Source organism: Triplophysa rosa, linkage group LG10 (genome assembly GCF_024868665.1).
Source record: "Triplophysa rosa linkage group LG10, Trosa_1v2, whole genome shotgun sequence".
Taxonomy (NCBI): domain Eukaryota; kingdom Metazoa; phylum Chordata; class Actinopteri; order Cypriniformes; family Nemacheilidae; genus Triplophysa; species Triplophysa rosa.
In genome coordinates, this window is record NC_079899.1 from 400,131 (window position 1) to 544,309 (window position 144,179).

The 144,179-nt window shown below is 41.6% G+C and overlaps 4 protein-coding genes and 1 long non-coding RNA gene across 11 annotated transcripts in view; 1 reads left to right on the forward strand and 4 right to left on the reverse strand.

Moving 5' to 3' along the window:
* The window catches only part of zgc:172076, a 26,188-nt gene extending 4,505 nt beyond the window's left edge, over positions 1-21,683 (reverse strand). Inside the window, exons 1-6 of the mRNA XM_057343119.1 lie at positions 21,577-21,683; positions 21,416-21,462; positions 20,940-21,138; positions 18,885-19,045; positions 4,443-4,575; positions 4,206-4,362 (exon numbers count right to left, since the gene is read on the reverse strand). Coding sequence (XP_057199102.1) covers positions 4,206-4,362; positions 4,443-4,575; positions 18,885-19,045; positions 20,940-21,138; positions 21,416-21,462; positions 21,577-21,610 — 731 coding nt within the window. The 5' untranslated portion in view covers positions 21,611-21,683. The remainder of the gene's footprint in view (positions 1-4,205; positions 4,363-4,442; positions 4,576-18,884; positions 19,046-20,939; positions 21,139-21,415; positions 21,463-21,576) is intronic.
* Positions 21,684-27,784: 6,101 nt separating this feature from the next.
* On the reverse strand, positions 27,785-57,174 carry traf5 (Tnf receptor-associated factor 5). 5 transcript variants are annotated; one of them, XM_057343165.1, is made up of 12 exons: positions 49,623-49,734; positions 48,832-48,921; positions 39,955-40,162; positions 39,812-39,869; positions 37,134-37,235; positions 36,889-37,053; positions 36,733-36,810; positions 33,474-33,548; positions 33,287-33,379; positions 30,037-30,156; positions 28,957-29,125; positions 27,785-28,801 (listed from the first exon to the last, which is right to left on the reverse strand). In XM_057343165.1, the coding sequence occupies exons 2-12, from the start codon at positions 48,854-48,856 to the stop codon at positions 28,236-28,238; spliced, it is 1,659 nt and encodes a 552-aa protein (XP_057199148.1). In that variant the 5' UTR covers positions 48,857-48,921; positions 49,623-49,734; the 3' UTR covers positions 27,785-28,235. The 5 variants fall into 5 exon arrangements, with proteins under 5 accessions (XP_057199148.1, XP_057199151.1, XP_057199150.1 ...); XM_057343168.1 differs by lacking the exons at positions 48,832-48,921; positions 49,623-49,734 and adding an exon at positions 56,955-57,174; XM_057343167.1 differs by lacking the exon at positions 48,832-48,921 and having other exon boundaries at positions 49,623-49,736.
* A 95-nt stretch (positions 57,175-57,269) lies between these two features.
* On the reverse strand, positions 57,270-109,891 carry rcor3 (REST corepressor 3). 3 transcript variants are annotated; one of them, XM_057343162.1, is made up of 13 exons: positions 109,657-109,891; positions 109,502-109,558; positions 107,122-107,199; positions 106,994-107,046; positions 106,757-106,918; positions 101,682-101,806; positions 101,483-101,561; positions 82,346-82,447; positions 62,384-62,602; positions 61,970-62,047; positions 61,537-61,594; positions 61,228-61,460; positions 57,272-58,901 (listed from the first exon to the last, which is right to left on the reverse strand). In XM_057343162.1, the coding sequence occupies exons 1-13, from the start codon at positions 109,778-109,780 to the stop codon at positions 58,551-58,553; spliced, it is 1,719 nt and encodes a 572-aa protein (XP_057199145.1). In that variant the 5' UTR covers positions 109,781-109,891; the 3' UTR covers positions 57,272-58,550. The 3 variants fall into 3 exon arrangements, with proteins under 3 accessions (XP_057199146.1, XP_057199145.1, XP_057199147.1); XM_057343163.1 differs by lacking the exon at positions 109,502-109,558 and having other exon boundaries at positions 57,270-58,901; XM_057343164.1 differs by lacking the exon at positions 82,346-82,447 and having other exon boundaries at positions 57,277-58,901; positions 109,657-109,890.
* LOC130559869 (uncharacterized) lies at positions 75,139-80,754 on the forward strand. The gene is made up of 3 exons (XR_008963625.1): positions 75,139-78,922; positions 79,077-79,160; positions 80,008-80,754. It is a non-coding gene; the product is annotated as an uncharacterized LOC130559869 (long non-coding RNA).
* A 26,927-nt stretch (positions 109,892-136,818) lies between the features above and the next one.
* Positions 136,819-140,411, reverse strand: LOC130560401 (uncharacterized). Its single transcript, XM_057344141.1, has 3 exons — positions 138,154-140,411; positions 137,876-138,052; positions 136,819-137,390 (listed from the first exon to the last, which is right to left on the reverse strand). The coding sequence occupies exons 1-3, from the start codon at positions 138,335-138,337 to the stop codon at positions 137,080-137,082; spliced, it is 672 nt and encodes a 223-aa protein (XP_057200124.1). The 5' UTR covers positions 138,338-140,411; the 3' UTR covers positions 136,819-137,079.
* Between the last annotated feature and the right edge of the window lie 3,768 nt (positions 140,412-144,179).

Consider the following 144,179-nt stretch of genomic DNA (forward strand, 5'->3'; position numbering starts at 1 on the left):
TTTCAATCTATTGTGGCATAGCGTGCTACCAATGTGTTACCAATGGTTTGCTTTCTAACTGTGGTCCCAACTGTCTTGAAATCATTAACAAGCGTCTTCCGTGTAGTTCTGGGCTGATCTTTAACATTTCTCATGATCATCTTTACTCCATTGGGGAAATCTTGCAGGGAGATCCAGACCAAGGGCATTAGTTATTTTGTATTTCTTCTATTTCCAAATAATCGCACCAACAGTTGTCTCCTTCTCACCAAGCTTCTGTCTGTAGCCTATTCAAGGTTTGTGCAGGTCTACAATCTTGTCGCTGACATCATTTAAAACCCATTTGGTCTGGACCATGGTGGTGGAGAGGTTGAACTGGAAGATACAGATTCTGTTGGCAGGACTAATCTGTGGTCCATATAGGCTCATAACCAATCTGTGGAGCCAGAATTCTTGCTAGTTGGTAGGGGATCAAATACTTATTTCACTGACTGAAATGAAAATCAATTTATAACCTTTATATAACATTTCCCCTGATTTTTTTATATATTCTGTCTCTATCCGTTAAAATAAACCCACCATAAAAATGATACACCCTTCATTTCTTTGTAAGGAGGCAAACTTACAAAATCAGCAGGGGATCAAATAATTATTTCCCTCACTGTATACAAGATAGTATAATTCATGGAATAGTTATACATGATAGTATACATAAGTGTGATGATTTCGCTTTAGTTGAAAACTGTAATATTTAAAGGGGTCATATGGCTTGAATACGTGTTTTTCTGTGTCTTTGGTGTGTTATAAGTTGTCCATGCATGTATTAGACACGTAAAATTGCAAAAATTAAAGTGTCAGAACAAAAGATGCATTCTATCTAAAATCGAATGCTCACCCAGACCTGCCTGAAACGTCTCATGTAACCACACCCCCACAAATCTACGTGAGTTCGTGTTATGATTTAATTAAGACCCAAAGTATACGCAAGTAAGGTGGGCGTACCTGTCAGTACAATTGCTTTGGAACCTGATGTTCCAAATATGGCAAGAGACGTTACACTTCCGTCACATGTTTGCAGTATTCGGCCAATCACTATGCACTGGTTAACTGGCCAATCATAGCACTCCTTGCTTTTCAGAGCGATGAGCTTTGTAAAAAATCTGCGTTTCAGAGAGGCGGGGCAAAAAGGAGATACAAACATGCAAGGTATGTGGAAAATACAGCGTTTTTTAACCTTAAATCCTGTGTACAGTCCTGCTCACCATTATTGGCACCCTTGGTAAATATGAGCAAAGAAGGCTGTAAAAATAAATCTACATTGTTTCTCCTTTTGATATTTTATTTAAAAAATATACAATATTCCAACATTTCATTAAAGTAAAACAATTTGAAATAGGGGGAATATCACATAGAGATTTTTTTTTTCTCTAATACACCCTGGCCACAATTATTGGTACCCCTAGAAATTCTTATGAGTAAAATACCTCCCAAGTATATTCCCATTGATATTTACATTCTCTTAGCACACCAAGGTGACTAGAAACATGACGCTGTCCAGTTATGACTTCTTGTTGCACAGGAGAATAAATATTAGTAACACAAAGCCCAACCCCCCTTAATCATTTATCACAATGGATAAAACCAAAGAATATAGTTCTGATGTGCAATATAGTTCTGTTGAGCTACACAAAATACAAAATGGCTTTAAGGAAATAGTTAAAACAATAAACAATGTAATTTCCAACATCATTTCAATGATCAAGAAGTTTTAAAGGACTGGAGATGTTGAAAATCAGCTTGAAACAGGATGTGTGTCTATATTGTCTCAATGCACAACTAGGAGAAGGAGTGGCCAAAGACTCTTCAAAGAGCACAGATGGAAAATTGCAGAAATCAGTTGAATTTTGGGGTCAGAAAGCATTTAATAAAAATAAAGGAAAACTGCACCCCCATCACCACAAGTTGTTTGGGACACTGTTCAAGAAACAAATCTTCTGCTCTTATGCAAAAATAAACTGCACCATATTAATCTGCCATACTGGACCTTCAACCAGGACTGGGGTCTACAGCCATATGGAATGAAAAAGAGGTTTTTTGGCAGCAATAACTCAAGATAGGTTTGGTGCACACAGGGATAAAAGAATGCCCCATGTCCACAGTTACATATGTCACCAGATCTTCATTGTTGTGAACCTATTTTTATACCCGAGGTTCTGGACATTTTGTTCAGATACATGTCATCATGTTTTATATCAAATACCAACAAGTAAAAAAATCAAAACCTGACTTGCTCTGCTAGAAATATTATAATGGGTCGTGGTCAGATCGTCCATCAGCACATTGGTTCAAAATAAACATCAACATCAATAAAAAATGGGTCACTGAACACAAAATCAAGATCGTGCAATAGCCATCCCAGTTCCCTGACCCGAACCCTATAGAAAATGAGTGATATGAACTGAAGAAGAGGGAGGACCAACATTTGAAGGATCTGGAGAAATTCTTTATGGAGGAATGGACTCAGATATGTCATGGTTCTGCTTCTTTTAGTCTTGGATTTCCTGGTCCTGAGGCAGAGCCACGACAAAGTCTTTGGTTATGTGTGGAGAGTCCTTTTGACAATAATATGCATTATCTCCAGTGTCTTGTCATTAGCCCCGCCCCTCTCGTTTCCCGTATTACTTTCCGGCCGTGTTCCATTACCCTCACCTGCCCTGTGTCATTATCCCTTGTTTGTCTTGCCCTATTTAATGCCCTCATGTTTCTTTGTCCAGTGCTCGTGTATTGTATCCAGTTCGTCGTGTTTGTTCAACGTCCTCTGTCTTTGCTTCCCAGTGAGTCTCTTGTCTTGTTCCCCAGTGAGTCTCTTGTCTTGTTCCTGCCTTGTTTTGCTTGTTAGTTTGATTATTACTTAGTTCTCGTTTTTGCCCCCTTGAGGGAAGTATTTGTTTATCCATTTATATATATATTCTTATTTCAGTTTTCCCCGTCGTGGGTGTTTTGCTTTGTTCCCTTTGTTGTCTTGTAAATAAAGTTTTTGTTAACCCCTTACACACCGCCTGCCTGCACTTGGGTTCTTCAGCCTCACGATCGTAACACAGATGACTCTCAATGTAATCTCAAACCTCATCAGACTGAAAAGAAAACACTCAGAGCTGATTTTCTTATCATTTAAGGTTGCGGGGTGAATTAAATACAAGGGTGCCAATAATTGTGGCCAACATACATGGAAGAAAAACATTTTTTTCTCAATGTGATATTCCCCCACTTCAAATTGTTTTCCTTCAATGAAATGTTGGAATTTTGTAGATTTTTTAAATAAAAGATCAAAACGAGAAACAATGCAGATTTATTTTAACAGCCACCTTTGCTCATATTTACCAAGGGTGCCAATAATAGTGGAGGGTACTGTAGAGTTTGAAGTTAACTTTTTCACTCACCAGCCAATTTGGCTACTAAACGTTTAAGTTACCAGCCATTTGGAATTTATTTTTATCCAAAAGAAAAACTGAAATAAACCTCATTTATAAAATGCTTCGTAGAAACCATCCTAAATTGTATTGTACCATTATTTCTCAAAGTGCATAAGTGTGATTCATAGTACTAACCTATGCAAAGAAAATGTGTGTACGCCTCTCTTTCACATGTGAAATCTATAATTCGCAAATGATGTTGAAATTGTGCGCAGCTGAAAAAAACGTTTTATTGGTGGATTTTTGCATTCACACACTCTGTCCTTATGCATGTTTTATAAATGAGTCCCCTGATTACCAAAGCCTTAGTACTGTATGTTTCTTAATTCTGCCACACAAATAAAAGATACCTGAAAACAAAGGATTACCAATATGATATGATATCTACTCATGTGATTAACATTTAAAAGCCACCTTTTATTCAATAAAAATGATTTTAAACTAAAAAGTGTAAGCTTTAGTAGACTTTGAAATTGAACTTACACATAGCAATACCTTGTTAGTTGCCCCACTGATGTGGAGCTGCGATTTGGGCGGTGTGCGACCGAAACCAGCATGTTAGTGTTAAATCTACACAGATTGCTTACACGAATTTCTGCAGCAGAGTGAACATCATTTATATAATCAGCCAAGAGAGCTATTGATTTGACAGCATTACCGGTCACGCTTGATTTTAATCTGCATTTGGCGAGTTGATCGGTGTTCATTTTATATATTTATGCCCAACATAAAGCATTTTTAAGATGAACCAACCACAGGGCCCGACCATCAGGCCAATCCCGTGCCACGCCGGTCTTTATCAGGGAAGAGGGTGGAGAGTCCATAACAACCCTGCGGTCTTCACTTTCACAGCTCAGTTCTTCTATAGAGTAAAACTTTCCTGGGAGATCTTCACTCAGCTGCTCCAAAACTACAAAAACAAGACACATTAGCACACAATAGCAACAAGATTCCTTCAGTCATCACAGTATTGTAATGTTTTAAGAGGACCTGTTTTGGCCAATGCGAGGAGGTGTCTGCGCTCCCCTCGGCTGCAGTGTACAGGGAAACAGAAGTCATCAACAGCACGACCTGCACTCACCTCACAGCTCACCACATAATCTTCATCAAAATAATCACCTCCCTGTAGAAAAAACACATTCAGAGCTCACAAAATAAACTTCAACATCATCACCGACCTTCAACACACGACAACATGAACTTCAACAAAATCATCACTGGCCTGGACAAACGCAAGCATTTGTGACTGATAACATAAACTTCATGGGCATCATCACCGCCCCATACATACACATGCATTTACAACTGATGACATCAACTTCACTGAAGTTATCACTGCACATACACACTCTGTACCAGGTTCAAAAGTTTGTAGGAAAAAGAAGACTGAAAGAAGACCCGCAATACGCCCTTTTCACAATGATGTCACTTAACTTCCGCCTTTTTGCAAAGCAGTGTATCATAACATCCGTCTTGCAACAAACAAGAAGAAGAAGAAGAAGAAGAACTTCTGTTTTGCCGTCGCGCTGGAATTTAACAACAGTGAGAAAAAAAAACTGACAGAACACGTATTCAAGTACTTATCCTAGCACCTTCGCTAACACAAAAAGAAAACAAAACACTTACCTTGATAATCAAACAGGTACTGTTCAACGAAGAATTTGTATCCTTTCTCTAGCTTTGATCTTGTCGTTAGCGAAAATTTGTCTGCAAGACGTTGTACATCATCTAGACGTATTTGTGGCAGATGTGCAAGGGACTTGGTAAACTCCATTCTGAGGCACTAGCAGAAGTAACTTCTTCTTGAGTTTTACTGGCGGTTGGCAAATCAGCTTATGGGTGCATTACCGCCACCTTATGAACTGGAGTGCTAGCGGAAGTAATGATACACTGCTTCGCGGCAGAACGGAAGATGCGTGACGTCATGTGAAAAGGGCGTATTGTACTGACAGGTACGCCCACCTTACTTGCGTCTACATTTGGGCGGTCATAGTCAAATCATACCACGAACTGACGCAGATTTGTGGGGGTGTGGTTACACGAGGCGTTTCAGGCAGGTCTGGGTGAGCATTCGCTTTTAGATACAATGCATCTTTTGTTCCGACACTTTAATTTTGGAAATTTTACATGCCTAATAGATGCATGGGCACCTTATAACACACCAAAGACACAGAAAAACATTTATTTGCGCAATATGACCCCTTTAAGCAATGCACTATCATCAATCTTTTTCCAAATATTGAAAACTCAGACATTTTATTGGACATTTTTTTCCTCGGAGGACCGGCAGCTCTATACAAATGCTCCAAAATACGCAAGCAGAGGAAGCGAGCGGGTGTGCTCGTTAGACTCCAACGACCCTGCTGCCGAGTATACACCTGGTGAATGTCTGCTCCCTTGCCAACAAAATGGACAAAATACTTTTGCGCTGTGTTTTACAGAAACATGGCTGAATGACTCCATACCGGACAGTGCGTTACATCTGGGGTCCGGGTTTCCAGCTGTTCAGAGCGGATCGCATTGCTGAGTCAAAAGGGAAGACGCGTGGTGGTGGAGTATGTTTTTATATTAACGAAGGTTGGTGAAGAGAAGAAACAACACTGAAAATGCGTTTTTCTAACTTAGAAGCGCTCTCCATCAACTGCAAACCTTTTTATTCGCCACACGAGTTTTCTTCATTTATTCTCGTGAAATAGCAACACCCGGGCTCGCTTATTGTCATTCTTGGAGACTTTAACAGAGCAAACCTCAACCGTGAGCTGTCAAAGTACAGGCAGCACATTACATGCCCCACCAGAGATAGCAACATACTGGATCACTGTTAGACCACAATACGGTATTGTAAGGTCGGAGCCAAGATGTCCTGACCAGAGACTATTCTTCTCCTGAGAAACAAAGAATGGTTCTAAGCACAGTGGAGAACCTAGGCCAAAAGGGTGCCCCTTCCTGAAAGAACAACACACCGATTCCTGATCAAAAGATAATCATCTCGGGAAAAGGACAAAGAGCATCTCTCAGTACAGTGAAAAACCTGAACCAAAAGGACACCTTCCTTTGAGAAACAACGGACTCCCTCCAGTACAGCAAACTCCCTACTGAGCTAACACCTACATCTCAAACGACGCATACAAGTGAATCACAGATGCAGACCTCACCCTGCACCCCCAACTGTTCCTTTCCTCCCCTCTCACTCAACGCAGGACACCCAAAAGCTCTGAGGACCGTACACAAGAAAAGAACACGTCACATACACAAAAAACATACACATGTTTGGTAACATCCAAAAGGTCTCAGTGCAACTGGTACAACGGTCTCACTCCCATAACAACAATGTAATGACAAAGTTTTGTAAGAACTTAACAAACTTCTCTCAGTGCTGGAACATTTCTCACACATTTGGTGACTTTCACCAATCACCTACTGTATGCAGATTAAGTACAGCCCCAGGGATCACAAGACCCAATCACAGCCAAATTTCTAACTCTAAAGAATATTTACATAATGCTTTGTTCTGGTTTGGTATTTAAGGAAAGTTGACAAAAATATCAGCGAATCTGTAGCCAGATCTCCCGCACAAATTCCTGTGTGTCGTCTCTTGCCAGGTATGCAACATTGAACTTCTCTTTGCTTTATTTCCTATGCTTTTCTATTATTTGTTATTGAATTATATTGATTGCCATTGATTATTGAATTGAACCTTGAATTGGATTTTGAATTATGCTTACCTGGCTAATAAATTGTTATGTTTGAATTCATTCTGTATTGTTCTGAGTTTATAAACTTTAGTAGATCACACTATATCCTTTGTTACCGCAAATCTACGTTCAGGTTAGTGACGGACTAGAATCCTGTATTAAGTGGAGCATTGGGCACGCCAGCTGAGATTTTAGAGCTCCGGCTAACTGCTTGGCATTAGTTTAAGTGTAATTAGACTGTAGGGGCTATCGTTTCCGTTTAGAAAAGCAACATAGGTTGTCTGACCAATCTAAATAGGGCAAGTCACCAAAACCTCTGGTTATTGTAATATTATTCTAACTAAGTGTACATAGGAAACTATGGCATGATTATATAAAGCTACCGTCAGAGGAAGTAAGATTGGTCTATTTATCTCTATGGAGTGGTCATGACCTCTGGTTGGAAAAATCATTACTTTAATTAAGTTGTCAATAGTCTAAGAGGACTAGATCAAATAATGTTTCAGGAAGTGCTGGTTGGAGTCGGCCATCTGAGCATTACTAGTCATAGAAACCTCTGGCAGTGACCAAGACTGGCGAGTTTGTGACCGTGAGATCTGCGTATAACGGCCGGCGCGAGACTCTAAGCGACATTGAGAATCGGATGAAGGAGTGTAATTTAGAAAAAAACAGAGGAATTAGACATCCGTCCAAATTTCACAATTATTAATGATAAAAATTAAATGTAAACTAAATGAGAAGTCGAGATATTATTAAATTGGAGTCAGATAAAATAGAGGTAATTAAGTGAAATGTGCTTTCATGCAAATACTATTTCACTAAACAAAGGAAGTCAAGAACACGTGTGAAGCCTTCGCCACGCCTCTGGATACCGTCATTGGACCAGTGGGTGGTGCCTTACAGTATGCACAGCACTCTGTTCCCAGAGCAGCTATGGGTCTCTCTGATCATTGCCTGGTTCATCTTCTCCCTACCTACAGACAGAAGCTTAAATCTTCCAAGCCTGTAGCAAGAACAGCAAAGAAATGGAGCAGCGAAACAGAACGAGCCCTAAAAGCCTGTTTCAACTGCACAGATTGGGATGTCTTTGAAGCTGCAGCCGCTGATCTGGATGAGTTGACTGACACGGTGACATCCTACATCAGTTTCTGTGAGGTCATGTGTATTCCCACCAGGACTCGCTTAACATACAACAATGACAAACCACGGTTTACAATGAAACTGAGACAGCTTCGTCAGGCTAAAGAAGATGCAATAGAAGTGGGGACAAAATCTTGTATAAACAGGCCAAAAACACACTGACAAAGGAGATAAGAGCAGCCAGGGCCATTGAGAGAGATGTGACAACAGAAGATTTATGGAGCCTTCAGATAGTTCCAGGAAGTTATGTTTTCTCTTTAAATGCTTTATTTCTTAAATTTGTTTAATCATCAAATGAGTTACGTTTATGTCACAATCTGTCTGTTTAGCCGCAGCTCCATGCGTTACTACTATCTACAATTGAGAGCCTCCATGAACCGCCGTTGCTGTGAAAAAACTGTTCCATTGGATACACAACTCTCTCTCTCTCAATGGCTCTGAGAGCAGTTAAGAGAAGCTACTCTGAAAAGCTGAAGAACCAGTTTTCAGTCAACCACCCTGCATCAGTGTGGAAAGGCCTGACAGATTTGACCAACTACAAGCCATCATCCCCCAGTCTGTGGGTAATCAACGAATGGCTGACGATCTAAACGACTTCTATTGTCCTTTTGAAAAGAGTCTCTCACCCTCCACACCCGCCCTGACCCCATCTCTGCTATACCAGTAACACCTCTTAATACTCAACCTGCACTTAGGATCTGTGAAGAGGATGTGTGTCAGCTTTTCCACGGACAAAAGATCAGAAAAGCACCAGGCCCAGACAATGTCTCACCCTCCAGCCTGAAAGTATGTGCAGAGAAGCTGTCGCCCATCTTCACTCAGATCTTTAACAGCTCTTTGGAGCAGTGTGAAGTCCCTTCATGCTTCAAACGCTCCATCATCATCCCTGTACAAAAAACCCCCAAAATCTCTGGACTTAATGACTACAGGCCTGTTACTTTAACATCTGTGGTCATGAAGTCATTTGAGAGACTTGTTCTGGCCCACCTGAAGGACATCACCAGACCCTTTCTTGATCCCCTCATCCCGGACCTCCTTATGCCCAAACTTACCCAGCTCTCTGTACCAACCTCTACCCGTCAGTGGATTATTAACTTCCTGTCAAACAGGCAGCAGCTAGTAAGGTTGGTCAAATTTACATCCAACACATGTACCATCAGCACCGGAGCTCCTCAAGGATGTGTTCTTTCCCCACTGCTCTTCTCACTCTACACAAATGAAGGCACCTCTACAGACCCCTCTGTCAAAATCCCAAATTTTGCAAATGACACCACAGTCATTGGCCTTATCCAAGATGGTGACAAATCTGCTTACAGAAGGGAGGTTGCTCAGCTGGCTGGTGCAGTCAAAACAACCTAGAGCTGAATGCATTCAAGACAGTAGAGATTATCGTCGACTTCAGAAGGAACTCTCCATCACTTCATCCCCTCACCACACTGGACAGCACTGTGGCTATCGTAATTTAGGTTCCTGGGTTCCACTATCTCTCAAGATCTGAAGTGGGAGTACCACATAGACTCCATTATAAAGAAGGCCCAGCAGAGGTTATACTTCCTCCGTCAATTGAGGAAGTTCAACCTACTACAGGAGCGACTGACCCAGTTTTACTCAGCAGTCATTGAATCTGTTCTGTGCACTTCAATAACTGTCTGGTTTGGCTCGGCCACCCAATCAGACATATGAAGAATACAATGGACAGTTCGTAGTGCTGAGAAAATTATTGGTGCTCCTCTGCCCACACTTCAGGACCTGTATGATTCCAGAATGAAGAACAGGGCAAGAAAAATCATCCACACACCCTGGACACAATTTTTTTGAGCTGTTGCCCCCCTGCGCTTCAGAGCACTAAACACCAGGACTTCCAGACACAAATGCAGCTTTTCCCCCAGGCCATCTTCCTCTTAAACTGTTAACTGCTCCCCGAGAGCAATATTCCACCTTTTTACTACTCCTATAGTGTATATTATAATGCCTTATTACATGTTCAATTCAATTCAATTTTATTTATATAGCGCTTTTCACAATGTGCATTGTTCCAAAGCAGCTTTACAAGAGCAAATTAGAAAAACACAGAAAGGTAAAACACAGCACAGTGCATGGTGTTTATAGACCAAGCAAGATCATTATAATAAATAATATCTAATAAATAAATGAATAAATAAATAAATAAATAACATGTACATTTTATTTCTACATGTACATTACACTACATACAACATATGTAAATTCACAATATACTACCCTGTACAATGTCTCTTATATGTTATTATTTCCATTTTCTGTACAAAAGTCTTTTATTTTATATATGCATCTTTTTAGAATCTTTTTAGACTAAATCGTTATTATAATTGTCCTGTCATTGTGTTAAATGTCTGTAATAGAAGCTTTCAACACCAAAGAAAATTCCTTGTGTGTGCAAACACACTTGGCAATAAAGCTCTTCTGATTCTGATAAAACGTAGAAAAATGTTTTGTCACATGATGTAAGATTTAACGTGTGTTCGAGATAACATTTCTAAAAATATGTTGAAACAGATCAGTTTAAAGCATATAAGGCATGAGATATGACTGTGTATATATGGTGGATTTAATTAGCATGGAAGAATTCAATAGACTGCAGAACGTCTTGGTTACGGATGTAACCACGGTTCCCTGATGGAGGGAACGAGACGTTGTGTCGAACCGACAGAATGGGGTTTGTCTTGAGAACCTATCATCTTCTGAGTATTTAGAAAAGGCCAATGAAAATTGGCGAATGAAATTTGCATGCCGGGCTCCTCCCCGGATGTCCGGGTATAAGAGGGAAGCCGGCGTGCTCATTCATTCACCTTTGGTCTGAGGAGCCTAAAGCATCCTCCCCCGACCGCTGGGGTGGGCGGCCAGTGTTGTGGCATGAGGGACACAACGTCTCGTTCCCTCCATCAGGGAACCGAAGTTACATCCGTAACCAAGACGTTCCCTTTCTGTCGGTCTCTCGACGTTGTGTCGAACCGACAGAATGGGGTTCCTATGGAAAACGCCACAGCACTGAGCCGCGTCACAATCTCTGCGGAGCGAAGTTGACTGGCCTGGGCGAGTCAGACGAAGACGCTAACGCGAAATTATGACCCTCCAGTGGAGAGGAAGGGGGACCCAGAGCTTTCCACAAAACGTTGGGAAGCCCCCTAACGCCGGCCGTCACGGGCGGAGGCCTAATTCTCTAAATGGCGAGAAGCCGCCCGGCACCGTAAGGGCCACTGGGTAAGCATTATTCCCCCTGGGGGAAAAACGCTGCAGAGGCCACTACCTATTGTAGGGAGGAATTAGTGGAGACACCACATGGTCTCACCATCAGGGGAGAACTCATGGGAAGAAAGTGCGGACAGGAGTTAACCGCAAGGTGGGAGTCCACCTGGGGAGGTCATGGGTTGCCAAGGTGGGAACCATTCATGAGGATACATCAGACGGAACAGCCCACGGAGGGGGTGTTACCACGTCTGGAGCACTAGGTCCGGTTAGAGCTATGTGGGAGATAACTCAACTGTTCCCCGGCCTAAGGGGGCAGGGCTGCTCTGCCCAGCCTGTCCCCTGGAAGGGTGCTTAGTGATGGATGGAATGCCTGTTCTTTACCCGAGGGGAAAGAAGCGAGGCGGGATCGCCACTGCTCCCCCCGGAGGGGGAAGGGCTTCCGCAGGCGTACGCCCTACCGGCTGCCGGTCCCACACCTTGCCAGGATGCGGGCTGACACCGGTTCAGCGCGTAGGTATTAGAACCTCACGGAGTTGTTAGGCATAGCCCAACCCGCAGCTCCGCAGATGTCTGCCAGAGAGGCGCCCTGAGCCAGTGCCCACGAGGGGTGTGCCTCACCCCCAACGGGCAGGGGCGAAATGAGATCGGTATGCCCTAACGAGGGCATCCACGATCCAGTGCGCCAGCCTCTGTTTGCAGACAGCCCTCCTGCTGACCTCCGAAACAGACAAAGAGCTGCTCAGAGCTTCTGGGCTCTGCGTGCGGTCCAAGTAGAGGCGCCGTGCGCGTACTGGACACAGCACGGATAGGTTGGGTCTTCCTCCCCGGAGGGGAGCGCCTGCAGGTTCACCACCTGGTCTCTCGGAAGAGAGTGGTGGGAACCATGGGCACGTAGCCGGAGTCTCAAGATAACGTGAGAATCCCGGCCCCGAGTTCTAGGCAATCTGTGGACACGGAGGGTGCTTGTAGATCCCCTACCCTCTTGGAGGTGAGCGCCATGCGGAAAGCCATCTTTATCAAGATTGAGATAGAGCGGCAACCCGAGAGGCTTGAAGGGCCTCTAGGTCGCAAGAGGGTACGGAGCGCGGGTAAGGTGGTCACGCTCTCGCACCCCTTAGGAACCTAATGACCAGGTCGTGCTGTCCCAGAGGCTACCCAGCACTTGGGTCATGATGAGCGGCCGTAGCGGCTACATACATTCCCAGTGTGAAGGGGGAGAGGTTACTCCCCCGTCTCTCTTGAGGACGGGACAGCTCGTACCCAACCGAGCAACTCCGCGGGTCTTCTCGCCAAGAAGAGCACCAGGACGAGAAGAGGCGCCACCTATGGGCGTATAGCCGCCCAGTGGCCGAAGCCCTAGCCTGAGTGACGTCCCAACCGGACCGGGGGTGGGTCACTCAGGATCTCCTCGTCCCGTCCAGACATGGAGACCAGGTTTTGCCTGGGATGCCGTAACGTGCCCCTTCCCCTGGGGAAGCTGTCCGCCAGGGGGAGCGGCCAGGGGGGAGTTGTCAGAGCCTCAGCTCCGAGAACCAAGTCCTGGTTAGGCCAAAGGGGCGTAACTAGTACCACTTGATGCTCCTCTTCCCTGGCCTTGCACAGGCCCTGTGCAATGAGGCTCACTGGGGGGAAGCGTACTTCCGCTTGTCCCGCGGCCAGCTGTGCGCAAGGGCATCCGTGCCGAGGGTACCTCGGACAGGGAGTACCAAAGCGGACAATGGGTGGAGTCCGGGGAGGCAACAGGACCACCTGTGCCTGGCCAAACTGCCCCAAATGAGCCGGCTGCGTGGGGAGGGAGTCGCCACTCTCCGCGAGGCGTCAACTGACGAGAGAGCACATCGGCTTTCTGGTTCAGGACGCCTGGGATCTGTGTGGCTCGCAGGGAGCTGATCACCTGCTGACTCCAGAGGAGGAGGCGTCGGGCGAGTCATGTTAGCTGCTGTGAGTGAAAGAATACGCCACAGCAGCTGTGCTGTCCGACCGGACCAGCACGTGCTTCCCTGCACGAGAGGTAGTAGCCTCCTCAATGCAAGTTGCACAACCAACAACTCTAGGCAGTAGAAATGCCAACGCAGACGGGGGCCCGTCCACAGCCCCGACACTGCTTGCCCGTTGCACACGGCACCCCAACCATGCAGGGAGGCATCCCAAAGGGGACCCCTGTCCGCAAGAAGGTCATGGAGACCAGGGGGTTAGGGTGTGTCGGCAGAAAAGCGTGTGACCATACGCCTGCTGCCGGTGTGCCACGCTCTCCAAGGAACTTGACTCTGCAGCCAGTGTTGGAGCGGTCGTATGTGCATCGACCCAAGGGGGACCCCCCCGCCGAGGATGCCATGTATCCCAGGAGCCTCTTGTTACAGGGGGACCGCTGACTGTCTGAACTTCAGGCAGTTCAACACTGATCGGGCGCGCTAATCAGTCGCGCGCCTCTGGGAGGCCGTGAGGTTGCGGGCTTCCTCATCGCGGGTCTCGCGCCCCCCCCGGGGGGTGAGCGGGGCCGCTCGTGAGGACAGAGTCGAGTTCCATACCGAGAAAGAGGATGCTCTGCACCGAGAAGAGCTTGCTCTTTTCTCAGTTGACCTGTAGCCCCACTGATCTAGGTGCCGGAGAACCAGGTCCCTGTGTGTACACAACAGATCTCGAGAGTGTGCCAAAACTGAGCCAGTCATCGAGATAGTTAGTACCTGCACACCTCCTTCCCACGGGGAAGGAGGGCGGCTTCCACGACCTTCGTAAAGACTCGTGGAGACAGGGACAGACCGAAGGGGAGGACCCTGTACTGATATGCCCGTCCCTCGAACACGAACTGTCGGAACGGCCGATGTCGAGGGAGGATCGAGACATGAAGTACGTGCCTGATCAGAACACACAGACCCAAGATAGGGCGCAACCCCCCGCCTTTCTTGGGGACAGTGAAGTACAGGCTGTAAAACCCGTTGAACATCTCGGCTGGTGAGACGGGCTCGATTACTCCCTTCACCAGAAGGGTGGCAACCTCGGCCCGAAGTATGGGAACATCCTAGCCTCTGACTGAGGTACATCGGATGCTGAACTTGGTGAGCATGAGGCGACTGGATCGCGTAGCCGAGACGGATCGTCTTCCCTAGCCAGTCTGACAGCCTGGGAAGCCGGACAGGCTCCCAGAATGAGAAGGGGCTAAGGTACGATCTTTTTCATTGTCCCCCCGGGGGGTGGTTCGATGGCTAGCAGTACGGATTCCTTGCCAGGGGAGGTCCCCCGGGGAGGAGATCGGCTCTGCCGTTTTTCCTGCCTGGCGACTGCGCAGCTCAACTGACTCTGACTGAGAGTGCTGAGGGCTGGTGTTTATACTCGACATTGCGCTTTGCCATGACGCAACGTCGAGTTTGCCGTTCACCGTCGTGCAGGGGGTGAGAGTGGCTGTGGTACCCAGAGAGAGAGGAAACTCTCCTTTTTTGAGAGTAAGTGGGCGCCAGCCCCCCGGAGGGGGCCAGCAGATGGAGAGACGGGGCAGGATCCGTACCTATCCGACTTCCCAGCGATGTGGCTGGGGTCGGGCCCAATGTAGCCTCGATCACCCTGAGGTGTTCCCATGACAGCCGCTGCGCCGCGGCTGCTGATGGGGCGATGGTCTCCTCTTCGCTGTCTCCTCCAGGGGGGGCCGCCTGAGTGGGGGGCGCCAGAGCTGGAGGGCGTTGAAGAGGACCAGGGCTGCTGGGAAGCAGACAGTGCACGGGACTCAACGGCCGAGGCGGCCGAGTTGCGGCACGGAGGACTGCTTCTTACTGTCGAGAACCCTCCGGGGAGGCTACGTGCGGGTCTCGCGCCCCCCTTGACGGGCGGGGGGTGAGCGGGGCCGCCGCGGCTCGACAGTAACACCAACCAACCCCCCCTTGCGAGACGGGTACGTCGAGCTCTCTCAACGCCCTGGCCTGGCAGGAGCCATAGCGTGGAGAGAGGAGGCAGCTTGGTCCGCCGCAATTTAAGCTCTGGACACCAGAGATGCCGAGACACCACATGCTTTGGACGGGAGTCTAGGTCGAGCCACCTACGGGCACGAGTGCACCGCGGCGGTATACTCCACCTGGGGGACACCGATGTATCCTCCAGCTGTCTCAACCTCGAGGGAAGAGAGGGTGACAGAACTTTGTTTGACGTGAAACGTGCCGGGAAGGGGCATTCCAGGTCTTACAAAGTTCCTCGTGCACTTCCGGTAAACACGTGACTGGGGGCGGGCGCGGCTTGGAGCCGCGCTCAAACCCGAGGTGCCATGTAGCCCGATGCTGCAAGAGACATCTCATCATCACGCATCGTGTCCGAATACATGATTGAGGAATAAGACGGCGGACCGTCTTTTTGGGGAACGGTCAGACGAGCGAGACGAGGTGTGAACGGTCCGTGAGCCGTGGCTGGCGGATTATCGCTCACAGTAATCCTCATATCACCCTCGCTGCTTGCCATAGCGGACGGCAGGGCCGTAGTCCTGTCGCCACGGAACGGGGAGCAAACGAGGTGGTGGCTGAGTCCCGTGGGAACACAGCCACCTGTGACGCAATGTCTGAATCGTCACCACCCGCAGTGCGGGCAGGACGTATCCACAACGTCTTCCCCAGCGTACTGGAAGCAGGCATTGTGTCCGTCCCCCTCCTCGATGAGTGTGTTGCACCCATGAGAACAGCGGGACAAGCCACGCTGGAGAAATTTGCTCTTTTAGAAAAGGAAATTTGCTCGAACACCTCCGGAACTGCCGAGACGCCCAGGGGAGAGTCACTGCAGGAAGGGACCGTCCGCTGTACCACGTCGAAGATTGCAAGACAGCAGCAAAATGATCACCAAAGATCGTAGAGAAGCTCACCAGATGCTTAGGCTCTGAAGAACAAAAGGTGAATGAATGAGCACGCCGGCTTCCCTCTTATACCCGGACATCCGGGGAGGAGCCCGGCATGCAAATTTCATTCGCCTTTTCTAAATACTCAGAAGATGATAGGTTCTCATGACAAACCCCATTCTGTCGGTTCGACACAACGTCGAGAGACCGACAGAAAGGGAACGTCTTGGTTACGGATGTAACCTCGGTTCCCTGATGGAGGGAACGAGACGTTGTGTCCCTCATGCCACAACACTGGCCGCCCACCCCAGCGTTTGGGGGAGGATGCTTTAGGCTCCTCAGACCAACAGGTGAATGAATGAGCTGAGCAATGCAAATTTCATTCGCCAATTTTCATTGGCCTTTTCTAAATACTCAGAAGATGATAGGTTCTCATGACAAACCCCATTCTGTCGGTTCGACACAACGTCGAGAGACCGACAGAAAGGGAACCATCATCACAGGTAATGAAATGACTTTTCAGTTCTTGGTCAAATTTGTATTTAATGTACAGTTTGTTTTAAAAATCTTATTAAAGCTACTTATTAAGATACTAGTTGATTAAGCTACTGATGTAAAACAAAAGTTGTTAGCAAAGTCTAGTCGCACCATGTCATGGTCAGTAAAGTGTTATTTACAATCAGTTTACATACATTACCTTATATTACATTCACATGTTAAGGCAGGCTTTTATGTCATTTTAATTTCTATTTGTTGCTTAGATTGTACTGGCCTTTACTGTTCAATGTTTATCGATTTACTGACTTCGCAAGGTGTCCTTTGGTGTCATGAAAGGTCTTTAAAAATGGTTTGTGCATAAACCATACTTTATACATTCATTTTGTGTTTTAAATACAATTTCAAATGTTATGCATGATCGATAAATCTAGAATACATCTCATATAGCCTATGTGCAATTTTAATATAGTGGTATGAATTATTGTTTATTTATCATTGGTCGATGCGTGACAGGCAGCTCAAACACAGAGCGGGAGCAGACAGACACTTGTGAGTCTCTCACTCTCTCTCATCCGATTAGCTTTGTGTAAATTAAGCTTCTTATGTATTTCTGCACTTGAACCGCTGTTTAAAGCTGTTGATAATGCTGTAAAGCGCTAATTCAACACGCGTCTGCATCTACACAAGGTTAAATCAATGAATTGAGCATTGCGATTTAATTTTGACAGGCCGCTTTGACAAGAGCCGCTGCAGTAAAGTGTGAGTCTAATAAAAAAATGAAACAAGACAGACTTACTTAAAACAGATCCTATAATCACCACCTTATAACACACATGTCCCGTTTATAATCTGATCTCTAGATATCTGTTTGTTATATACAGCTGTTCTCTGCATGTTTATGTATATATTTATAATTATCTTCTGTGTTAAATAATCTTTTCACATTGTCTGTCCTTAATATAGGTTTGTAGTGTTTCTGCAAGTCCCCACAAAGAGTCATTTAAAGAGCCCTGTTTACAGTGCACCGTTACGGAAAAATGTTTTGTGTCCACTATTACTGCCGACTAACTTAAAAAAAGGAAAAACATGTTCTTTAGTTTGAAAACAGTATTTATAATTAATTATTAATAATACATTAGAATTGGAGGATGAGGTGTATCTAATCATGAAACAAGTAAAGATTCTCAGCTCAACTATTCATTTGAGGGTTTATTCAAGTGTTTTCTATGGTGGTCATTAGGTGGTACTTGGAACAACTAATTTTACTAAAGGTGGTACTTGATCTAAAAAGTTTGAGAACTACTGCTCTAAACTATCAAAACTGGCAGAGTGCATCCAATATATAAAACATTGGATGATTAGTAATTTCCTTCTTTCAAATTCCAGTAAAACAGAAGTACAGTACTACTTGTTGGATCAAAGACCCATGTGCAGAATATTACAGATTACAACTTGCAAATAGAATGGGTGCACTGCAGGGGAGTTGCTAGACCCCTTTTACTGGGACACGTGCCTCAGTATAAATCTGCTGTGCAGATTTATACTAAGTTTTTAACAGTTTTGTTTATGCTTCAGTGTAATCATTTACATTGATAATAGCAGTGCAAATTTGAGTCACTTATAATGTGCATTTGAAAAAGCAACACCCGTCAAACATGATCATTATAAATATACGTTATTATCACAAAAATACCTGATGAGGCTTGAGTAACAATGATAAAAAGATGTCCATAGACATTTCCTAGATTCTAGAACGTGTTATGGTCTTCTTCTGCAGTGCGTATTTGGAGTTTCTGCAAGAGAGCGCCCTCTGGCTTTCGTGTGCAGCAGCATTTTCCCGTACTTCACTCAAAAGCTGTTCATAAATCACGTGATATTTATCGTCGGTTTATCGCAACAGCCCTACCTCAAACGTCACAAAATTTACTCAAAAACTTTTACTTAGTTACTGAGTGGCCCTCCCAGCTGAGTCTGTTTTGTTCCAAGGTTTTTTCTCCATTTATTCATCATTGGAGTTTTGGTTCCTCGCCACCAGGTACTTAGATTTTTAGAAAGTTATTTTACCTTAAGGTTATCATAGTTGAAGTCACTCTCTTGCACTGCGTCACTGGTGACCCTGTAGCCATGATAGGATTCAATAATGCGGTCAAAGAAGTCACAGAAGAGTATGTATGACTGAGCATCGCCTGCTAAACAGCCTACTGACTTCGGTCCATTGGGAAGCCCTGTCATCACATAAAAACACACAACAGTGCAGTGTTTGCACAATTTAAAAGTACTGCACTGCAAAAAATGACTTTCTCAGTATTTTTGTATTGTTTTCCTTACAAATGTCTAAAAATTCTTGAATCAAGATGCATTTTCTTGATGAGCAAAACGACCCAAGAAAATAAGTCTTGTTTTTAGAACAAAAGTATGAAATTTCAGTGAATTTGTACTTAAAACAAGCATAAAAATCTGCCAATGGGATAAGAAAAATAATCTTAAATTAAGGTTTACCTTTTTCTTAGTCACTAAATTCAAGATTATTTTTCTTACCCCATTGGCAGATTTTTTTTGCTTGTTTTAAGTATAAATTCACGGAAATATCATACTTTTTTTCTAAAAACAAGACTTATTTTCTTGGGTCGTTTTGCTCATCAAGAAAATTTTTGACATTTGTACTGTAAAACAGGCAAACATACTGTGACAAGCAGAGCGGGACGAGGGCCATGCGGGAACGGCAGCGAGGCCGGTGATGCGAGTGATAATGAGCGCCAGCTGCGCGTTGCACCGGTCTCGCATCTCTCACGGAGGGGCTCTCACTAAATCCTTGGTGTTTCGAGTCTGACGTCATCACCCAAACGTGTTTTTTCATCAATTTTAACAATCATAGGTAGTTTAGATGATTAGAGTAAGGTTAGGGTGTGGGTTAGGGTAAAGGTTTCATAAGACTTGAAACACCAAAGATTTAGTCAAAACCAACAAGCCACGCCCACGGATCTGACTCGAAACACCAAGGATTTAGTGAGAGCCCTCACGGAGGAGCTCCGGAAGCATAATAGGAGGAGCGATGTAGTGAAGGACAAGAGAGAACCAGGCCTGGATTTCATGTTATGTTTTATTATGTTTGTGTGGCCGACAGTCGGCCGTGAGGGAGCACTTTACTTTCGTTTTGTTGCTGGTTTATTTGATTAAAGTTTGGTTGAACGTTCGCCGGTTCCCGCCTCCTTCTTCCCATTTATAGGAACATTGTTACACATACTAAGAAAGTCATTTTTTCGCAGTGTGTACAGTGAGGGACTTCTTTACGCTTCTGATGATGCTAATGAACATATTTTACTGTATGCTGACTCTCATTCGCTGTTAATAACAGTGTGGCTCTGGATTCATTCACATAATAACATTATACTGCAGAGTAAAGGCCGTTTCGTACTAGATCCAATGCAATAATGCGATGCAAATGTCTGATGAACTAAGCTTTTGTATCAAGAGTGAAACGATTGCCCGCCAACAGCTCAGTCCTATAAGGTGGCGCTGATGGACAATGAGTGCCTGAGAAACCCAGGGAGGCATACCGACTGATAAAATACTTATTATCATTATACAAATAAACATGTGTCAAGGTATCAGAATGTTTTTATGTCTGTCATCTATGAATCACACAGACGCACTTCGAGAAATGATCAGAAAATCAAATTTAGGACTGTTTCTATGCAGTATTTTTTAACTGAGGCAATTTTGTTTATGGTTCGTTTCATTGCATGGTGATGGGGAAAAATTGACACATTGGATGAAATAATCCAAAGCTTTTCTGCGCAGAAAAAAAACACTCAGTATGAATGGCCTCATCAAAAATGTGCTTTTTCTGCATCCAGTTGAAAAACACTATAATTGGAAATTATTGCTGAAAAATATGAACCCTCTTTTATGTGTTTGTGAGCACATGGGTCAGGTACAGTATAACCATCTTTGTTAAGATCAAATGTGCCCCCAATCATATGCATGTAAGGTGTGTAAAAGTAAAACGTAACAGGACAGTAATGAGTGTACGGTCAGGGAGCTAAAAATAAAAATCATAAAAAGTCATGAGGAAGTTGCTACAATTAAAGAAGAATTCAGAAAATAAGTCTCACTCACCTGTATCCTCAAGACCAGGACGTATGACATCATCAAAAATGACTCCGCTTTCAGTGGCCCGGTTGAATTGACGTGTGTACATGTGCAGGTCAAGGATGCCACCCATGAGTGTGTAGTTTCTGTCCAGGTTGGGAAACTCTTCTTTAGGAGAAGATCTCTTGAGATTGAACCTGCTCATGGGATCACGTGGAAGCAAACTCTAGGAACAATGAGAAGTTAATTAATTCTGTCAAATTCTGAATTCATTTGATTCATAGGTCGCATTTAATGAACATGAGGGTTAGCAAATAAACACACTTATTTTTATCTGTCAGGAATGTATTGCGTTCTGTTAGTTGTCAAAACTGAGAAAAAAGTCAAGGTTGCCCGGGGTCAGTATGTGGTGTTCACTGAAATCTGAACAATGCTGCAGTCTAAAGTACGGGACTTTCCATCAGTTTCATACTGAGTGTGAATGTGTTTGTAAAGGGGAATACCTCCAGCACAGGCCTGTATTTACACTCCTTTGGGTGCTCAGTAGGTGCTAAAAGAGAAATCACACACTTTGACATCTCCACACATGCAGAACAAAGCAACAAACACGCTCTGAAGTTATGTTCGTTCAACAAATCAAACACGCATGCCAGATCTGACTTACGTTTGATCATCCACATTTTCTCTCTCTTCCACATCTTGTCTTGTGTGTGAGACGTGAACAGAAGCTCTATGAATAACCAGTGGAGCTGATGGTCATATGAGCAGCTATTGTCCCATCACCCACTCATCAACACACAAAGCACGGTGTCATGTTCTCTGTCTATTTATATGTGTTCGTGTCATACTTTAGTTTGATGGCCACAAACAAAGCAGAGGAAGGTTGAAATGTAATACACAGGGAAAAAAACGGTCAAATTTTGTTTTCTTATTGTAAAAATAACATTGCAAATATAGAGATTTTTTTTAATTTATTTGTGCCAGCGCAAATGCCTCTTTTGGTGTTAAAAAAACTACAAATTGATTCATGATATTAAAAACCTGTGTGACTTTCATCTGTAGAACACTGTTAGTGACTTTGAAAGTTCTGTATCTTAAGTGTTAACACAACTGATGTTAACACAACTGATGTACTTGTTGCATCAAAGAGTACAGAACAGTACTCTACTCTCAGCCAGTCTTGTCTCATTGTTCCAAGGTTACCACAGCGAGCAGGATGCAGTTCATGGCCTGACCTGATGGTAGAGTGGAGAATGGGAAGTGGGGACCTGACAAGAGCTGAGATGATAGAGCTGGATAAAGAAGGACGCGGTCTCTTGACATGTCTTCACCACAAAACTTCAAATGCTATTAGATTATTAATGATAATCTTAAACTACAATCTATTTTATTATTAAGTTTATTTATTTTATTTAGCCTTGTTGTGCAAGTTCTCTGGAGCTTGTGCAGAGGCAGCAGCTTTTGCCAGAGGGGAACTGGAATCCCCTGGTTGGGCCTGGGTTCTCCTGAGGTTTTTTTTCTCGATTAGAGTTTTGGGTTCCTCGCCACCGTTTGCATACTGTTTTTGCACTATCTGCCTGACCGGGGGGCTGCTTTAGAATCTTAAAGTTTTACTTAATTAATATTGCATATAGGAATTTATTATCTGTGTTATATTTGACCTGTGCTTCTCTCTCCTTTATCCTAAATGTGTGCTCTCACTGAGCGTGTGTGTGTGTGCGTACTTGTCTGTGTACGTACGTGTGTGTGTGTGTCTCTGTGTCTGTGTGTGTTGGTGTGTGTGCGTGTTGTGTGTGTGGAGTGTTTTGTGTGTGGGTGTGTCTGTCTTCTGTGTTTTCAACCTTTTCTTGTTTTTGCAGGTACAACTTTGATTGTTTTGCTTGTAGTCAATGTGTCTCATGTACAGCTGCTTTGTAACAATGAAAATTGTAAAAGCGCTATATAAATAAAGTTGAGTTGAGTTTAGAAGTGTTATATCAAACAGTTCCCCTTCAGTCGGTGTCTCGACGTTGTGTTGAGAGACAGACTGGGGTTTGATCTTGAGAACCTATCATCTCCGAGAGGAATTTAAAATGCCAATGGGCTTTGGCAAATGGCACACGCATGCCAGTCCCCGCCCTGTGCATACGGGTATAAAAGCGAGGTGGCGGCGGCCATTCACTCATCTTTTGTTCTTCAGAACCTGCATGACGTACATGTCAAGAGCTCCATCTCTTCGAGATTTCTTCCAACTGCTGGATTTACGACGCGAAGCAGTGAATTTCTCACTCTTGGTGGCAGACTTCCCCTGGGCGTCTCGGCAGCGAGCCGCAGATATTTCTAAAAGAGCAAATTTCCTCTCACAGTCTTCGGGCATGTCTCGCAGCTGTGTTCTTGGGTATGACAGACTCATCCCGAGTCCGACAGGCACGACACCTGTATTGCATGTTGTGGTTCCAGCAAGCACAGGAAGGCACGATGAGAGAGGACCAGGCCCGGACATGTGTTAAGTTTGTATTTATGTTCTTGTGGCCGGCAGTCGACCGTGAGGTGTCTGCCGGCCTTTTATTTCCGTGTTATTGTTTGTTTATTTTATAAAAGTTTTTGAATGTTCGCCGGTTCCCGCCTCCTTCCTTCCCTACTTTTAACTGTATTACAACTACCTCCTGGCATTGGATGCGGAGACCCCTTGGAGCTCCCGCTCCTGGGCGGTCGAGCTCAAGACGAGGCAACGCAGAGATGACGGCCGTGCTTTCCCTGGAGGTGCATGAGGAGCTCACAAAGACGTGGAATATGCAGTTTGCGGGCTCAGGATCTGTTACTTCCCTGGACGGTGGGGCAGATAAGGGACATGTCGAAGTCCCCCAGGTGGAGACGCTGCCACTTGGGGGGGTCGACCAAGGTTCCCTTCCAGGGCATGTAAGCTCTTTGACACTCGCGTCGAAGACTTACGATGCTGTGGATTAAACTGACTCCACCCTCCGTGCTATGGTGGTCTATCGGGTTCATAATGCTATGGCAACCCATCAGGTCAAAAGTCAAAGCATTGGGATCCGGTTGATGGGAAGACTGACCCGGCTGCACACCCCCACCGGCTTCGCAGCGCCACCGGCCTCGCACGACAAAGGTAATAGCGGGCGCTCTGGGTCGGACGATGTCCATGATAGTGGTCCAAGGGAGACATCTGTGGCTCAAGCTTGCGTAGTGACGCTCAGAAGGCTCGCCTTCTAGATGCGCCCATCTCTCAAGCGGGGCTGTGTGGTGACATCGTGGAGGCCGTGACCCGGCCACCTATTGGTCGTCGAGGTCCCGAGTGCAGCCTGCCCCCTAGCAGCCCCGCCCCCCCGTGGTGGCCCCTGAGGTACTGGGGCCAGAGATGCAGAGCCCTGCGGGAGAGGGCTTCTACCCTGTTGGGAATCCAGCTAGGAGACAGAGTGGCCCTGACGGGATGAGCCATGGGGATTGAGAGTAACAACAGGCCCGAACCCCCCGGCCAGGTCATCGCCGGCGGGTCGAAGTGGGATGCCACTTGCCACGTCCCCCACCCAAACCGGGCCCTTTTTAGGGCCGGTCGCCCACTCTCTCTTAAAAGAACTTCTCTCTCCGGGCTTCCCTGCAGCACTCTCAATACGACGGTGCGTCGGGCGACACAACTTCTCGCTGCCTTCTGCAATCTCTACTTGACGTTGCGTTGGCCGGCGGTAACACCAGGCAGGTAAGTCAGCAGAGCCATCAACCTCACCGGGTTCCGCCCTGTGTGAGGTGACCGCTCTGTCAGCCACCGAACCACCCCCCACGGCACAGTGAAGCAGATCGTCCCTCTGGTTCCACTGTCACAGTACTTGGGCGCTTGACATGAGCGCACCAGCCTGCCACGCTGGCTAGAAAGGACGATCAGCAGTTCGCCTGGCGCTGGCCCAGGTTTCGGGGCATTCTCCACACCTCGGTCGAGGGGAGAATGCTCCCGGGCTTCGGGCTGAGGCTTCTGGCGAAAGGTGCGATCGAACTGTCCCTCTAACCAAGATGTCTTCCGGGTTTTACAGCCGTATTTCACAGTGCCCAAGAAAAGTGTGGGGCTGCGCCCTATTTTGGATCTGCGCTCCCTGAACAAGCACCTACACAAGCTGCCGTTTAAGATGCTGACGCAGAAGCTCATCTTGACGTCGGTTCATCACCAAGACTGGTTTGTGGCAATCGACCTGAAGGACGCATACTTCCACGTCTCCATCCTCCCCCGACACCGGCCGTTCCTACGGTTCGCGTTCGAGGGATAAGCATATCAGTACAAGGTCCTGCCCTTCGGTCTGGCCCTGTCTCCACGGGTTTTTACCAAACTCATAAAGGCTGCCTTAGCTCCCATCAGGGAGCAAGGTGTGCGGATACTCAACTATCTCGACGACTGGCTTATCTTGGCACACTCGCGAGATGTGTTGTGTATGCACAGGGACCTCGTGCTCCGGCACCTAGACCGTCTGGGTCTTCGGGTCAACCACGAGCAGAGCAAGCTCTCCCCAGCTCAGAGCTCCTCTTATCCCGGTATGGAACTAGACTCTGTCCATATGTCAGCGCGTCTCACCAGCGAGCGCGCACAGTCGGTGCTGAACTTAGTCGGACATCAGCGGTCCCACTGAAACATTTTCAGAGGCTCCTGGGGCACATGGCGTCCTCGACAGTGGTTATCCCTCTCGGCTTGATGCACATGCGACCGCTTCAGCACTGGCTTCAGGGTCGTGTTCCTTGGAGAGTGTGGCACACCGGCACCAGGAGCATTATGGTGACGCCTTAGTGCCTTCGCACCCTCACCCCTAGGTTCAAGGCGTGTCATGGTTATGACAGATGCCTCCCTGCAGGGGTGGGGTGCCGTGTGCAACAGGCACGCAGTGGAACATCAACTGCCTAGAGTTGTTGGCTGTCCTCTTGGCACTGAGAAGGTTCCAACCCCACGTGCAGGACAAACACGTGCTAGTCCGGTCGGTACATCAATCACCAAGGGGGCATACACTCACGGCAGATGTCACGACTCGCCCGACACCTCCACCTCTGGAGTCAGCAGGTGATCAAGTCCCTGCGAGCCACCTTCATCCCAGGTGACCTAAACCAGACAGCCAATGCACTCTCTCGTCAGGGGACACCTCGCGGAGAATGGCGACATGGATGCCTTAGCACACAGCTGGCGGAAGCGGAAGTACGCCTTCCCCCAGTGAGCCTCCTTGCACAGGTCCTGTGCAAGGTCAGGGAAGATGGACACCAAGAACTGTTAGTTGCGCCTTACTGGCCCAACCAGACTTGGTTCTCAGACCTGGTGGCAGTTCCCCCCTGACCGATTCCCCTGACGAAGGACCTTCTGTCGCAGGGGAAGGGCATGGTCTGGCACCCCAAGCCAGGCCTCTGGAATATCCACGTCTGGCCCCTGGACGGGACGAGGAGACCTTGAGTGGCTTGCCGCCGGCAGAGACCGTCCTGCAGGCTAGAGCCCACGCCACTAGGTTTATACCCTTATAAGTGGCGTTTCTTCTCGTCCTGGTGTTCTTCCCAAGGGGAGAACCCACGGAGTTGCCCGATCAGGTCAGCTTTGGCCTTCCTACAGGAGACTCGAGAGCAACCTCTCCCCGTCCACGCTAAAACTGTATGTAGCCACTATTGCCGTTCATCACGATCTCATGGAGGGTAAGTCCTTCGGCCAACATGACCTGGTCACCAGGTTCCTTAGGGGCGCAAGAAGGATGAATCCACCTCGACCGTGCTCCGTACCCTCTTGGGACCTTAATGTGGTCCTACAGGGCCTTTGTACAGCCTTTCAAGCCCCTCAGAGACGCTAGTCTTTCTCATCTGACGATGAAGATGGCACTCTTGCTGGCGCCATGGATATCCATCACTAAGCATTGGCAATTGTGGTAACAGACCGGGCGGAACGGTCTGTTAGAACCAAGTCCAGTACTGGTAGAGTCGCCCTGCTCAGGTGGACCCCTATACTCGGACTGTTGCCCCATATGTAGTGACTCCCCTGCAGGGTCATCCCGTATGTTGAATTCATCACTCTTTGTTCCCCTGTTGGTGAACCTGTGACCTCCCCTCCGGTGGGCTACCCCACCTGGGTTCTTTCCCCCTTACTCGGGCTGATGCATTTTTTCACATGTTGTTCTCCCCACCGGTGAGACCATGTTGGTGTCTCCACATGTAACCTCCCCTTGTGGTAGGATATGGCCTCCGTAACACACTCTTCAACGAGGAGAGCAGTGTTTCCCCAGTGTTCCTTATGGCGCTGGGCGGCGTCTCACTAATAGAGGTGAACACCACCGTCTGTGACGGCCATCGGTACGAGCCTCTCAGGGTATGCTACTAAGTACTTATTCCACTGGAAGATTACGTCTCGCAGTAGCGCTAACTTGTGACTCGCTAGTCTAGTCAGTGTTGCTCCGCTTGAAGTCGTGATATGGCTCAGCGCCGTGGCGTGTAAAGATAGGTCCCCAGTCTGTCTCTCAACACAACGTCGAGAGACCGACTGAAGGGGAACGTCTCGGTTATGACTGTAACCTCCGTTCCCTGATGGAGGGAACGAGACGTTGTGTCTTCATGCCACAACGCTTCGCCGACCCGCTGCAGCGACCGGGAGATGTCTCTCAGGTTCCTCAGCCCAAAGGGTGAGTGAATGGCCGCTGCCACCTCCCTTTTATACGCGTATGCATGGGGCGGGGAATGGCGTGCGTGTGCCATTCACCAAAGCCCATTGGCGTTTTAAATTCCTCTCGGAGATGATAGGTTCTCAAGATCAAACCCCAGTCTGTCTCTCAACACAACGTCGAGAGACCGACTGAAGGGAACGGAGGTTACAGTCGTAACTGAGACGTTCAATATCTGAAAGAAACAAGATTCCAACAATTAATCAAGTTAAGTTTATTTTTATAGCACTTTTCACAAGTTGCATTGCATAAAAAACATGTTAAACAAACAGAATAAATAAAGATAACAGAGAAAAGTGAACAAAAAATCAAATACATACACATACAAATCTATCTCTATTTGTTTGCACCTTACATTCATGTAACTTACTAGCGCATCAGAAAGACAGACAAATGTGCATTTTATTATTATTCAAAGTTAAGAATTATTGTGGTTATTGAAAGCAAAATGCTATTACATCAAATAAGACTGAAGTGATGAAATTTTGACTCTGTTCACACGTACAGAATTTTGGCGGTGTTGATGCAGTTTTCATCATCCAGCTATACTGTGACACTACAGTGAAGTTTAAAAATGAAACATTAGTTCCTGAAATTCAAGCAGTTTTCAGTGTTCATGCATTTTTTTTAAATCAGCATCAAAAATCAGTGTTTATTTTTATAACTACAGGTCCTCTAATCCTGTTGTGTCCACCTTGGCTTTGATGAACAGTGTGTCATCTCTCACATAAACAGCATTACGGGGGATTTCAAGATCACTGTGGGAGATGAATCGTGGGAACCCTGTAGCCACATTGCTATCAGATGTCGGACGGCAAAAGCTGTCGCTTATGGCATCAGGCGTAAATGTACTGCTCGCGTGGTTTCTTGAACCGCTTTGGTCTAGTAATGTTAAAGTGATGTTTTGGCAGAACGGCCACGGTAAAAGGGAGTCGAAGTCTCCACGCATTATCATGACATAGAGCGACAGATAGGTGCCTCTCCCCGAGCTGTCTCCTCCAAGGTATGCCCGGATACTGAGCTTGTAGCCGCTACGGCTGGTGTAAAAGGGCATCGAGTTGACGGGGGTGCCGGCTTCTTTCCACCGCCAGTAGTCACGGACTTTCCAAATGAGTTTGCCATCGAAGGTGGTGGATTCAAGCTGGTGAAACCGCTGCTCATTAAACTGTAGCTGTTCCAGGTGGATGTCTAACAAATGGGTGTGACGTTGACATGTCTGCTCCAATACACCTGAGAGACAAATACATAGAAGTGTTGTCTGTCAGGCATTAAATCTTAATGTGCACAACGATGCATGAATGTGTATCTAGAAACATTTGGGTGAATGGCTTAATCTTTCTTTTGAACCTCTTCAACGGTGGTCTGGCTGATGAGTCTTGACTTACCAAGGTGTTCCCTGAGGCTTTCTGTGACAGCCACCTGCTGTCTGAGGGAGTCCAGTGATGCTCGGAGAGATGGGAGCTCGTCATGCAGTTCGGACCCCAGAACACCCCGCAGATCTTCAAGTTCATGCTGCATGCTGCAGATGCGCAAACTCTGCTCTTCCACAGACCTCTGTCACATAAATACAGATCATGGACTGGAATACCTTTATTTTCTCTTGATGCTATTGACGCTAAGATCACACATTTACACCTAGGTTTAAAGTTTATGAAATTCTAACTGTGTTCAACTACATTCATTTCGAAATCAAACCTATGACTTTTACACAGAAAATGCTTCACAAGCTGAGCTACAGCAACAGACCTCTGAACTACAGGAAGATACAACTGAGCTATGGGAAAAGACAACTGAGCTAAAGGAAGAGACATCCGAGCTATGGAAAGAAAAAAAGCTACGGCAACAGACATTTAAACTACAGAAACAGACATATGAATTACAGGAAAAGGCATCTGAACTGCAGGAAAAGGCATCTGAACTGCAAGAAAAGACATCTGAGCTACAGTAACAGACATCTGAGCTACAGTAACAGACATCTGAACTACAGGAAAAGACATCTGTGCTACAGAACCAAACATATGAGCTACAGGAAAAGACATCTGAGCTCAGGAAAAGACATCTGAGCTCAGGAAAAGACATCTGAGCTACAGGAAAAGACATCTGAGCAAAAGGAAAATACATCTGAGCTACAGGACAAGACATCTGAGCTACAGGAAAAGACATCTGAGCTACAGTAACAGACATCTGAGCTACAGGAAAATACATCTGAACTGCAGAAAAAAGACATCTGTGCTACAGGAAAAGTCATGTGAACTAAAGGGAAAGACATCTAAACCACAGGAAAAGACACGTGAACTACAGGAACAGACATGTGAGCTACAGCATGATTTAAAAGCACCTCCAGATCTTTTCACAGTGTCTATTCTCTATTATAACTAGATCTCTATTCAGACACAACAAGCATGAAAGTCCTGAGTTTGTTGGTATATCTGTTGTACTGTATTGTAATAACAGGGTTTCTTCACCTGTAAGGTAGTCAGTGTGCTGTCACACAAGCTGATATTCCTGTCCAGACTACCGAGCACCAGACTATGGTCCTTTAATGTCCCTTGTTGGACCAGCATGTCCTGCTGCAACTGCTCCATCTAAAACAAGCAGAACAACTCACAATAAAGGTTCTCAATTCAATAAGACATGAAGAAATATTCTTCTATATTGTAAATATTGTCAAAGCCACAGAGTGGGGGTTGGGGGATGTGTAATACTCATTAAATCTTATTTTTAAACATGTCAAACATGATTTTTTTAAATACTTGCATCAGCACATTTCCTTTTAAGGCATTAAAACATCTGACGTGTTAAAAGGCATTAATTTCAAAACGTTAACATGTTTTGAATTTTTTTTAACAATACCATTATCTTCATTACCTTATTCCTCTAAAAATGTCGAAAGCATAGGATGTTTTGCTAAAAAAAAAGAAGCATGATACCCAAGCAAGTTTTTAATTATCATTCAATGATTAGACATTAATAAAGTATATATTTTTATAGAAAATTATAAATTTAACTTTTTTAAATGTACAAAACTACCTGTATCAGTAATGATCATCAATATTTTTCTGTAAACAGTACGACAGGAGAATAATACATTTTTAACTAGAGAAATATAAAGAAGTCTGTTAAAGGGACCTTCTGCCAAAGAATGAAAATTCTGTCATGTATTACAGTACATACCCTCAAATTGTTCTACAACAATAGAAAATCTGTTAATCTTCAGAACACAAATTAAGATTGTTTTGATGCGGCCGGGAGCTTTCTGACCACCCATAGACAGCAACGCAACCGTCATTCAAAGCGCAGAAAGTTAGTAAAAACATTGTTGAAATAGTTCATGTAACTTCAGCGGTATAACCTTTATTGTATAAAGCGACGAAGATACTCTTTGTGCACAAACAAAATAGTGACTATTCAACAATGTGTCTCCAATGTAGGTCCAGAAGAGCATGCATAGAATGACAACTCCTGCGTCTGCCCTGCACGCATGCATCGCACGCTCTCGTAGATGTGTGTTGGATGTCGAGGAGGAAGTCAGGAAATTGTTGAATAAAGTAATTTATGTTTTCTTGTGCACAAAAGGTATACTTCATCAAGCGTAGCGTTAGTTCTGGCAGGTCACGTGAGTTCAGCTTGCATCAGCTGATCACATCAGGTCCAGCTAATCAAGTTAACCAAGTCATACAACACACACTAGACTGTTTTAAGTTGCATTTCTTTGCTCCTTATCAGCTGCTTAATCGTGTTTCACCTAAAACCCACCTCCATCCCCATCTCCTCCTTATCTGCCTGTATCTTCGGATCTTTTAATTTAATCCTGTTATGCATCAGGAACTGTTCTGGTTCCCCAGGTGAGGGGACATGTATTGCTGCGCTCCTGCTACTCAACTCAACTTTATTTATTTATATAGCGCTTTTACAATTTTCATTGTTACAAAGCAGCTGTACAGGAGACACATTGACTACAAGCAAAACAATCAAAGTTGTACCTGCAAAAACAAGAAAAGGTTGAAAACACAGAAGACAGACACACCCACACACAAAACACTCCACACACACAACACGCACCAACACACACAGACACAGAGACACACGCACACACACACACACACACACACACACACACACACACACACACACACACAACACACACACACACGTACGTACACGGACAAGTACGCACACACGCTCAGTGAGAGCACACATTTAGGATAAAGGAGAGAGAAGCACAGGTCAAATATAACAGACAATAAATTCCTATATGCAATATTAATTAAGTAAAACTTTAAGATTCTAAAGCAGCCCCCCCGGTCAGGCAGATAGTGCAAAAACAGTATGCAAACGGTGGCGAGGAACCCAAAACTCTAATCGAGAAAAAAAACCTCAGGAGAACCCAGGCCCAACCAGGGGATTCCAGTTCCCCTCTGGCAAAAGCTGCTGCCTCTGCACAAGCTCCAGAGAACTTGCACAACAAGGCTAAATAAAATAAATAAACTTAATAACAAAATAAATCATAGTTTAAGATTATCATTAATACGGGCAGAGAGTTTGCCCAGAACAGTTTCATTCCGCCAAACTAAATATATGCTATCGTTAAATAATTGATGACAGTGGTCCCGACAGAAATAAAAGTAAGATTGAACCACTAGAGTCACATGGACTATTTTATGATGTCTTTACTAACTTTCTGTGCTTTGAATGTCATTAAAACTATCTTCATTTGTGTCCTCAAGATAAACGGAGGACACAAAGTGATCTTGGAGAATTTACTAATGAGCTGATAAGTTGAATCAGGTGTGTTTGATTAAAGAGATATGGAAAATGTGCAGTCCTGGGGTTATCCAATGACTTGAGGGTAAAATTATTACAGAACTTTCATTGTTCAGCGGAGGTAACCTTTAACCTGGTAGTCATTTGGGAAGGAACAGTCACAAGTGTTACTTCAAACAAAATCAAGCTTCATGTGAAGATATGTTTGAGTGCGCATGCGTGTGTAAACAGTCCTTTAAATATGTTATGGAGGATGAGAACATCAGTTTCTTCATTTTTAATATACATGAATGTTCTGTCAATGTTTTGTTGTCATTTGAGACCATCCAATTATTGTTTTCAGAATATTTTAATTTGATTCCGTTTAAAGTACAACACACCACACACTTGCAAGTTAAAGAGAATGATTATTTTTATGATTATTTTTTGTGTTACTGAATATGTTTTATATTTAAAATCATTACTGCCATGTTTCAATGGTTTCATGAGAATGACCCACTAAGATTTTGCAAAAAAATCCTTCTTTTGACTAATCATGCATGTTTATGACCTGTGGTGTAGAAAACTTCTTCCTCAACAGAGCCATCAATTTTTGCACACTGTAAACGTTTTCTGATAACTTAATAAAATACTGATGTTAAAATAAATTAATCTAAGATAGGGGTATCAAACTCAGTTTCTGGAGGGCCACAGCTCTTCACAGTTTAGCTCCAACCTTAATTAAACACACCTGATCCAGCTAATAAACATCTTCAAGATTACTAGAAACTTCCAAGTAGGTGTGTTAAAGCTGGACACCGGCCCCCTAGGAACTGAGTTTGACACCAGTGATCTATGAAATTGAGCACACATATGTACGTATGTATGGTTGGAACACTGGTTGTGCATACTAAGAATGAGTATTCAGGCAGTTGCTAGTGTTGACAAAAATACATTGATTTGGCCTTATACCTGTTTCTCAAGTTTGCAGTTATTTGCCAGCACAAGCCGAACGTGTGAGCTGAACTCAGTGTTTTCATGAGCGTGCACTTTCTCTCTTTTGCCCTCCAGAACAGAAACACACAAGCTCAATTGTCAGCATCATTAAACGGATCAACAGAGAAAAGCACAGAGTTTCTTTTTTAATGTGTCTTCTTACTCTGACTGTACAGCCATAGCTTTTATAGACACAATCTGTCTCCACTTCAGGACACTCGTCTGCATGCGCCTGCAGCTGTGGGAGAAACCGTGAAAAGCACACATGAGAGTCTCAACAGCTTTAATTGCATAAAAGACAGTGATCTAGTCTCGAGTCCTGAGTTTATCTCCAACACAGCTGCAGTCTGTCATTCTAAAAATATTCAGGAACTGCAGCTGTGTGCAGGACTGTACATTGAAAATATAGAGACTGATATAAAGAAAGAAACAATCTGACACAATGAAAACATTCCTTTTGTGTGTCTGTCTACATGTATACAGTTCCCTTTCTGTCGGTCTTTCGACGTTGTGTCGAGCCGACAGATGTGGTTCGTCATTGAGACCCTACCGCTTCCGACTTCTTTAGAAAAGGCCAATGAAAATGGCAAATGAAATTTGCATGCTGGACTCCGCCCCCAGATATCCGGGTATAAAAGGGAGACGGCGTGCTGCATTCATTCACCTTTTTTTCTTCGGAGCCTTCACACAGATCAACTTCGAGACTTCAACTCTACGCCGAATTACTGCTGGAATCTTATGACGGGGTGCAGCGGACTGTCCCTTCCTGCAGCGACTTCCCCTGGGCGTCTCGGCAGTTCCAGAAGTGTTTGAGTTTTTTTCTCTAAAAGAGCAAATTTCTCCAGCGTGGCATGTCTCACTGTTCTCGTGGGTGCAACACACTCATCGAGGAGGGGGACGGACACGAGGTCTGCTTCCAGTACGCTGGGGAAGCCCTTGTGGATACGTCCTGCTCGCACTGCGGGCAAGTGCCTGAGGAACTTAATACGACCTGGAACGCCCCCTTTCGGCACGTGCACGTCAACTAGTTCCATCGCCCTTTCTTCCCTCGATGGTGGGGCAGCTAGAAGATACGTCGATGTCCCCCAGGGGCTCGACCTAGACTCCCGTCCAAAGCATGTAGGTTTTTTCAGCATCTTAGGTATCGAGTGGCGACTCCACCCCCACGCAGTCCAGCTCATTGGGTACAGTTCGGGCGAGCTCAGGAAGACCTGTTCGCCTCCCTGGTCACCACCCATTGCCCGCTAGGTGGGACAAGCGGAAGTACGCCTTCCCCCCAGTGAGCCTCATTGCACAGAACCTGTGCAAGGTCAAGGAAGAGGAGCATCAAGTTTACTAGTTGCGCCATACTGGCCCAACTGGACTTGGTTCTCGGAGCTAATGCTCTTGATGACAGCTCCCCCTGGCCGATTCCCCTGACGAAGGACCTGCTTTCCCAGGGGAAGGGCACGTTATGGCATACCAGGCCAGACCTCTGGAACCTCCATGTCTGGCCCCTGGATGGGACGAGGAGATCCTGAGTGGCCTACCCCCTGCGGCGGTTAAGACCATCACTCAGGCTAGGGCCCAAGCCACTAGGCGGCTATACGCCTGTAAGTGGTGCCTCTTCTCATCCTGGTGCTCTTCTCGAAGAGAAGACCCACGGAGTTGCTCGTTCGGGAACGTGCTGTCCTTCCAGAGACTCGAGAGTAATCTCTCCCCTTCCACACTGAACGTGTATGTAGCTGCTATTGCCGCTCATCATGACCCAGTTGCTGGTAAGTCTCTAGGACAGCACAACCTGATCATTTGGTTCCTAAGGGGTACCCTTACGTGCCCAAAGTTCACACCACTCCCCCTAGACACCAGGTGGTGAACTTACACGCGCTCCGCACCGGGGAGGAAGACCCAACCCCATCCGTGTTGTGTCCGCTACACACATTGCGCCTCTACTTGGACCGCATGCAGAGCCGCATGAGCTCTGAGCAGCTCTTTGTCTGTATTGGAGATCAGCGGAAGGGAAGGGCTGTCTCAAACAGAGATTGGCACACTGGATCATGGACGCCGTCACTACGGCGTACCTGTCCTAAGATCGCCCGTGCCCACTGGCAGTGAGAGCTCACTCCACATGGAGTATAGCCTCCTCGTGGGCACTGGCTCGAGGTGCCTCTCTGACAGACATCTGCAGAGCTGTGGGTTGGGCTACACCCAACACCTTCGCGAGGTCCTACAGCCTCCGCGTAAAACCGGTATCAGCTCGAGTCTTGCAGGGCATCAGGTAAGACCGACGGCCGGTAGGGTGTACGCCTATGACAGTACCTTCCCCCCTTTTTTCTTGGTGGGTCAGCGTACTAATTTAACCTTCCTTCTTTCCCCACTGGGTGAAGAACAGGCACTCCATCCATCAATAAGCAAGCACCTCCTGCGGGGGGGCTAGGCAGAGCAGCCTGTCCCTTAGGCCGGGTACCAACTGAGTTATCCACAACATAGCTATAACCGGACCTAGTGCTACCGGACATTGTAACCCCCCAGCAGGGCGGTTCCGTCTGATGTATCCTCATGATTGGTTCCCACTTTGGTAACCCATGACCTTCCCTAGGTGGACCTTTACCTTGCGGTTAACTCCTTCAGTCCGCACATTCCTCCCATGAGTTCTCCCCTAATGGCGAGACCATGTTGGTATCTCCACTAAACTCCTCCCTACGGTAGGAAGTGGTCTCTGTAGCGCATCCCCCATTTGAGGAAGTAGCGCTTACCCAGTGGCCTTACGGTACCGAGCGGCTTCTCGCTGTTAGAGAAACAAGGCCGCCACCTGTGAGGGCCGAAGGCAGGGGCCTTCCCACCTTTCATGAAAAGCTCTGGGACCCCCTACCTACCCACTGGTAAGCTATAATTTCACGGTAGCGCTCACGGCTGACACGCCCAGGCCAGTCACCGTCACTTCACTAGAGATTGTGACAGGGCACAGCGTTGTGGCGTTTTCCATAGGAACCCCATCTGTCGGCTCGACACAATGTCGAGAGACCGACAGAAAGGGAACATCTTGGTTACGGATGTAACCTCAGTTCCCTGATGGAGGGAACGAGACATTGTGTCCTTTATGCCACAACACGTGCTGCCCGCTGCAGCAGTCGTGAGAGGTTCTCAGGCTCCTCAGAACAAAGGTGAATGAATGCAGCATGCCGTCTCCTTTTATACCCGGATATCCGGGGGCGGATTTCATTGGCCTTTTCTAAAGAAGTCGGAAGCGATAGGTTCTCAAGGACGAACCCCATCTGTCGGCTCGACACAACGTCTCGTTCCCTCCATCAGGGAACTGAGGTTACATCCGTAACAAAGACGTTTTATTCAGTTTGTGCACTTGGTTATGTTGTTTGCAAATGCTGTGCTAAGGACGTTCCCAAAATGAAACCTTGGGAAAACTGTCAAATGTCTTTTCACACCTTGTGTCTTTTGATCATCTGTGGACACTTGTTGGAACACTGGACCTCAACTTCTGGGCATGAGGTCTTCTGATGGTCCTGTTACAATTTAAAAGTAAGATTAATGGCAAATAGACTTCATAAGTTTGATCTCAGTATTGAGGCAAACATTCTGACCAAAAGCTTGGATACAGGATACGACTGCCCGCAGTGTTCGCAGGGCTCCAGCCGGAGGGAACAGACGTTCCTCTGATGTTCCAACAGGTTTTTACGTAACAGGACATCAGTGCAACCTGAGTTTGAACATTTAAGATGCTCGTAGGGACAAGCTTTCAGATGATCCTGAGAAAGATGGTAAGAAACTTTAAGACTTGCTCTTTAATGCTGGCTTTCGGTTGATTTCAGTATTGTGCCATATTTACCTGCAGATTACATAAAGGTATCCTCTGTGTGCAGTCTGGGGCGTTGGTGCAGTAAACCTCTAAGTTCCGAAGTTCTCTTTTACAGCAGTTGTCTTGAAAGATCTGCAAGCATTAAGTGAATTATAACAGGCCTCTTTCACAATGGCAGACTGAAAACCTTTTACAACTGAAACTGTAGGGCCTTTGCCATGGGACTACCATTAGAGTATTAGAGGAATCACCCATAAATGAAACATCTTCACCTCAGGTAAAGTGAAAAATTAAGAATTTATCAACTCTGTAGAGCCAGCCAGTTGCAATTTCAAAATCAATACGGAGGACCACAAGAGTCACTGAAAAAGGTAATAAAGCATTTCATTGTTTAATAACTAATTCTACAATAAAATAGGCATTAATACATTTGTTTACAACTTCATTTATTTATCTAAAATAATTAGGTGAAATGACAAGCAATTCATTATTTAATGTTTTAATGGGCAATAAAAAGCATGATTATAAAAATGTGACGCTGGACAACAAAACCAGTCTTATGGGTCAATTTTTCAAAATTGAGATTTTTACATAATCTGAAAGCTGAATAACTAAGATTTATATAGATGTATGAGTTGTTGAAATAGGACAATATCTGGCTGAGATACAACCGTTTAAAACTCAGGAATCTGAGAGTGCAAAAAAATCTAAATATTGAGAAAATTGTTGTTGAAGTTGTTAATCAGGGGCACTGTGGCAGACCATCCAAATAAAGTTTATACATTTAAGGTAGGAAATTTACAAAATATCTTCATGGAACATGATCTTTACTTAATATCCTAAAGATTTTTGGCATAAAAGAAAAATCGTTAATTTTGACCCATACAATGTTGTTTTGTCTTTTACTAAAAATGTTCCCGTGCTACTTAAGACTGGTTTTGTGATCCAAGGTCACAAATAATTAATAAATGAAATATGAATCCATAAATAAACACTTAAATTTAAATATTATAGTGTTGTCAAAAATATCGATATTTCGATACGTATCGATACTGAAAAATCTGAAACGGTTCCAATACGCATGTCACACGTATCAATACCAGCTGCGCGTTCCCGCTCACTCTTTTTTCCGACAGTGAGTTGACACACACTGCACGTGAACGCTGTGTCAACAGAGCCCTGCATCCTCTCACAGACTTGACTCGTTTGAGGCAGTTAAAAAGTGTTAATGCTAGAAAAGATGGCCAGTGCAGAGTCTCAGTAACACATCTGGCGCTTGGTGAACGCTCGTTTACACTTCCCATTTTTACCATCGCGCTCTATGTATGTGCGCTGATCAATAATTTCATCCACTCGTTTTACTCGCCCTGGTTATATGTTGTTTATATTTTAACAGAGTCTCTGCAACAGTTCTCATGTTTAATGCACGCGTTTCTGTCTTTATGGACATCAATGATTTCATCCACTCGTCTCGTTCGCTCTGGTTAAGTTGATGTTTGAAATGATGCTGGTGTGGGTAAAGTCTCCGCAACAGTTCTCGCGCGTGATACACGTTTGCACTTCCGTGTTTACCATAGCGCTCAATGTATGTGCGCTGTTCAATGATTTCATCCACTTGTCTCATTTGCTCCGGTTAAACGTTGTTAATGTTAGAAAGATGGCCAGTGCGGAGTCTCTGCAACAGTTATTGCGTTTAAAGTTTGCGTTTCTGTCTATATGTGCGCTGATCAATGATTAAATGTGAATAAAAGCCAAATAAAAAAAATTTAATCATATAAATGTAGGCTATTAACTAACATTAACGAACAAAGAATGAGCAATACATTTGTTCAAGTTTTTTTTTAATCTCTTTTAAATGTTAGTTAAAAAATACAACTATTTATGTAAGCTCTGGTCCATTATTATTGACAAATACAACTTTGATTTTAAATAATAAATGTATTAGTAAAATGAACATTAGATTAACAATTAATTAAAAAATATACCTCATTGTCTAATCTTGTTCAATTTAACTTTAAATAAAATGTAAAAAATTTAGGGCCTTATTGTTATGGAAGTTTTTTCCCCGTGGTATCGAAAATGGTATCGAATATCGATTTTTTTTAGGTATTGTATCGAAGTTAGAAATTCCAGTATCGTGACAACACTAAAATATTATAACTAAAATATTTAAAAAGGGATTTAAAAAAACAACATAAAACACTCAATAAATAGATAATTTCCAAGTGTATTAATTAATTCCTAAATAAATAGTGGAATTTCAAAATGTAGTTGAAAGTGCGGTTTAAAAAGTAAATAATTGGATTTACAAATTAACAAATTAACTTTTCTCGTGATTCTCGTGGTCCTCCATAGATCAAGACCTCCTCACAAAACAGAAGAGCAATAACAACGGGATTAATGTACACATTACACAGATTGGCTTCCCAGATAGCAAAGATATTTGATTTAATGTTGAGTCAAAGATGAACTGGTTATTTTCAACATTTGTTAAATTACCTTTGTTATCTGAAATATAAATACATCAGATTCAAATATGTCAGAGCGCAGTGTCATAGGCCCATTTAATGTGAGGGAATGAATTTTGGTTTTTATCAAACTTGTACTTTCATTTTGTACATTTCTTTATTTATAAAAAGCAAAACATGCTATAGAAACACTTAACTTGTCACCATAAATAATGTATATCAAATATTTAGTAACCTTACCTCCTCAGATTTTATAGAAATGTTGTCTAAAGGACATTTTGAAACTTCTCCATTTTCCCTGAAACACAAAGAAAGTTGCACACATATCATATGACCTTCCCTGACATCTCAGCTGATGAACAGTATGTTGTCTTAGAACTTACACATATGTCCTGATACACTGGGCACAGAAGATGTGTCCACAGCCCGTCTGGTGAGGGTTTAACACTAGCCCACTGCAGGATGGACAAACAAACTGTTGCTCTAATCTCATCACAAAGCAGATCTTGAGATCGCTCAGAAATGATTCCAGCTCCTGTGAGTTCTGCCAGGAGAATTCAGGACACTCCTTCACTTCTGCAGCCATTAAACCTGACATTAAAACAGTGGAAATGTATATTGTTACTTTATAATCTTATTTTTAATAATGAAATATTACTCATTCCTAAACTCCCACTTTATGCATTATAAAAATAGATACACAATACAACCCATAAAAAGTAAAAGTAAAGAAACAACTGGAGGAGCATTTTGCAGATAATTCAGTTTATTGGCAACAGGTCAGTACCATAACTGGGTTTAAAGCAGGGGCGTAGCCAGAACTTTTTTTTAGAGGTGGCCAGGTAAGACCCAGTGATTTTATTAGGGTGACCAAAAAATCCTTACAGACAGAAATTCTTTAACTTCTAGTGTAATTTACACCAATTCTTCATTACACATAGTTTGCTGGTCAACAACATACACAAATAACGTAAAGTAAACAATTATTTTTTTATTTGCAATGCTTTCATGTGCTAACATTATTTTAAAATAATTTGCTAGCTATCATTTGCAGTAAGTTAGCATTTTTTATAGAAAATAAACATTGCAGTACCCCATATTAAACTTTCGCGAAAATGTAATTAATGAACTTCCATGGTACACAGACCAGTGGCGTAGCCAGAATTTTGTTTTTGAGGGGGCCATTTTGTATATGTATATAGCCATTTATATTTTTCTATTACTAAACTAATACACCTATATTATACAGCACATTTCACCATTTTAGCTAACTTAAACATAGCCTAGCGGTTCTTAATCCTGGTTTACGCTGATTTAAATCACCAGCTCGTTAGAAGAGCGCTCCATGAATAAACTGTGTTCCTATTGACATGGTCCCTACACAGTGTTCACTGCTCTCTACTCCCTGCACACAGGAAATCAGCTGAAGTTACTTCTGAAGTTAACTTCAGTTCAGAACACGAATTTGCGCTACACGATTGCCTGCAGCGTCTTCACACAGGGACAAAACTTACTATGGAAATTTGAAGGGTTATTTAATCGCAATCGTGAGATTTGCGTAGTAGTCACGATTCGTGCACTTCCAATGACTTTTATGTCCACTTCGCAAACCTCTGAAGCGTTAAGAGAAGCATACAAAATATTCAGAGCAGGGCGTCATAAGGATCAGTATTGCCAAGTCAAACCATTGGCTAACCATTTACATGACAATGCGGAGTGTTCGAGATTGAGAAAAGTTTCTGTTGAGAAAAGTCTTTCGACACTACAAGAAGTCATATGCAGTGTAATCGTTATCTTTAGCAGTCTACTCATTTTCTTCTTCCTCATCTTTTCGTAATATATATAAAAACAGACTAATGTGCACCCGCCATCGCAGCATATAAATTAAACTCTTGGCGCAAAAGATGCTACGCACAACACGTGATATAATTAAACCAATAACTTTGAAAACAGCGAAGAGCACTGATTGGTCGATCAACCAGAGTAACAAATCAACAATTCCTTATTTTTTATTTTAAGAAATCAAAGATCTGAGGGGGCCGTGCATGTAAATCGTGTACATGTACGGCCCCTCGTGGCTATGCTACTGACACAGACAGTACACTGTCACGAAGCGGTTAGCTATAGCGCTCAGACTGTTTGCGTCAGTGCGTCAGCGTATGACATCATATTAACGCGAGAGTAATGTTACTTTCAGTGCATACGCTAAATGATCTGAGCAGCACTCCGTATCCGTAAACTCCGACACACATCTTAAAACTACTTCGCACAACAGAGGTGGCCAGATAGGTGGCCATCCATCATTCAGGGGTAGCCGTGGCCACCCGTGGCCATCATGCTGCTAGGTATCGAACCACCCCCCCGGGGGACGATGAAAAAGATCGTACCTTTAGTCCCCCTGTCACATTTCTGGGAGCCTGGCTCCGGCTTCCCAGACTGTCAGGCTGGCTAGGGAAGACAATCCGTCTCGGCTACGCGATCCAGTTCGCCACACGCCCGCCCAAGTTTCAGGGCATCCGATATACCTCAGTCAGAAGCAAGGATGCTCCCGTACTTCGGGCTGAGGTCGCCACCCTTCTGGCGAAGGGAGTGATCGAGCCCGTCCCACCAGCCGAGATGTTCAACGGGTTTTACAGCCTGTACTTCATTGTCCCCAAGAAAGGCGGGGGGCGGTGCCCTATCTTGGATCTGTGTGTTCTGAACAGGCACCTACACAAGCTGCCTTTCAGGATGATCACGCAAAGTGCATCCTGACCTCCGTCAGGTGTCAGGACTGGTTCATGGCAATCGACCTGAAGGACGCGTACTTTCATGTCTCGATCCTCCCTCGACATCTGCCGTTCCTACGGTTTGCGTTCGTAAAACTCCCCTTCGGTCTGTCCCTGTCTCCACGGGTCTTTACTAAGGTCGTGGAAGCCGCCCTCCTTCCCCTCAGGGAAGACCAGGGAGTCCTTCCCCTCAGGGAAGGAGGTGTGCGGGTACTAAACTATCTCGACGACTGGCTCATCTTGGCTCACTCTCGAGATCTGTTGTGTACACACAGGGACCTGGTGCTCCGGCACCTAGATCGGTTGGGGCTACAGGTCAACTGAGAAAAGAGCAAGCTCTCCCCGGTGCAGAGCATCCTCTTTCTCGGTATGGAACTCGACTCTGTCCTCATGACAGCGCGACTGACTACAGAGCGCGCCCAGTCAGTGTTGAACTTTGCCTGAAGGCGGGGGTGGTCCCCCTCGGGTCAATTCACATGCAACCGCTCCAACACTGGCTACAGAGTCAGGTTCCTTGGAGAGCGTGGCACACCGGCAGCAGGCGTATGGTCATCACGCTTTTCTGCCGACGCACCCTAACCCCCTGGTCTCCCATGACCATCTTGCGGACAAGGGTCCCCTTAGGGCAGGGGTCAGGCACATCGTGGTGACGACGGATGCCTCCCTGCAGGGTTTGGGTGCCGTGTGCAACGGGCTCGCAGTGTCGGGGCGGTGGAAGGGCCATCGCCTGCGTTGGCATATCAACTGCCTAGAGTTGTTGGCTGTGCTACTTGCACTGAGGAGGCTACTACCTCTCATGCAGGACAAGCACGTGCTGGTCCGGTCGGACAGCACAGCTGCCGTGGCGTATATCAATCGTCAGGGTGGCATTCGCTCACGGCAGCTAACACGACTCGCCTGGCGCCTCCTCCTCTGGAGTCAGCAGGTGATCAGTTCCCTGCGAGCCACACACATCCCAGGCGTCCTGAACCAGACAGCCGACGGCCCTCCCTCTGTCTGGTTGGGACATCACTCAGGCTAGGGCCTCGGCCACTAGGCGGCTATACGCCCATAACTCAACTCAACTCAACTTTATTTATATAGCGCTTTTACAATTTTCATTGTTACAAAGCAGCTGTACATGAGACATATTGACTATAAGCAAAATAATTAAAGTTGTACCTGCAAAAACAAGAAAAGGTTGAAAACACAAAAGACAGACATACCCACATACAAAACACTCCACACACACAATATGCACACGTACTAACACACATAGACATAGAGACACACACACACACACGGATGCGCACGCACACACACACGTACGTACACAGACAAGTACGACACACACACACACACGCTCAGTGAGAGCACACATTTAGGATAAAGGAGAGAGAAGCACAGGTCAAATATAACAGACTATAAATTCCTATTTGCAATATTAATTAAGTAAAACTTTAAAATTCTAAAGCAGCCCCCCGGTCAGGCAGATAGTGCAAAAACAGTATGCAAACGGTGGCGAGGAACCCAAAACTCTAATCGAGAAAAAAAACCTCAGGAGAACCCAGGCCCAACCAGGGGATTCCAGTTCCCCTCTGGCAAAAGCTGCTGCCTCTGCACAAGCTCCAGAGAACTTGCACAACAAGGCTAAATAAAATAAATAAACTTAATAATAAAATAAATTATAGTTTAAGATTATCATTAATAATCTAATAGCATTTGAAATTTTGTGGTGAAGACATGTCAAGAGACCGCGTCCTTCTTTATCCAGCTCTATCATCTCAGCTCTTGTCAGGTCCCCACTTCCCATTCTCCGCTCTACCATCAGGTCAGGCCATGAACTGCATCCTGCTCGCTGTGGTAACCTTGGAACAATGAGACAAGACTGGCTGAGAGTAGAGTACTGTTCTGTACTCTTTGATGCAACAAGTACATCAGTTGTGTTTTTGGTTCCGGTTGATCTAACTAATGCAGCCTAAACCCTCTAAGATTTATATTATGGAAGAGTAGTGTATGCAAGATTAAAAAGATGCGTCTTTAGTCTAGATTTAAACTGACAGAGTGTGTCTGCCTCCCGGACAGTGCAGGGAAGACTATTCCAAAGTTTAGGCGCTAGATAGGAAAAGGATCTACCACCTGCACTTGATTTTGAAATTCTAGGTATTACCAACTGACAGGACGCCTGAGAGCGTAATGCACGTGAAGGACTGTAATACAAAAGGAGTTCATTCAAGTACTGAGGAGCTAAACCATGTAAGGCTTTATAGGTAATAAGCAAGATTTTAAAGTTAACGCGATGCTTTATAGGTAACCAGTGCAAGGTTGACAGAACCGGGCTAATATGTTCATACTTTTTTGTACGTGTAAGAACTCGAGCTGCCGCGTTTTGGACCAATTGGAGTTTTTGTAATAAGCCTGCAGGGCAACCACCTAACAGTGCATTACAGTAATCTAGTCTTGATGTCATGAATGCATGAATTAACTTCTCTGCATCTGAATTGACAGCATATGACGTAGTTTAGATATATTCTTAAAATGGAAAAACGCAATTTTACAGGTGTTGGCGACGTGGCTCTCAAATGACAGATTACTATCGAATAGAACGCCAAGATTCTTTGCTGACGACGAGGGTTTTATGGAACATCCGTCAATAGTTAAACAGTATTCTTGGTTGTTACTTATAGCAGTTTTCGGTCCAATAAGTAACACTTCCGTTTTGTCCGAGTTCAGTAATAAAAAGTTGTTACTCATCCAGTTTTTTATATCGACTATGCATTCCATTATTCGATGGAACTGCTGTGTTTCATGAGGCTTCGAGGAAATATAAAGTTGAGTATCATCAGCATAACAGTGAAAGCTAACTCCGTGTCGCTTTATTATATCTCCTAGAGGTAGCATGTATAATGCGAAGAGCAGAGGCCCTAAGACTGAGCCCTGTGGTACACCGTACTGGACTTGCGATTTGCGTGACACCTCATTGTTTATTGCTACAAATTGAAAACGGTCGGATAAATAAGATTTAAACCATTTCAAAGCTATTCCCTTAATGCCGACATAATTTTCGAGTCTATGTAGGAGTGTGCTGTGGTCAATGGTATCGAATGCAGCACTAAGGTCTAGCAGCACCAATAACGAGATACAACCTCGGTCAGACGCCAATAGCAGATCATTTGTAACTCTGATCAAAGCAGTCTCTGTACTGTGACATGCTCTAAATCCAGACTGGAATTCTTCATTGATGTCATTCCTTTGGAGGAAGGAGCATAATTGAGTTGAAACTACTTTTTCCAGAACTTTAGATATGAAAGGTAGATTCGATATAGGCCTGTAGTTCCTTAGTTCTCTAGGGTCGAGTTGGGGTTTTTTGACAAGGGGCCTTATAACAGCCACCTTATATGCTTTAGGCACATGTCCTAATGTCAGAGATGAGTTAATAATACCAAGAAGAGGATCTATAATTTCTGGGAGCATCTCTTTCAGTAGATTTGTAGGTATAGGGTCTAGTATGCATGTTGTTGATTTAGATGATCTAATAATTTTAGACAGCTCATCTTGATCTACGGTATAAAATAATTGCATTTTCTCCTTAAGGGCGCTGTAGTTAGTTTGTTCAGCGGGTTTCACTTCTGATTGCATTGTTATAATTTTTTCTCTAATATCTTGGATTTTATATGTGAAGTAGTTCATAAATTCATCACTGCTATGCTGATATACAGGATCAGAAGTCACTGACGATTTATTTTTTGTTAATTTAGCCACCGTGTTAAATAAAAACCTAGGGTTGTGCTGGTTTTCTTCTATTAGTGATGAAAAGTAGGCGGATCTAGAAGTTTTAGGGCTTTCCTGTATTTTCGAATACTATCCTTCCATGCTGTACGAAATACCTCTAATTTAGTTTTCTTAAAGTTGCGCTCCATTTTTCGGGCCGCTTTCTTTAGAGCCTGAGTGTGTTCATTATACCACGGTGTGGGGCTGCCATTTTTAATCTTCTTTAAACGTAGTGGAGCAACTTTGTCTAGCGTTACCGAGAAGGTGGAATTAAAATTTTCAGTGGTAATGTCAAGATCTTCAACGTTATTTCTCATGATTTGAGACAATTCGGGCAGATTATCGAGAAACGCATCTTTGGTAGTTGAAGTTATTGTTCTACCATATTTGTAACAATGAGTTTTATTTGCAGCCGTAGGCCAGTGAAGCAAACATAATACCAGATAATGATCCGAAATGTCTTCACTCTGCTGAAGGATTTTAACGTCGTCCACATTTATACCGTAAGACAGTATTAAATCTAAAGTATGATTACGAAGGTGAGTGGGTCCTGACACATTTGACTAAGCCCATGGAGTTAAGAGTGTCTTTGAAAGCCATTCCTAAGGCATCTGTAACGTTATCTACGTGGATGTTAAAGTCACCAACGACAAGGAGTCTATCTGCGGCCAGTACTAGTTCTGATAAGAACCCACCAAATTCTTTAATAAAATCTGTGTGGTGCCCTGGAGGCCTATATACAATAGCTAGAATCAATTTAAAAAGTGTTTTATCTTTAGTATTAGGTGTTGAAACATGAAGAACCATGACTTCAAAAGAATTATATTTAGAGTTCGACTTCTGGGAAATGCTAAGAGAGTTATTGTAAAGTGCTGCGACACCTCCCCCTCTGCCTTTTAGACGAGGCTCGTGTTTATAATAATAATCTTGGGGGACAGATTCATTTAAAGCAATATAATCATCTGGTTTTAGCCATGTTTCTGTCAAACAGAGCATGTCTATTTTATGATCTGTTATCATATCGTTAACAAAAAGTGCTTTATTAGAGAGAGATCTAATATTTAGCAATCCGAGTCGTAACAGTTGATTATCTGTATTTTGTATATAATATTTTGTATCATAAGCGGCGCCTCTTCTCGTCCTGGTGCTCTTCTCGGCGAGAAGACCCGCGGAGTTGCTCGATCGGGAACGGGCTGTCCCTTCCTCAAGAGAGACTGGGGAGTAACCTCTCCCCCCTCCACACTGGGAGTGTATGTAGCCGCTACGGCCGCTCATCACGACCCAGTTACTGGGAAGCCTCTGGGACAGCACGACCTGGTCATTAGGTTCCCAAGGGGCGCGAGAAGGCGACCACCTCATCCGCGCTCCCTACCCTCTTGCGACATAGGCGTTCCCCACCGGGGAGGAAGACCCAACCCCATCCGTGTTGTGTCCAGTACGTGCACTGCGCCTCTACTTGGACCGCATGCTGAGCTTCAGAAGCTCTGAGCAGCTCTTTGTCTGTTTTGGAGGTCAGCAGAAGGGAGGGCTGTCTCCAAACAGAGGCTGGCGCACTGGATCGTGTATGCCGTCGTTATGGCATACCGATCTCAAAATCGCTCCTGCCCATTGGGAGTGAGGCACACTCCTCATGGGCACTGGCTCAGGGCCCCTCTGGCAGACATCTGCAGAGCTGCGGGTTGGGCTAGGCCCAACAACTCCGTGAGGTTCTAATACCTACGCGTGGAACCGACGTCAGCCCGCGTCCTGCAGGGCACCGTGTAGGACCGGCAGCCGGTAGGGCGTACGCCTGCGAAAGCCCTTCCCCCTTCCTCTAGGGGATCAGCGGCTATTACGCCTCCCTTCTTTCCCCACTGGGTAAAGAACAGGCATTCCATCCATCACTAAGCACCTTCCTCGGGGCAGGCTGGGCAGAGCAGCCCTGCCCCTTAGGCCGGGGAACAGTTGAGTTATCTGCCACATAGCTCTAACCGTACCTAGTGCTCCAGACGTGGTAACCCCCCCTCCGTGGGCTGTTCCGTCTGATGTATCCTCATGAATGGTTCCCACCTTGGCAACCCATGACCTCCCCAGGTGGACTCCCACCTTGCGGTTAACTCCTGTCCGCACTTTCTTCCCATGAGTCAGCGCTGTGGCGTTTTCCATAGGAACCCAAATCTGTCAGTTCGACACAACGTCGAGAGACCAACAGAAAGGGAACGTCTTGGTTACGGATGTAACCTCAGTTCCCTGATGGAGGGAACTGAGGTTGTGGTTGTGTCACAACCTCAGTTGTGACACAACCTGGTTGTGTCCTCATGCCACAACACTGGCCGCCCACCCCAGCGGTCGGGGGGATGCTCTCAGGCTCCTCAGACCAAACGGTGAATGAATGAGCACGCCGGCTTCCCTTTTACATGGCATGCAAATTTCATTCGCCAATTTTCATTGGCCTTTTCAAAATACTCAGAAGATGATAGGTTCTCAAGACAAACCCCAATCTGTCGGTTCGACACAACGTCTCGTTCCCTCCATCAGGGAACTGAGGTTACATCCGTAACCAAGACGATTTCCTGACACTACTTGAGAGTTACTTCCTGATATCTCTTCAGAGTTAGATGTGTATAGTTGCATATAATCTCTGTGTTCATTCCACATTAAAGGATGTATGGACACATCAGGTGAATGGTTTGGGTTAAATTGTACATGGGTTCCGGTTTGCACTGTAGTGGATTGATTAGGGGTAAATGAATAATTTGACACCTGAGGTTGTAGACCAGACCTGCATACTGGAGTGTCCACATCTGGAACTTCTATGTCCACAAAAGTTGATGAGGTGTGTGCCATTAAGTACTGTATAATATAAGGATATGTATATGTTATCAGTAAGTGTGATGCAATACAAGTAACAATTATTCCTGCACAAAATACTAATCACATTCAATCATTACACAAAATAAACCAATTTTTCCCAGCACACAATTCAATCAAAGCATTTGCGCTTCAATTCAGTTCATTCAAATGTTCACGTTCCGATTTAAAGTTTAACATTAAATTACTCAAACATCAACTCAATTATTCAATTACATTTGCTCTGGTCCCTGTTCGGGTTGAATTCAGTGACGTAGCGATCTGTTTTTTTAAGCCAGGTTAGCGATCGCTTTCCACAGAACAATACCCAAAATACACTAAACATAAACACAAGTAATACCAGCACTGGTTTAGTAGTCTGAATATTCTTTATCTTTTCAATTAAGTCGAAATATGGACTCAAGCCTTCAAATATCATAAAATATCATCAATAATCAATTCAGCAGATAATTCACAGTTCATCAATAGTCAACGTAATATGTGAATTATTTGAACATGAGTGAGTGTGTGTGTGTCATGTTTGTAGTGTAAGGTGAATATTCAATGTCAACTCACTTCTTCTTAAAAGAGAGTCAGATGCACTTAAAGGCTTCTTTGGCAAGACTATTTGTTCTAGGCCTACCTTGAGTCTGGAGTGTAATCAATGAAATGGCAGTCGGGTTAAGCCCCAAAGCATAACTCACTCAGGATTGCAGTATTCCAGTTTCTCGTGGTGCAAACTCGATGACTATCAAGCGTTGTAGCGAATCATCCAAACACTCGTCCTCGATGCAACCAGCGAACTCCCGGGACAAGGTAACTCCAGCTTAGTTAACCTTTGTCGACGGTTGGTCTGCACAGCCTTTTCCACTTCTGAATCGCTTCCAGGTAATTCAAACTCCAAACAAAGAAAAAGACGGTTACCGGGACTATAGAGATCCAGATGGTAACAGTACAACCGAGTAGTGGTAACATAGCTCACATACTTTAGCGGTTTTCTCTAACGCTCCCACGATCACACCTTTCACTTCTCTTTTCGGCTTCTCAATTTTCAGCCCCAGCTTCCTCGCTTGCCTTCCTTTTCTTGCTTTCACCTGTGTCCGGCTAAATTGCCTTCCGTAGTTCCGTCATACTCCTGACTCCTCCTGCTTGCCACATTACATTCTGGGATCTGTAGTTCCGTACCATAACAGTGTCTTACAATTATTCTGAAATTGTTTTACAATTTGTACACACATATTGTAACACCGACTCATGTTGTGTTGGATCCATAAGCAGTTTACTGGCATAATACTCATAGTGAAACTAACGGTCAATCATTGTCGTCTTGGCTTGCTCACCGGGAGACTGCTTATACCAGAGTAGCTTATGAATTGGCAAATTCCATTAAAATTTCTTTATTAGAATGGTCTGGTTTGTTCTTCAATACAAAATTACCCAGAACGGTTGAGAAGCTGGAATCCTGTATCAGACATGAATGGGACAACATTCACTTCATTCCAGAACTTCCGGCACTGCTTCCCTGATATTACACATACATCTGGGACAGGGGTGGATTACCAGTGCCCAGGCGCCCTTGACTAGCATGAGGGCTTGGGCTTCATAGTCTTGCGGGAACTTTGGCCACTTTCTCTGGTTAAGGCCCGCCCAAGAGGCCATATGACTGACAGGTAAAACAACCATGTTTCGTTTTGTGCTGCGTCATGTTTAGAGGTGTGGAAATGTCCCCACACTAACAGACATTCATGTACATTCATGAATAGGTCAGAAATTAACAGCAACAACGTTTATGAGTTTATATCGTGAACCTCACATACAACTAAGAGTTTAGCGTTTAGTCGATCATGAGGAATTCTTATTGCAACCGATGTAAACACGACAACTTACTACTTTAATCAGGCGGCTTTTTCAGATTTTTTTGGTGGATCTATTGACAGAAATGTCATTATACATAATTACGTGTCCAGAGGTGTATAAAGACCTTACATAATGAAGTTATGATTTTATTACCTTAGAATGAGCTGATTCTATCTACATACACTGCGGGTCCCCTTACATGGAATTCACCATGTTGTTTCCAGTAGATGTAAATAGATGAACTGCTCTACAGAATGCATTTCATAAATACGTTATCTCCTTCGGCAAAAATCTTAATCCACTCTCAGCATCCGTAGTGCTCCGAAAGGGGGGGGGGGAGTGAGTGGTTGGTTGCAATTCACAACTTCACCGCAAGATGTCGCTAAAAATTACACAATGGCCCGTTCAGTTAGTTTAATGTAATGTAAATGAAATGGTTAATTTGATTCAGCAACTCATTTTACAATGTATGAATACCTCCAAAATTCATATTTATTTATTGCACACTCAGGGAATTTGTTTTGGTGAGAGAAGATTCAAGTAGGCTATTTGTACATACAAATTTGCACATGTGTATATCAAATTAATTATCCATCTTCCCTATAGTTTGAAGTTAAAATCATGCATGCCAGAGAGAAAGACAGTTGGAAATCACTTTTTCTTTTGCCTTATTTGATTGTCTTTAAATAAAAGAGCTACATTTCGATGAAGTGGTGCATAACTTTGCGAGGAAGACAAGAAACTAGTGGATTGCATATTTGTCAGGGCCAGGCACGTGCAGGGGAGGGGGGGCAGAGGGTGCTTGAGCACCTGCCTCTTTGGCCCTTCATGCCGAAAGTGCTCTTTTGTCAAGGCAAAAAATATATTTTTTGTAATTAAAGGCCATTTTGTGAAGGCCTGCTCAATCTAACTATTAGTAATAAAAAAAAATGTAACCCTAAATAAATGACTCACGTGATGACCTTTCACCTGACGACCTCATCTGGGAGGACTCCTCACGTTCAGACGCCTTCAATAGATTAGCGCATTTCCAGGATAGCCTACATACTGTTTGCGGCTGCCGGGTAAGTGGTGTTTTCAGGGGAGCGGTGTGCTTGTTTACTTATTAGTGTATTTATTATTATTATAAGTAGTAGTATTTCACAAGAATGCCGTGAAGAGCGCATGCACGGCTGTTGTGTGTGTAGCCTGCTCTGAACTGACTCTGAACAACTGACTCTGTTAGCTTCAGCTAATGTTACTTCTACACACAGCAATATATAAACAAAGGTGCTTGTTCACTTCTTGAATCGATGTTTGCTGTTTGGGGGAGAAAAGTTTCACGGGCCCAGGGTTCTGGTCTTTTTACATTATTTGACTAAAACTATTAACACTTTGAAGTATTATTATTACAGTATTTACAGTAGAGTGCCTTCAAAACCCTGGTAAAACAGGTTTAGGCCATGTTCAGACATGACTTTTTTTTACAAGAAAAAGTTGACAAAGGCACCTTTTTAGTAAAAAAATACAAATATCAGCAGAACGCCATGACTTCGGAGGCACGAAGGCAGCCCAGAGAAACAGATAGACAGCGTAACAGAAGTCTATTTGAATTAGAAACAGAGTACATCTTGCAATAACTAATCACATATTTAAAAACTACAATACTTATTTCTCGCTAGAAATGCAATCAGAAGTTGCTGAAAGTGAAAATTAAACTTACATTTATACAAAACTATCCTCCAACGGGAGTTTCGGCCGCCATTTAATTTTTTCGAGCTTGAGCCTTCTCGACCAATCACGTTCCTCGCATGTTGTTACGGAAACGACAGGTCTCTATCATTGGTTTGCTGTGAAAAAGGAGCTTGACGCTTGACTTCTTTTCAACCTCAAAAGACGCTCTGAGCTGCAGAAAAAGACGCCGGCGCTGGCGTTTGAAAAAGCGCTCAGCACTTTCTTTGAAAACACGGTTTATTACATAGGATTATAATGTAAAACAGACGCTAGTAGCTTCGAAAAAGAAGTCAAGTCTGAACATGGCCTTATTCTTATTTTCTCATCCTCTGAATTATACTCATCAACGCTGTTTTTATTATCATTTTAAAAAATGCAGAAGAGGGTTAGAACAGAATTATATTTTTAATATGACAAAACTATTTTTTCTACAACAGCAAAGACAGCAACATCCCCAGCAGCTCCCTCAACATCAGCTAAGATATTTGGAAGAATGTCAGTAACAGATCTCATCCCCCATTGACTCCCATAATATTTATATTCCCTACCATGGCAGTAAATGGGGTCTGATCTGTTCGGTTACTGACATTCTTCCAAATATCTTTTGTTGTGTTCAACAGAACAAAAACATTTACACAGGTTTGGAATAATCTGAGGGTGAGTAAATGATGACAAAATTTTAATTTTTGGGTCAACTATCACTTTAAAGTTAAAACGTTAGCTTTATTCACTTAAATTTCTAATCCCAGACTTGTTAATATGTGCAACTAAAATATTTAAAAACTTTTAAACATTAGAATGGTCTTTTCTGTTCTGTTTCTTTTTCAAAACAGCATCATGGCCAGGGCCGGATTATCCAATGGGCCTTATGGGCACAGGCCCAGGGGCCCATGCATGCTCGGGGCCCAGGTAAGGGCAAGAAAATTTCACATAACAGCCTTTCCGCTATATTCATTCTGCTATGTGCTTCTCTGCCGGCAACACATTCTCACTCCCGACTCGTCACATACAGTATTTACGCTCGGTCAGCGTCACTTTTGAACGCGCAGGGTACCCCTTTTCGACAAACAGGGAAATGCGTTACTGTTTGCTAAATGCTCCAGACTGAGATGCGTGCAATTCTTAGCATTTCATAATTATTTATGGTTTAAATATTTTGTAGCACCTAACCGCACCCTCACCCTAACCCTAACCCTAACCACTTCTCAGCCATTTAAAACACAACACGTGAATAAAAGTACAGTCACAGGTATTTATTGCACAAACTGACCATAAGCATTACAAAATATAACAAACAACTCGTTTCGAAGACCTGTTTAAACCAAAGCCGTACTTTACATGAAGATGCCGTGCTTGTCCGTGAATACATGAAGTGAAGTCGCTCCCATTCAAAAGATAAACCGGAACAGCTAGATGCAGTCGGTCGCGGGAGCCAATACCGTTTCACGTTCAAAGCCAACGAAATGATGCAATCGGTCACGAGACACGGGAGAGCCAATGGCATCGAAGCTGACATAACTTCCTCTGGCGGCAATATTTGAACGTCGTTCTGACATTCTGACAATAGTTACACGCTTTTGTTCAGAAGAAGCGCATAGAGACAAATTTAGCGACTTCTTGGATAAACCTTAGCCCCGCGAGCGCGAGGTCTCTCTTCCCCAGCGCAGGGATCCCTTCTCTCTTCATCAGTCTGTACAGTGAGCGGCAGGAAGAAGCAGCAGCACATTCAATTCACCTTATGACAGGTGACTCCTGAATAAAATGAGTACAAAACAGCGTTTCCAACAACCCGTCACTGTTATCGACTGTTTGGATACATACATATGAAAAAGTTTGTCAGTAAATATGCACATGGTTACCAGACAGAGGCTGTATGAAAGAATATAGCCAAAATCACCGCTTTTTATGGTGAGTTGTTATGCCATAAGTCTGAACTGACAACAGAAACTGAAAATATGTCAATGAGAACGGCATTATTGTTGAAAACATAATCTATGAGTTGAAATACCCTCACGGTTGTCTTATATCTTAAAAGGTAATCATTTTTTTACATTTACGTTTCCTTGCAAATTATTAATATTATATTGATATAATGTTGATCAGTAACTGCCTTACTTTAATATTTAGCCTTCATTATTAAGAAATCTGCAGTGCTTTTACATACATTATCATATTTGTGTGTATGTAAACATTTTGCAATGTCGTAATATATTGGCTAAAGAAGTATACTTACTGTATAATAGCCTACTCGTTAATGCCGTATACTGTAACAGATTACACGCTTACATAAGAACGTGAGTGACCAGGTGCTTGTTAAATAAAGTTTAACAAATAGACAAATTACTCTTATAGTATAATCATTGACAAAGATGAAAAAATGACAAATGAATTGCACTTATTACTTATTGATACTATAATTTATCTTAAGAAAGTAAAAACAGTTTTGTGAATCCGACGTGTTTGTGTGAATTATGGAAGAATCTGATAGAACTGATTTGGTAGAGGTGTGGTAGTGTGTGCTGCTTGAATATGCCAGTGAGTTACAGTATGCTGGGAAATGTCTTAATATTGTTGCAGCTGGTCCAGAAAAGCATTGATGAAATCATATGGCGTAAATCCAGTATGATGGAGAATGTGTACAGGTGTTGATATTGTCCTTAGGTTGTGATCATAGTTTGTAACTTGGCAATGTAATCCTGAATAAGATATAGGTGTTTCCTACACATAATACCCTATAGGCTAATTTAAAACTTTATTGTGAACACGTGTGTGTATGGGGAGGTCCATAAGACACTTGTGCCCAGGGGCCTCTGAATTCTTAATGGCATTTGCTGCTTTATCAATTACAGAAGCATCCGTATTGATACACGTATCAGCAAGGAATGCATCGCGACATACAGTATTGCTGTATTGATGTTTTGAGCACAGCCATATTTAAAGCCTTGTTCCATGTGCCCCTTTTATACTTTGAGCACCTGCCCCTTTAAAGGTCTTTGCACGGCCCTGGTCAGGGCCACCAAAAAATGTATTTGTAATTGTAGGTTTTCTTAAGATCTTTTGCATGATGATTGGATGTTTAGAGGCATGTGTCACAGGGAGTCTTTATGGCGACAAATCATTTATTATTTGTGATGCATTAAATATGTGTATATTTGACCGTTAATTAAAAACGTGTGCTTCATATGCCTTAATTGGGTTCTTGATTTTTTGTTGTGCATTTTATATTAGGCTTCTGTAAATCCTGTACAGATTATTTTTAGTGTAAAGCCCATTGCACATTGAGTCCGATATTTGCGTCCGAAATTTCCGCACGTTAAAAAATAAATACGACCTCACGTTGTGTCAATCACATTTACACACTGCCTCCGATATTTTCGTCCGTCATAAAAAAATTCGGACCGGGTTCGATTTTATGCGTTTTTCGCAACCGTCAAGCATTTTGAGTGGCCTTTTTTAACAATTCAGAGACACCGTACAAACGAGAGGCAAATACGAAAAAACGCATACGAAAAATTCGGACTGTATGTGCAAAGACCTTAACCCAGGCATTTGACGCAGAGCGAGAACGGTTTGAATACTCACGATCATCTTAACTTTCACTTTCTATAACTGTGAATGCGCAGCTAAGGGAAAGAACGGAAAAATTATGGGAGGGGGGGCCTTGGAGGTAACTGGCCCCGGGGCCCTTTGAAGTCATAATCCGTCCCTGATCTGGGAGACATCTATTTGATGTGTAATCTGCAAGATTTTTTTCTGATTTGCTCATATCAGTCAATACGTCTCTGAGACGTCTGCTGTCAGATGTCATATATAGAGTTTTTTTGAAGATGTCTGTAAGATGTTTATCATTTAGAATATTTCTAAAACTGCTCTTTCTTAGATGTTTGATGTTTTTACACAGCAGATGTTTTCAGGAAATCATATCTTTAGCAGACGTGCATGTGCTAGCTGGGTTATGTGGCTGACAGGGCTGTGTAGCGTCCACGTGAAGTGTGTATTTAGTGTGTGTCTTAATGTGTTTTTTTGTTTGTTTGTTTTGTTACAATATATATATCTGCAACACGTTTCATTTTTAATTTCGCCTGCGCACGCTGAGGTCCGTTCCCGCTCGTAATAAAGCAGTAATGCACACACGACGATGCTCGCAATGAAGCAGCGTACAAGCTGAGGCTGTTCCCGCTCGTCCTCAAAATAAGGCAGTAACGCACACACGCAGGTCTGTTCCTGTGTATGCGATTGCAGAACACGGGGAATCCCCAGTGCTTGGAAGACACCATCAAGTCAATTCTAAGCTCTTTTTATTTATAATTTTATAATCATGTACAATTACACCAGCTGCTCGAGACTAAAGACTGTCCACAAACTCCATAGTCACGCACTTCACATGACATTTACTTTCACTATACATTATTTGCAGTAATATTCGCAACACGCAATTTTAAAATGCAGTTAGGGTGGCTACATACCTGCGGGTTGATGGCGTCGTTTTCCGTTTGTTTAAAGTGCTGTAAATTGAGGCGTTTCCGCACTGAATGGACGTAAAAACATCCTTTGACAGCCGCTCCGAGCAGCGCGCGATGCCGAAGCGATTAAAAGGAGCGGAAATTCAAATGACCAATCACATTACAGTTCACGCTTGGTTCATGAATATTAAAGTTTCCCTCAATCAATACCACGATGTTACAAGGCAACGGCAGCATGGGCTAATGAATATTTATAAGCAAAGACTCCGCTGAACGGAAAGTGATTCACAGGAAGTTTTATTTCCCAGAAAGTTAAAACATCGCGTGTTAAAGTGGATCTGCTGCTTCTCGTTTTAATTTCGAAGCTGACCCAGCAATTAAAGAGCGAAAAATGAGTGTTGTGTGTTTAACACGTCATGACTGAAAGACACATTTACGATCATGCTTCATGTCAGCACACAGGGAAACTTTATCATAGAACAGAAAAAATTATACATCATCCCAAAATTAGTTATGAGAAATCGATAGAGAAATGCTTTGAAACGTTTTTTTCTCCAAGTGCCATGATTTACACAGGAAAAAAATATATATTGAAATGATAATGTAATGTTACAGATTTGACATCACTGCATGCAGCTCCAGATAAATCCACCGTTTAGCAAATTCATTAAAATACATCACTACAATCATTTAAAACAATAGTTTCATATTCAAGGTTTTGTAAAAACAAAATATGTGGCCGAACATTTAAATGGCAACTTCACTTCGTCAATCATATGATTTGCCTATAAAGTTACAGGTTTTGTTTAGTTGCAGTGCAACTCAATGCATCCATCAGATTTTATCTGACAAATAACTACATAATAAAACGTTTCACTTTCTGTCACAAAGATCCATAAAATGGAAACCGAAGATCAGCAGATTTCATGTGTGAAAAGGGGTTTTAAACGAGAGGAAATGTTGAAGTACTGTAGCAGGACCCAGGTGTATTGCGTGTAACAGGAAGAGGTGTAGCTGTTTGTCTGAACACATACAACATAATTGCGCACCTTTGGACAACAGTAGGTAAATTCATGATAAACAACAATAACAGAAGTTCACCTATTTATTTATCTTATTGACTCTAATAGCATCTTGACTTCTGACAAACACAAGTTTTTTTTATGTGCACTGCATGAGCTCAGGTGTTTTTCTGTTGTGTTCAGATGTATGGCCATGAGAAAATGACTTGTTCAAAAGTGATTCATATTTGTTAAGAGCACTTTGATGACAAGAGAACTGGAGATGAACCATCGGTTGATAGCACCAAGAATTCAAACAAAGTATTAAGTAATCAGGATTGGCAAACAAGCACATTAAACACAGAAAAACAAAAACAGAGGATTGGCATTACAATTGAAATCCACTGGACACCAGTAATAACTGGCAAAAGTGCTAAAAATTCACAATTTTTCTTCACCATGTTTTTCATCATTACAACATGATTACAAAATGTAAAATTAAATCTGTTATAAGTCATTTAAATAAATAGAAGCAGTTCAGCTAAACCTAATATATACAGTGTAAAAGAGTTTTTCTTGTATTTACGATGAGCACTTCTCAGGCATCAGTGCAAAGAGGACGATGCGTTTCAGACTGGATGCCCACCAGAGAGGGCGGCTGCTGGCCTGATACTGCACCGGCAGAGCTGGACACTGGTGCAGGGGGTCTGGGGTTCAGTCGCGGAGGCAGCGGGTTGGATGGTCGAATGAGCGGCGGGGGCTGGTTGAGGGCCGGACGGGGCTGAAGAAAGCGAGCTTGCTGCTGCAGAGGTGGAGGCTGGCGGTGTAACGCCGGGGTGGCAGGAAGGGATGGACGCAGCAGGGGTGGAGGCTGATTCAGAGAGGCGGAGCTGCTGCCTGCTGATGATGTGGCTACAGGAGATGGACCAGAGGCTGGAGTTACCTGACCCTAATGAAAACAGTACAGTGAAAATGAAAATCAATCACACATTGCACACATTCTTATCATTTACTCACCCTCAAATTTCTAAAATGGTATTATTTGTTTAATAAAATATGCTTAAAGGAAAGTGGGGATAATGACTGAAAAAAGAGGCTCATTAATCGAGAATGTTATAATCTAATTAAATTGTAATTTAACAGACACGTCTTTATTTACAAAGCAAGGGGTTTATTTTTCATAGTATTCGCAAAACAACAGCATAAAGTGCTGTAAAAAAATAACGCATTAATGCATGCAATTAATTTGTTCAGAAAAATATTTAATGCAATTAACGCAGCATCCAATTTTTTTGTCATCCTTTGGCTAGCATTACATTATATGATCACGCTCTTATTCATGCAAATGCATGCAGACAGCGCACTAGAATTAAAGCCACACTATAGAACTTTTGCTCACGGGTTCCCCAACGTGGTTGATAAGCGCAATTGTCTGTTACCAGTGTTGTAAATAATGTCGCTGTATAAGCTTCCCCGTGAGCAGCGCAATACACGTTAATTTGTTTACTAAGCTGATGGAACCGTCGAATGCAGAAACATTTGGAAACCATGTCACACTCTTTCGCAGGCAGGGGATGGGCAGCACTGTGCGTACCGACTCGAACACAGAACTTGTCCGGTAAAGAGTTGTTCTACCACTGAAATAATTTTAGAGACATTATTTTAAGATCAAAAAACTACAAAGTGTTGTTTCTTTCATGCTTCAAAAAAACAAAAACACAAAAGATTATGCCTTGTCGAGTATCTTCATAAGCACAAACTTCTACGAATTAAATAAAATCTTAAATGGGTGCATGAAAATGGGGAATGCGTCAGCATTCTGAAACCTGCTGCTGTGGCTTCTGTTGCTAATGTTAATGAAATAACAAAAGAACAGAAGAATTGGATGTGTTTTGTAGCTTTAATCAGAATTAATCTGTATTTAATGTAGAATTTAGCAGCCAAGACTGTTAAGTGTTTGAGAACTTTCAGTATTAGGTAAAAAGGGCACAGAAGCTTGTAAAGATAGTTTAAATTTCACTTAAATTAAAAGTTTTTTCAAGTCTAATGAATAATAGTTAATAGTTAAAATTGAAAGATCTCTCAATTACATTTACATTTTGTCATTTAGCAGACGCTTTTATCCAAAGCGACTTACAGATGAGGGAAACAATGGAAGCAATTGGAACAACATAAGGACAACAAAAAGCATAAGTGCAATAAAAGAAAACTGGTCTCATATAGCCTACCACAGTATACAGAGCTAAGTTTATTTTTATACTTCAATGTCGAATGGTAATAATTAATGTTAACATTTTATAGAAATAACTTCCTAGAGACATCATCAGTAGTAGTACTAACATAAGTGATGCAGGTTTTCATTCATAAAATGATGGCATTGAAGAAATATTAAAGAATAGACGATCTTTATGTTGTTTCTACATTCATTTGGTGATTAAATGTGCAATTATTAAAATGATGATCTTATGGTGTTACATCCTTCAATATATTCATATAATGCCAATCGTCCTTCATTTGTGACCCTGAACAACAAAACCAGTCATAAGTAGCACGGGTATATTTGTAGCAAAAGCCAACAATACATTGTGTGGGTGAAAATTATTAGGATATTAATTAAGTAAAGATCATGTTCCATGAAGATGTTATGTACATGTCTTCTAGGGATGTCAATTTAGCCAAATTTCCATAATTGATCTTAATTTAAATTAACGATCAAATAATCAAGTTAGTTTACATGAATACTAAATGCCTCTGCAGTGGCATATAGGCATGACGGTGTGCAAATACAACACACAACGACAGCTTTCTCAGCTGAATAAAAGGTTTCTAAGTTTAAATAAAAGCCTAGTAGCTTTGTTAAAATTAATTGGTGTGAATGATAATATAATAAAATTATCTATTTAATAATTAACAAATGGACCAATATACAACGTGTCGCCGCATCAGATGCGCCCATTGGCAATTGCAAATCAGCAAATGAAAATAGCTTGATTTGTTATTATACACGTGTTATTTTCTTTCCAAACGTGCATAGAACACTGTGCATGGACACTATGGACACTATTACAGAGAATCTATAGAATTCGAAAAAGCGTGTTTTTATTCACGAATGTCCCTAACGTGTTACAACCTTTAGCGGTCCTGAAGTTGAGACTTGTGTCTCACATGAATAACATAATTATTTGTATTACATGAGCATGAAGCTAATTTTAAATAAAACAACTGAGTAAGCTGTTGTATATATGCTTCAGGTTGAGACATAAGAGCGTCCTCACCTCATCCTCCTCATCTGTACTTTTTCCTGACGAGCTGCTGCTGTTCTTGCCATCTTCAGCACATGTGACTCTCTCACCGTTTGCACTTCCCTGTTCGGCCTCCCACTCTTGAAGAACTTCATCCAGGTTAAACCGCCGACGATAGTTTACAAAGAAATTCTTCACCTGCCCCACTGTTTTATTCCCAATCACATCAGCAATAGCCTGGAAGTCTTTGCCATATTTTCGTACACCTGGTTAAAGGTCACATCATGAATTACATGTTAGATGTGAACACAGGTGAAACTGATACCTGTGAACTTTATTCACCTTGTACTGCTAAGAGCTGCTCATCTGTTGTCCAGCGGGCATTCACTTTTTGGGTGCACTGGAACAGAGTAGCACAAGTAGCGAAGGTTTGACAGCAGCATGTAAACAGAAAGGGGTTCGCTGTAACTCATTATCAGTTAAAGAGACATGCACAAAACGGGTTGCTGTGAGCATAGCTGTTTTTGACGAGGCAAAAAGGGTTTTGTTTACACAGCCATAGAGTGTTTTTACGCAAAATATGTTCCAGACATTTCATGAAGACCCTAATAAATCATACCAACTTGTTGAAAGTGCTCATTTTATGAGTCCTTAAAAAAACAGAGCGGCATCACGGGAATATTGGAGCTTTAGCATCGCGATGCTACCGTAGCACCAGTACACCATGCAACCCTACTGTGTAGTGCTTTCACAATACATGGCTTCAGTGTTTTACCTCAGATAATCGGTATTCATTGATTCCATCTTCAATCTTCTGTTTAAGTCCACTGTTCAACTGCTTGGCATTCTGAACCTAAATTAGGTCAAAGAGAAATCCTTGTTTTTATGCATTTACATTCAAATCAACCTCGCTACTCTACAGCCGTTACCTTTAGCACAATTATTTTAACAGCTTTCCTATGGCTCGGTGGTCAGAGCATGGCACTAGCAATGCCAAGGTCATGGGTTCGATTCCAGGGGATTGCACATAGTTAGAAACATGTATAGTACAATGCAATGTAAGTCGCTTTGGATAAAAGCGTCTGCCAAATATGCTGTCATCTAAAGTTTAGATCTAAAGTCACTCACAAATGATAAAATGCTTAACATCACAGAAATCTAGTGTAGTGGTGTTATTAGGAATGCACACCTGGCGTTTGAGTGACACAAGCTCCATATCCAGCTGACGCAGGACGCTGTTAGCTGCGCTGGAGCTGCAAGAGATGGCCACCACGTCCTCCTGCGTCAGGTACATGCCTTTTGGTGGCCGGCACTTGGATCTCTGTGAGTGGTGACGGTGCTGCAGGGTCTGGTGGTCCCTCCGGCCAACTCCAATCTTGCAACTCAATGTCTGAGGCTCGCTGTGGCTCTAGTAGAGCAAAGACAAGAACAGATTCTGCGTATTATGATGTGAACAATATACACTCACCTAAAGGATTATTAGGAACACCTGTTCAATTTCTCATTAATGCAATTATCTAATCAACCAATCACATGGCAGTTGCTTCAATGCATTTAGGGGTGTGGTCCTGGTCAAGACAATCTCCTGAACTCCAAACTGAATGTCAGAATGGGAAAGAAAGGTGATTTAAGCAATTTTGAGCGTGGCATGGTTGTTGGTGCCAGACGGGCCGGTCTGAGTATTTCACAATCTGCTCAGTTACTGGGATTTTCACGCACAACCATTTCTAGGGTTTACAAAGAATGGTGTGAAAAGGGAAAAACATCCAGTATGCGGCAGTCCTGTGGGCGAAAATGCCTTGTTGATGCTAGAGGTCAGAGGAGAATGGGCCGACTGATTCAAGCTGATAGAAGAGCAACTTTGACTGAAATAACCACTCGTTACAACCGAGGTATGCAGCAAAGCATTTGTGAAGCCACAACACGCACAACCTTGAGGCAGATGGGCTACAACAGCAGAAGACCCCACCGGGTACCACTCATCTCCACTACAAATAGGAAAAAGAGGCTACAATTTGCACGAGCTCACCAAAATTGGACAGTTGAAGACTGGAAAAATGTTGCCTGGTCTGATGAGTCTCGATTTCTGTTGAGACATTCAAATGGTAGAGTCAGAATTTGGCGTAAACAGAATGAGAACATGTATCCATCATGCCTTGTTACCACTGTGCAGGCTGGTGGTGGTGGTGTAATGGTGTGGGGGATGTTATCTTGGCACACTTTAGGCCCCTTAGTGCCAATTGGGCATCGTTTAAATGCCACGGCCTACCTGAGCATTGTTTCTGACCATGTCCATCCCTTTATGACCACCATGTACCCATCCTCTAATGGCTACTTCCAGCAGGATAATGCACCATGTCACAAACCTCGAATCATTTCAAATTGGTTTCTTGAACATGACAATGAGTTCACTGTACTAGAATGGCCCCCACAGTCACCAGATCTCAACCCGATAGAACATCTTTGGGATGTGGTGGAACGGGAGCTTCGTGCCCTGGATGTGCATCCCACAAATCTCCATCAACTGCAAGATGCTATCCTATCAATATGGGCCAACATTTCTAAAGAATGCTTTCAGCACCTTGTTGAATCAATGCCACGTAGAATTAAGGCAGTTCTGAAGGCGAAAGGGGGTCAAACACCGTATTAGTATGGTGTTCCTAATAATCCTTTAGGTGAGTGTATATTACTAGGGCAGCAGCTATCGATTGTTTCGATTATTACTAATCGAGTATTCTACTGATTTTTCCATCGATTAATCGGGTATTCGGATAATAAATACTTTTTATTTATTAAAAAGCAATACTAAATATACAAGAGAAAATAAGACATGTCTCTTAAAATGAGTAAAACAACTAATTTGTTTCCTTTTTAGAACAATTAATGTTTTTATTGCTGAAATTGCATACATTAATATCTGTGAAAACTAAACCCATTTAGTACATTTCATTGCCATATTAAATTCAAAATGCAATATAATACAAATATATAAATAAGAAACATGAATAAAAATAGAAAGAATAATTTCAAAGGTAAACAAATAACTTCAGTTTATGCATGATATATATTACATATTAGCCAGATAAGTGCTGAACATAGCGAATTATAAAAGATCACACGGGTGAACTGAATAATAAATATCAATGCCATTTTCTCTTTATCAGAGACGACACTTTGCGTTCGTCCCTTTCAGCAATGCTTTTCACGGGTGCAAAAACGACATTTAAAACATGCTTTTCCTGTCGCATCAGCGCCTGATGCTATGATGTTGCCCGTATCTGTGTTTTGAATGTTCAAAATATAGCACCCGAGGACTTACATTTTATAAATCACCAAGGACCCCCCTCCCACTATGGGTAAAATTCTTCGGATCTATACGATTGACAAGAATGGCATATTTGGATTCAAAACGTCGAATTTCGCAGAAAAGCGGCTCGTTTGCAGGCATGTTCTGTGGAAAAGCAAACATTGCAGTTAACACATTTTGTTACTGTATATTGTCTGGTTGCATGCCGAAACAAGGTTTACAACGAGAACAGGTTTTGTTCAGCAGTGGTAAGTACAAGAAACTGGTGAAATGAGCACCTATCCAAAGGGGTCAAATGGTGGGAGGCCATTAAGCAGAAGCGTGTGTAACATTAACAGCCGACTGTTTGGTGAGAAACAGATTCCCTCTCTGAGGCTACTGGAAGGTGTTTTGATAGATTAATGGGACATCATTACATTAAATGCTATTCAACAGTTGTATGAATTTACTGAGCAGGGCTCCAGACTAACTTAACTGTTTACTAGAAGCACTGTAGCACCTTACAGAAAATTTTGATGCACACCTTAAATCCACCTGCAACCCTGTGTGCTTTGACAATCTTGTTTGCATTTGTCAGCGTAAGAGAACCTGAAAGAGAACTTCCTTCAGTACTCAATTCTGTCATATAGCACAGCTATATCCGACCATAGACTTGACGAGTGTAGATGACGTGATAGGCATGTACAGTTGACTGACCACTCCAGGACCCTCACCCCGTCTCTCTCACAATCATACACACACTGATGAACTCAAAAAGCGACCATCTGGTCACAGTCTGAAGCCCTGTTGAGAAAAGGTTTGAAGCTGTATTAAAGGCAAAATGGTATCACCTAGTATTTCCCCACTGTTCACATTCTATTCAGGGGTTGTCCAAAATAGAGTATCATCATTGTTTTCTGGTCCTATATTTGCGGTCTAAATGTACATGACAATGTGCATGATTTCAATGACAAACGTTTTATCCAAATATACTACCTAGAAAATGACCCACTAGCTCAATCCAATATGATCAGGGATGCACATAAGTGGTGCGCAGGTGCGCATGCGCGACCAAAATTAAAAAATGCGCTCTGTAAATAAGTTTAGAACGCTCATTTGCGTACTGACATGGTTGAAACCTTTTGATGCACAATCACTGTTTTAGACCGACTAAATGTAATACTGGATAAGATTTCCGTTTGTACTGAATGCTGCCAAATATACTGATATCTCGTGTGATAAACGGGACCTGTGTGTAAATGATGAAAAACGGAGTATTGGTAGCTCCGCATTTGTTGGTTCTGCTTTTGTTACTAGAGAAGCACGCGGCACGCGCAGCCTCTGTGAATGTCTGGAGCTGCGATGCACGTCTACCAAAACACAGCTTCTCTTAAACTTTCTAAAAGGACAAGCTGTTTAAACTTGACACTCGCCATGTGCGTTTGCAAGTGCACTTCCCAGCAACCTGCCAAAAACCAAAAAGGTTGTCGTTTTAGGTTTCAAAATTGGTGTTGAAAATTAATATTTACTAATGTAAAAAGAAAAACAAGAAGAAATACATTACCATTGTATTTTAAGTGTACTTTAAAGAAATATAAATATATTATTATTTTGTTTATTGTTCATTAAAAAGTAACTACTTTTTTACTTTTATTTTTAATAGGTACTGTAAATATAATTTGTCACATTATGTGCAATGTGAGCAGCAAACCGAATCTCCAGGTGCTTTCTTGAGAACCAGATAGAAAAACTTATGTGCGCCCCTGAATATGATACAATCTTTACACTAACCAATACTGAGTCTAAAGGCAAAGCGCAGAAACTACACATTAATTCAAAATTTAATTAAGGCTTGAAATGGGCTTTGTGACATCTATTCTGTCTTGTAACAAAGTCTCCTGGTTCAATTTTGTCCCGTTTCAGAAAAACTTCTTTGTCAAAATTGCAGTTACTACAAAATCCAAGCTAATACCAAGGCAAACCACAGGAAGAAGATTTACACTGGCACCTCACAGCAGTTTTTGGTTTACTGTTCACAGGGTATATACAGGAATCATGGAGCTAAATTTAATACTTTTTAAGACCTTTTTCAAGACTCTTTCCATATATTTTAAGACCTCATCGCCACTTTTTTGTTTTAATTGGTTACATTGGCGACACTTGAACTTACATTTACTATATAATGATTGTGAGATAGCACATATCTATTAGATATTAGTTTGTAATAACTCCTTATTAATTAAACATAATTTAGAAGGGTGGGAACGAAGCACAAGAGAATTAATTGAGTGACTAACCCAATGCAAGGTTTATTAGAAAGAGAAACGAGGCTATGCTAAACGCCTTCCGACACACAGAGCAGTACACCTCACGGTTAATCCCAGAGACGGCCCTCAGCCATGGTTCCAACTCTTTATCCTCAAACCGTGTTGTTTAACAACCGGGTGTAAATGGACCTCCCACTATTCGCCTACCTACTCAATGATTAAATTCAGGCAAACTTTAGCATATGACCTCTTTGGACTAGGGATGCACGGAAGTGAAAATTCTTGGCCGAAGCCGAATAAAAATGAAACACTTGGCCGAATACCGAACATGGCTTTTCCTATTTCTTCTATTTATTTAGACAATTTTTTCACTATTGCATAAACTGAATGGTAAAAATGTGAACAAGTCCCTGTTGAAAAAAACAGCATATGCTGGTTTGGTATGTTTTGATGCTGGTTTAAGCTAGTCATGTGCTGGTTTAAAATGGCCATGTGCTGGTCCTTAGCTGGTTTAAACTGGTCAAACCAGCATCAAAACATACCTAACCCAGTATATGCTGTTTTTTACAACAGCAGTAGGCTAAATTAAAACAAAATTTGAGCCCTCTCCCTTCTTGAATAGCCTATAATAGGCCTATAACTGACTGCTGAAAGAATGTACTGTACAACAAGTGTCCCTCAACATTATAAGCTAAAACTGTGAATAAACGAAAACTGTTGGATTATTATTGGCTACACTGCAAAATGATTTAAAGAAAAAAACATCCAATGCAAGCAATTCTGACTGACAACCATTTCAGTTCACGTCTCTCCTCCAAACTCCGCCCACAAAAGCTCACTGTTCTCTCAGGTGGTGCACACGCGGCCGGGATGCACAGAACATACTTTAACACGTTGTTTAGTACAGGGAACTGTGTGTACGCGACCACTGTATGATGTCAAAGGATGTCGAGAGCAGCAGGGCTACTGTCAGACCGCCTGCTCCAGTCTGAAGTACACAAGTTACCGACCGGTAAAGACACTTTCATTCAGAAATTTACTTCAGCGCGGCAAGTTCTGTGCTGTGTCTTTCTCTGACACATAAAAATTCTCCACACACTGCCGACATGTTTGCGGCATTAATAAAGCATGCGCCCCCCTCTCTCTCTCTCTCTCTCTCAACTTACAATACTTTTTAAGACCCCGCGGACACCCTGGTTCATCAACATGCCAGTAAAAATAGGCTTTTTAAGAGGTTTTGCGCATCAGAGAATCTAAAATAAAGTAATGCAAAACGTAATGCAATTGCTGTAATGGAAGTAAATGTACAGTGCGTAACACAAACACCAGCACTCAATGGGAAAGGCCAAAGATAATCTGCATTAACAAGGTGCGCCACTGCGATTGCAATAAATTGGAAGAAATGCAATGCTAAATAGCTGCCTGGAGGCGCTCTTGCTATGACGTAAATAGCTGTCCGAAAGGCCGCCGAGTGACATGACTTTCATTAAACGGACTTTGGCATGGTGCCGTAGACACTCTTTCTGCATGTGCTTGGTGAGAGCAATGTGAACGTGCTGCTTTCGTATGCAGTGTAAAAATACATTCTTGATGTGACAAATTCAGACATTATCACTTTACACTGCGTTCCAAATTATTATGCAAATTGGATTTAAGTGTCGTAAACATTTAATTTTATATTGTTCAATTAAACTTATGGATGGTATTGTGTCTCAGTGCTCTTTGGATCACTGAAATCAATCTCAGACACCTGTGATAAGTAGTTTGCCAGGTGAGCCCAATTAAAGGAAAACTACTTAAGAAGGACGTTCCACATTATTAAGCAGGCCACAGGTTTCAAGCAATATGGGAAAGAAAAAGGATCTGTCTGCTGCCGAAAAGCGTCAAATAGTGCAATGTCTTGGACAAGGTATGAAAACATTAGATATTTCACGAAAACTTAAGCGAGATCATCGTACTGTGAAGAGATTTGTGGCTGATTCAGAGCACAGAAGGGTTCGTGCAGATAAAGGCAGAATGAGGAAGGTTTCTTCCAGACAAATTCATCGGATTAAGAGAGCAGCTGCAAAAATGCCATTGCAAAGCAGCAAACAGGTATTTGAAGCTGCTGGTGCCTCGGGAGTCCCGAAAACCTCAAGGTGTAGGATCCTCCAGATGCTTGCAGTTGTGCATAAACCTACTATTCGGCCACCCCTAACCAATGCTCACAAGCAGAAACGGTTGCAGTGGGCCCACACATACATGAAGACTAATTTTCAAACAGTCTTGTTTACTGATGAGTGCCGTGCAACCCTGGATGGTCCAGATGGATGGAGTAGTGGATGGTTGGTGGATGGCCACCATGTCCCAACAAGGCTGCGACGTCAGCAAGGAGGTGGCGGAGTCATGTTTTGGGCTGGAATCATGGGGAGACAGCTGGTGGGCCCCTTTAGGGTCCCTGAAGGTGTGAAAATGAACTCTGCAAGGTATGTAGAGTTTCTGACTGAGCACTTTCTTCCATGGTACAAAAAGAAGAACCATGCCTTCCGTAGCAAAATCATCTTCATGCATGACAATGCACCATCTCATGCTGCAAAGAATACCTCTGTGTCATTGGCTGCTATGGGCATAAAAGGAGAGAAACTCATGGTGTGGCCACCATCCTCCCCTGACCTCAACCCTATTGAGAACCTTTGGAGCATCCTCAAGCGAAAGATCTATGATGGTGGGAGGCAGTTAGCATCAAAACAGCAGCTCTGGGAGGCTATTCTGACATCCTGCAAAGAAATTCAATCAGAAACTATCCAAAAACTCACAAGTTCAATGGATGCAAGAATTGTGAAGGTGATATCAAAGAAGGGGTCCTATGTTAACATGTAACTTGCCCTGTTAGGATGTTTTTGATTGAAATAGCTTTTGATTTCAGTAAATATGACCTCCTAATGCTGCAAATTCAACAAATGACCATTTTCAGTTTTTTACAACCTATGAAATGTTTTCAAACTCTGTTGTGCATAATAATTTGGAACAGTGCATTTTGAGTTTTTCATTTTTTAAATAAATACTGTTGTCAGTGGGAGGTTTGTTCAATAAAATTCCAAATGTACCCTAACTGTTGATTACTTGAAAATTATACTGACTGTCATTTGCATCGACAAATTAGGAAAACCAGAGAAAGATATCATTTGCATAATAATTTGGAACGCAGTGTAGTACAATGGGCATACAATAAAGCCAGCCCGCATCTGTTCGTCAGCATTATACTCAACAGCACATTGCTTCTTGTGTTACAGGCAGCCTCGCTTCACCGCCTGATCACCACTCGCTATTAGATATTACTCGTGGGGATGCGTTTATCTTTTTCAGCGCACAGACATACAGACAAACATGGACAGAGCCAGTTCAGAGTGTAATTAAGCGCACAGAAATCATTTAAACGCAAAACCGGAAAAACGCAATTCACTTACACGTATTGAACCGTGGAGGTCGTACCGAACGGTTCAATATTATATTGAGTATTGTGGCATCCCTAATAAACACAGAACCAACAAGCCACAGCGTCTACCATGGCACAATCCCAAAGTCAAATAGTGGTTGAATTTGCGTTAAAACGCAAGTGTACAAAGATGCACTCAAAAAAGTGCTGGGTTATTTCTGTAAACACATTGTTGGGTTATTTATGCTGGGTCAAAATTCTGGGTTGTTTGGGGTACTTTAAACACGCTGTTGGGTTGAGCATGCTGGGTCAAATGAAATGTAGGGGGTCATTCACAGATGAACACCTGGTTGGGTTATTTTGACACAATAGCTGGTTTACTCCTTTTCGTTGGTCAGCCGTTTCTCCTGCATAATATTCGAAATATTACTGTTATTGTGTAGGGCTGTGCGATTTGGGGAAAATATCTAATTGCGATTTTTTTGACAGACATTGCGATTGCGATTTGATTTGCGATTTTAACTTTTCTAATTCAAGCTTCAGCTCAATATTGTTGTGTGGAGCACAGTATGGGTATAATTACCCTGCTGAAAGAAAACAACAAAAAAAACACTAAAGGCACTAAAAGCAGCAAAGGCTGAGCACCTCCGTAACCTCATAGAAACTAACAAAAACAATCCAAGGTTTTTATTTAGTACAGTTGCTAAACTAACAAATAAACAGACTTTACCTGACCTGGGTATTCTGCCGCACCTTGGTAGCAATGATTTCATGATTTTTTTTACAGAGAAAATCGAAAACATACGAGACAAAATAGTAAAACCTCAACCTCCAAGTCTGTCCTATAAATTAGTACCAACCATCGCCCCAAAAGAAAGGCTACAGTGTTTTTCACCTATAAAACAGGAAGATTTAATTAAACTTATTGCAACATCTAAACCTACAACTTGCTTATTAGACCCCATACCAACTAAATTATTAAAAGAGTTATTACCCGTTGCAATTGAGCCCATTTATAACATTATCAACTCGTCAATTAATCTAGGCCATGTCCCAGGAGCCTTTAAACTGGCCGTCATTAAGCCTCTTATCAAGAAACCAAACTTAGACCCCAATGAACTAGGAAACTATAGACCGATTTCAAATCTCCCTTTCCTGTCTAAAATACTAGAAAAAGTAGTGTCCACTCAGTTGTGCTCTTTCTTACAAAATAATGACATACACGAAAATTTCCAGTCAGGCTTCAGACCGCATCATAGTACTGAAACTGCGCTCGTTAAAATTACAAACGACCTGCTTATAGCATCAGATAAAGGTAACATCTCACTCCTAGTCCTGCTCGACCTTAGTGCTGCGTTCGATACTGTAGACCAGGGGTCACTAACTAGCGGACTCCGGTCCGAATGCGGACCGCGAGATGCGTCCGTCCGGACCTCAAAGCCTTTTGACATAATAAATAAATGAACGCCTAACATTATTTTCTAATGCAATCAAATTTATAGCAGGCACATCAAGGTCCGCTCAGTAGCAGTTTGGGTCCTACGGCGCCACGGACAGTTAACGTATGCGCACTGTCGCTACGTTCTTCAGACGTCGATGAGTGAAGAGAGCCGAGACAGACTCGCTGCACAGCGCGCAGACAGATGTAACTCTTAGTGACTGAAAAACAATGTCCTTTTCAAAAGTTAGAAAAGTTGACGCCGAAAACCATGTTTTCCGAGATGAATGGGTCGAGAGATTTGCATTTATTCTTTCTGCATCGAGATGCACGAGGCCGGTTTGTCTCATTTGCTCGGAGTCTGTTGCGGTTGTCAAAATTGGAAACCTTAAATGGCATTATGAAATTAGACATAGACACTTTGAAGAAACCCGCAGCAGTCCGAGGTAAGGACACGGAAAATATATGAGCTCAAAGCCCAGTAGGAGCGATCTAATCGGGTCCTCCCTCACTAACTTACCGCCCAACAACCAGATATATGAATGTTCACTAAGAATTCAGCGGATTTTAAGATAACATAAAAAGCCCTTTACTGATGGGAAAAGAGTGCATGGAGGCTTCTGTGAAACACTTTTAGAAGGAAAATAAAGACATGAACTAAAATAAAATATGACACAAACCCCCTTTCAGCTGCAACAGCCACAAGAAGAGCTGAAATGTTATCAGAGGATGATCAGTCACAACTTGATGCTGCTATTTGTTCATCTCAGTTCAGCAGAAAACAACACTTTAGTTTTCTTTTAAAGTTGTTAATGTTGAAATGAATGTGTTCAGTGCAGGTTTAGAGATTAGGGCATTTTGCACATTTTCCTTCATTATATTGTTGTCAGACATTGTTATGCCATCGTAAAAAACAAATATTAATATTTTTATGTATTTAATTGTCCGGACCTCGGCTGGTAAGGAGGGTTCATTAACTGGACCTCAAGCAATTTTAGTTGAAGACTCCTGCTGTAGACCATAAAATACTTCTAGATCGCTTACACAATTATACCGGTATTCAGGGACAGGCACTACAATGGTTCAGATCTTACTTATCAGACAGACATCAATTTGTCCATTTAAATGGGGAATCATCAAATCTAACGCAAGTAAATTATGGATTACCTCAGGGATCGGTTTTAGGACCCTTGCTATTCTCCATATACATGCTGCCCCTTGGAAACATTATTAGAAAACATGGAATTAGCTTCCACTGTTATGCAGATGATACTCAGCTATATATCTCATCAAGACCAGATGATTCCTTCCAGCTATCCAAATTGGCAGAGTGCATCGACGATATAAAGCATTGGATGACTTGTAATTTCCTTCTTTTAAATTCTAATAAAACAGAAATATTACTTATCGGACCAAAGACACGTGAGCAGAATATTTCGGATTATAACCTGCAAATTGAAGGCTGCACTGTTACTCCAACAAATACAGTTAAAGACCTAGGCGTTATATTAGACAGCAACCTGTCATTTAAAAATCACATCTCAAATGTCACAAAAACAGCCTTCTTCCACCTTAGAAATGTTGCCAAATTGCGAAATATTTTATGTGTGGCTGATGCAGAGAAGCTTATTCATGCATTTGTGACCTCAAGACTTGACTACTGTAATGCACTGCTTAGTGGTTGTCCTGCATCATCAATAAACAAACTACAGTTAGTTCAGAATGCAGCTGCCAGAGTTCTAACCAGGTCCAGAAAATACGATCACATAACCCCAATGTTATCAACCCTTCACTGGTTACCCATTAAGTATCGTATTGACTTTAAAGTTCTTTTAATTACTTATAAAGCCTTAAACGGTTTAGCCCCTACCTACATAACAGAGCTTCTACCACACTACAACCCATCACGCTCTCTAAGATCTCAAAACTCCAGACTTTTGATAACACCTAGAATAACTAAATCCACCAAAGGGGGTAGAGCTTTCTCATACGTAGCACCTAAATTCTGGAATAGCCTCCCCGATACTTCGAGGGTCAGACACACTCCCCAATTTAAATCTAGATTAAAGACGCATCTTTTCAGCCAAGCATTCACTAACACATAGCTAATGAACAGCAGCTACGCTAATTATTCTCTTTCTGCCCTCGCCTCGGGATGCCCATCCCGAGGTAGGGAGAGATTCCGCCAGGCCCAGATGAACGTCATATGCCCATCCACAACTAGAGATTACGCCAGCTACATCGGAAAATCCCGTACCATCCTCGTGCGAGAGCCTGTGGACTGACTGACCATCCCAGCTCCATCCAAGGCAATTCCATCACCACCCAAGATAAAAGGCGACCATCTGGCCGGCCCAGCTCAGACAATTCCATCCCCAACCGAGAGCAAAAACGGACTACCTGTCACATAAATGCTAAATTTACAATACTTGGTATTTAATGCTAAACTTACATCACATGACAGCAGTTTGAAGTTATGGCTGCACTCAGTGACTTGATTGGAGGTAGCTGGGTGGGTGTTGTAGGGAGTGGGGGGGCTTGTTGGTTGTGGTTCGGGGCGTTTCATTTGTTGGGACTGTGTGGGTCTGGTCTGGTTGGTCTTGTTTTGTGGTCGATGTCGGACAACAGAGGAATAAAGTTAATTATGCCATTACTACTTTTCCCTGGTTGTTCCTCTGTTGTCTGTTGTTGATCGCGGAATGGGACCGGGTTGGACCTGCACGGTTTCGGCGGGTGGGGCTTCCTGGGTCGCGGCTCGTGGGTCTCCCTGTTCTTCGTGGACGTTGCTCGGTGGCTTTGGTCGGGGTCACTGAGTGCAGCTATGACACGTCAGAGGAGATCTGGCCCTCCCGGCTGAGCCTGGTTTCTCCCGAGGTTTTTTTTTTTCTCTCATTATTCATCATTGGAGTTTGGGTTCCTCGCCACAGGCAGAGCAGTGCAGTGTTGGCTTGCTCACCGGGAGACTGCATTTATTTATTTATTTCATTTATTTATTAGATATTATTTATTATAATGATCTTGCTTGGTCTATAAACACCATGCACTGTGCTGTGTTTTACCTTTCTGTGTTTTTCTTATTTGCTCCTGTAAAGCTGCTTTGGAACAATGCACATTGTGAAAAGCGCTATATAAATAAAATTGAATTGAATTGAAATCACACCAATAGAATCCAAATACCAGTGTACACTATTATAGTTTCCATTAAAACAAATACAACTCCCATTGTAACCCTTAAATCCATAACATTTTCTATTGTGTTAGTGAATTATTAAAATAGTTCATAGGTTCATAAGGCTGATTTATTAATTTTTTAAGTATGTGGGATTTTTTAAAACAAGTAGAAAATGTGCTGAATGTTTAATTTCATCCAAGTGAAATTAGCAAAACAGTTAGATAGAATTTACATTTGTTTGAAACGCGGAGCTAGGCGTGAGTTGACACAGGGTGCCGCGTGCGTCAAGGCAAGCAGGCTGTGTGTGCGCATCAAGTTTAAACGGCTCGTCCGCGAGACGCGCAACGCGGGGAAGAGACGGCGAGTATGAAACAGGCTATGTGTGCGCATCAAGTTTAAACGGCTCGTCCGCGAGACGCGCAACGCGGGGAAGAGTCGCGCGAGTATGAAACGGGCTATGTGTGCGCGTCAAGTTTAAACGGCTCGTCCGCAAGACGCGCAACGCGGGGAAGAGTCGCGCGAGTATGAAACAGGCTATGTGTGCGCATCAAGTTTAAATGGCTCATCCGCGAGACGCGCAACACGGGGAAGAGACGAGCGAGTATGAAACGGGCTATGTGTGCGCGTCAAGTTTAAACGGCTCGTCCGCAAGACGCGCAACGCGGGGGTTAGAGAGCGAGTATAACACAGGCGGTGTGTACGGGCTTCTGAATTGGATGGTTCTTTAGTATTTATTTGCCTAATATGATCGATCTGACTCTGCAGATGCCATAACACACACTCTCTCTCTCTCGCCCGCTTTCTGTTTTTTTTTTTTGATTAGGCATAACGGAGGTGCGTTCACTCTGTTGGTTAGCAAGAATGCCACTCAAAGCGGGCTTGGAACAGACGCGTTTCCTATATTTCACATCGTTTCCACATCGCAGCCTCTTGCGATTAGCAAATCGCAACGTCTCACATCGTGATTGCGATTCGATTTCGATTAAACGTTCAGCCCTATTATTGTGTCATAAAATGTAGTTTTAAGACTTGTTTAGGCGAGAATGTATGTGTGTTAAGTTCAAAACATCGATCGGCTAGATAACGTCTATTTAGAAATGTGCTCAAATGTTTTCGGAGATGTGACCTCCAAACAACCACCGGGAGCTCCGTGCTCATGTACCCCGCCCAACACTGTCTCACCTTGGTAGGTCCTGCTGAAAATCACTGCTGTTTGTTATGTCTCTGTAGTAGTTAAACAACGTATTTTATTTTATTTTAGGTATATATAAGTCAATCTTTGCTCTCATTAGTCTATTAGTTTCTGTGCAGATCGTTTTGAAAGAGGGTAAATTGTATAACTTTATATTATATTACGTAGCACAGTAAACAACATGCACAATACGGTAATCAGAGTGAGCACGTTGCCTGATTCACATGTTTTTTTTAATTAAAACGACAGGATCCAGTGGTTTATATAACTTCATATTACTGCGTTTAAATGTAAATCTACTAGGGCTGCAACAACTAATCGATAAAATCGATAATAATCGATAATGAAATTCGTTGTCAACGAATTTCATTATCGATTAGTTGGTCTGTGATGTCACTTGCGAGCTGCGCAGTTACAAATCAAGCGCGTCTTCTTCCCTTTTAAAATTACCATTTTAGATGTGTCTCTCCGTGCAGCATGAGCTGCGCAGTTTTAAATGTCAGACGTATCTCTCCGTGCAGCATGAGCTGCGCAGTTTTAAATGTCAGACGTGTCTCTCCGTGCAGCGTGAGGTGCGCAGTTTGAAAGTCACACGTGTCTCTCCGTGCAGCGTGCGGTGCGCAGTTTGAAAGTCACACGTGTCTCTCCGTGCAGCGTGCGGTGCGCAGTTTGAAAGTCACACGTGTCTCTCCGTGCAGCGCGAGGTGCGCAGTTTGAAAGTCACACGTGTCTCTCCGTGCAGCGCGAGGTGCGCAGTTTGAAAGTCACACGTGTCTCTCCGTGCAGCGCGAGGTACGCAGTTTGAAAGTCACACGTGTCTCTCCGTGGATGCGTCTCTCCGTGCGGCACAAGTTGCGCAGTTTTAAAATCAGACGTGTCTCTCGGTGCATGCGTCTCTCCATGCAGCGCGAGGTGCACAGTTTTAAAGTCCGTCGTGTTCTGCATGCATCTTTTCAAGCTGCGTAGTTTTAAAGTTTAAAAGGGAGAGGTGTTTAAATGACAAAATTAAAGATTATATTAGTAAAACCCAATTTGTGGCGTTTGCACTTTGCAAAGTACATAATAGGCTAAATACCCTGATTTGGTGGTTTATTTAGTTCAGAGGTGGGTAACGAAGTACATTTACTTGAGTACTGTACTTAAGTACACTTTTTGAGTATTTGTACAGAAGTATTACTTTTTCTGTTTACTTTTTACTGTACTTCACTACATTTTAATGACAAATATCTCACTTTTCATGGCACAAAAAATGATTTCCTTGGCCGACCCTCCCCTCGCTCCCACGTTTGGGAGAGACTATTGTCAGTTGCTTCTAATATGACACACCTGAATCAACTCACCAGGTGTGTTAATTATGGAGACATTCACAACATTTTGGGAGAAGGCTAATGAGTTCAGTTGTGTATACTTTTCCCATATCTGATTTACTTATTATAAGCAAAAGATGTAATTGCATTTTATCCGATTAACCGAAAAAAATAATAATCGCCCAACTAATCGATTATCAAAATAATCGTTAGTTGCAGCCCTAAAATCTACATAAAAATAAAATGGATTGCATGTATGTATCACGGCTGTTTGAAGCATCATGTACTCTGCTGTGTCCTGAACTACGTCCTGCCATTCGAAGTCCGAACCAGCAACAGCGGAAGTCCGTTCTTTGAGTTCGTCTAATCAAGAAACGGCCTTTCTTTGCCGAAGCGAGGGGAACGTCATTCAGATGTATTTATGGTAAATTAATTTAAATTAAACCTATATTTGTAATAATGTTGATATGGGGATGTGGGGAGTGTTTTTTATTGTGTGCCACTGCTAATTGTCCTGGCTATGTTATGAGAAAGGTGTGTTTCATATTAAATTTGGTTAGCACTCATACGTAATCCCTTTAGTAATATTCACTAAAGTTGCATGCGGAAAGTTTGCTGGCACACATTAAGAATAGTTGTCATAGAAGCGATTGGGGTACGTTTAACGTTAGCAGTCTGTCTTCTGTTTCTGTCAAATCCAGGATCACTTTGGAAAAATCAGATAAACACCTCGTTGGGTTACTTTGACCCAGCGACTGGTTTATAATTTGCAGATCTTTCTGGAGTTTTCACTTCTGACTGGATCACACTCGGAGCAGGTAGAAATTTATGGTAAGTTAATGTGACTTTTTACTTATGTTTTTAATAAGCTGTGGAAGGCGCAAACATAATTTATTGTTCAAGATAACATTAAATGATTTGATATGGGCGGTGTTAATGTTTTTTGTTATTCTATGCCAATTAACTTAGCCATGTTAATAGTTAGCAAATGCGTCATCGTTAACGTTAGGTCGTAACGTTAGTTAAAAACGAGCTATATCTACCACCTTTTGAACAGTCAGAAATTTACAAGTTGTAAATTCATCACTTCAATATCGTATTCATCAAGGTTTCCTCTGGAATTTAAAAGGGGGAAAAGCTGTTGGTATTTTATCCAGACAGAGCGCCGTGATCCCCTTAGCCCTAATACGTTAAATCCTGAGGTAAATTAGTCAGATACACAAAAGTTAATGTTCACATCATGTACATCATGGCTTCATTGCATATTTACAAGGGGGAAACGCGTATTGTATTAAATCCTTGAAAGGATTCTTGTGTATGCTCTGCCAGAGGGGAAACTTCAATTTGTACAGGGTGACATGACACCAGGTAAGCTATATCTTATAATCTTATGTCATCATTTTGTTGTGCATTACTACTTCAGAAATATAAATTATTATTTATATACAGTATTATGAATTATATAAAGTAAACTATTTAAATGTTAACGCAACACTATATTGTGCTCAAATTGTTTAGTTGCTAAAGCGGAGACAGCTTTGAAGGTCCTGCCAACTCTGCTACCCCCATCTACAGGATGTACAAGAGAGGAGGAAAGGTCTTCAGACCCACCACTGACGAGGCCCAGAGGTCATTTATTGACATGCAACCTGTAAGTTTTTGCTTAAGTGTTTCTACTTTAATGATGGTGGATGTTTTTAGTGTTTGGCACAATAGCCTACTGTATGTTTTAAAGCCAAGTTCAACATGCAGGAACTAGACAGTGATTCCTGTTAATCATAAAAGCCTTGTCTCCTGTAAATTAGGGATGGGCACAAGTACCATAGTACTCGGATGAGTCACGATCATCGTTTTAATAACCGATTGTTGCAATTACATTTTTAAATAAGGTAATTTTCTTTCTTACTGATTAGTTATGCTAGCATTTCGTACTGTACCCTGAGATTTAATTGGTTGGCATTACGAGAGGTCAAGAGTCAAGACGGGTCAGGGAATCAATAAAAATAAACATTTGGGAAGAGCATATTCACATCTCTAGTTATTAGGGATGTAACGATTCACTCAGCTCACGATGCGATGCGATTCACGATTCTGATCTCACGATGCGATTTATTCACGATTTACTCACGATTTATTTTTTAAAAATGAGTTGAAACAAATTAGAAATGAACAACTTACCTTGCATTATTTCTTAAATGCTTTACGTTTCTTTGCATAATAAAATAATGTTTTATTTCAAATAATAAAAGTAAACTGCGATTTTATAACAAATTAATAATAGAAAAAGTCTCTTTAATATAAACAAACTAATACTGTCTGTGCTTTTCTTGGATTTTTTTGCATTTAAGAAATATCAGCATCCACGTTTAGGTTTGCAGTGAAAATAGCGGCCCCTGCTGTTCAAAGAATGTATTGCGATTCAGTTCAAGCCTCAACCGAATTGAATCGTCACTCATTATAACCGATTTTCAACCGGCTCACGGTGAATCGTTACATCCCTACTAGTTATACTTTCTAGTTAGCACGTAACTTCAAGTTCACATGCATTTTGTATAGATAAATAAAACGTGTAATATTACATTTATTTACACATTATGTAGTATTACTAAATAAGTTTCCGAATAATGAATTTGAATGTATAAAAATGTTTGCAGTTTTTCTTTGACACTTTCACAATAAAGCTTGACTTAAATGTCAGTTATATTGCAATACTGAGTGATGGTGTGCAATCAACAGGTGGGGACCAACATGGTGGAATATCTTCACAATATCGTGATGACTGGAGAATTGTTGCGCGTTTTGTGCCTTGCGGACGAGACAAGGGGGACCTGCTAGACATTTGCCATCGCTGGATGCAATGCCATTGAGACAGACTCTTTGTTGGAGGCTGTTGATGTCTGTTTTAAAGGTTTTTAGGTCTTTGATGTTACGTACACAAAGCAGTGTCTTCACACCTGGGGGTTTCTCCAGCATGCTGTATATCAGATTGATGGACACGAGTCGTCATCTGTTAAATTTTTGAGGACAACAGTTTTTTCAGCTGACATTTAATAACTTATAATTTTGTAATTTAGTTAACTATGAAGTTTTGTTGCAGGACTCCTTGTTCTTAATAAACATGTTCTTATCATTTTGATAAATGAAAATAGTATGTGGGGAATGATTAATGTCATGTGGGGGTTAAAACATTTGTATTAAAAACTTTTATGCATTAGCACAATTCAAAACATTGTATTAAAATGTACAAAAATCGAATAAATTGATGTTGTGTACCTTTTGGCACTTTTTTTTAGAAAACAAAATAGGTTCTTGTCTACTAAATCAAACAGAATGGGTCAAATAAAATAACCCAGCACATGAGTAACACTTAGTTTCACCCACTGGTTGGGTCAAATGAACAACCCTGAATTCTGGGTTAAATGATATAACCCAGCACTTGGGTCAAACCAACCCAGTGCGTGTTCTGTCCAATAGTGACCCAGCGGTTGGGTTAAGGTTGGGTTGTTTTTAACCCAGCAGTTTTTAGATTGTGGGTAAGGAAGATATAAGCAAAATATTAACTCATAGTAAGGCAAATGACAGCTTTATAATCAGTTAACATTCACTATAGCCAGCAGCTAGCAAATTAAACAGACATTTTAGCCTACCTGCGCTGCTATATGTGCAATATCCACCCTGACAACGTAATAATAATCCAATTAATAATCACGTTGATGTTTGTTGATCCAGTTCCGGTTAAGTTATATTGTTATGCCAAGTTAGATGAAAGTTAGCTGCGCATCCTCAGCAAAGTGACAACTGGACGAGCGTGCCCGGAAGCAACAAAAGCAGTTTTGAAATACATTTACATTTAGTCATTTAGCAGGCGCTTTTATCCAAAGCGACTTACAGAGAGTTCAGGGATCAATAAAGCAATATGTCATACAGGAGCAATAATACAATAGGTGCTAATACAAAGATACTATTTTCAACAAAAGCTAGACCACTACCTGTTGAGAGAAAGAGAGGGGGTTAGTGGGGGTTTTTTGACAGAAGAGATGGGTTTTAAGTACAGTAGTCAACATTTGAAGTGGATCAAGAAGGTTAATCAAAGTTGTCCTAAGACAAGAACAATACCCGTTCTTGTCTTGGACAACTTTGATAAACTTTTTTTGATCCACTTCAAATGTTGACTACTGTAGTTTTTTGAATGTTATGAGAGATGTCGTTGACCGGACTGAGTTAGGAAGAATGTTCCACCAGGAAGGAGTTGTGAAGGAGAATGAGCGGGAAAGCGAAATTGCTTTCAAATCCGCATGTTTGCGCCATCCACAATTTGCAAATCACATTAGATCACATGATTTGGATAAAAAAAGTGAGCCAAATTGCCAAACGTTTTTTTTTATTTCACAGATAGCTAGGAATAGATAAGAATCCTCTTTTTTAATGATTAATTATATTTTTAAGGGTGTTGATAGCATAAATAGGAAATGTACATGTTTGAGAATAGGAGAAGCATACATATATGTTAGCTTAATATCTTTTTAACCTTTAATTCTAGAAAATTATGCATGGCATTTAAAAATATTCAAATTAATTTAACTAAATAGGTTACTTAATAGGGCTACTAGTTATAAAAACAACACATTCACCGTTCATTAATTATTGCAGGACATTATGAGGTTGCTACTTCAAAAAATTCTAAAGAAGCAGCAGATAGTGAAGATGGGGGAGTTGTTTGCCTCACTGGATTTTTTTAGACAGGCTGTTACACAGAGGAGATAGATAATAATAATAATAATACTAGATTATTAGATAATAGCTTACGTCTGCAAAAATCTGTAAAACAGTACAAACAGGATGAGGGCAGGGTGTTGAGGGCTGAAGACAGTGATGAGGATGATGATGAGAGGGATGCTACCTGTGTACCAGAGGATGAGGGTGGTGATGATGAAGATGGTGATGATGACAATAGCAGCCAAAATGTTTTTTAAGGGCAGTGAATACAGGTGCTGTTAATCTATTCGTTGTGCTGCTGTTTGCATGTTAAAATAAATCTGTGAAAAAATGTTTGTATTTTGAATGTGTCACAGACCTTCGTCATCTGTAGCTGTGTCTCATTTCGAAGTCTGCGTCCTCCGGATGTCACATGTGAAGGCGTATGCAGCGGACAAACACGACCTCCGGAGGACGCAACCTTCGAAATGAGAAGCAGCATGTACAGTATTTTTATTTAATTCCAATTTAATATTAAAATCGCAGTTAACGGTTAATGTTCAGATAACGAGCGTCGGTTCTCTGTTAGGGAAATTAACCAAAATGAGCATCCCTACTCTGGAATACACAGAATATTGTATAATTAACATGGTAAAAACAAAAAAGAAAGTTGGATGAGCAAAATTTTGTTTGTAGATACTGCACTTTGCTTTGTAATAGTGCTTTAGCTGTTTAAGGTTAACGATGGATATAAAATCCTTTATGCTTGAGATTCGAAGTCATCCAAAGGCAGAGTGCAGTTTCTGCACTTTGGAGGTCAAAGAACACATCACTGCTCATGGTTTTTATCTAAAAAACAATTCTTCCTAAGAAAGCTTTATATGAATGCATTACTACTAATCTACCCACAACATGTTTGACTGGCTACTGTGAAAATGTTAATGGCATTTTTCTCAGTTTCAGTGTCTGCATAGTATTTATTCATCAGTTAAAAACTGTTTAACATACTAGGTTTGAAAAATTCATACCATGCCATTTCTTTTGTTGGCATATCTGTTCTAAAACTCACAAAGTAATGCTGGAGTATTGTTTCAATGCACATGGATTTGGATTCGTTATGTAAATGTTTACTTGTTTGCATTATATAAGAATAGTTTATTTGTCAGTTAAAGTTGAATATAGAATTGTAACAGCCATATCATGCCATTTCTTTTGTTGGCCTACCTGTTCTTAAAGAAACATTTATGCTGGAGTATTGTTTCAGCCCACATGAAATGTGATTCTTTATGCAAGAAATGTTTACTATGCATTATTTAATAATAATTTATTTGTCAGTTAAAATCATAGGATTTTGTTACTTGCAGTGTATGCTTTAAAATAAACTGAGCATGTCCACTGTATTGGTTTGCTTTTTGTTTCAGGCTCAGATAAATGTATATAAATATTTAGCGGTCAATATATCGGTCATCGGTTTCTAAATGTAAAGAATTATCGGTTATTGTTATCGCCAATATTTTCATATCGGTGCATCCCCATCCACAATATGCCAGACTCGTGACCGTGTCTGGCAGTCGCCTGTCAATGGCGTCATATCCGCGTTACCAAAGACACTACAAAAGCCTGCAACCTTCAGTGGAATGCAAGAAAAGAGGCTGTTAAATGATTGGATGAGGTTTATGCTTTCTTCAGACCTTGCATCTCCCTAATAACATAGTCTCTGGCGTTACCCTTGGTTTCCGCTCTTACTGCCGTAGAAACCATGACAACACAGTCTCGTGGACAAATGTGAAAGTATTAGTTTGCAGCATCTATCAAGTAACTATCTTGTTTTGCGCAATCGTTATGGAGCACAATTATTCTTTCCCGTTTGCAGCTGGTTCTGTCTACAAAGACATACGGGTAAACCAAATGACACAAGAAGAGTTTGGAACAAGAAGATATAATCGAGAGAGATCAAACTAGGATCAATATCGGTGTGGCATTTCCTGAATGGAGAGAGCTGCACAACAAATTTTAACCAGACAGAGACGCTTATCTTGCATGTGTTTTACTAGACATGTGAGAAACTGTTTAGATTCCTTTACTGACAGAAAACATATGATTATTATATCGATCAACAAGGTTAATCTTATTGTTTGAATGTCTTTTTCTTAATTTTGCACGAGTGTCATGTAAATATTTACTGAACAAGCAGTAATCGTTTTTAGATCATCTGACTAAAAAGTAATAAATTAATTTTATGAATTTCGTCTAATGCGTCTACGATTCATTATAATTAAATAAAATCATGTCATCAAACGCAACATTTATTAATTAATTTCTTAAATATAATTAATTACTTATAATATTAATTTATTTACATAATCCATAAACATGATTTCTTATTCACGTCTGATTGATTATTAGCGGTGGAGTTGAAGACGACAGTTCCCATTATTCCATGCTCCTTCACAGCATCATCAAGCTACGCCATTGTTGTTTTGAACATCTGTTTTGAATGTGCTCCCTCTACGGAGGATTTTACAAACTACTCCTTTAGTATTGTTTCCAACAGTAGACATACCCATTTAAAAACGTTAGCATTAGCTTGCGTTTAAAACATATCAATACAGATTACATTAAAAGACTAATGATAGAATGATATACTGTTAAAATTACAGCGTCACATGCCATTAAACATAACTTTTATTAGCTTAATCTGTCACGTAGCAAAACAACTACAGCAAACCCTCTATTCTACCGTTGTAGACGGTTATAGTACAACGCCACGGAGTAGCACTTAAAGTCACGCATGCGCAATACAATGACAGTACGCCGTTGCCGTTCCATCCTCAGTTGTACCTTAAAGTGGAGGTTACACGCAGTTTCCGCCAAACTCATATTAATCTTCAGTACCAGGGCTCCAGACTGCGACCAAATGGTTGCATTTTGTGACTAGTTTTTGAGACAGTGTGAGCCATTTTTACAAGACCTGTCAATTTGGAATTTTTCTAGTTGTTATATCTCATGTGAGAAGTCGAGTAGATCGCGAGCCCACCAGTGTAGGCCTATATGTGTGAGAAAAGAGAGATCTGGAGCTGCGCGCCGCTGAGTGTCCCATCATGTAAAGGGAGCTGATCTCGGCCAATCTAGTCAATGCTTTTGTTTATACCAGCCGCGCAGCAGCAAAGCGTCCCAAAAGCGGCTCTCCACGCCGCCTCGCTAAAGATACACACCAAGTCTATTTTTGACGTGATGTTTCTCGCCGTCGTCACGTCGGTCACAGCTCAGCTCATCAAGTTTACAGACACAACGTGAGCGCATTACCACAATTCGCTGTGACAGATTTTTTGAGCCTGAGGATGAACGATTTGATATTTGAGACGTTTAAAACTAAACTAACCATAGAGGAGTTCAGAATACGCCATTTATCTGTTTATTACTTGAGACAGCACTGAATCATTTCCAATCCGTTCACAACAAGAATGAACGACAAGGCGAATGCTCTTGTTAAGTTTATGTGAAGTTATCTTTACATTGTGTTGTGAATAAGACGAAATGTGTCCTTAATACACAATAAATTAATCATAAGAACATAAGACGAGCTCTTTCGTTTTGCTTTAAGACTATAAACAATTAAATGTATACGTTTTCATACAAAATTCATTTGAACCAACAGAAAATGTCATTCAGTACTAATTTGGTCTGGTGTATTCAGTTTAAACAGTCTCTTTACTCAGCACTTAAAGCTTCTCTGTAGGCTCTGCCTCTTTTGAAATGATGAGCAGAACCAAACCACTGTCACCTGCAGTTAAATGCATAGACAGGTCGTATTTTAAAACTATTTTAATACATTTACATATACTTACATTTACAAATGTAAACGCCCGGTATTGAGTAACGTCATATCCCTCTGAAATTAAAATAAAACTGCACATCGTAATTTCTGTGAGTTAAGTCTATTTATTATCCTATTTGTTTATTTGTCAGTAATACAGCTATTTCAGGGAAAATGTTCAATAATTGCATTGCATTCTGATTTAAGGTGTGCCCCTAAATGTTCTGCTTGCGCTCCTAAAAATTTAGTCAGGGGCTACAGTGCTCCTAGTAAAAAAAGTTCATCTGTAGCCCTGAGTACCTATACTGCTGTACTTCAGTAGTATTGCATACTTCATATCTTCATATCGGAGCGGGAGCAGCGTGCAGGGAGAGTGTTGGCAGCGTGTGCCCATTGTCCTTTCACAATTCATCAATGAGCAAAATATCTTCCAGAACTTCATCAAAAAGCTTATTTTATGTAGATTGTATAACTATGATTTGTTTTATCCGCCTGTTTCATGCTCTAAGTTATAAATAAAAAGCCATTGTGCTTTGAAGGATACTATTCAAGTCACTAAAGGGTTTACTCACCAAAGGAGAGTGACTTGTGATGCGATAGCTTTACTCTCACACATACGCAATATAAGCATATAACATGATGTCTATGTAGTTTTATTAGTTTTTCCAGAAGGTTATGATTACAGTACACTGATCTAAGATATTCTTGTATTGTAAATCCTTTAAATGTGCTGCTGTGGTTTTTGCCAAAAAAACTCCTTACTAAAAAAGAGTGTTTGATTGTAATGGCGACTGTTAAAAACACATTAGACTTTTAAAGGTAAAAGTGTTACTTTTTCTTGTCAACCCATCTGTATTTTGACCGTAAAGAGTGCACTGTCACTTTAATTGAGCATGAATGAGCAGCGTAGCTAAAATAGACTTGGTTGCAAAATGATCACAGCACTGCTGCTTACGCGCCGCTTCTGCTGCGAGAATACGCGCTGTTTACGCATGCAGTATAAATGATCTGATCTGTTAAAATGGGTGCCGAAAGGCTGGGCGAATAATCAAAAAGTAACCGAAACCGACATTCAGGACCTCTAATCGGCGTAATTTTCCCATGTCGGATATTTCGATTACTTTCCCTTTAACATCCATGTCGACGGGTGCCGCTACCTCACTTTTTTCTTATCACAGCAAAAGAGACTTAAAATACTGCATTATTTCTGGGCGTGCACACATGTAAGACAGTATTAGAAACTGTTTTAAGTGGTCTACTTTCATGTGCATACATTCACAATTAGAGCTAATTAATCATTGCGATTATTGCAATTAATTGCCTGTTTTACGGCTTTTCATTCTCATACATTTTTGATTCGGCTTTGAAACTACCATATTGTTCTAAATAAAAGACTATGTTTTTTTCTCTGAAAAAATAGGGTCATCATATATTTAAGGTCTAAGATTTTACATATAATAAATGTCAATAATACAGCTGCCAAATAGTTTGTTCAGGAGTGAATTGAAGCCACCATTATGATGCCATCAGTCATAGAAAAGCTTCTAGTCTGTTTTTTTCTCACTTGCAAGACTACTATAAAATTGTACTTCTATGTTAATGAAATTTTGGTAAGCTGGTTTTTACACAGGGTTTTTCATGTCAAATGTTGTGCCGCCTCAGACTCTCGCCAAAATTATGTTGGGTGTCTTCACGAGAAATGCTGTTTGCATTTAACAGACTGTCATTTGTAACTGCAGTTGCGACATTACGCCAAAGTACAGGCGCTGTTTCGTTGCAGAACAAGAGTGTGTTTCACGGCTGTTTGTTTTGCATTTAATTTAGGGCTGCAACTAATGATTATTTTAATTGTTGACTAATCTAACGATTATTTTTCTGATTAGTCGACTAATCTAACGATTATTGTTTTTTATTAATCTAATAAAGATTTTTTGGATTATTTTATTAATCCTTTGGCAAACTTTGCAAATAAACAATAAGTTCTAGTATTTTCTTACATTATAAAGCATATCATACTTTTTACTCATCTACATTTTATAAATAAATATTGTTGTTTTATCATTTTAATTTGTGTTTACATTAAAATCACTATCTTCTTTTAATTAAGTTGTTTTAATTTTAAAAGTAAAAAAGACTGATTTTTAATGTACTTAAGTACTGTATTAAAGGTAAAAACATTTAAAAATGTGTTTATGAAATACTAGAGCATGATATATACTCTGTATTTTTTTCCTCAAAGTAATATCCGACTCTATTTTCAGTCTCATAATGTAATTGAGTAAAAGTAAAAATACTACTATCTGTCTCGGGTTATTGTACAAAACTATCACCGTATAAAAGACTAATGCAGAGTGGCGTTAAAGCGAGCCCGCGCACCCTGAACTCAGAATGATGCGCTTAAAGCACATACTCCTTCTGAAGTCCCGGGGATCATTTTGCTCCACAAAGTAAATAATAGTTAGAACACAACGAGAAGAGATGATATGTTACATGTTTAACACAGTTTTAATGCATCAATCCAACAGTTTACAGTTAAATCCGAGGTTTAAAAAGAGTTATTTCGTATGAAGACGCAAAATATTCAGACCGCTTCTAGTGCTTCTAATAAACTAAGCTACACTCAGCGAGTAACTCACAGTCTCTAACAAAATACATTTTAAACAAAGCCACAGACTATCATCTTATCATTATGAAGAATAATGAAAACATTGGAACATCTTGGAAAGAGTAGCGTCCTGACCGTCACCGTACACACACATGCTGACTGGAGATTGACAGACAGCATCAGCGGAGGTCAGAGTTTCTTAATTATGCTATATTGGTTTATTCCTCGCATAAAACTATCGAATGACATAAAAAGTGCATTGGTGGTTTCATGATAGTTAGTCCTTTTTGAAGCTTAAGAGTAATTTAAGCAGGGTCACAATCTGCAAAGGTTCACATACACTAACTTACACTAGTACAATAGCGTTAATGTAAATCATTCATGTCAAGCTTAGTGTTAAAATAAAGTTATTTATTATTAAAGTATTCATCATTGGAGTTTGGGTTCCTCGCCACAGCAGGGCAGTGTTGGCTTGCTCACCGGGAGACTGCATTTATTAATTTGACATTATTTATTAGAATGATCTTGCTTTGTCTATAAACACCATGCACCATGCTTTTTTTTACCTTTTAGTTTTTTTTCAGTTTTTCTTATTTGCTCCTGTAAAGCTGCTGTCTGTTTGTGATTGCGTGTCCATGCTGTGATGATCGCATTCCGGGGGTAGGAGGAATTCCTCTGTCCATTCACTAACTTACTACGTCCGAGGCTCTCGATCGCTGTTTGTCGGGTGTATTATACTTTCTCTTGTTCTGCTGATTAACTTACACACGCCCGGGAACAGAAACTGCCATTACAGCAGATAAACATAAATAATACGACGCATCGACGCTAGGGATGGGTACCGAAACCCGGTATTAAACGGGCCCCGGGCAAAATTATGAAATACCGGAGCATCGATAAGCTCCACCCTTATCGTTTCTGCTTTCGGTCCTCAGGGGAAAAAAATCTTATGTTATTGCTACATTAACGTTATGTTGCACATTTTATATCAACAATAGTTTCTAATTTTCAATAACACCAAGAATTTAGTCTTTGGTGCAAGCATATTATTCCCAGCAGAGTGCGTGAGGCGGCACATCACGTGTCTCTCGAGCAGTTTGTGTCTACATAGCACGTGCACACACGAACAGCCGCACAGAAGAAAGACGCTCTTAATTCGCGACGATGGTGGAGAGAACTAAACGTTCAAAAGTGTGGTTACACTTCATCAAAGTTGATGCTGACAGTGACGATGCTCGTTGCCACAAGTGCAACAAAACCTTTGCTTGTAGGGGTGGAAACACAAGTAATCTGTCAAAGCACCTGTCAAAAGTTCATCATGTACAGACAGAGAGATGCACTGTTTTTGACTACTTAGCCCTTACTTATGCCCCATCTACGCCACGTATGTATGCTGAATGCTAACAGACATTACTTGAACTCTGACATTCTTCATATAATATATCTTTGCTGTCGGGCGGAATCCTCGCATCTCCAAAACCATTATTTTTCAGGAAATTAAAAAAACTGCATATTTTTTGAGTTATTAAACATTGTATAGTTAAAGTTGGTATTATACCTTATATTGCTATCATATACTGTTGTGTACCAACATTAACACAACATTTCCCCAAAACCATGTTTAATCGGAGATACAAGGTTTATGACTTGGGAGCAGGGAGATACGAGATTACGCTGTCAATGATAAGAATGGTACGAACACAGACGTCGCTGCTGCCAACAGTGTTCATCAAAGTCTGCGGTCGCGTTGAGCCTTTTGACAAGAGACGAGGCTTTAAGAGCTAATGAAAGCTAATGATTGTGGTTACATACATCTTCCTAAACTCTATTTTAAACGTTAGAGCTATGAGTGATGCAATACCAAAATAAAACGTTAAACAGGCTGTCTAATATAGGCGGAAATGAATCTGCACGCAAATAAAGTCGGCGGTCGCGTTGAGCCTCTTGACAAGAGAAAAGGCTTCAATCGTTAACCAAAGCTAACAACTGTGGTTACATACATCTTCATAAACTCTATTTTAAAGGATTAAGAACTATAAGTGATGTAATACAAAAGACGATGAGCTGACTAGGCTGTCTAATAGGCGGAACTTAGCCGAATCTGCTCGCAAACTTACCTTCGTGGCTCACAGGCTTCCTTCTGCACCGAAGCATTACAGCTATCGATTTTTAACAAAACAGGCCTACTCAAATGTATCTAACCTAAATATTTTCACTCGTTATTGTCTAAAAAACTTTCAATCAGGAAATGTAATGCCGAGAGGCTCCCGAAGAGTGAAGAAGAGGTGGAGTTCAGAGACTGAAGAGGTGGAGTACAGAGACTGCTTTGATCAGAGTTACAAATGATCTGCTATTGGCGTCTGACCGAGGTTGTATCTCGTTATTGGTGCTGCTAGACCTTAGTGCTGCATTCGATACCATTGACCACAGCACACTCCTACATAGACTCGAAAATTATGTCGGCATTAAGGGAATAGCTTTGAAATGGTTTAAATCTTATTTATCCGACCGTTTTCAATTTGTAGCAATAAACAATGAGGTGTCACGCAAATCGCAAGTCCAGTACGGTGTACCACAGGGCTCAGTCTTAGGGCCTCTGCTCTTCGCATTATACATGCTACCTCTAGGAGATATAATAAAGCGACACGGAGTTAGCTTTCACTGTTATGCTGATGATACTCAACTTTATATTTCCTCGAAGCCTCATGAAACACAGCAGTTCCATCGAATAATGGAATGCATAGTCGATATAAAAAACTGGATGAGTAACAACTTTTTATTACTGAACTCGGACAAAACGGAAGTGTTACTTATTGGACCGAAAACTGCTATAAGTAACAACCAAGAATACTGTTTAACTATTGACGGATGTTCCATAAAACCCTCGTCGTCAGCAAAGAATCTTGGCGTTCTATTCGATAGTAATCTGTCATTTGAGAGCCACGTCGCCAACACCTGTAAAATTGCGTTTTTCCATCTTAAGAATATATCTAAACTACGTCATATGCTGTCAATCTCAGATGCAGAGAAGTTAATTCATGCATTCATGACATCAAGACTAGATTACTGTAATGCACTGTTAGGTGGTTGCCCTGCAGGCTTATTACAAAAACTCCAATTGGTCCAAAACGCGGCAGCTCGAGTTCTTACACGTACAAAAAAGTATGAACATATTAGCCCGGTTCTGTCAACCTTGCACTGGTTACCTATAAAGCATCGCGTTAACTTTAAAATCTTGCTTATTACCTATAAAGCCTTACATGGTTTAGCTCCTCAGTACTTGAATGAACTCCTTTTGTATTACAGTCCTTCACGTGCATTACGCTCTCAGGCGTCCTGTCAGTTGGTAATACCTAGAATTTCAAAATCAAGTGCAGGTGGTAGATCCTTTTCCTATCTAGCGCCTAAACTTTGGAATAGTCTTCCCTGCACTGTCCGGGAGGCAGACACACTCTGTCAGTTTAAATCTAGACTAAAGACGCATCTTTTTAATCTTGCATACACTACTCTTCCATAATATAAATCTTCAGAGGGTTTAGGCTGCATTAGTTAGATCAACCGGAACCAAAAACACAACTGATGTACTTGTTGCATCAAAGAGTACAGAACAGTACTCTACTCTCAGCCAGTCTTGTCTCATTGTTCCAAGGTTACCACAGCGAGCAGGATGCAGTTCATGGCCTGACCTGATGGTAGAGCGGAGAATGGGAAGTGGGGACCTGACAAGAGCTGAGATGATAGAGCTGGATAAAGAAGGACGCGGTCTCTTGACATGTCTTCACCACAAAATTTCAAATGCTATTAGATTATTAATGATAATCTTAAACTATAATTTATTTTATTATTAAGTTTATTTATTTTATTTAGCCTTGTTGTGCAAGTTCTCTGGAGCTTGTGCAGAGGCAGCAGCTTTTGCCAGAGGGGAACTGGAATCCCCTGGTTGGGCCTGGGTTCTCCTGAGGTTTTTTTTCTCGATTAGAGTTTTGGGTTCCTCGCCACCGTTTGCATACTGTTTTTGCACTATCTGCCTGACCGGGGGGGCTGCTTTAGAATCTTAAAGTTTTACTTAATTAATATTGCATATAGGAATTTATTATCTGTTATATTTGACCTGTGCTTCTCTCTCCTTTATCCTAAATGTGTGCTCTCACTGAGCGTGTGTGTGTGTGCGTACTTGTCTGTGTACGTACGTGTGTGTGTGTGTGTGTGTGTGTGTGTGTATGTGTGTGTGTGCGTGTGTCTCTGTGTCTGTGTGTGTTGGTGCGTGTTGTGTGTGTGGAGTGTTTTGTGTGTGGGTGTGTCTGTCTTCTGTGTTTTCAACCTTTTCTTGTTTTTGCAGGTACAACTTTGATTGTTTTGCTTGTAGTCAATGTGTCTCCTGTACAGCTGCTTTGTAACAATGAAAATTGTAAAAGCGCTATATAAATAAAGTTGAGTTGAGTTGAGTTACGAGACTTCTCAGACAGTTGAAGTGTCCAATGGAGTTAAAAGATTTGCTCTCAAGCTATTTTCAACACTTTAGATTGGTTAATAATTTGTCAAAATAACAGACCCACATGGGGACTGACCAATAGCATCGATTTGTGAAAAAATATGAAATTGACCAAATTTGGACATAGGAGGTTTCCGCCGACAGCGACAATATGCTAATGCCATTCACCCTATTTAAAACAACTGTAAATTCGATCTAACTGGTTTCCATAAACTTGCGTTAAAACTATGCTAATTCCCCATTGGTGAAATGAAATTACACATTTAATCAATTTTCTATAAGTTAACTACTTAAAAAAATAAATCAGCCTATATGTGTAATCATTTATTATTACACTGATAACTGAAATAATTCAGTGCAGTATATACAAAATAAACATGTTCAAATACATAACGATTTAGAGTAAAATTCAATTACCCTTTAGAAAAAAATATGACAAAGAGTCAATAAGGATAAGGATTAAAGAAGAATTTATGAAAAAGAAGAATTTCTTTTGTTGTAAATTGTTTATTTTATTTATTTTGAATTATTTCTTTACTGTTAATGATGTTAATTCAAATAAAGCAATATTAATTCTGTTCCTAATTGGTTTCTTTTTATATTAAAAAGTACCGATAAGAATACCGTTAAAGTACCGGACCGATAAGCAGTATCGAGAGAAATAATACCGTTAAAATCTTAACGATACCCATCCCTAGTAGGGTTGTCACGGTACCATAAACATGTCTTACGATACTATACCAGCTGTAGTATCTCGATACCAAGTAGTATCACGATGCTGTGCCATATAATTCAAATCTATACAAAAAACACAGCTTTAGATGAAACATTTTGTATTTACTATAGTAAACTGTATTATACTTTGCACTAGAATATGTTGTTGTATTAACTGTAGTAATTGGATAAAATGTAGCAAATACATTTAGTCATTTGTAAATACTATAAATACTGTAGTATACTTAAATATTTATTATGATAAGACTCAAAAACACTAGTATCTATGAGTTTTAGTAGTTTACTGTAGTAAATACTAAAGTACACTAGATCACACAGATTTCACGTAGGAACTAATTCAAATGTTGGACAAATTTCATTGATACAGCAGTCTTTATAAAGGGAAATATTAGGCTTACTTTAAATGCAGAACTAAAACGGACAGTAGGTGGCGTCAATTTTCCACTGAGTTAGTGAATCATTTAACAAACTCGTTCAAATCGCCAATTTGAATCATTAACTGGTCCGAGACATTCAAAACACACATTCATTTTGGAAATAAACACCGCAAAAAGGCAGATGTAAGTGTTCAAATAAATATTAATGCGCATATGCAACATTAACTACGGTACTACGATACTACCGTTTCAAAAATAGAGAGGCATCGCGAGTATTTTGAAGCTTTAGCATCGCGATGCTACCGTAGCACTGGTACACCGTGCAACCCTAATCCCTAGTCGACGCATTTCACGCACGTATTTTAGTAGTCAACGTAATCGACAACGTGGTATCGTGGTAGTATTATCATACTTAAATTACAATATATACACTAAAATACGCAATATGCAGTCACTGCAGCTCCCCCTTGTGTCTTCTATAGAGATGTGCAATAACTGCGATGATCTGAAACCATCGCGATGAGGTCAAACAATCGCGATGAGACGATTATTTAATAATCGTGACAGCCCTACTCACAATAACATCAAAACGTTGTGACTTTGTAAAATAAAGAAAACTTATCAGCCGTCTCTGTTTCCAGTACCATATTTCTGAAACGTGTCACTAAACTGATCCAAAACTCTGCAAACACTTATCACACAAACATGAAACGTATGTCTAAAGAAAGCTTAAAATGAAATTCAGATTGAAATCAAATATTCCATGTTTATGTAATATACATGCACACATGGAAGACAGGTACAGTTGAGAAATATTCTTCCTCCCGTTTAGTGATCACAGGACTTTTAGTCCAAAATGTGCATATTGCCGGAAATATAGATATACTGAAACACGTTTACTTCATATTTCGAGACCGACTGGTGTGTTTTAAGCTCCATTCAACTATAAAAACTATAGTTCAACTCCATCTGTTTCTCTCATGCAACTGCAGGACGTGTCTCCAGGGTCCTAAAGTACACCCGATTTCATACAGCACATGCAGACAGATGATTTGCATATTTGTGTTGCATTTGTTCTCCTGTCTTCAGCTGCAGCAGAGACAATGTTTCCAAAAAAGAACACAAAGATTGTTGTTTGTGTTCAATAAATAACCATAAATAGTTAGTATTTCCTTTGATTATTTAAAAATAATATGAGATAATACATTTTTAATTAGAAAAAATATATTTACAGTACCATGTCAGTGAACTACAATAAAAAACTAAGAAAAATAATTAAATATAAAAAATAATAATAATTGTTCAATAATCGTAATTGAGAGAAAATGTTGATTTTAGGCCAAAACGTACTGCCCTACTTATGCGTGCTGTGTGAAACGGGCGTAATGCTTCTCAATCAACGTACACAACAAGCTGCTTATTCTTCGGCTTTTGTCTTGGGTCATACAAGCAACATGCTTGGTAACATGGACAACAACACAGAAGTATAAACAAAAACGGATGCATTGCCTATGGCGTAGGTCTGACGCAGAAGTGAAAATCGCCCTTAAACTGCCCCCTTTTAATCCACAAAGCAAACACACTGTAGCCTATATCTAAGGCTTTGTAACAAACATAGCAATATTTCAGATCGTACTTTTATTAAGGGGAAGGACGTGTCGTCACTTTACCACGTGAGCACGCAAGAACGTGCCACCGTGGGTGGAAAAACACTCAGCAAAATGACTGCTTACAATATCAGGAAACGCAATTCTGCGTAACATTTCAGTGTCCAGGAACACCTGATTCCTTTATAAATCATAGGGAAGTTCTAAGTAGGGCTGTGTATCGCCAACAACTTCACGATACGCATACCGATACAAGGCCCCGATACGATATGTAACCCGATACGGGTCCATTTTTATTACATTTCTCATATGAAAGATTTAGAGCAAAATATACTTGCAGAAAATTGCCATTCATAACTACTTATCAATTAATCTGACAAATCAATGCATAAAGTAGTTTTGAGAATGAGTATAAAGTTGTAAAAGATCAATTCTTTATAGACCCTTGTTTCTAAAACAGGGTTTCTAGGCTACATTATATGTATGCATGTGTTTTACAAATAGACAATATGTATAAAAAATATGAATATCAGGGTTCGTACACATTTTTACCAATACATTTCCATGACTTTTCCATGACTTCTCCATTACTTTCGAGGCAAAATTCATGACCCATAAACTCTGAGCCAATGTAGTTAGTCTTCACCTCACTTCCGTCCCACAGCCTGACGTGCATGTCTAACTGTTTCGTCTGTAAGTAATGATTCAGGCTTTCGTCGAATAACATCACATACGCTCTTTGCTTCGATATGGTTGACAAAGTTCGTTTTTTAAAATAAGGAGCCAGTCCAAACGTGCAAATATACGAACATTTAAGTTCGCCGCATGCAAATCTGGCAGCTATCTTGCTGTCGGGAAACATACCAGGAAAAACTTGCCTTATATCTTCACACGACTTGTAATAGTGAGAATTAGCCACCTTTAGTGCCCACAATACCTTTGCAGTTAGGGCTTCGTTTCTTGACACAGCATCCGAAATGGTCCCTTGTTTGATGGAGGACTTAAGTGAAGCACCGCAGCTGGCTGTGGGTGTCACGGCGTTCCTCGGATTTAAAAACCCGGTGATGGGGTTCAAAGTTTCTTCGTGCGCAACAGCAGACTGGTGCTTCGCGCCTTTAGCGTGGCTACTTAACGCTGCCTCTCCCATGTTCGAAATGTCAAAAAAATTTTGCAGAGTCGACATTTTGCACGTCCTGGATGATGATCTCTTTTAAACCTTACATTATACTTATCTGAATGAAGCCACGCATTATTAAATCGGCATTTTCCTGGAATTTTCTAAATTTACATCCATAATTTATCAGAGACATTTACGTTTACGTTACGTTGCTGGCTGCAGCAAGGGCCCTCTCGCAGTGAGCACTCCCTCTGCTTTGCCTGTTCGCAAGATCGCCTGATTTACCAATTAGTTAAAATTAGCAATTAAACATTTTATTTTTTACAGGTATTCTTTGGACAATTTCCATGACTTTTCCAAAACTTTTTGGGTTTATTCATTTTCCAACACTTTTTCAGACCTGGAAAGATCGATTTTAAAATTTCATAACTTTTCCAGGTTTTTCATGACCGTACGAACCCTGGAATATATGCATAAACGTGCAGTCAGTGTAACAGGGCTCTAGAGTGCGACCAATTTGGTCGCCCATGCGACCTTATTTCTCAATGGTGCGAAAAATCTGAGGTCGCACCAGTGCGACCAGCCGTTCGAGGGAGTAAAAAAGTCTCCGCGACTCTGAAAGTCTTCCTGTGATTCAACAACAGACACACATTAGGCCCATATCGTGGTCTAAACCAATCAGAGATAGTGAAGGGCGGACCCCCCTCTGATTGGCCGTGGTCCAGATTTTCCTGTACATACCAGAGGTCGCGTTAAACGAAAATTCTCTGTCATTGACAGATTTTTTTTACCAGTGACGGAAAAATCTGAAGGCCGTCCGTCTGTCATTTTGACGGATTACAATGAGGGCAATTTGTAACTCGTTACCCTTCATTAGAGCGTGATATGCTCGCGAAGGGACGTGTGTGTTTTCACCCGTCATTGTTACCGACTAGACATATGTGATGCGATCTGGGAAAGCCCGTCGGATGTCGCGCTGGGACGCGGGGAAAGACAGTTCACCTATCAAAGTAAACCACATAACATGAAGAATGAAGGAGTAGCAATGCACATTTCCCGCCAGTCCTGTGTAAACTACGGCATGCAAAGTTTTTTATACAATGTTTTCGTGAGATGACAAAGCTCCCCGTCTGCAGCACTGGGAGTTATCCGATCGCAAAACATACAAGGGATGATCATGAGTCCAGACACTATGCACATGATAAACAAGGTAAAACTTGCTTCACTGCTTATTAGTTGTTGTCTGTAATGTTTGCGAGTTTCGTTGTGTAGTGATAATGGCAGAGCTCTCGTAAGTGTGCCCGCACCATTTTCCTTACTTTCGTTTTATTCAAGCGGTTTTGTACAGTATTTTTATAGACTTCAACACTGGGAAATGTTTTTTTATTAAATTGTTATTAGAGTAAGTCTTTTACTACTCTAAAGTGACTTTTACTTGTGATACTGGACTGTTGTGCTTTTATTTTCATCACTTAACTTTAAACCCGTTTTCCTCCAAATTCCGTTCCTGGAAATCCTAGCGCTTCAGTCGACCTCAGCCATAACTTTTGTTACATACACAAGGTATGAGCAAAATAAAAACTGATTTGGAAAGGGCTTGAATATGGTATCAAAAACTGTAATATATAAATTTGCACCATGTGTTGGGTTTTCCCAGATCGAATCACACATGTACGTAAACATTAAAACATTAAATATATAAATGAATATAAACAACAACGGCTTTATTGGGCATTCAGTTGTATTAAAATACAACATGTTCCGAGACGCAAGTACAACGTGATGACGTCACGAACATACTAATTACCACCTTGCACCATAGTGACGGGTAATAATAGATTATGACGGATTTTTTACGAGCCTGTCAGTCAAAATGACGGACAACAAAAAAGTCTAGTGCAACCTCTGGTGTGTACTTGTGAAAATACGGCGTGTGCTGCAGTCAGACAGAGAGGTGAGTAGCCTATAGGCCCGTCAGTTAAACAGAGTGGATGTAGCCGATGAGAGAAGTTGAAAAGAACGATTGACAACGTTTTTTTGAATAATGTTAAGTTAAGGCCTGATCCGTTCGAAAATCATAAGCAATGCTCTGACACGGAGCCATCAACCTCCCAGGTTATGTTAAGCCCTGGTCCATTTATCTTGAGATGTTTTAAGTTTAAATTTCAGTTCAGTGAAGCACTTTAAGCACAAACACTTTTTCAGTAAGTTACCTTTCTTGTAGAATTGTGCTTCAAATAAAGAACTTTATGTTGACCAGATTGTTAGTTAATCATTTACAAGTCAATTTTGCCTATATGGACAGCGATTTAAAAAAAGTGAACTGGTAAAACTGCTGTGTTAAATGAGATGCGGTCGAAAATTTGGGTGCACCTAACTTTTGTGCTGGTGCACCTAAGAAAAAAAGTTAGGCGCACAAGTGCAACCAGTGCAAAAAGTTAGTCTAGAGCCCTGTGTAAATAGATTTAATTAAAAAAAGAAATATGTTGAATTTAAATAAATGACGGATTTCTATAGATTATATTGCCTATATTATAAACGTGACAGGTGCTGTAAGATTTAAGCAGGTCTTTGCTCTTCACTTTCTATTACACGCACATGTACTGTGGCTCTTTCATGTCTTTTTCAAATGCGTTACTGTACACTGCGTTCCAAATTATTATGCAAATTGGATTTAAGTGTCGTAAACATTTAATTTTATATTGTTCAATTAAACTTATGGATGGTATTGTGTCTCAGTGCTCTTTGGATCACTGAAATCAATCTCAGACACCTGTGATAAGTAGTTTGCCAGGTGAGCCCAATTAAAGGAAAACTACTTAAGAAGGACTTTCCACATTATTAAGCAGGCCACAGGTTTCAAGCAATATGGGAAAGAAAAAGGATCTGTCTGCTGCCGAAAAGCGTCAAATAGTGCAATGTCTTGGACAAGGTATGAAAACATTAGATATTTCACGAAAACTTAAGCGAGATCATCGTACTGTGAAGAAATTTGTGGCTGATTCAGAGCACAGAAGGGTTCGTGCAGATAAAGGCAGAATGAGGAAGGTTTCTTCCAGACAAATTCATCGGATTAAGAGAGCAGCTGCAAAAATGCCATTGCAAAGCAGCAAACAGGTATTTGAAGCTGCTGGTGCCTCGGCAGTCCCGAAAACCTCAAGGTGTAGGATCCTCCAGATGCTTGCAGTTGTGCATAAACCTACTATTCGGCCACCCCTAACCAATGCTCACAAGCAGAAACGGTTGCAGTGGGCCCACACATACATGAAGACTAATTTTCAAACAGTCTTGTTTACTGATGAGTGCCGTGCAACCCTGGATGGTCCAGATGGATGGAGTAGTGGATGGTTGGTGGATGGCCACCATGTCCCAACAAGGCTGCGACGTCAGCAAGGAGGTGGCGGAGTCATGTTTTGGGCTGGAATCATGGGGAGACAGCTGGTGGGCCCCTTTAGGGTCCCTGAAGGTGTGAAAATGAACTCTGCAAGGTATGTAGAGTTTCTGACTGAGCACTTTCTTCCATGGTACAAAAAGAAGAACCATGCCTTCCGTAGCAAAATCATCTTCATGCATGACAATGCACCATCTCATGCTGCAAAGAATACCTCTGTGTCATTGGCTGCTATGGGCATAAAAGGAGAGAAACTCATGGTGTGGCCACCATCCTCCCCTGACCTCAACCCTATTGAGAACCTTTGGAGCATCCTCAAGCGAAAGATCTATGATGGTGGGAGGCAGTTAGCATCAAAACAGCAGCTCTGGGAGGCTATTCTGACATCCTGCAAAGAAATTCAATCAGAAACTATCCAAAAACTCACAAGTTCAATGGATGCAAGAATTGTGAAGGTGATATCAAAGAAGGGGTCCTATGTTAACATGTAACTTGCCCTGTTAGGATGTTTTTGATTGAAATAGCTTTTGATTTCAGTAAATATGACCTCCTAATGCTGCAAATTCAACAAATGACCATTTTCAGTTTTTTACAACCTACGAAATGTTTTCAAACTCTGTTGTGCATAATAATTTGGAACAGTGCATTTTGAGTTTTTCATTTTTTAAATAAATACTGTTGTCAGTGGGAGGTTTGTTCAATAAAATTCCAAATGTACCCTAACTGTTGATTACTTGAAAATTATACTGACTGTCATTTGCATCGACAAATTAGGAAAACCAGAGAAAGATATCATTTGCATAATAATTTGGAACGCAGTGTATTACGAGTGAGCAGCGCGTCACTACATCCCTCCAGTGGAGGGAGTTTCATTGATTTTAATCACGTGCAATAGTTTTATAGTGGATAAGGCAAAAGCATTGCTGCGTCATGTGTGTTGAATTAGCGCCTACACGACACCAACTTTAAACTTTGCCTTAAACGCAACCGTTTACGTGATTGATACGAGAATGCACTTTCATGTATACTGCGCTCACGGATGCAGAGAGAAGGTAAGAGAGCGCGCTCTTAACCTTTCACTTCATGATGGTGAAACGTTGCAGTTAATCCGCGGGTCACATGCATTTAGAATAGTGAGGGGCAATCCGTACGGAACACGGATAAACTCCGATCAGATCCTTTACACCATTAATAATTGTTACACAATATTTTTGCATTATAATTGGCTAATTTCAAAAGTGCTGCAGAATCGATACAGAGGCAGATGTATCGATGCACGCATCGTCAGGAGCTCATGACGATGTATCGCCCTATCGATATTGTGAAGACAGCACTATTTCTAAGTGCAGCAAAAGTATGAGTAAATTCATGTTACCTCTTTCTTTGCCTCTTTAGTTGGGTCATAATCACTGTCGTTCGTCTCAATAGGGGTTGCATCTTCCATTTCTTGCTCACTAATACATAAAACACAGCAGCCTATCATCATTTCCAGCACACACAAACAATACGGGCTGTAAAAACAGCACTACAGAGAGAAGTGACACCCTAAAGAGAGTGAATGTATGGAAAATCACCTGTCATCTTGATTACTCCGGTTTGCCAGCTTTCGTGCTTGCCGATCCATGAGGCTTGTCCGAGATCGTGTTTTTTTCCAGGAATAGTAGTATTTCACAAGACTGGAAATGGATTTGTCTGGCAACTACAATCAAAGATCAATATCTGAAATCATTAATGCTGGAAAAACAAAGGGCAAGTAGAGACAGTTTTCTGTGCCATGTAAAAGAAACACAAATCTAATGGCTTCACTGACAAGACCATGCCTGATCAAATAAAGGGATAGTTCACGCAAAAATGTCATCATTTACTCACCCTCAAGTTGTTCCAAAACTGTTCGAATTTTGTTGTTCTGTTGAACAATATTCAACAGAACAATATACGAACAATATATATAGTAGTCAATGTTGTATCAGAATGTTTGGGTTACAAGCATTCTTCCAAATAACTTTCTTTAGGTTCAGCAGAACAACAAAACTAATACAGGTTTGGAACAATTTGAGGTGAGTACATAATGACAGAATGTTCATTTTTAGGTGAACTCTCGGTTTACAAGGATACTCCGCTGTAACTGATATTTTGCACTTTGCAAATAATTTATGTGATATTAATTTTAATGTTTTATGTATTCATTTTATGTCTTTTTAATTTATATGTATTTATACACATTACTCTTATGTGATATAAGTAGGGTTGTAGCTATCGATTATTTTAGTAATCGAGTATTCTACCAATTCTTCTATTGATAAATCGAGTATTCGGATAAGTACCTTTTTTTATTAAAGAGCAATACTAAATATACAAGAGAAAATAAGACAGGTCTCTTAAAATGAACAACTAATTTGTTTCCTTTTTAGAAAAATTTACATATTTATTTTCGAAATTGCATACATTAATATCTGTGAAAACTTAACCCATTTAGTACATTCCATTGCCATATTACATTCAAAATGCAATATAATACCAATACATAAATAAAAATAGAAAGAAGAATTTAAGGTATACAAGTAACTTCAGCTCATGCATGATGCATTTAGTTTACCTAAATTCGTTTTAATTTTTCAAAGTTCTGTTTTAATTTTTTACTATTAAATAGTCATATTTGTCCACATAAAACTAATGTAGTTAACCAGACTTTTATTTTGGCAGGTCGTCGGAAGACGCTTCACTCAGTAAAATCAATGTTCTGAAATAAACTCTCTATAAACTCAAATCTGGAGATGAAGTTCATGTGATTATGTCCTCATACAGCACAGACGCAGACAAATCCATGAGAATCATGCGTGTAGCAAGTTCATTCACTCAAACACGCAGAACAGCCAGATGGCATGTTTCAATAACGGGATTCGGCATCGACAAGTCCGCATCTAGTTATATGGACTCAATGCAGCCCGAAAACATCCGCCATTGATTAACGTCATACAGAAACAATGACAAACGCACAAACAAGCGGCTCTGTTTAATGCACCTGCCAAACGGTATCGCATGCACGCTACACTGGTAAATACGTATATGCCATACTGTAAAACCCTGTTAGGCGCGCATGTGTTTAAACGGCCACAAAGACCACTTTCAGCCTTTGGACATAATACGTACTGTAACATTATGGGATGCGTGCTAGTCAGACAGGATAAACTTTGCCGGCTGAAGTACTAAAAGTTTGGTTTAAAGATCAGGGAAGTACCAAGCACAATGTTCTCTCACCATTCTAACATGCACGCACACACACACACATACACACACAGTGTTTGTCACAAATGCGGTTGTCAGAGCAGCAGCGTCTTCTGTGTATACATAACATGTCCAGAGTTTAGCAGGCTGTGCATCAGTAATAATGGTCCGTGGGGAAACGCAGTGCTCCGTGTGTTCTGTAGTTAAATGGATTAAACAAAGTTTCGAAGCAAATTATTTTTTGTATTCAAATTACTCAAGGAATTGTTCCAGCCCTAGATATAAGGCTTTAAATAGACCACAATCTGAAATCGGTATCGACTGATACTCCTTCCAGTGATCAGTTGCAAAAACCCTGATCGGAGAACCCTTTTTTATATGTTTACTTAACTCCTAACATCTGTGTGACACTATAGCTTTATATGTTCAAAACCACAGTTTGTTTGCACTAATATAAAGCCTGAATGGAGAAAGGACATGCATTCAAGTGTTTTGTTGCAGGACTCCAGTAGAGAAAAGGGGAAAGAGTAGTGCTGGGCGATATACCAGTTCATACCGAATACCGGTGTGTATTTTTGTTATGATATGAATTTTTAATATACCGCATTACCGGTATATGTCGCTTAAACAACGTGCGGAACGCAGCAAAGCGCGACAGTTTCAGTGGGGTCCATTTTCACTGTTGCACTGTGACCGGCCATTCACACAGAATGCGTCTTTCTATGCCGCGGCACTACTTTATCATAATTTTTCTATATAAACATGCGCTAAACGGAGGCGTTTGGATGTTTACGTGTGTCTCGCACATGAGCGGTGACGTTACATATTTATTTCCTGCCGCAATGGGAGCGTGCACCTCGCGGCTGAACAGCAGCACAAGTGTAGCAATTGCAATTTCGCATTACGTTATATTAAATATACTCACGAACAAACATTTTCAAAAAACGCTCGTGTTCCCCTCATATCTGCTCAATATAAGCATATAATATGATGTGTTTTTAGTTTGAACTGTTTCTCTATATATATATATTAGGGCAGCAGCTATCGATTCTTTTACTAATCGAGTATTCTACTGATTTTTCCATCGATTAATCGGGTATTCGGATAATAAGTACTTTTTCTTTATTAAAAAGCAATACTAAATATACAAGAGAAAATAAGACAGGTCTCTTAAAATGAGTAAAACAACTAATTTGTTTCCTTTTTAGAACAATTAGTTTTTATTGCTGAAATAGCATACATTAATATCTGCGAAAACTAAACCCATTTAGTACATTCCATTGCCATATTAAATTCAAAATGCAATATAATACAAATATATAAATAAGAAACATGAATAAAAATGGAACTAATAATTTCAAACAATAGCCTATGACTTTTATTTTGGCAGGTTGTCAGAAGACGCTTATTTTTTAGTATGTCTGTTTCTTCACTCAAACAATAACATGTTTGTGAAATAAACTCTCAGCGCAACTCTGGAGGTGAAGTTCATGTCCTCATTCAGCGCAGACGCAGACAAATTCATGAGCATCACGCGTGTAGCACGTTAAACTGTGCAGTTCATTCACTCAGACACGCAGACCAGACAGATGAAATGTGTAAATAACAGGATTCGGTGTCCACTAGTCCGCATCTAGTTTGATGGACTCAATGCAGCCGGAAAACAAGTTTCACTCGCAAAATAGACTAAAACTAAGTAAAATATCAGTTCACCATTTCAATAAGCTATTAGGGCTGTGACGGTGGCAGTTTTTTACCACCACGGTGGTAATAGACAAATCGACCGCGGTGGTTGAGAAATATATATTATTTATATAAATAATATTTATATTATTATATTTGCGTGTAGCAACCACATGACGAGTGGAAGAGAAATATAGACCTTATTTAAATACTTGAAATTGTTAAATAATTGAAATATGATATCTGAAATAAATGAGGATGAAACATCCGTCAATGTTTAACGCGCAAATCCATCAGTGAAACGGCACGCTACAGCATATAAAACATTTAAATAAACATCAGTAAATAATGAAAACTTAAATGATATAAGAAAGCTAAATACTAAATAAAAAAGCTCTTGTTGCAGTAACTTCAGTCAGTGGCGTATTAACCCTTACAGTCCTTAACAATTCCATTTGAAACAAACTGTTTAAACCTACATTGGCTTTCCTATTCAGATTGCCATAAAAACTTTACTTTTTCCGACTCGTTGATGTGAAACTTACTTGTTGACATTGTCCAGATTAAAATGTGTACAGCTGCACTAAATGCGCGTTCAGAAGATGTGCACAGGAGCGCAAATGAAGAGATGTCTCTCCGCAACCGCGGCAAAACCTGCGCGCGCTCCGACACTAAGCAAGCGGGTCATAGCCAGTTTTGAATTTACGTATCTGTTCATTTCACAAGATCCATTGCAGAAGCCGCAGAATAACCTGGGTTTTGCCGTGCAGGCCCGCGCTCGAACGCACCAACGGACACGTATGCCAATAATTTCTGTTAATTTAAAATCTTTTAAATAAAACCACCCACAACTGAAAGGCTACAACTAGCAATCGTTATCGCAACTCTCATATTTATTACACCTATATTTGTCAGAGTGACGTGCACTACCGCCGGTGGCAGTTCACCGTCATGGCACTTTACCATCGCGGTGGTGCGGTTGTTACGGCAACCGTCACAGCCCTATAAGCTATCAGTTATTTATCAGCATGAGAAACACGTGTGAGCGTGTGAACATAATAAAATGCGTGTGTCTCACGGTGAATGCATGAGACTGTAACATGAATAGAGTTTAGCAGGCTGTGCGTCAGTAATAACGGTCCGTGGGGAAACGCAGTGCTCCGTGTGTACTGTAGTTAAATGGATTAAACGAGGCTTCGAGGCAGCAAAAATTGCCTCGATGATTTTTTGTATTCGAATAACTCGAGTTACTCGAGGAATCGTTTCAGCCCTAATATATATATATGCTTTCCTCTCACATATCTAATTGAAGCCTTTGTTTTATGATTAAAAAATCCATTGTGACTATGTAAAACACAACAGACATCACATGCATGTTTTAATGGTATAATTGTTACTATTTTGTTTTCAACCATTCAACTATTAATTTTTGGGTGGATGCTACCAACTCTTGACGTTGGGAGCACCAGTGCTTCCAAGGAAAAAAGTTAATTTCGAGTCCAGTTCTCTATTTATTTGCTTAAATATTATGTATGCAAGATACCTTCACATGCTATTCAGTTGTTAAAGACGTCTAAACTTTGCTGTTTATACTAGTCTATACTATCACTGTCACCATGACGGTATGAAAGGGCATTTTAAGTCAATCAACAGCACTATTTCCCCTCTCAATCAGTAGAAAATGTGGTAAAAAATACCGCCATGTACCGGGAAACCGGTATAAATCTCCACTGAAACTCACCATCTGCTGAATCCTATGGAAGCTCTTCCCATGAAAACTGAAGGCTTGTTCAAACAACACCTTGTCCTCTACCGTCCACTCATCAGGGAAGGGTGTGAAGTTTGGGAGATCGGCCAGGGACTTCTCAATGTTGTGTTTATGCCAGAACAGCATGCCTAGAGCCTGTAGAACACAGAGAACAATAGGATCATACAGACGTCACACGAGTCATTGAGCAGCATGTAGGGTTAAACTCACCTGCTCAACATTGTAGCCGTGTTTTTCTTTTGCAATTGCAATGTACTCATCCACTGTGTAAAGACAATAACAACATGTAAAAAGACACACTGCATGCTATATTCACAAAACAGAAAATGTATACTTACACTTAGAGTCAACTATTGTGTGATATGGTGACCAAACCAACATTCCTCCACTGTCTTTATCAGTGTACTTTGTGGAACCTACAAAACACAACAAGAAGATGAGTAAAACATTTTACAGAGACAAACAGTAGATGTCATGTAGGTCTTAAGTCAAAACATATCCATTTATTAGCATTAATACACTCAAAATAGTTTGCACAATTCTGAATAAGTCGTGAGTTAAAGTGACACAAGACAGATTTATTTCTATAAAGGTTTTACCACTTAAAGGGATACTTCACACAAAAAGAAAAATTCTGTCATTATTTACTCGCCCTCAAGTTGTTCCAAACCTGTGTAACTTTCTTTTATCTGATGAACACAGGGAAAGATATTTGGAAGAATGTTAGCAATTTTCAGTTCTGGGACATGATTCACACCAACTCAACTCAACTCAACTTTATTTATATAGCGCTTTTACAATTTTCATTGTTACAAAGCAGCTGTACATGAGACACATTGACTACAAGCAAAACAATCAAAGTTGTACCTGCAAAAACAAGAAAAGGTTGAAAACACAGAAGACAGACACACCCACACACAAAACACTCCACACACACAACACGCACACACACCAACACACACAGAGACACACACACACACACACGTACGTACACAGACAAGTACGCACACACACACACGCTCAGTGAGAGCACACAGAGCACACATTTAGGATAAAGGAGAGAGAAGCACAGGTCAAATATAACAGATAATAAATTCCTATATGCAATATTAATTAAGTAAAACTTTAAAATTCTAAAGCAGCCCCCCCCGGTCAGGCAGATATGCAAAAAACAGTATGCAAACGGTGGCGAGGAACCCAAAACTCTAATCGAGAAAAAAAAACTCAGGAGAACCCAGGCCCAACCAGGGGATTCCAGTTCCCCTCTGGCAAAAGCTGCTGCCTCTGCACAAGCTCCAGAGAACTTGCACAACAAGGCTAAATAAAATAAATAAACTTAATAATAAAATAGATTGTAGTTTAAGATTATCATTAATAATCTAATAGCACCACCATAGTAGAAAAAAATATTGCATTTTTTTTGTTCTGTTGAACACAAAATTAGACATTTTGAAGACAGTTCTGGGACACCTTTGACTACCATTGTAATTTTTCCTACTATGGTAGTCAATGATTTCCTAGAACTGAAAATTGTTAACATTCTTCCAAATATCTTTCTCTGTGTTTATCACATAAAAGAAATGCATATAGGTTTGGACCAACTTGAGGGTGAGTAAATGATGACAGAATTTTTCTTTTTGGGAGAACTATCCCTTTAACACAAAATCAGGAAACCCATTACATGACTTTGTATTCTTGACAAAGGAGACAAATTATCGATAAAATCATTTTTATTTGGTTTAAACTGCTAGTAAAACCATAGCAGGTACAAATAACTAATATTTGTAGTTAAACTATGTAGCACAATGGTAATAAATCTGACAAAAAAAGGTCATTGCACTTTTCCTAAAAACCAAAACAATGGTCTTTTTTTTAAGAGAGTATAAGAAATATGTTGTGTTCTCTTCAACACACTGCTCATGAATACACTATTTTGCAAATTCAATGGTCAATAAGTAGCTTAAATTACCTCATGGGTTTACTTCTAAAGGTTTAAAGTTTGTTTTACATTTTTTACGACGTTTGAATTGAAATTAGGAATCGATTAGAATCGGAATCGATAAGCAGAATTGAAATCATTAACAATTCAATGATACCCAACCCTAATGATACTATGCTAATTATTTAAACTGAAATGGGTTTATTAAAACATCGCTTATAAAAGCTTCACTGATGTCTTTATTTTATATTATAAATCGGTCAGTTATGGTCCTTGATTCTGATTGCACTGTAACCAACTAGTTCTTGGGGCTTGTTGTTTCATTTCCCCTTGCATTTAAAATTCTGAATCAATGGCAGCGTTTCGTTTACAACTCACGTTATATTCAGGCAACACATGTTTGTTAAGCAACTTTTTTACATTAACAGTTATTTAATTACATTGGGGGATATGGAAATGAACACATAGCAACATTAAAATAAACGCCAAACAATAAATTCTTGAACAACTTGCAATTATGTTATTTTGTTTATTAGCACACGGGTGGCTAATCGAGGAAGCTAACAACCTTTGACAAACGCTTTCCATACGTAAATATGTGCGCACTGGTAAGAAAGCTATTCAAATTAATTTTTGGAGAACTCGACACCCAAAACCATTAAAAAAATACAGAACAATGTCAACTTTATGTTCGTTCTAATGAACGCTTATGAGCGCTATGTGAACCGAGGCTACTACAATCAGTCAGTCAGGTTGCTAAACAGCATATAAGCCCATACCCGGATCAAAGTCTGGGATATTAGCCTGGTAATCGGAGCCCACACGCATGCCAACATCTGTAAAATAAAATTAAAAGCACCATGGGTGAAGGGTTTTTAACGGTTACAAGATATAACAAACAAGTCCGCAAGGGTGCTCGAGGCTATAACGTTACCGTGCTCGTCGTCACTGCCGCTCTCGTCTGAAAAATGTCCGTTCGAGGCGCTCGACGGGCTTTTCGTGCCGTTAGAGCGACCTTTCCCTAGATACTCCGACCCTTTATCCATCATTCCGGGCATGATCGCGATTAGTGTAAATATATCGATTCAAAACTCGCTTCTACGTAAACACTAGAGCGCTTATTGAGTGACTGTGTCCAGGGACTTCGCGCAGTGCGCGCAGCCGCTTTGCGCTCTTGTATCCCTCCGCTGGATCGCACACATGTTTCATGAACTCCACTCTCCGTGGTCACATCAGCAACATCTCATACGTGTTTTTATCTCATGTTTAAAATAAACCGACGGGTTTACGGGATTTCTGTCATTTGTTTATCTATAAAGTAGTGGAGTTTCGAGATCTACCTTTCTTTGCGGAAGGAATTCTTATGAAGGTAACCTATGTAATGCGTCTCTCTAGTGCCGCCGGTTTCGAATACGAGATATTTTTCATTTATGTGCTAAATTTATTGATAAAGGTAGCGTGTGCAAACGTATATTTTAATGTATGTGGGCTACTATACAGCAATATTTTTTCTTCTGTAAAAAAAACTCTTGGAAAGCATTACATGAAATTTTAAATGAAATAAAACAGACAGACATACAATGCAAGGTGTTTTATTAGTTATTATGAAAAAGAAGCAGTAAGCTAACATCTTTAAAACTTTTTGGTAAACATGGCTCTAAGGCTTTGTATTTGATAAAGTATCAGATATACTGTATATGGCTGATAAATAACAGAGTGTCAAATATGTTTGCCATAGTTTCTGACACATCCATGTGCAACTGTCATAATTTCTGGGAGCATCTCTTTCAGTAGATTTGTAGGTATAGGGTCTAGTATGCATGTTGTTGATTTAGATGATCTAATAATTTTAGACAGCTCATCTTGATCTACGGTATAAAATAATTGCATTTTCTCCTTAAGGGCGCTGTAGTTAGTTTGTTCAGCGGGTTTCACTTCTGATTGCATTGTTATAATTTTTTCTCTAATATCTTGGATTTTATATGTGAAGTAGTTCATAAATTCATCACTGCTATGCTGATATACAGGATCAGAAGTCACTGACGATTTATTTTTTGTTAATTTAGCCACCGTGTTAAATAAAAACCTAGGGTTGTGCTGGTTTTCTTCTATTAGTGATGAAAAGTAGGCGGATCTAGAAGTTATTAGGGCTTTCCTGTATTTTCGAATACTATCCTTCCATGCTGTACGAAATACCTCTAATTTAGTTTTCTTAAAGTTGCGCTCCATTTTTCGGGCCGCTTTCTTTAGAGCCTGAGTGTGTTCATTATACCACGGTGTGGGGCTGCCATTTTTAATCTTCTTTAAACGTAGTGGAGCAACTTTGTCTAGCGTTACCGAGAAGGTGGAATTAAAATTTTCAGTGGTAATGTCAAGATCTTCAACGTTATTTCTCATGATTTGAGACAATTCGGGCAGATTATCGAGAAACGCATCTTTGGTAGTTGAAGTTATTGTTCTACCATATTTGTAACAATGAGTTTTATTTGCAGCCGTAGGCCAGTGAAGCAAACATAATACCAGATAATGATCCGAAATGTCTTCACTCTGCTGAAGGATTTTAACGTCGTCCACATTTATACCGTAAGACAGTATTAAATCTAAAGTATGATTACGAAGGTGAGTGGGTCCTGACACATGTTGACTAATGCCCATGGAGTTAAGAGTGTCTTTGAAAGCCATTCCTAAGGCATCTGTAACGTTATCTACGTGGATGTTAAAGTCACCAACGACAAGGAGTCTATCTGCGGCCAGTACTAGTTCTGATAAGAACCCACCAAATTCTTTAATAAAATCTGTGTGGTGCCCTGGAGGCCTATATACAATAGCTAGAATCAATTTAAAAAGTGTTTTATCTTTAGTATTAGGTGTTGAAACATGAAGAACCATGACTTCAAAAGAATTATATTTAGAGTTCGACTTCTGGGAAATGCTAAGAGAGTTATTGTAAAGTGCTGCGACACCTCCCCCTCTGCCTTTTAGACGAGGCTCGTGTTTATAATAATAATCTTGGGGGACAGATTCATTTAAAGCAATATAATCATCTGGTTTTAGCCATGTTTCTGTCAAACAGAGCATGTCTATTTTATGATCTGTTATCATATCGTTAACAAAAAGTGCTTTATTAGAGAGAGATCTAATATTTAGCAATCCGAGTCGTAACAGTTGATTATCTGTATTTTGTTCATGTTTAGTTTGTTTAACGTTTATTAAATTACTTTCAAGAGGTTTACGCATTATTTTATGTTTGCTAATCCGGGGGACAGACACAGTCTCTATTTTGTGATGTTTGGGAGAACGGATTACTACATGTTGTACATTTTGTGTATTCTGCGACGTGAGACGGCAAGCAGACAGTTGGTTAAGCCATACTGTCTGCTCCCTGACCTGGGCCCCAGCGAGTCAAGTTTTAGCATTAGCATTAAGACTTTTTGCCATATTTCTAGACAGGATGGAAGTCCCAGCCCAGGAGGGATGGAGACCATCTCGTTTCAACAGGTCAGGTCTGCCCTCAAAACTCTTCCAGTTATTTATAAAAACTATATCATTCTGCAGGCACCACTCAGACAACCAGCCATTTAGTGATGATAATCTGCTATAAATCTCATCACCACGATAAGCAGTGAGGGGGCCAGAGAATATTACAGTGTCTGACATCATGCTTGCGAGCTCACACACCTCTTTAATGTTATCTTTTGTGATCTCCGATTGACGGAGTCGAACATCATTTGTGCTGACGTGAATGACAATCTTACTGAATTTACGATTAGCCTTAGCCAGCACATTTAAATTTGACTTGATGTCAGGCGCTCTGGCTCCCGGTAAACATTGGACTATGGTGGCTGGTGCCTCTATGTTAACGTTCCGAACAATAGAATCACCGATAACTAGGGCACTTTCAGCAGGTTTCTCAGTCGGTGCGTCACTGAGCGGGGCAAACCTGTTCGAGACTGTAATCGGAACGGTCGAGTGATGTTTTGTCCTGCGACTACGCCGATCTACGAGCTACCAAGGTAGAAATATGCCAGACGATTGGCACCCTTCTTGGAGAAATGGCATTTTCTGTTAGAGTTCTATCTCCGCTCTTAAAGGAGTAGTTCACTTTAAAATTAAAATGTCATGATAATTCACTCACCCACATGTCCGTGTGTTTATTTCTTCTGTTGAAAACAAATTGAGACTTTAGAAGGTCCTTTTCCATACAAGTTAATGGACTTGAACGAGGGGCTGTTGGTTAAGGATCAAATTTGTTTTAATTAGTCATTTTCCAAGAAAACTAAAAAAAATGATATACTTTTAAAGATAAATATATGGCTTGCACTGCCTCGGAGTCCTGCTGAAACCATCAGGTAACATTGGTAAATGTTACGCGATGCTTACAGATGACAGACGATGAGGTAGCAGTAATCCATAAAGTTTAATCAAACAGGTAAATATAACATAACTTGAGTGAGACTCGACAAAGAACTGAGGAAAACACAGGGCTTAAATACACAGAAAACGAGGAGTAAACAGGTAATTAACTAATAATGTCCAAGTGATGATCATGATGACAAACATGTGCGGATGAAATAAACGAGCAACAGGTGAGGGAGCGTGGAGAAAATCAAGTCCTTGAGTGGAAACGAGGAAAACTGAAATAGGTGACAAACATGAATGTGACAGTAAAACAGCCCACTTTTAGTCAAAGTTGGTTTAAAAGTGCGCAGTGGGTACTTTCTTCTGTCCCGGCTAGAGAGACACTGAATTCACGGCTTCAGTCTTTCTCTTGCACTGCTTAACACCATCTCTTTGCGGTGCTTCGCAAATCTTGGATATCTGTCACAACTTTTAATTCTAGCTTTATTTAAATGACACGTGACGAAATAAAACAAAGCACTTCCATAGCCCTACATACTTATTAAAATCTCATTTTCTCTGTATCCTTCCATGTACCCCTTGTTATTATTGAACAGTTGAAATAAGGTATTTTTCACCACAACATGTACTTTATACATCACTTCCCCTTGAATGTTTGACAAGTATTTATACTGAGATGGCAGTGTTGGGAAAGTTACATATGTATCTGTACAAAGTAAGATATTGCATGTGTTTTTATGTAATTGGTGTATTGAATCACATAATGTGATGTGTTATAAAAGTTATACTTTGTAAAAATGTTGTGGTCAACAATACCTGCATCTATTTTTTCCAACTTTCCAACTAAAGCCATGCTCTATAAATGTAGTTAATGTCATTCTTAAAATACATTTTTTTATATTTTTAAGCAACTTGAAGATGATCAACGCTCAATTTCACTGATTGGCCCACCACTTTCACTGTTCAACCCAGAGAATTATATAAAGTCTGTAAATCTTTAACTGAAAATTCTATTCATAATCAACGTATAAGTGAAGAATTGTGCATAAATAAGAATACATGGCATATTTAAAGGAATACTTCACCCAAAAATTAAAATTCTGTCATCATTTACTCACCCTTAGATTGTTCCAAACCTGTATAAATGTCTTTGTTCTGCTGAACACACAGGAAGACATCTGGAAGATTGTCAAATCTCACCCCCCATTTAGTATTTATTTTCCCTGCTATGGCAGTAAATGGTGGGTGAGCTCTGACATTCTTCCAAATTTCTTCCTGTGTCATGTTACTAAAAAACAAACAAACACAATGATGTCTTTTTTGGCTGTTTGGGGTCGGGGTAATAGTGGTATAGAACACTTTTTTTGTTAGGACTACACCACTGCTCACCAGTAAAGTTTTGTATCATGACTTAACAACACAAGGGAATTGAGGACATTGTCACAAACTGTAATTTATTAATTCGTGTTCATGGACACGAATTTGCTCCTTTTTTATTGTCAGTCAACACAAACTTTTTTCGTGTCACCCAGCACGACTATCAGTCTAATGTATTTTAATATGCAGTATCTTTCATATGTATAAATATATATCAACGCAATCTGATGGGAATTCATACCTATTTTACAAGGTGGCTCATTCGTGTGAATTCCTATTTTCTACGATCTCATTCGCATGTTTTTTTATGATTTGACTTTGCTTCTGTGACGTTAGGTTTAGGGGCGGGGTTAGAGTAGCCATTTATCATTGCGTTGCCACCAGTGTTAATTTTGACAGCAAATTTTGATTTAGTTTTAGTCATAGTCTTTTGACGAAAATGCAATTTAGTTTTAGTCACATTTTAGTCATCCCCATCATTGTAGTTTTAGTCTAGTTTTAGTCAACGAAATATGAAAAACAATTTAGTCGAATAAATATACATTGTATTTAGTCTAAAATCTAAGGTTTAAATCATTTACTTGGCGTAATTAAATGATCCATACAAAGATTCAACTGCTTTGACATAATTTACTTCACCTTAGAATGAAATTAAACCAGGTCATTACCTTTATTTTTCAGAAAAGTTCAGTAACTAGATTTGCATTGTTGGAACACAGAATATTAGACCATGAACGACATGTTCCAGTTCATTCAATCCTATTTGACTCAATCGACTCGTTAAGTAGGGCGTGTTCATTCAACCAATGAAACGCTCTGACAGGGCTCACACTCAAAGGCTATTGGCTCATTGCATGTCTCTTTGAAGAAAGAGCTGCACTGTCTTTGCTTGAGACGGCAATGAATGAGAAATAGCTTTCATATAAATTGTATTACATTTCTTTAGTCATGCAAACATGTTACATAATTGGTTAGAATGTACAGTTTGACTCACTTCATCACTTCTATAATCAGTAGAGGACGGCGCTGGTTTCTTTTGGCTGACTTTATGTTGCATTTCACGTTATGCAGCAGCTCGTGTTAAGTTAACATTGGCATATAAAAACGTTTGAGCTTGCCTTCGTAATGTATTTCTGGGTGACTCGCCTGCAGTCGCGCTTCAAGTTTGCGGCGTTTTACCGGCGATCGTGAAGGAAAATAGACGCTTTGTAAACCGCGTGGAGACACAGAATATACTGTATGTCTGTGTTCTCTTTCATCATCTTGTTTCGAGATCCACCTATGGGAAGGGCATCCGTACCTGACCTCTGCAGAAGCATCTAATTGCACCAAGTCTGGCTAGACAGACAGAAGCGCGCAGCCAATGCCAGGTAAGGCCCCACCCCCTTACCTGAGCGAATATAAGGTCTGCTTGCGCTGCTGTTCCTCAGTTGTCATTCGCTTCTCGCGATCTCTGCTTTAACACAGTTCGGTTGGATTTTCGCTGCTCACTGTGTGTCTTCAGGAGGACATATCGTCTGATCAGCCTCCGCTAGACGTGACAGTCGTCTATTCAGCCAGGTTAGCTGTGTTTTTTNCTGTGAGTTCCATTGCCAAAGGAAGACTTTAATATCAAAGTTACAATCAAAGACATAAAGCCGAGTTGCCTGCAGAACAACTAACATCTTTTCTTCCAGCCAAGATTAAATACTCGTCATCTCAGGCACATGCCACTATTATTAATTACCATAGGAAGTAGGAAGAAGGGATCTATTCTCTTACAGCCCAATTTGGTCACAAACACATGTCGGAACAGGAGGCCTATTCTATAGCATCCTGATTTGATTTTCAACATGTGATTATAATCATGTGAGCTGCAGACTCTCTCCCATCCTCCATAAATTCAGGCATAGAAAACTACATCACATAGAATAATTGAAATACATAATGGTAGAATAAGTTTATACATGGGATTATTTTGGCTATAAAATCTTCAACATTTACCCCTTTGAGACGGTCACGTCTCATTTGACTGATTTCATTCAGAGAATTGCTTCATAACTCAGTTTTCTTGATTATAACTATCTAATGACTAAATAGTCACATTGTCTCACTACCAAATGATGTTTTACTAACAAAGTTCGGGAGGAGCCGGAGCATATAATCAAGCCTGGCTGGTCCGCATCAGCAATCACAGCTAATCCGCATCAACTATCACAGCTTCTACCCTATCAGACCCAGCAAACCTTTCAATAAATAAGGTAACCGTCTTACCTGCACTTTCTCAGTCTTTGACATCTCAAGTCTGTGAAGCAACTAATGTCTACGACAGCTCAAGAAATCTTGACATGTCAGAGTCCTCGTCTTCAGCCGAAAACGAAGGCTCCACCGCCCAAGTCATGCCGGCTCATTCGAGCGCTTTCCAGCGCTCCAGCCCCAGCAAGGACACAGCGACTAAGACCCCAGCTCAGCCACGCGGTCGATCAACCCACCGTTCTACTCCTCGTGCTTCGAAGAGCCGACGTCAGTCGCCATCTAGATCTCCCGAGCTTCAGCTTCCTTCCACAGCGTCATCTTACGCTTCGGCGCCATCCACCGTACCCATAGGGAAATGGACCATCGCAAGCTTACGTCAAGCTCTCTCCAACCAAGACATCCACGTCAACAGGAAGTTGAACAAAGCGGAACTTTTCGAGGCTGCCTCCTTTAGCCGCTCCAGAGGCCGCAATTCCCTCCCTCCTCTCCATGCCCTTGGCCCACCCTCACTACTCATTGGCCACAGCAACAGCCATGCCAATAACAAATCATGCCCCAGCCCTAGAACCACCCCTCGTCTCCAGAGGAACCAGAACCCAGATTTTAGCAGGTGCGGATATACATCTTTTTCACCTTCTTTCCCGACTCGCACTCCCGTCAGCAGCCTCACCTTTAAAAACACGTCCCATAGTCACACTCGCCCCTCTCATTTCCTGAATTCACCGTTGCAACGCACCGTTGCGTTGAAATCATCTGTTCAGCCTTCCCTGATAGGAGGTAATGCACAGCAAAATAATAATCCTCCAATGCCAATTGTCTATAGTCTCGGAGATATACCAACTGGCCCTCCTTCAGTGGTTATTCTCGTACATTCAGATCATGCCTGGCCTTCTGGCGATCAGCTGCAGCCCCCAACCGCTCACGGGCACCCTCAAAAGCCACCTGCAACCGATCCTGATGCTCCAAGACCCACCGATGAACACTTCCTGCCCGCGGCTCCTCAACTCTACTAAGCAAGAAGTCGACTGGAAGTCTAGGTTTCTGCCCGAACATAAAAAAATAAGGACATTCCCCCATAGATTGGTGAGGAGTAGTGTTGTAGGCGAACAATACCTGGGGAAGACAAGATGGCCAATCCCCCTTCTTCGACACCGGCAAAGTGCGCAAAAGATTGTGCAACGTTCGATTGAAACGTTCGCACTGGGCATTTCCAACAGGGTGATACGGGGTGGTACGTGACTTTTCAACACCGTACAAACAACACAGTTGCTGAATGAGGGCTGACTCAAAGTTTCGGTCTTGGTCCAAATGGATACGACCAGGCACACCAAATTTAGAAAACCATTCAACCACCAGAACCTGTGCCACAGTCTCAGCTTGTTGGTTTCTAGTGGGAACAGCCAGGGTGTATTTGGTGAATATGTCAGTCATGACCAACACATCCTCAAAACCGGAGCTCGAGGGCTCCAACACAGTGAGATCCACAGCCAGAATCTCATTTGGCCGTGCAGCCAACAGATGTCCCATGTAGCTAACAGGGGCGATCTGGACACCCTTAGCACACTGGCACCTCTCACACTTATGGCACCACCGGGCAATGTCCGAGGACATCCCTGGCCAGTAACATCGCTGCCACACCAGCTGGGTGGTACTGTAAAAGACCACCCACTGGCCCAACGACGGAATCCAATGGGGTGGTTGAAGGGATCTCGTGCTCTGCTTCTCCTCAGTGATTTCTACATGAAGTTATTTAAAAACTGTTATAGTTTGGTTCAATTTACATGACTCTTTGGTTAAGACCGATCTGACTCCAATTTTATTATAATATCAAATAAGTTATATGACATTTCCAATGTATCTGTTGATCATAGTTAATTTTATCTGTAAATCTTCATACTTTATATATACTGTATATATATATATATATATTATATATACTATAATATATATATATATATATATATAGTTATCTGTGAGGTCTCGGGTTTGAGCACTTGTTTGTTTTGTTTCTTGTCGAACACATGGTTCAGCTTGACAGCTTTCCATGTGCTCGGTGTCTTCGTGACAGCCCCGCCCCCTTGTGTCGACATTAATTACCTCATCATTGTTTCACTCCTTTCACCTGGGTTGGCTCCGGTTTTTCTTTCTCCCCGCCTGGTTTCTCATTCTCTCCCTTGATTTCTTTTCCTTCTTAAACCCTCTTGTGCCTCTGTCCTGTGTCAGATCATCAGTATTATTTCCGGCGATTCACCGATCGCTTATCTTGTCTTGGGTATCGTGTAATCACCTCTTTTTCGTCCAGGCTCCAGAGCTGTGTTTGCCACGTGGTGTCTTCTTGTCTGCCTGCAGTGTCGGACTCGCTGCATGGATCTCTTGTTCTCCCTGATCGGTCGGACGGCTAGAGGGATTTCGCTCTATGGATTTCCTGTTGGAATATATCTCTCCTGTCGGATTAAGTAAACTCTCACCCAAATTTCTCTACCCTGTTGGTCTAGTGGATTCCTGTTGGAATATATCTCTCCTGTCGGATTAAGTGAACTCTCACCAAGTATCTCTACCCTGTTGGTCTAGTGGATTCCTGTTGGAACATATTTCTCCTGTCGGATTAAGTGACTTCTTCGGCCAAGTATCTCTTCCCGGGTGGTCTAGTGGACTCACCTGGGAAAGTATCCTCCTGTCGGTCTTGTGGGTCCTCATTGGGAACATTTAGTCTCCAGTCGGCCTAGTGGGTTGCTCAGCTACTTGTCTCCAATGGATTATTGAACTTCCCTGTAAGGATTTACCTCCTGATTTTCTTGTGGGACTTTTTGCCAGGAGATATCTCTGGCCCTGTCTCCACACCCCCTCGTCTGTGGGTGTTACCCTCGACCTCATACTCAATTGCGGCCTGGCCGCTGGATACCGGACTCATTGCCTCCGTTCCCTTTTTTGGCCGAGCGCTCGAGCCTTTTTTTTTTGCCATGTGCATCCAGGACTCTATTCGCGACTTGTCTGTTGTACAGATTCCTGGGTATCTGATTTATTGCCGCTAGACGGTCCTCTGTTGTGTTGACTACCCTGTTGTATTTATTGAAGTGAGGCATTCATTAAAGATTCTTACTACTCTGCGTTTCTCTCTCTCGAGTTTCCCTACCAGAACCGTAACAAATAATACTCAAAACGTTTAAGCACCTTCTGAAACTGTCCTGAAGCATGCTTTTTGTTTATCTTTGTTGGCAGACACTGCTATTAGTCTAATGGTCATAATCAAAATAAAAAATCACTCCTATTACACAGACTGCTGCTCATAACTTACGAGTTTTAAGTTATATTTAGTTTTTAGCCTTTTTCTAGTCTGACAGGAAAATAGACGCTCTTGTGGTCGAATGCGATTATACAGCCGCAAAAGACCGCTAGACGGACATAATGCGTAAACGAGGGGAAACAACAAGTCTGGATTTAAACTTTGGCTGAAGACTTAAAAGTTTGGTTTAATGACGAAAAATGTACCAAGCAAGCAGAATGTTTTCGCCATTTCAGATTTCTAACACACACTTACAGTGTTAAGCGTGTCTCGCAACTGTCAGAGCAGAAAAAAAATGCTTCTCTCTGCATGTTTCTCTGACCTGGTCGCGTTCATTTGTAAATTGTGTGCACTTATTTCGTCCATTTGAAAGATCGACCAAAACCCATCTTAATACCAAGTAAAAACAGAGTCCGACCCACAGACACATTAAAGGTCTCCTCAGATGAGCACTTTCAACAAGTTGGTATGATTTATTAGGGTCTTCATGAAATGTCTGGAACATATTTTGCTTTAAAACACTCAATGGCTGTGTAAACAAAACTCTTCTTGCCTCGTCAAAAACAGCTATGCTCACAGCAACCCGTTTTGGTGCATGTCTCTTTAACTGATAATGAGTTACAGCGAACCCCACCCCCCTTCTGTTTGACGTGTCAACACAACACACGTGTAGTAACTGCCATGGCAATGGTTTGGCTAAATCATATTTCCTGAATTCCTCAGCGGTTAGTTTCGTCTTAAACGTCTCAAATCATTCGTCCGGAGACAAAAAATCAGTCACAGCAAACAGCGCATCCTAATGCGCTTACATGCCGCGCGTATACTTACCTAAAATCCACGGAATAAACTGCAGAGCTCAGCGGAATTACATGGATTTTAGCGCTTGTCATTGACAAGTTATAACGTTACACACACAACGTGAGAGCTAGTTTGCTGTGACAGATTTTTCAGCATAAGCACGAATGATTTGAGACATTTAAAACGAAACTAACCCCAGTGTTCGCCCCTGTTTATTATCAAAACAAACAGCTTGCCGCAGCTAAACATATTAACGCACATAATGTATTAACATTCATACAGCTAAACTCCAAGTTATGGAGTTATACTGCGGACTATATTAAAAAGGAATTGCAAACTGCATTTGCAAATGCGTTTTCTATTTGTCGTGTCAAAATTGTGACATAATTCAAACGCAATTGCAAACCGTTTGCATTTGCATTTACGCGAACGTACAATGTCTGCCAAATTTCAAAAGGAAAAGCAAAGTCTATTTGCAAATGAATTACCCGTGTCTTACGAGTTACGACCCTGCCAAATTTAAATCGCAATAGCAATTCCCCATATGCCATTTCACTTCCTCTGGTGTCGCGTATTAGCCTGCCAAAACTCAAATGAAATCGCAAATCCCTTTGCATTTGCGTTTCCTCCGACTTGTACAGAAACCTGTCAATCAATGGCGGGGGTGGGCTTATTCAATGGGGCGTGTTTGTATCGGGAAGTGACATCCTTCACCGTCGACTGGAACTTAAGTAGATACATACATGTGATACAGCTAAACACATGAGGAGTGAAGTTACAACTGCACTCACAATCGGCGTTGAAAACAGTGCAGTTTTCAGTTTTTTTGTTTGGAAATAACTCGCGCTGGAACTCTGGGCTCAGAGCGGCACCACTTAGCATGTGAAACTTCGGTGCAGGATGAATAATCATCACCTTCTGCAACATTCTTCTAAACATGTTTGTTTATGATATTCGTTTTCACAGTAGCTACTCCGAGGACATGACATTTCTTGACAACACTGTGACCGTATTTTGCATCATGATTAATACGTGTTGTAAACCATAACAAAACATGTTCACTTTGTATGAATAAACAGCATCCTGCATATCATTGTTGTTCATTATGCATACAGTATAACAAGTTAATAATAAATTACAAAAGTACGTGAATTCTACATCTCTTTATTTGTGTATCATAACATAGTGAGACAAAGACAAACTTGTGCTCCAGTGTTTTAGTGAGTTTGCTGGACACAGAAGTAGCTGTCATCTACAAATTACTGGATGGAGTTGTTGCTGTATTTAAAATTTAATTTCCGAACAGCCTTTTCAACAACATGTGCAGTAAATGAGCCCATCAGGTGATGCACCAACCTGAGAAATTCAATGTAATTATGATGAATCCACACGGCTTCAATATGACTTTTATTGGTAGCTCATTGAGATCACCAGACCACTGTTTGTGTTCATCTGTTTATCGAGCCCGTTGAACTTCTTTAAATTATACTTGTTAAACTGTCAGTTTAAATCTAGACTAAAGACGCATCTTTTTAATCTTGCATACACTACTCTTCCATAATATAAATCTTCAGAGGGTTTAGGCTGCATTAGTTAGATCAACCGGAACCAAAAACACAACTGATGTACTTGTTGCATCAAAGAGTACAGAACAGTACTCTACTCTCAGCCAGTCTTGTCTCATTGTTCCAAGGTTACCACAGCGAGCAGGATGCAGTTCATGGCCTGACCTGATGGTAGAGCGGAGAATGGGAAGTGGGGACCTGACAAGAGCTGAGATGATAGAGCTGGATAAAGAAGGACGCGGTCTCTTGACATGTCTTCACCACAAAATTTCAAATGCTATTAGATTATTAATGATAATCTTAAACTATAATTTATTTTATTATTAAGTTTATTTATTTTATTTAGCCTTGTTGTGCAAGTTCTCTGGAGCTTGTGCAGAGGCAGCAGCTTTTGCCAGAGGGGAACTGGAATCCCCTGGTTGGGCCTGGGTTCTCCTGAGGTTTTTTTTCTCGATTAGAGTTTTGGGTTCCTCGCCACCGTTTGCATACTGTTTTTGCACTATCTGCCTGACCGGGGGGGCTGCTTTAGAATTTTAAAGTTTTACTTAATTAATATTGCATATAGGAATTTATTATCTGTTATATTTGACCTGTGCTTCTCTCTCCTTTATCCTAAATGTGTGCTCTCACTGAGCGTGTGTGTGTGTGCGTACTTGTCTGTGTACGTACGTGTGTGTGTGTGTGTGTGTGTGTGTGTGTTGTGTGTGTGTGCGTGCGCATCCGTGTGTGTGTGTGTCTCTGTGTCTGTGTGTGTTGGTGCGTGTGCGTGTTGTGTGTGTGGAGTGTTTTGTGTGTGGGTGTGTCTGTCTTCTGTGTTTTCAACCTTTTCTTGTTTTTGCAGGTACAACTTTGATTGTTTTGCTTGTAGTCAATGTGTCTCATGTGCAGCTGCTTTGTAACAATGAAAATTGTAAAAGCGCTATATAAATAAAGTTGAGTTGAGTTGAGTTGAGTTAAATACCGCAATTGTGATTCATTGTAAAGATTTTCTCTATATGAAACTTTGCATCTGATCCTCATTTGTTCCATTATTGTTATTTTGGCTTTTAGCTGTAGCTGAAACCCTTTTAGCCACAGGCACCAGTGTTGGACTGACTGCCACCACTGCGACGGTGAATGACGTCACTTCCCGATACAAACACGCCCCATTGAATAAGCCCACCCCCGCCATTGATTGACAGGTTTCTGTACAAGTCGGAGGAAACGCAAATGCAAAGGGATTTGCGATTTCATTTGAGTTTTGGCAGGCTTAATACGCGACACCAGAGGAAGTGAAATGGCATATGGGGAATTGCTATTACGATTTAAATTTGGCAGGGTCGTAACTCGTAAGACACGGGTAATTCATTTGCAAATAGACTTTGCTTTTCCTTTTGAAATTTGGCAGACATTGTACGTTCGCGTAAATGCAAATGAAAACGGTTTGCATTTGCGTTTGAATTATGTCACAATTTTGACACGAACAAATAGAAAACGCATTTGCAAATGCAGTTTGCAATTCCTTTTTAATATAGTCCGCAATATAACTCCATACCAAGTGTCCATCTGCACTTATATACATTAAGTATAACACTGGCTTTGAATGTTCTATTTAGCCGTGACTGACTTAGCTCCCTTCGCTATCATATGCTAACGTTATCCTCCTATATATACGATACATGTACATCAATTCAGACTGTTGATAAATATTACTTACATCGGCAGCTTTGTCTCGTTCAGTTGGTCTCGATCCATCTTGAGGAACAACTTTTTTACAGAAAAAATTGACTTTCATCCAATGGGTCCTTTAACATACATATAATTAATTGTTCTGTATGCGTAGCTTACCTACTGTAAACCAAGTTGCTACATTTTTCTATAAACGGTGCTGGCTGACAGTCCAAGGAAATGTGATATTTTTTTGGCTGACAGTCCACATTGCACGTATGCCTCGATTGCACTATTAGGAAATTCAATCATAGGACGTCCTCTTCCATATTGCGCTCTCAAACAGTCAACATTATGTTGTGTATTTTCCAGCTGAACAAAGTGGTCAACGCTTTCAAGAATGCTCCACACGTCAAGTCAATGTTTCTGTCATTGACAGCATTGATTTCAGCCAACATCTTCCTTGACATTTACTACATGCACTAGAATTATTTTATTGTCAATGTTTTCATTAGCAACTTCATCAGCAAGCATCAACAACAGATTTGTTTACCGTTTCATGGTCAGCCATGTTTGTTGTGATGTGAAAAACGCACCTAAAATCGACAGACCAAAGTTATTGAGTTTGAAAGGTGACACCCACTATTGTTGAGTGACGTGCCATCAGCCGTACCATGAAAATGAAATGACACGAGCTCATGTATAAATGAAAAAGCAATTCCGAAATAAAAAAATAAAAATATTCTGAAAAAAAAAGCGCAACAACCAATATCAAAATGTTATGAAATATACTGTACATTTAATCATCTGTTTGGTATATGTTATAATTGAATTATGTTTGCATTAAATTAACAATTCTATTATATATTTAACAATTTATTTAAGTATTTCAACATTTATTGATTGATTAAATTTTGAGTAATTTGGCCATTTCTCCATATTTTAGAAGAGACGATAAGAAATGGCTTTTTTAATTATGGATTTAGAAGTTATTATGTGAGACACTGATGTGTGACTTCACTCCCATTATGAATTGTTTGTCCATTTTTAATACCAAGGACCACAATGGAAATAAGCCTATGGCTTTTTTGTGTATGCTATCCTCGGCAGTTTTTAAATGTGTACAAATTGGTCTTTTGGGCTTGATTGTACTTGTTTTAATTTTTTATGTCAAATAAATAAATCAATAATAACGGCTTATAACGCAAATCAACCAATCATAATCAAAAACTGGAACCCTTTTGTTTTATATTTACTTTTTATTCATGTTTTATTTATTTTTGATATTGACCCTTATTAGACTTACACTATATTTACAATTATTTACATTCCAATTACAATGTAAAAAATATCCTTATGAATTAAAAGTCCTTTGTTGTTTGAAAGGATACTTGCATTACTATATTAACATTATGTGGTCAGTTTTATAAAATATTATTAAAATGGCAACAAAAAGTTACTAAAACTGTTAATGTTTTAATTTAAAAGGATCTAATTTGAATTTTTTTCTTTCTTCAAAATATTGTGATACATATCGTACCGTGAACCCAGCATCGAGATATGTAACGAATTGTGAGCTGAATGTATCGTTACACTCTTACTCCGCGGAGTGCATTAATAATCCTTTAATGCACTGCTAGAAGTGGATTATCCCCCTAATACCATGGCCATTTGCATTTGCTTTTACATTTGGCAGACGCTTTAATCCAAGCGGAAATTTATGGTTATGGTTATTTACATCTCCCTTTTCCAGGTACTTTGAATGAGTGTTTATGCTTTCGAGGTTTTTAAATAAGCTTGATATGTGTTTGGGAAGATGTTCTGTTTATGTTTTGTTGACATGTTGAGTGTTTTCTGTATTACATTTAGTTTTTTAGACTAATGCTAATTGCTAATTGGGATATTGTTCAGCAGCATATCAGTTATAGCTCACTAGATCTAGCACAGTGCCTGCTTTAAATCCGACACAGAAATAAATTAGGACAATAGGACTGCATTTATGTCATTACCTGTGCGCGTCTGCGATCAGGTTCCAAAAGGTAAAAACAGGGATGTCACCCCATTGCTGTTGAATACTATTATACTATAGTACTAAATACTATAGTGTACCGATTCTTTAATGGATTTAATAAAATTATTTGTGAATGAAAGTGTCACTGCAACGTTGATGATTCAGGTGCTGTTTCTGTGTAAACTTGCAGCGTAATCTCTTATCTGAGAGAGGTGACCTCCGGAGGACGCGGGCAGACTAAAGCGGGATTTATACATTCGCCTAGCTCCGCTCTGCAAGCCTCCGTTGACTGCACGCGCACCTTGCCAAACAGACAAGGCATTTTTACTTGACGCGGGTGCCGTTGAGATATTGTCAGGATTCGGGGTGGTAGTTCCTGGCTCCAGCCACTGGATGTCACTGTCTCCACAGGTGGCGTCCTTAGTGTCATTGTTTTCACCTGTGCCTTATTTGTCCCCTGTGTATTTAAGTTGTTCTCTGTTCCCTGTCTCGTTGCTCGGTCTTTAATGTTATTGTAGCCAGTCACCCCGGAGACGCCTACGGCTCGAGACCTGCTACCCACTATCGCTCAGCATGAAAGCTCTGTTCGACGCCATGAAGCGGCACTTGCCCAACTGGAGACCGTGATGGAGAAGCATTCCCAGCTGTTGTCGGATCTCTCCTCATCCATTCGGCAGATCTTCGACAAGCTGTTTCCTACTACGGAGGCTCTCCAGGCTGCCAAATCGGTTCCCACCACCAGTTCTCAAGTGCTTGCTCCACATGCTGAGCCTCGTTTACCCCCTCCTAAGCGGTTTGCTGGGGATTCTGCTGCCTGTCAGGGGTTCCTCACCCAGTGTTCCCTTACCTTCGAGCTCCAGCCATCCTCATTTCCCTCGGATCGGGCCAGGATTGCTTACCTGATAACTCTCCTGTCTGGTAAGGCCCTTGCCTGGGCTTCAGCCATTTGGGAGGCACAAAGCCCATTTTGCTCTAGTTGCCCGACCTTCGAGAAGGAGTTCAGGAGAGTCTTCGACCATCCCGCCAGTGGACGTGAAGTGGCAAAGCGGCTGCTGGTTCTCCACCAGGGCAGTCGTAGTGCCGCTGACTACGCCATTGAGTTTCGAACCATTGCTGCAGGGAGTGGGTGGAACCAAGAGGCTCTCATCACCTGCTTCCTCAATGGACTCTCCGAGGCTCTCCAGGACGAGCTTGCTCCACGTGACCCACCCTGCGATCTCGAGTCCCTCTTTGACCTAGCGGTTCGGCTGGACAACCGTATGAGGGAGAGGAGTCAGAGATACCCCCCTCCAAGGAGAGTGGGTGTTCAGTCCCAGGTAGAGCAGTCACCACCACCTGCAGAGCCTACGGAACCCATGCAGTTGGGTAATACCCGTATCTCTCCCACTGAATGTGACCGCCGCATGAGAGAGCATTCTTGTCTCTACTGTGGTCAACATGGACACTTCCGAGATGCCTGCCTGGAACTTTCGGGAAACGTTCGCTCTCGAGTAGAAAGAAGGGGACTGTCTCGGGAATAGGCTATACTCACTCTCCTTCAAACACTGGACTATTCTTACCCATCACCCTCGCTTGGGGCGATCAGAAACACCAGGTAAAGGCCCTAGTGGACTCGGGTGCTGCTGGCAACTTTATGGACCTTAACTTGGCCAAGGAGCTTAAGATCCCTGCCAAGCTTCTCCCCTCACCTCTGGTCGTTACGGCGGTGGATGGGAGACCTCTGGGTCCTGGCCCAGTTACTCACCTTACCATTCCGCTCCAACTGTCCATTTACCAACACCAGGAGGAGTTATGTCTGCACCTGATAATGTCACCCGAATTTCCGGTTATCCTGGGATACCCCTGGCTTCTCAAGCACAACCCACGTCTGGACTGGATCTCTAGCACAGTCTCTGACTGGGGATCCAATTGTCAACCTTCTTGCTTCTCTTACGTCCCCTCTGCTCCTGATCTCGAGTCCCTAGATCTGTCTCAAGTCCCCTTATCATCATCTCAAGATGGTCTTCAGTAAGAGAAGGGCCACTACCTTACCTCCTCACCGGCCTTATGATTGTGCCATTGAGCTGCTTCCAGGCACCTGTCCTCCTCGAGGCCGCATCTTCTCACTGTCTCCTCCCGAACGGGAGGCCATGACTTCATACATCGAGGATGCCCTGGCTGCCGGAATCATCCGGTCTTCAACTTCTCCAGCAGGCGCTGGATTTTTCTTCGTGGGGAAGAGAGACGGAGGGTTGCGCCCCTGCATTGACTACAGGGGACTTAACAAGATTACCGTTCAGAATCGGTACCCTCTGCCCCTCATGACCATGGCTTTCGAGCTTCTGCAAGGAGCTTCCATCTTCACAAAACTGGATCTACGCAACGCTTACCATCTCGTGCGGATCAAACAGGGTGATGAATGGAAGACTGCCTTCAACACGCCAACGGGGCATTATGAATACAGGGTGATGCCGTTCGGGCTTACTAATGCCCCTGCTGTGTTTCAGGCCCTTATCAATGACGTCCTAAGGGAGATGATTAACCTGTTTGCTTAAAACAAATTAAGCAAACAAATTAAAACAAATTTTTATCGCCGGTTTATCCGTAGCTTCAGCTCAGTGGTGGCTCCTTTGACAGCTCTCACCAAGGGAGGAAACGCTAGATTCCGTTGGAGCTCTGAGGCTGAGGGGGCCTTCAAGGAACTCAAGCACCGGTTCACCTCAGCACCTGTTCTCACGCTCCCGGACCCAGACAAGCCTTTTGTAGTAGAGGTGGATGCCTCTGACGTGGGCGTAGGGGCCGTACTTTCCCAGAATGGCAAGGACAACAAGCTTCACCCATGTGCGTTCTTCTCTCGTCGCCTCTCCCCGGCGGAAAGGAACTATCATGTGGGAGACAGGGAGCTGTTGACCGTTAAGCTGGCCCTGGAGGAGTGGAGGCACTGGCTTCAGGGAGCTAAATACCCGTTCCAAGTCCACACCGACCATAAAAACCTGGAGTATATTCAGCAGGCCAAACGTCTTAACTCTCGACAAGCACGCTGGTCGTTGTTCTTCAACCGCTTCCAGTTTACTCTGTCCTACCATCCAAGTTCCAAGAACCTCAAGCCAGATGCTCTGTCCCGAGTGTATGCTAGCAGTCACCAAGAGGAACCTGTGACTCCTATAATTCCGAGCTCCAAGATTGTGGCCCCATTACGGTGGGAGATCGAGGGATTGGTCAGGCAGGCCCAGACCCGAGAACCAGACCCAGGAGGAGGTCCGGTCAATCGCCTGTTTGTGCCTAAAAGAGTCCGGGCTCAAGTTCTCCAGTGGGGTCACTCCTCTCGCCTGACCTGTCACCCAGGCACAAGACGCACCCTCGAGTTCCTCCAAAGGAGGTTTTGGTGGCCTACCATCAAGCAGGATGTAAAGGGTTTTGTCAGCGCTTGTGCCACATGTAATCAGGGGAAGGTTTCGCACCAGGCGCCGCATGGCCTGCTACACCCTTTACCCACCCCTAAGAGACCTTGGTCCCACCTGTCCATGGACTTTGTAACCGGACTCCCCCCCTCCCAAGGCAACACCACCATTATGGTGATTGTGGACAGGTTCTCCAAAGCTGCTAGGTTCATCCCGTTACCCAAGTTGCCCACTACCCGAGAGACTGCAGAGTTGATCAGCACCCACGTCTTCCGAGTGTTTGGCATCCCACTGGACATCGTCTCTGACCGAGGGCCTCAGTTCTCCTCCCACTTCTGGCGGGCGTTCTGCCAACTGTTAGGAGTTGCTGTGAGCCTTTCATCAGGCTTCCACCCAGAGTCCAACGGTCAGACGGAAAGGGTAAACCAAGACCTTGAGACGATGCTGAGGTGCATGACCATTAAGAATCCCTCCTCCTGGGCTCTATACATCATGTGGGCTGAATATGCCCATAACACCCTGCATAGCTCTGCGACTGGCATTTCTCCTTTCGAGTGCCAGTTCGGCTACTCTCCCGCACTGTTTCCCGACCAAGAGGTCGATGTTGGGGTCCCCTCTGCCCAGAGGTTTGTTCGACGCTGTCGCCAAACGTGGTCAAGGGCCCGTCAGGGGCTACTCAAGGTGGCGCAGCAGTACCAGAGGCAAGCTAACCGCAGGCGCCGTCTTGCCCCGAGTCTGCATCAGGGACAAAAAGTATGGCTCTCGACCAAGAACCTTCCCCTCAGAGTCGAGTCCCGGAAGTTGGCCCAAAGATTCATTGGTCCCTTCAAAATAGCTAGGAAAGTAAACCCTGTCACTTACCGGCTACACTTACCTAGGTCCTTCCGAATAAATCCCACTTTCCATGTCTCCCTTCTTAAACCTGTTTTGTGTTCTCCATTTTCTCCTCCAGATAAACCTCCCCCTCCTCCGCGCATTATTGGGGGCCAGCCGGCGTACACGGTCCACCGCATCCTGGACTCACGTCGGGTGGAGGGGTCCATACAGTACCTCGTCGACTGGGAGGGGTATGGTCCCGAGGAGCGCTCTTGGGTTCCTGCTAGGGACGTCCTGGACCCCGACCTCATACGGGACTTTAACGCTTGGAGGTCAGGTCGGGCCGAAAGGAACTTCAGGAGCCGTTCCTAGGAGAGGGGGTCCTGTCAGGATTCGGGGTGGTAGTTCCTGGCTCCAGCCACTGGATGTCACTGTCTCCACAGGTGGCGTCCTTAGTGTCATTTTTTTCACCTGTGCCTTATTTGTCCCCTGTGTATTTAAGTTGTTCTCTGTTCCCTGTCTCGTTGCTCGGTCTTTAATGTTATTGTAGCCAGTCACCCCCCCCACCCCCGTTGTATCCAGTCTAGAGTACTTAGTTTGTGTGTGCCTCGTGATCTCTTGTTTTGGATTTCTTTAAAGAGCTTTATTTTTTTGCTCTACCTCTTCGGAGTTCTTTTTGTTTCCCTTTTTCCTGTTCCATTTTTTGTGTGTGGATTACCTGAGTTTTGTTTGGATTCTAAAGATTTTTGCTTGGCCTCTTCGGAGTTGTTTTTGTTTCCCTACCATCGGGAGCCTTGTGGAGTACCTTGCCTTCTGGGGCGTTAATAAAAAGGATTATAGTGATTTTACTCAAGCCTCTGTGTGTGCGTCTTCCTCTGGGTTTCGCCATTCCTCAGTGGCATCGGTGTAGAGTGTTCGCCCTCGACACCAGAGACCCGAGTTCGAGTCTCGGCCCTGACAGATATGTTTTGAAATGACAGGGGGCGCTCAAATGAAACCGTCCTTCAAATCAGCAGGAACGTCAGAGCTGTCAAAATGTTGTCCCGCAGGCAGATGATCGATAATGAAACGGAGGAGATTTTGTGTTTGTTGTTATTAACTAAAACAAGGAGAAAAAGTAGATGGAATGTCTGCCCACTTCCTTGCAACAAGACACGTAGATGGAGAGTACATTGCTCTTGTAAAGCAGATGCGTGCAATTGACGAGGAAATGAACTTTAGTTATTTCTGCATGTCTGCCCATTGGTTTGACGACTTGGCACAACACATCGAGCCTATTCTACAACACAAAAGGACGCACATGAGCCCTGTAAGTGTAAAAGAAAGACTTGCTGTAACATTACTTGCATCTGGAAGCAGCCAGAAATGTTTTGCTGCAAGCTATAAATTGGGGATAACCACTGTCTCACTGATTGTGAGTGAGGTCTGCCAGGCAATTTGGAAAGCTCTGAAAGACGAGTTTGTCTCCCCACCAAAAGACAATGAATGGCTCGAGATCAGACATGACTTTTGGACACTTTGGAATTTTCTCAATTGTTTGGGGTGCTTGGATGGAAAGCATGTTGTCATCAAAGCACAACATAATGCTGGGAGTGATTTCTATAATTACAAAGGGACACACTCCATTGTACTCATGGCTGTCTGCAATGCCACGTATCTATTCTCAATGGTGGACATTGGAGCATATGGTCATGAAAGTGTCAAGAGCAGTATATTTGGATCGAAACTCCTGCAGGGCAACCTTGCACTGCCTCCCCCTGAAAATCTTCACGGTACCAAGACCAAAGACCACATGTGTTTCTGGGTGATGCAGCATTTCCTTTGCACGTGAACTTGGTTCGACCCTATCCAGGTAAGAAAACATTCATATATGTGTCTATTGTAACCACATTTCATATACAAATAGTATATGATGCACGCTGGAGGATTCTTGGCCGGCCCATTGAGTTCAACCCCCAAAATATTTTAGATGTTGTGAAGGCCTGTGTGGCCCTACACAACTTTCTCACCCACACTGAGGCTGCTGCCTCTCCTGCTTGCAAATATATTCCACCATCTTTTCCAGACAGCACCACAGTTTCAGAGGAATAAGTGCCAGGTGAATGGAGACGCCTTGTTTATGGAGACAACAACCTGCTGATGCCAGGAAGACTCTCAACTATCCGAGCATCCAGAGCTGCAATTGCAGTGAGAAATGACTTGAGGTCTTTTTTTGTCACATCGCCGGGTAGTGTACCTTGGCAGGACACTGTCATCAGGAGCGGGTGCATACAATAAAGACAAATGCAAATGGTGCTTGTCATGACAAATACCGACTACAGTCCCAGAGTGATTGTACTTAAAAAAACAATAATTGAAGAGATGCAATGCATCAATGACATTTATGTTATCTTTTATGTTTGTATATGTTGTACATTTGATAGTTGCTGTACCAATGTCAATTCATTTATAAAAATTCTAAACCAAGTTGTTTGAATCATCTTTTATTTCTGTACATACTTGTTCACAAAAGCAATACTGAGTTTTTTATTATTTAATATATATATATACTGTCTCNTGTTACCTATATTTCCTTTTCAATCGGACTAGGACCATTTTCTACGTTTGTCAGTACTCTACTCAGCACCAACTGAGTAGTACGGAGCTCGCGCATGCGCAATGCTTGAGCGGGAAGGTGTGATTCAAGCGCGAGGAGAGTACGGTTAAACAGGGAAAGAAACACCAGCATCAAGGAGGCGATAATTTTCTTTAGCAAAAATGTCAAAATATAGGTTTGCCCTTGTTAGTTGGGCGAAGGGACCTGACAAAGATAAAACCAGCATAATTCCCATCAGCTGGATAATTGATTTTGACCCAGCTGATACTGACAAGACATGGAGAGGTTGGACCAGGAAAGGGAAAAGGCAAGGCAACAGGACAATGATGATTACAGATTTCCTGATGAGAAAACGCATGTAAAGTTCAGAATCAGAATCAGAAGAGCTTTATTGCCAAGTGTGCTTGCACACACAAGGAATTTTCTTTGGTGTTGGAAGCTTCTAGTACAGACATTCAACACAATGACAATACAATATAATACGATTTACAGTCTAAAACATTCTAAATTGTGCATATATAAAATAAAGACTATTTTACAGAAAATGGGGGATAATAACATATAAGAGACATTGTACAGGGTAGTATATAGTAGAATAAACATATTAACAGATTGTATGTACACTTGTGCAAATGGATAATTTAGTAAGTAGAGGTAGTGTTATATACATGTATACATAAGATGTAGATATAATAAGGCACTATAGTGCACACTATAGGAGTAGTGGAAGTGGAATATTGCTCTTAAGGAGCAGTTATCTGTTTAGGAGGGAGATTGCCTGGGGGAAGAAGCTGCTTCTGTGTCTGGAAGTCCTGGTGTTTGGTGCTCTAAAGCGCCGGCCAGAGGGCAGCAGATCAAAGAGTTTGTGTGCTGGGTGTGTGGAGTCAATGATGATTTTTCTTGCCCTGTTTTTCACTCTGGAATCGTACAGGTCCTGAAGTGTGGGCAGAGGAGCACCAATAATTTTCTCAGCACTACGAACTGTCCGTTGTAGTCTTCGTAGGTCTGATTTGGTGGCCGAGCCATACCAAACAGTAATTGAAGTGCACAGAACAGATTCGATGACCACTGAGTAGAACTGGGTCAGTAGCTCCTGTGGTAGGTTGAACTTCCTCAATTGACGGAGGAAGTATAACCTCTGCTGGGCCTTCTTTACAATGGAGTCTATGTGGGACTCCCACTTCAGGTCCTGAGAGATGGTGGAGCCCAGGAACCTGAATGACTCCACAGTATCCACAGTGCTGTCCAGGATGGTGAGGGGAGGAAGTGATGGAGGGTTCCTTCTGAAATCCACTATCATCTCCACTGTCTTGAATGCATTCAGCTCTAGGTTGTTTTGACTACACCAGGCAGCCAGCTGAGCAACCTCCTTTCTGTAGGCAGATTCATCACCGTCTTGAATAAGGCCAATGACTGTGGTGTCATCTGCAAACTTCAGGAGTTTGACAGAAGGGTCTGTAGAGGTGCATTTTTGTAGAGTGAATATAGCAGTGGATAAAGTTAGATAAGATAAGATAAAGTTCAAGCTTTACCAAGTTCTTTTGAGTTTCTGGACAAACAGCAAACAACAAATGCTTGCAGAGACGCTTAAAACTATTTATTTATGGATCTAAAGAGTCGACTATTTTATTATTTGTCATTTGTATTTTTAGTTTTTTAATTAAACTTCTTGTACTGCAACCAAAAAGGAGCTTTGTCTGTATTATAAATATAATTTATAATGTATTTATATAATATAGACAGACCAGGGACTTACGTCAGGATCCTGTTTGTAGACTTCAGCTCGGCCTTCAACACCATAATCCCAGACCTCCTCCTGCCCAAGCTTACCCAGCTCTCTGTGCCAACCTCTACCTGTCAGTGGATTATTAACTTCCTGTCGAACAGGCAGCAGCTAGTGAGGTTGGGAAAATTTAAATCCAGCACATGTACCATCAGCACCGGAGCTCCTCAAGGATGTGTTCTTTCTCCACTGCTATATTCACTCTACACAAACGAATGCACCTCTACAGACCCTTCTGTCAAACTCCTGAAGTTTGCAGATGACACCACAGTCATTGGCCTTATTCAAGACGGTGATGAATCTGCCTACAGAAAGGAGGTTGCTCAGCTGGCTGCCTGGTGTAGTCAAAACAACCTAGAGCTGAATGCATTCAAGACAGTGGAGATGATAGTGGATTTCAGAAGGAACCCTCCATCACTTCCTCCCCTCACCATCCTGGACAGCACTGTGGATACTGTGGAGTCATTCAGGTTCCTGGGCTCCACCATCTCTCAGGACCTGAAGTGGGAGTCCCACATAGACTCCATTGTAAAGAAGGCCCAGCAGAGGTTATACTTCCTCCGTCAATTGAGGAAGTTCAACCTACCACAGGAGCTACTGACCCAGTTCTACTCAGTGGTCATCGAATCTGTTCTGTGCACTTCAATTACTGTTTGGTATGGCTCGGCCACCAAATCAGACCTACGAAGACTACAACGGACAGTTCGTAGTGCTGAGAAAATTATTGGTGCTCCTCTGCCCACACTTCAGGACCTGTACGATTCCAGAGTGAAAAACAGGGCAAGAAAAATCATCATTGACTCCACACACCCAGCACACAAACTCTTTGATCTGCTGCCCTCTGGCCGGCGCTTTAGAGCACCAAACACCAGGACTTCCAGACACAGAAGCAGCTTCTTCCCCCAGGCAATCTCCCTCCTAAACAGATAACTGCTCCTTAAGAGCAATATTCCACTTCCACTACTCCTATAGTGTGCACTATAGTGCCTTATTATATCTACATCTTATGTATACATGTATATAACACTACCTCTACTTACTAAATTATCCATTTGCACAAGTGTACATACAATCTGTTAATATGTTTATTCTACTATATACTACCCTGTACAATGTCTCTTATATGTTATTATCCCCCATTTTCTGTAAAATAGTCTTTATTTTATATATGCACAATTTAGAATGTTTTAGACTGTAAATCGTATTATATTGTATTGTCATTGTGTTGAATGTCTGTACTAGAAGCTTCCAACACCAAAGAAAATTCCTTGTGTGTGCAAGCACACTTGGCAATAAAGCTCTTCTGATTCTGATTCTGAACTTTACATGCGTTTTCTCATCAGGAAATCTGTAATCATCATTGTCCTGTTGCCTTGCCTTTTCCCTTTCCTGGTCCAACCTCTCCATGTCTTGTCAGTATCAGCTGGGTCAAAATCAATTATCCAGCTGATGGGAATTATGCTGGTTTTATCTTTGTCAGGTCCCTTCGCCCAACTAACAAGGGCAAACCTATATTTTGACATTTTTGCTAAAGAAAATTATCGCCTCCTTGATGCTGGTGTTTCTTTCCCTGTTTAACCGTACTCTCCTCGCGCTTGAATCACACCTTCCCGCTCAAGCATTGCGCATGCGCGAGCTCCGTACTACTCAGTTGGTGCTGAGTAGAGTACTGACAAACGTAGAAAATGGTCCTAGTCCGATTGAAAAGGAAATATAGGTAACACTTTCTATGAAGCCCATGCTTATAATGTATTATAGCCCCATTTATAATTATTTATAGGTACTTATTACTGTTTTATAAATTTATTTATAGACACAACAAAACCTATACTGCATTATAAGAACATTATAGTTACATTTATAATATTTTATTGCTTCTTATAAGTGATGCATTTGCTTTTTCAATGTGCATGCTCATAATCCATTATACACTGATTTATAAGTATTAATTACGGTATGGTATGGTTCCATGAGTGTATTTATAAAGATGCAGCCTGCACTGTTATAATGTCATTATATTATAGTTACAATGACTTATTAGTAATGCAGATTTAGTTTTATGTCAAACAACTGAATTGTTTGTATTTAGGTTAATAGCTATGTTGTAAGTTACATATTGTGAGTCATAATACAGTTACTACCCTCTATAAATGCATTATTGGTGGATTTAAGTAAAGTGAAAGCATAGGATGCAGTTTTCCTATTGCAAATATTAGGAAATCATGAAGATGTGCTCATTATCCATTTTAAATGATTTATTTGCAAATCCTGAAATCCTATTAATACAAACAGTTGCGATTTGCATACTAGTAAAACACAGCAATATTATTTTTTAAGTATTACATCAAACCACAGTATATGAAACATTGCATATGGCTGACGAGGAATACATGTTAACAAGTCAAAATTTCCATTCATACAAGTGCTTGAAAAAGAAATTCCTGAGAAATAGATATGCCAGAAATGAACAAGAACATTGAGAACAAGTCTCTAACACACTACATGTCTCAGAAAGTATTGGCCATTGGCAAAAGTTCTCCATCTATTTTCATTTTGGAAATTTTCTCTTTGATGTCACTGCTGATTGCGGCACGACATCTTACAATAAATGTTGAGAGTTTCTCCACACGCTCATTCCATGGAGCGATGGTGTCAAAGGCCTCAGGAGCAGCTAATTTTAGTTCAGCAACTACTGCTGTACAGGCGATGGTAGCTCGGTCCAGTCCCAAGCTCTCAAAGGCAGCTTTCATTGAGCTCCCCTTTTTGAAAGCCTCTAGTGCCAGTTTGTACCTTGCCACAATGCCTTTGATGTTCTTCACTAAAAGAAATGGAACAGAGAAATCAAAAAGCACACTGTAAATACCTTGACATTTTGAAATATTTCAGCTAATAGGCTCTATGCACGCGTGACTTCCGCATTTCACAGGAAGAACCGTAGGCAGTTTCCGTTTGGGGAAACAGAGAGAAATTTGAAAATAGTTAGCAAATTCTAAACTGCGCAGCGCAAGTGCACTTAGAACGCATAAATGGGTGCAAATGCATTTGCAATTTAAACAATGTGGTGCATGACGAGAAAATAATAGCTGCGTCATAACGGCGGTGGTCATTAAACTGGCAAAAGTGGATTTGGACAAGTACACTTGCGCCATGCGCTTAGATCATTAAAATAGGGCCCTCAGTGATTTTATGTTATCTCAAACCACAAAATACAATAGTTCTGTTTAACTGACACAGATTTTTCTGTTGCTGAAATTTTGGTCAATCCCTGAAACTTCATATTCTTTCTAAAAGATATTCCATTACCTCTCACACGTGCATGGTCACTTTTGGGTACCAGGGTTTGCCTCATGTGTTTCCGCACTGTGGACTTGTTTGGCAGTTCAACAGAGGAGTCTGACAGTACAGAGGAGTCATCATCTGATTCATCAGACTTTTCAAGTTTCTGGGTTTTCTTTCTTTTATGTTGAGTATGGTTCATATCTGTTGGGTACAACAAAGATTTTTTTGAATCCAAGAAGGCAACAATATATTTATTACATTAACACAAATTAACTCTTAAACTCTAAAACTTCATCACCAACCTAGATATCTACTTGGACCAGGGATTTCTTCCTTCTTGTTAGAAATAAGTTCCCGGATAAATTCGTCCTTTCGAGCCAATTCAGACTGAAGATAGGCCTTGTCCTCCTTTAACAGGTTAATAGTGTCATCTTTCAAAGCACCTTTCTCCTTTTCTGCTTCTAACTGATGTCTTAAAAGGGCCATCTCATGTGTAGCCGTTGGTGCAACATTCTCTGTTTACATGGAAAGTGTGAAAATATAATTTTATCAACAGTATGTATATACAATGAAAATATATAACAACAAAAAAACACATTATATTTTTAATTATTTTCATTTAAAACACACAACAAATGACTACATTTAAAAGGACACTTGGCCTGCATTGTGATGTTCTGTGCAATTAATTTAAAATGTGAGATACTCCGTGTTGTAACTTTAAAGTCAACTGTTTGTAATGTAATCACAATTCATATGATAGGAATAGCTATTAACTTATAAAAATAAGTAATTTTAGTAAGTTAAATGAGGTTATAGTATGGTAAATATAGTTTAGAGCCAGACAGGAATTTGGGAGGAGCAAGTTAATTTAATTAGCAATCACCATATGTAAGTGCTTGCTTGTTACATCTCCAGTGACAATTCTTCCTGTATTCATCTTCCATCTCATATCTACCTTAACTTTATATTCATATAGTATACATTCACTTGCATTGTTTCTCTTTCAGTAGAACAGGGTGAAATGTTCGATATTGAGACAACTCCATTACGAACAGTAAGCCAAATACACTAATAATTTACCATATTATATTGTGAATGTCAAATCAGTGCAGATATATGCACTAAAACACCACTGTATTTAATTTTTAACTGTGAAGTTACATATCACCATTATATTGTGTTTATACCATATACCGTGACCAGTACATTGCTGCAGAAGTTTTATTTATTTATTTTTTAGGAATTAAAAGTCATAATGAATGCGCATAGATGTAAATAACTTGAAGCCTAATTTACCAGCATTTTGAGACACAGCTGCTCCCTATTTCGTTCTTTTACTGTCATTGCTGTGAAATGTTAATCTCGTCATTTTTTAATAGTGGGTTACAAAATAAGAAAACGCATAGCCATCAAACTGCTACATAGATAATATGCAGTTTGAAGTTGTTATAATAATAAAGAAGTTCAAATTACTTACCTTGTAGACTGACACGTTTTCTACAGGTTAATGGCGATAACGCGCAAATTACTTTAGTTTAGGCACACCGCCGGATACCACACTGCGGTCAAGCCAGCCGCGGATTGAAAATACACGGTCAAACCAGCCGCCGTTTAGGTTCAGATGCGCGCTTATTGAGTGGTTTACGGTAAATTACAGGAACACCGCTTGTAAAGCTTTATTTAGATGTAGATGATCCGCGTCTCTTGTCAATAACATATTTCTTGTTTTACGTTTAGAATATCTCGTTTTTGTCGTAATTTATGCAGGTTTTTTTCTCCGAATGTTTGCATTATGATTGCTGTAACCAGAGGCGTATTAAGACCTCATGGTGCCCCTGGGCAACAGCCCCAGAGGTTCCCCCCCATCAACCCACACGCAAGAATCCACTCATTAAAAGATTTATATATTAAAAGATTTTATAAGAATGAAACTCAGCAATTTACAATATACTATTTTACAAGAATTATACATTAACATGACACTTTTGTAGAATAGAACACAAAAACAACTCTTTTCCATTAAGTATTTTTAACAATTAGGCCTACTGTAGTTAAGGGGCACCTGCTTTCTGTTGTAATGTTACATTTCAGGTTTTGATGTAGTTTAAAAAAAATCACTAACATTTTTTTAACAGGTGTAAATGTTGTGCGTGCCACAAAATGGGGGTACAGGGACACACACACACGCACGCACGCACGCACGCACAGAAAATTTGGTTGACTATCCCCGTGGGGACAGTCCATAGGCGTAATGTTTTTATACTGTACAAACTGTATATTCTATCCCCTATCCCTAACCCTATCCCTAAACCTAAAGATCATAGAACACTTTTTGCATTTTTAGATTTGTACAAAATATTGTTCTGTACAATTTATTAGCTTTTTTGCCCCTGGGGACCTCAATTTTGGTCCCCACGGTGACACGAGTCCCCATGTGTTGGTGTGTATTCAGGTTTAGGTCCCCACCGGGATATACAAACATGAACACACACACACAGCTTTGGTTGACTATCCCCGTGGGGACAGTCCATAGGCGTAATGTTTTTATACTGTACAAACTGTATATTCTATCCCCTATCCCTAACCCTATCCCTAAACCTAAAGATCATAGAACACTTTTTGCATTTTTAGATTTNAGTCGCGATAAGTCCTGATATCATGAGTCGACAGAGAGAACGGTAAGTTGACATTTTACTATAATTTAATTTATATTTTTATTTTACTTTGATTTATGTTTCTTCAAAACAATTGGTTTTTATTATTTACATGTTGTTAACGCCAATTTCATTGTTGTACATTTCAGACGATACTGTTTTTCCATTTTTGGGAAGGTAGGCCTAAGTATCATTTGATTTATTGTTTTATTCGTTATTTTTCTTACAAAGTTGTCAGTTTATTTGACATTTTACGGTACTTAGGTTTAATTATTTCATAAATGAATGTGATTTATATTGTTAACGTTTTTTCTCTAAACAGAGTCGTAAAGTCACGATCACTTTGCAAGACATAAAGAACGCGCTACAAGGCCATGCGACGGATGAAAGTGCTTATAATTCTAGTGGCACCTGGGCAACACTTTGCCTGTCTTTGCAGATTTCCAATTCCCTTTTGAACAGGATAAGACTAAAGAACATTTATCTGGCATATCAGAAGGTAACATTGTGACCAATATCTAAAACATGAAATATGAAACAGGATCTGTCACGTCACATTGTTAATGACCCGAACTGAATTGATATAAATATGAAATAATGTCTCCAAATTACTGTACATCTCTACACATAAACTATGTGTCAATCTTCCTGAAACCTTTCATTTCTATAATTTGAATGTACACGTTGTGGAAGGATATGCTTACAATATGTTAGTATGCAATATCTGTTTAAAAATAGTCTAAGTATCATATTCCTTTGCTAGTGTAAAATTATTTGCTCAAAACTATTATTGGTGTCTTAGTAGGCCTACTTTGTTTGTGCAAAACAATGTAAGGTACCAGGGGTGTAGATTTTGGGGTAGAATGATAGATGGATTGTGTAATACATAGAATAGTAAAACAAATATCAGGAAGCATGCATTCACACACCCAGATTTCAGAAAAAGCCTATGCCTTTGCAAGGCACTGACACTTATAAAATTAACGAATTAAACAACATATTATATTGACACTAATTTAATTAATGAATTAAACAACACATTTTGTTTTTGTGTGAATGCGTTTTGCAGATTCTCCACCCTCCAAGGTTTTTACTTTAATACATGCATTTAAAATTGGATATGCATTAACCTTTCAGAAAGAAACTGTTTGTCAAAAACTTTACTTTAATTGAGAATGTTCATCAAAAACATAATGTAACTGTAGACATACCAGGGACTGCACTAAAACAATATACAAGGTAAACTAAACAAGACACATGAGTGACTAAACAGAACTAAGTAGAACCAGAGAAGAAAATGAGGGAGGCATTAAACTGTTAATTGGTTAAATGAACAGGGAACATACGAAACTTGAATACAACAAAGGAAGAAAACAAACTGAACATAAACCTGACAGAAGGCTGCAGGTTATTAGTGTATTAATGTATTTTAGTTACTTGGTTTGTGTGTGATTTTAAAGTGACACAAACGCTTCTAAAACAGGTCACCAGGATGACAGAATTGTCAGGGTTCTGGTAGACGGAGAGCACACCACTGAGGTAGATAAGAAAAAGGAGTTTATTTCAAAAAACAGGTAAGTATCCAAAAACAGGTAAGTATCCAAAAACAGGTAAGTATTCCAAAAACAGGTAAGTATCCAAAAACAGGTAAGTATCCAAAAACAGGTAAGTATTCCAAAAACAGGCTAAGTATCCAAAAACAGGCTAAGTATCCAAAAACAGGTATCCAAAAACAGTAAATATCCAAAAACAGGAATTCCAAAAAACAGGTAAGTCTTTCAAAAACAGGTAGGTATACTTATCGGGGTTGAGAATTGCTTTGAAGACAACAAGACTGAACAGGGAAGAACAAAAAGGTGCAAACTTAAATAGAGTCCTGATGATGTGATGCAGGTGTGGACTAATCAAAAATGGTGGATGTGTGGTGCATGCTGGGAAATTGAGTTCAAAACTCCGGGGAGAGGGAACGGGTGAAGCGAGCTGGCGGTGACGACATGGGGGGCGTGGCCGGTGGTGCTGAAACCGTTACAGTACCCCCCCTCCATGGTCCGTCCAGCGGACCTACCAGGGTGACGGGGTCGACCTCGAAGTCGAGGACCCGGACGTTCAGGATGGGTTTGGTGGAACTCTCGTAGGAGTGCTGGGTCCAGAATGTCAATCCGTGGTACCCAGGATTGTTCTTCAGGTCCGTAGCCCTCCCAGTTGATGAGGTACTCGAGGTGACCTCCCCTTCTCCTGGAGTCCATGATCTCCTCTACTCTGAAGATCTGTTGGGCGGCGTCCAGAGGTGGTGGAGGAGGAGGCAGATCTGTGGTTACAGCAGGGTCTGTAGAGGAAACAGAAACAGGAGTAATAAAGGGTTTGAGAAGGGAAACGTGAAAGGAGGGGGAGATCCGGTAATGTTTGGGCAGCTGGAGGCGGAAGGTGACGGGATTGATCTGTCGAGTGATGAGGAATGGTCCGATGTATTTGGGACTCAGCTTCCGGCAGGGTTGTCGCAGGCGTAAGTCCCTTGTGGACAACCAGACCCGTTGCCCTGGAGCATACTGGGGGTTTGGGGATCTTCGGGCGTCCGCATGGAGCTTCTGCCTGCGGATAGCCTGCTGGAGGTGGTGGTGAGCTGAGTCCCAGACCCTCTCGCTCTCCCGAAACCAGTGATCGACAGCTGGCACCGATGAGGGTTCTCCAGACCAGGGGAACAGGGGAGGTTGATATCCTAGGATACACTGAAACGGGGTGAGACCGGTTGAGGTCTGTCGAAGGGAGTTTTGGGCGTACTCCGCCCAGGGTAGGAAACGGTGCCAGCTGTGTTGGTGAGTATGGCAGTATGATCTCAGGTACCTCCCGATGTCCTGTATCTTCCGCTCAGCCTGGCCGTTCGCCTGAGGGTGATATCCGGAGGTCAAGCTCACCGAGATGTTCAGTATTCCGAAGAAGGCCTTCCAGACCCGGGAGATGAATTGGGGACCCCTGTCTGACACAACGTCTTCAGGAAGCCCGTAATTGCGAAACACATGGGTAAACAGGGCCTCAGCCGTCTCTAGTGCAGTGGGGAGCTGAGTGAGGGGAATCAACTTGCATGCTTTGGAGAACCTATCCACTGCCACCAGGATACAGGTGAATGTGTCAGACAGGGGCAGGTCGGTGATAAAGTCCACTGCGAGGTGAGACCACGGTCGTTGGGGTATGGGCAATGGGAGTAGTTTTCCCTCCGGCAGGCGACGTGGTGTCTTTGCGATGGCGCAGACTGAGCATCCTTTGACGAATCGGGCGATGTCCTGAGTCATCCCAGGCCACCAGACGGCCGGTGACGCTTTGTGAAAGCTCTGGGTCCCCTTCCTCTCCACTGGAGGGTCATAATTTCGCGTTAGCATGTTCGTCTTACTCTTACTCCAAAACGCTACAGTAAAATAATCCATATATGGTGTGCATATAGTGTGGGATGGCCCCTACAGAAACCACATCAGTTTTTTCTACTTATTAGAAAAAATGTTTCTATAGGCATTTAAGTTGAAAAATGTGTATTTCTCCAAAAGTAAGTAAAATAAAGTCCATATATGGTGTGCATATAGTGTGGGATGGCCCCTACAGAAATCCACATCAGTTTTTTCTACTTATTAGAAAAAATGTTTCTATAGGCATTTAAAGTGAAAAATGTGTATTTCTCCAAA

Coding starts and splice junctions, on each gene's coding strand:
- traf5 (XM_057343165.1), bottom strand. CDS start 48,856: ATGCAGGTCTGGTCTACAACCTCAG. Junction 37,236..39,811: donor TTTCTATAAAATCTGAGGAG/GTAAGGTTACTA, acceptor TAATGCTTGCAG/ATCTTTCAAGACAACTGCTG. Junction 30,157..33,286: donor ACTGCAAACTTGAGAAACAG/GTATAAGGCCAA, acceptor TGCTTGTTTTAG/ATGGAGCAGTTGCAGCAGGA.
- rcor3 (XM_057343162.1), bottom strand. CDS start 109,780: ATGCCCGGAATGATGGATAAAGGGTCGGAGTATCTAGGGAAAGGTCGC. Junction 109,559..109,656: donor CGGCAGTGACGACGAGCACG/GTAACGTTATAG, acceptor TTTATTTTACAG/ATGTTGGCATGCGTGTGGGC. Junction 58,902..61,227: donor GTACAGATGAGGAGGATGAG/GTGAGGACGCTC, acceptor TGTTTTCATTAG/GGTCAGGTAACTCCAGCCTC.
- LOC130560401 (XM_057344141.1), bottom strand. CDS start 138,337: ATGGCCCTTTTAAGACATCAGTTAGAAGCAGAAAAGGAGAAAGGTGCT. Junction 138,053..138,153: donor TGGTCCAAGTAGATATCTAG/GTTGGTGATGAA, acceptor TGTACCCAACAG/ATATGAACCATACTCAACAT. Junction 137,391..137,875: donor TGACCATGCACGTGTGAGAG/GTAATGGAATAT, acceptor CATTTCTTTTAG/TGAAGAACATCAAAGGCATT.